This window comes from Microcebus murinus, chromosome 14 (genome assembly GCF_040939455.1).
Source record: "Microcebus murinus isolate Inina chromosome 14, M.murinus_Inina_mat1.0, whole genome shotgun sequence".
NCBI lineage: Eukaryota > Metazoa > Chordata > Mammalia > Primates > Cheirogaleidae > Microcebus > Microcebus murinus.
Genome location: NC_134117.1, coordinates 78,808,527 through 78,922,578, shown reverse-complemented (window position 1 = coordinate 78,922,578; position 114,052 = coordinate 78,808,527). Strand labels below are relative to the sequence as shown.

Below are 114,052 nucleotides of genomic sequence, written 5' to 3'. Positions count from 1 at the left end.
GAGCAGAGAACTCAGATGAGCTGTACCCGGATTAGTGGCTCACAGAACTATGAGAAAATAAATGCTGTTTGTTCGTGCTGCGAAGTGTGTGGGATTTGTCAAGCAGCAATGAGTAACAAGTACATGGGGCATGACTTTTAAGGGCGCTTGAAGAGTCTGGCATAGGAGGGTCGTGGCAGCACTGGTGGAGCTTGCTCCTCCTGCTTAGGGCCCTGTACCTTGTAAGATGCAAATGCAGCCCTGGCTCCACCCCAATCCTCCTCAGAGTTCCAGAACCTTCTCTCTAATTGGCCACTGGACAGCTCCCTTCCCTGTAGTCTGAGGTCTGGTTGCCCAGAAGCAGGGCCTGAGGTGAGGGTATGTGTGGTGCTCCCGGTAGGAAGTGCTCCCGGGAGGCCAGGCAGGAAGTGAGGGACAGTGGACAGGGAGGCCAGCAAGGCTCGGGAGCCCCACAGGGAGGTCCCCGGGTCTGGGTCTGCTCTGGGAGGTGGGTGCTGCACCTATCTCCGTGGACTCTGCAGGCACCGAGCTGGGCAGTGAGGATGGAGACTCCAGGCACTGCCTGGGCTTCCGCACGTCAAGGACGTTCCTCGGAGGAAAGTGGCAGAGCAAAACTCAGACACCCAGGGATGGCGGTGAGCCCCAAGCAGTGCTGACAGCGTCCACTACAAATACGAGACTCAGTGTGGCCCCAACTGGCCTCCATCCAATCCTTGGGGGCACAAGCCTGAAGGCACACTAACCCCCTGCCCCTCCCATTCCTCCTCCAGGGTCCTGGGCCCACTTCTCCCCATCCTTCCCCAGCCCACAGGCCACATCCACTTATGGTCTGCCCCCAGTCCTTCTCTGCACCCCATGAGCTTCTAGAATGTTCCCCCCATCATGCCTTTCTCCTCACTTCCCTCAGCACCTCCCCAATGTGCTCAGGCTCATTTCAGACCCTGTTCCAGCCCTGCCGGGCTCACCCATCCCCCTGCGCCGCTGGGTCCCCGAGGAGTGCGCCGCCATGCTCAGGGGACCGCCCTGCCTCTGCAGCTGGGAGCCATGCCTGTGTCTCCCTGCCCTATCCTGTCAGGTCTGCTCCAGGTGGGAACTCGAAAAGTATGTATGGGACTCGGCACATGGCTAACGGAAACCCGAGGTCTGTGAAATAATGGCTGCAGGGGTCTGGAGAGTCCCCAGAGGTTATAAACCTAATAAACAGTTGCAGCCAGCATTTCCGCCCCTGACAAGGACAGAACTACCCCTCCCTTTTCTCTACAGGATGAAACTGATCCAGGGGTCCCAGAAATTTGTTGCTTAAAAAAATTTTTTTTATTGCAGCAGCTGCTCTGGCCCAGGAACTCACTCCCCCCTGAGAACTCCTCTATGAAACCCAAGGCTCTCATCTCCCTCAGTGTGGATGCTCTTTGGCCTCCACCCACCTGCTCAAAATAAATAACATTTTGCTGCACATGGGGCTCCGTGTCTCTCTAGTCTGTGGACCTAATGTGTGACGTTCATTCAGCGAGAATCACCTGGGCACCTACTAGCACACACTCAGTCCCCAAGCACACACCCTGTGCCCATGCACACACCCTGTCTCCATGTGCACGTGCTCCATCCTGCACACACGGGCCGTCCGTGTGCATGCACAGCCCACCCCAAGCACGCATGCTTCACACCAAGTCCTCCTAACCTCCCCTTCACCTTCCTGCCACCCCGCCCCACTCCCCTGACAAGCTTTGTTGGTGCCTGTGATCGTTCAGGGCCCGTGGAATGCCTGCCTCAGAGCAGACTTCTCGAAAATCCAGGTGTGATCTAGAGTAGCAGTGGGGACATGGGCAGCCCTGAAGCCAGGCAAGGCAGGAGCTTCAAAGAGAAGGAGGGTTCCAGGCTGTAGGAAACGGTCAGATGGGGCCTGAGGAGAGGGTGTGAGTGCAGACAGGAAGGCCACAGAGGGACAGCACCCACACACACACACTGGGAGGCTGCACACTGCGGGGCCACAGAGCACGGCTGCGTCTGGCATTGTCTCTGCACCACGCCCTGGGCCTGCCTCGGTCTTGGGGCTGGCATTTCTCTCTGGGCTCTGCCCAAGGCCCTCCCCGCTGTGGCTCCTTCTAAGGGGACCCGTCTCAGGTCACCTCCACAGCTAGACTTTGGCCAGACCCTCCTGGAGGAGACCCAGTCCCCAGACTCACCATCCCTAGTCACACCTAACTAATGAGGAATTAGCAAGGCTCGTACTTTGGAACAAGGAGTGCTTTATTTCTCATAAGGGCAGCGGCCGCTGGGCGGCTGCTCCAGCATATTGGGAAGCAGGCCCGGCCAGAAGCCAGACACACACGCTTCAAAGAAGAGATAAAAGACAACAGGGTGGCCACATACACATATTCAACAAGCTATAGCAATTATGAATATTCACGAAGGGAAATCATTTGTATGTGATTGGGCTTCTCTCAGGAGTCCAGGAGCCTCAGGGGTTCTGGGAGCCCCATCAGAGCCTTCCTGGGATGGAGGGGTGGTCCCCCAGGCAGGCCGTGTTTGCTGAAGGGTGGGTATGAGCTCCAGGGCTAGGGGGTGGCTAGCGAGGGTGGTGCTGGGGGAGCATCTTAGGCAGAGGCCCCAGGTGGGCCAACCTGGAGTGGCATAATTGAACCCATGCCCAGTGAGATTCCTCTGCCCCTTGGTGGCCGGTGACTCATGGGCCCCAGCGGAGAGCGGGAGGTGACCCTGCTTCTCACAAGAAGTGTGATTCTGGCAAATTATCTAACCGCCAGATCCTCTGGGTGTTACTCTAGTACTTGGAACCCATGCCTCCTCTTTCCTAGTGATCAAGGGGTCTAGACATGGCAAAACCCCAATGAATGGAGGCTGTTAAAATTCTCTGAAATTCTCCTGGGCTTGGGGACAGTGTGGGGTACGTGAAAGAGAAGTCATGTTTCTATAAAAGGCCTCCTTCTATGACACATGCAGAATTTGGGAAGCCAAAAAATGGAAAGCAGGGTTGTGAAGTGCAAGAAATGAGAGATTCAAGTAGATCTTTCACAAAACATCAGGGAAGGAGACACAGCATCATATTCATATTTAAAAGATTTTTTGGGCTTTTTTTCCATAGAAAATTTGGAATAAGACTGCATAGATTTGATCCCTTGGTGACAGCTGAGGTCATGGCTGTTGGGACTGGGACTCGCCCCTGCCCTCCATCCATAGGACACCAGGCTGGCTGTCCCAGCAGGGGCGGTCTAAACAGGTCTCACACAAGGAGCAGGCTCCTCAGGGGACAAACTCTTTGTCTGATCAGCAACAAATTCCAACTCCTTTGACCATAAACCAAGACTCAATATATATGTCTAATTTGGCAGACAAAGGCTTGTTAATTGTGGGTGTTTGGTGCCTTAGAGGTCAGGCTATAGGGGTGGGAGGGACATAGGCATTCTGCGGAGACACTGAGCAGGGGGAGGGGATAGCTGCAGCATCCTGGAGGAAGGCCTGGAGCAGCTGGCTGGGAGCTGTTGGCACCTGGACATGCAAGGTGCTTGCGTCATGGGCAGGCAATCCCAGCTGTGTGGAAGGCAGACCTTCGAGACGCAGGGTGCCTGTGTCATCGGAAGGCAATCCTGGTTGTATCGAAGGCAGAACTTGGGGCCGCAGGGTGCACATGGGGGCTGCATCAGGGGTAAGTTGAGGCACCTCCCCTGTAGGGAATAGAGGAGAGACAAGGTCACCGAGACGGCATTGGAATTGGGCCTGGAAGGCCACGGTTGCCTGGCTCCAGGGGGTCGGGACCAGTCAGGGCCGATGAGGGGCCTTGCTGGTTCTCCTGCTCTCCCCTGGGTGCTGGCCTCCAGCCTCACTCCTCCTTCCAGGCTCAAGTGAGGCACTGCATGTCCACCCTGCCTTCCCCAGCCTGCCCTAGGCACGGTGATTCTGGTCGCCTGTGCTTGGGGTTCACCTTGTCTGTGTGTCCCTGGGCTGGCAGCCTGGGGAGCAGGCAGCAGGAGGCCCTGCTCCCTGTGGCCCAGCGCTGCCCAGAGGCTCTGGCGAGCGTGTGTGGCAGGGAGCCTCACCGCGCCCTCAGGCCTAGCTGCAGGGCCCTGGGCAGGGGGAGTGCGGCAGCAGCTTTAGGAAGAGACTGGTCCAGACTCGGCAAACTCTCTCAGCAGGTCCAACCTCCCCTGACTTTGCTGTCACAACCCCACCCCCACCCCAGCCCCATGCCCTCATTCAAGCTCAGCTGAGGACCCCCAGCCTTCACTCAGAGTGCTCAGATGTGCCAGGGAGAGTGGCTGGTGCACAAGGGCCAGCTGGCATGGACTCGGGCCCTCCTACTCCAGGAGATCCTGAAGGCATTAAGAAGGGGGCCCACACTCCATGAGGCAAGACACTGCAGTTCCTAGAGGACCACAGGACTGCCTAAAACCCAGGGACACCAAGGGCCCCCTGGGCAGCCAGGCTTTTAGGAGCAGGGGCAGAACAAAGGCCCCTCCCCAGGTTGCCTGTGACCCCTGACCCCACATGCACACTCCCGCTTCAAGCCCTCCTGCCCTCTGTGCCTGGGCGGTGATGTGCCCTTGCTCTGTGCAAGGGCAGAATACGACAGTCCCTGCTCAAAGCAGTTTCTACTTCTGTGTCTTGCTATGGCTGGCCGAATAAGGGCCCTGAAAGATACCTGGGCCCTGAAAGATACCTGGGCCCTAATCCTTGGAACCCTGGCTAGGGCACCTTATGTGGCAAGAAACTTTGCTGCTGTGATCAAGTGAAGAGTCTCGAAGTGGGGTGATCAGGCTGGATTATCTGTGTGGGCCCGTTGCAATACCAAGGGTCAACAGAAGAGGGAGGCAGAGGGGCATTTGTCCACAGAAGAGGAGCTCCCAGGTGTGGAAGAGCAGAGAGACATGTGAAGACGCTGTGCTGCTGCCTCTGTGGCTGGAGGGAGGCCGGGAGCCAGGCAGTGTTGGGAGGCAGCGCTCAGTGCTGGAAAGGGCAAGGAGTGGATTCCCCCAAAGCCTCGGGAGGGAATGTGGCCTTGGTGACACCCTGATTTGAGCTCTGTGAATCCCATTTTAGACTTCTGGCCTCCATAGCTGAGAGAGCATACATTTGCATGGGTTTAAGCCACTAAGAGTGTGGAACTGTCACATCAGCAGCGGGAAACTGACACACTTCCCCAGGAAGACAACCTGCAGTAAAAGCCCTGCTCTCCACCAGACTGAAGGCAAGACCAGGAGAGGGCTAAGCAAATGTTCACTAAAGACAGAGTATGGTCTCCTGACTTGCCCCACGCAGTCCCCTGCCTCACTGTGCAGTCCTGGGCCTGTAAGGGTCAACCAGGAGGGAGGGGTCAGACTCAGAAGCCTGGAGAGTGGAGGGTGGGTCTCAGCCCAGCCCTCTATTGACTGAGGGGTTTGGAGCAGGTTCCAAATCTCAATGATTTCCTCTTCACAACACAGGTAATCACCTCCAGCCCCAGGGGCACAGTGTAGGGTAGCTTAAGGCATCAACTCTTGCACAGTGAAGTGCAAGAGTTAATGACAACACTCTATGAGGGGAGAAGGAAGCCATTGTTATGACCTCCAGGCCCTTCTCAGCCCTGTCTACAGGGCCATTTGTCCTCGCTGATGTCATCTGGCTCTGATATCTGCAGTCTTGGTTCTACCGTCCACCACTGTGGTCTCTTTCAGTCCTCCTGGGAATCTCTGTGCCATTAACCTGCCAGTGGCTATGATCCGCTGTTAGGGCAGCCTACACAGGAGAACAAAGAGGCCCCATGACAGGTACAAAGAATGAGTGCATGCATGTTGTCTGTGGCATAATCTCAGGGGCTGAGGCAGGTGTTAACAGCTGGACTTAAAATGGAATCATGCTCTTTGGTTGCTATAGCCTTGTGGTACAATTTGAAGTCAGGTAATGTGATGCTTCCAGATTTGTTCTTTTTACTTAAGAATGGGCTATTCAGGTTGTTTTTTGATTCCAAATGATGCTTAGGATTATTTGTTTCTACTTTGAAATATGATGCTGGTTTTTTGATGGAGATTGCATTGAATGAGTAAATCACTTTGGGCAGTGTGGACATTTTAATAATGTTGATTCTACTAATCTATAGGCTTGAAATGTTTTTCCGTTTGTTCGTGTCATCTGCGATTTCTTTCATCAGCGTTTTGTGGTTCTCCTTTTAGAGGTCTTTAATCTCCTTTGTTGAATATTTTCCTAGGTATTTTATTTTCTTTGTAGCTATTGTGAATAGTATTGAGTCCTTCATTTGACTGTCCACTTGAATCTTATTAGTACATAGAAATGCTGATTGGCGTACATTAATTTTGTAACCTGAGACTTTGCTGAATTCATTTATCAATTCTAGGAGTCTTTTGGTGGAGTCTTAGGGTTTTCTAGATACAAGATAATATCATCAGCAAACAGGGATAGTTTGACCTCCTCTTTCCTGATTTGGATGCCCTTTATTTCCTTCACTTGGCTGATTGCTCTGGGCAGGACTTCCAATATTATGTTGACTAGAAGTGGTGACAGTGGTCATTTTTGTCTTATTCCAGTTCTTAGTGAGAATGCTTTCAACTTTTCCCCATTCAGTATGACATTGGCTGTGAGTTTATCATCTATGGCTTTTATAATTTTGAGGTATGTTCCTTCTAGGCCTAGTTTGTTGAAGGTTTCTATCATGAAAGTGTGCTGGATTTTATTGAATACTTTTCTGCATATGTTGAGATGATCATGTGGTTTTTGTTTCTGTTTCTGTTTATGTGGTGAATCATGTTTATTGATTTCCATATGTTGAACCATCTTGGTATCCCTAGGGTTAAACCCACATGATCATAGTGAATTATCTTTTTGATGTGCTGTTGAATTTCATTTGCTATAAAAGTATTTTGTTGAGGACTTTTGCAACTATGTTCATAAGGAATATTGGTTTGTGGTTTTCTGTTTTTGTTGTATCCTTTTCTGGCTTTGGTATCAGGGTACTACTGGCTTCAAATAGAGACATAGACCAATTGAACAGAACAGAGAACCCAGAAATAAAACCATCTACCTACAACCAACTGACCTTTGACAAAGCAGACAACAATATAACACTGGGTAAAGGAAGCCCTATTCAATAAATGGTGCTGAGAAAACTGGATAGCCACGTATAGAAGAATGAAACAATAATCCTGTCTCTAACCATATACAAAAATTAACTCAAGACAAATTAAAGACTTAAATGGAAGACATGAAGTCATAAAAATTTTAGAAGAAAATGTAGGAAAAATTATTTTAGACAAAGAAATTTTGACTAAGAATCCCAAAACAAATATAGTAACAACAAAAATAAATAAATTACACTTAATTAAATTAAAAAGCTTTTGCAAAGCAAAAGAAATAATCAACAGAATGAACAGACCACCTACAGAATGGGAGAAAATATTCACAAACTACCCATTCAACAAAGGACTGATATCCAGAATATACAATGAACTCAAACAAACAAGGAAGAAAAAAATAGCCCCATCAAAAAGTGGGAAAAAACATGACCAGAACTTTCTTGAAAGAAGATAGACAAATGGCCAAGAAACATAAGAAAAAATGCTCAACATCTGGGAAATGCAAATTTAAGCTACAATGAAATAAGATCTTACCCCTATCAGAATGGCCATTATTAAAAAGACAAAAACAATAGATGTCGGTGTGGATGCAGATAGAAAAAAAAATGCTTACAGACTGTTGGTGGGACTATAAGTCAGTACAATCTCTATAGAAAACAGGAGGTGGAGAAAACAGGAGTATGGAGGTTTCTCAAAGAAATAAATGTAGACCAACTATTCGATCCAGAATTCCACCGTTGGGTATCTACCCAAATCAAATGATGTCATTTTATCAAAAAGACATCTGCACTAAAATGTTTATCACAGCACAATTCACAATTGCAAAGATGTGGAATCTATCTAAATGCCCTTCAAGTTATGAGTGGATAAAGAAAATGTGATACACACACACACACACACACACACACACACACACACACACGCACGCACGCACGTCCATGGAGTCCTACTCAGCCATAAAAAAGAATGAAATAATATCATTTGCAGCAATGTGGAGGGAACTGGAGACCATTTTTTAAATAAAATATGAATCATTAACATTCAAACTATTTTTTTAAATTTCTGAATATTATAGGGATACAAATATTTTGGTTACATGAATTGCTTTTGTGCAGTTTGAGTCAAAGTTGTAAGTGTGCTCATCCTCAAGATAATGTGCATTGTACCCATTAGGTGTGAATTTACCCATCCCCTTCTTCCCCCTCCCACTTGCTTGTTTTCTGCTGAGTTTTATTACCATATATGCACATGAGTGTTGGTTGATTAGTTCCAGTTAAATAGTGAATACATGTGGTATTTGTTTTTCTATTCTTGCGATACTTTGCTTAGAAGAGTGGTCTCCAGTTCCGTCCAGGTTGTAACAAAAGGTATTAGTTCACCATTTTTTTAAATGGCTGAATAGTACTCCATACTATACATATACCACATTTTATTAATCCACTCACTTACTGATCGGCACTTGGGTGGATTCCAACTCTTTGAAATTATGAATGGTGCTGCAATAAACATCTGAGTGGATATGTCTTTTTGAGAAGACTTTTTTCCTTTGGGTAAATACCCAATTGTGAGACTGTTGGATCAAATGGTAGGTCTACTTTTAGTTCTTTGAGGTATCTTCATACTACTTTCCATGAAAGTTGTACTAGTTTGCAGTCTCTCCAACAGTGTATAAGTGTTCCTTTCTCTGCACATCCACAGAAGCATCTGTTGTTTGGGGACTTTTTGATAAGCACCATTCTCACTGGAATTAAACAATATCTCATTGTGGTTTTGATTTGCATTTCCCTGCTGATTAGAGATGTTGAACATTTTTTCATATATTTATTGGTCATTAGTGTACCTTCTTTTGAAAAGCTTCTGTCCATGTCTTTTGCCCACTCTTCAATGGTGTTGTTTGATATTTTCATGTTGATTAGCTTGAGTTCTTTGTAGATTCTCACTATTAGCCCTTTACTGGATATACAGCAAGCAAATATTTTCTCCCATTCTGTAGGTTGTCTATTCACTCTGTTGATTGTTTCCTTGCTTTACACAGCTTTTTATTTTAATCAAGTCCCATTTGTTAATTTTTGTTGTTGCTGTGATTGCTTTTGGGGTCTTCTTCATAAATTCTTTGCTTAGGCCAATATCTATACGAGTTTTTCCAACATTTTCTTCTAGAATTCTTATTGTTTCATGTCTTAGGTTTAAGTCTGTTTTCCACCATGAGTTAATTTTTTTGATTGGTGACAGGTGCAGATTCTGTGTCAGCCCTCTACATGTGGCTATAAGTTGGAGCTAATAGATGGGTACACATGGGCACAAATTAATATAAAGGACATGACAAACCAAGAAGGGGGGAGGGTAGGAGAATGGGTATGGGATACAAACTTACCTTTGAGTACAATGAATACTATTCTGGTGATGGGCATACCAAAAGTCCTAACTTAAGCATTATACAAGGTATCTTTATAACAAAAACACTTTTACCCCTTTAATTAATATTTTGAAATTTAAAAATGGAACCAATTTCTCCACATCCTTGCAAGCATTAGTTATTTTTTGTCTTTTGGATAAATAACCATTCTAGTGGGGGTGAGATGATCCTCACTGTGGTTTTGATTTGCATTTCCCTGATGATTAGGGATGTTGAGTAATTTTTTGTGCATTTTTTATCCACATGAGTATCTTCTGTTGATGAATGTTTATTCAGATCACTTGCCCACTTTTTAGTCAGCTTGTTTACAATTGTCCTGTTGAGATGTTTTAGTTCCATGTATATTCTGCATATTCATCCCCTGTCAGATGAGAGTAGTTTGCAAATGTTTTCTCCCATTTTGTAGATCATCTTTTCACTCTGTTGATTGTTTCCTTGGCTGTGTAGAAGCTTTTTAGTTTAATATAATCCCATTTGTTTATTTTGGTTTTGCTGCCTGTGTTTTGGGTGTCTCATTAATAAAACATTTTCTGGACCAATGTCCTGAAGTTTTTCCCTATGTTATTTTGTAGTTTCATAGTTTGAGACTTACGTTTAGGTCTTTGATCCATTTTGAGTTGATTTTTGTATATGATGAGAGGTGGGGATCTACTTTTATTCTTCTGAATATACCCAGTTTTCCCAGCACCATTTATTGTAGAGACTGTCCTTTCCCCAGTGACTGTTTTTGGCACCTTTGTAAAAAAATCAGTTGGCTGTACATATGTGGGTTAATTTCTGGATTCTCTGTTCTGTTCCATTTAGCAGAATGTGTCTGTTTTTATGCCAGTACCATGCTGTTTTGGTTATTTAGTACAGATTGGTAGTGTATGTTGAGATCTGGTAGTGTCTTCCACTTTGTTCTCTTTGCACAGGATTGCTTCGGCTGTTCAGGGTCTTTTGTGTTCCGTACACATTTTAGAATTTGTGAAGAATGTCATTGCTATTGTGATAGGAATTTCACTGAATCTGTAGATGGCTTTGGGTAGTATTGTCATTTTAACAATTGAATCTTCTGAACTCCGAGCATGTGATATTTTTCTATTTGTATTATTTTTAATTTTTTCATCAATGTTTTGTAGTTTGTAGAGGTCTTCTACCTCCTTGTTTAAATTTATTTCTAAGTATGGTGTTATAGCTATTATAAATGGGATTGCCTTCTTGATTTCTTCTTCAGCTAGCTGGTTGTTTGTATATAGAAATGCTACTGCTTTTTGTATATTAATTTTGTATCCTCTGACTTTACTGAATTTGCTTACCAGTTCTAAGAGTTTTTTTGTAGAGTCTTTACATTTTTCTATATGTAAGATCATGTCATCAACAAAGAGGGACAATCTGATTTCCTCCTTTTCAATTTGGTTATCTTTATTTTTTTCTTTTGCTTAATTGCTTTGGCTAGGACTTCCAGGACTATGTTGAATAATAGTAGTAAGAGTAGGTATCCTTGTCTTGTTCCAGTTCTTAGAGGAAAAGCTTTCCCCTGTTCAGTAGGATGTTAGTTGTGGGTTTGTCATATATGGCTTTATTATGTTGAAATATTTTCCTACTATACCTAACTTACTGAGAGCTTTTTTGTTATCCTGAAGGAATTTTGAATTTTATCAGATATTTTTTCTGCATCTAGTGAGATGATCATATGGTTTTGTTCGTCATTCTATTGATATGGTATATAACATTTATTAATTTGCATATGTTAAACCATCCTTGCATTCCTGGGATAAATCCCACTAGATCATGGTATTCATATATTATATTTTGGAAGTGTTGTTGGGTTCAGTTTTCTAGTATTTTGTTGAAATTTTTTGCAATTACATTGATTAGGGATATTGGTCTATAGTTTTCTTTTTTTGTTGTGTCCTTGTCTGGGTTTGGAATCAGGATTATCCTGACAACATACATTTAGTTAGAAACAGTTCCCTGTGCTTCAATTTTTTGGAATACTTTGAGAAGAATTAGTACTAATTCTTCTTTAAAAGTTTGGTAGAATTCAGTGGGGAAGCTATCTGGTCCTGAACTTTTCTTTGTTGGGGGATTTTTTTATTACTGATTCAATCTTGTTACTCTTTACTGTTCTGTTTGGTTTTCTATTTCTTTTTGTGTCAATCTTGGTAGGGAGTATGTGTCAAGGAATTTATTCATTTCCTTTAGGTTTTTTAATTTATTGGTATATAGTTGCTCCTAGTAGTCTCTAATGATCCTTTGTATTTCTCTGGTATCTGTTGTGACATCTCTTTTTTTTTTATTTTATTCATTTGGGTTCTCTCTCTGTCTTTTTTTTTTCTTAGTCTAGTTAGTTTTTATCTTTTCAAAAAACCAACTTTTCTCATTGATGTTTTTTATCTCAATTTTGTTTATTTGTGCTCTGATCTTTATTATTTCATTCCTTCTACTAATTTTAGGTTTGGTTTGTTCTTGTTTTCTAGTTTCTTGAGGTGCATCATTATGTTGTTTATTTGAAAATTTCTAGTTTTTTATGTAGACATTTATTGCTATAAATATTGCTTATCTCCTAATACTTCTTTTGCTGTGCCCCATAGCTTTTGGTATATTGTGTTTCTATTTTCATATGTATCATGAATCTTTAAAATTTTCTTTTTAACTTCTTCCTTCACCTATTTGCTGTGCAGGAGCATATTGTTTAATTTCCTTGTATTTGTATCATTTCAAATGCTTCTCTTGCTATTGTTGTCTACTTTTATTCCATTGTGGTCAGATAAGATACTTGATATGATTTCAATTTTTAAAAATATTTTGAGACTTGTTTTGTGTCCTACTTATGGTCAATCCTGTAGTGTATTCCATGTGCTAATGAAAAGAATATGTATTTTGAATCTGTTTAGTGAAATGTTCTGTAAATGTTTGGTAGGTCAATTTGGTATGGTGCAGTTTAAATCCAACATTTCTTTATTGAATTTCTGTCTAGATAATCTGTCCAATGGCAACAGTGAGGTGTTGAAGTCCCCAACTATTATTGTATTGGGATATATTTCTCCCTTTAGATATAATAACACTTGCTTTATATATCTGGGTGCTCTGGTGTTGGGTGCATATATATTTACAATTGTCATATTCTCCTGCTTAATTGATCCCTTTATGTATATAATGTCCTTCATTGTCTCTTTTTACAGCTTTTGACTTGAAATGTATTTTTTTGGTATAAGTACAGCTACTCTTGCTCACTTTTGGTTCCCATTTTCATAGAATATCTTTTTCCATCCCTTCACTTTCAGTCTTTATATATCTTTACAGATAAAGAGAGTTTCTTGTATGTGGCATATAGTTAGGTCTTGTTTCTTTAGTCATTCAACCAGTCTATATCTTTTAAATGGGGAATTTAATTCATTTACATTCAAGGTTATTATTGATAGGTGAAGACTTACTCTTGTCATTTTATTGATTGCTTTCTGGTTGTTTTGTGTATTCTTTGTTTTTCAGTTCCTCTCATTGTATATTATATTTGTGGTTGGGTGGTTTTCTGTAGTGATAAAGTTTGGTTCCTTTCTCTTTCTCATTTGTATATTGGCTTCCCAGGGAGTTTTAAAGTTTCCATGTTTTTGTGATGGTGTTTATCATCTTTCACTTCCAGATGAAAGACTACCTTGAGCATTTCTTATAAGGCCTGTCTTATGGTGATGAATTCCTTCAGTTTTTGCCTGTCTGTAAAAAAAAACAAACACTTTATTTCTTCTTTATTTCTGAAGGATAATTTTCCTGGGTATAATATTCTTGGCTGACAGTTTTTTTTTTTTCACTACTACTTTGAATATATCACCCCCTTCTCTCCTGGCCTGTAAGGTTTCTGCTGAGAAATCCAATGTTAGTCTAATAGGGATTCCCTTATATGTAGCTTGACGCTATTCTCTTGCTGCTTTTAGAATATTTTCTTTGTCCTTGGCTTTTGACCATATAAATAGGATGACCTGTTTCAGTTGAATACTTTTCAGATTCTATGGGCTTCCTCAACCTGATATCCATCTCTTGCTCTCAATACTTGCGAATTTTTCTGCTATAATTTCATTTAATATATTTTTCCTCACCTTTTCCCTTCTTTTCTTTTTCAGGAATGCCCATAATACAAATATTTGTTCACTTAATGTTGTTCCTTACATCCTGTATGGTCTCTTCATTCTTTCTTGTTTTCTTTGTTCTTCTTTATTCTCTTTACTCCAATGAATAGGAACAATTATTTTTTATTTAAAAATTTAATATTATAGCACAGTTTCTAAAAAAATAAATAAAATAAAATGAAACTGAAGCCAAACCTAAAAACAATTATTATGTACATGACATTGTCCCAACCCTAGAGAGGATGCCAGGATGTAGACAGGTCAGTAAAAATGGGCCCTGAATGCTGCTTTCTCTTACTGGGACTCTCTCTTTTAATGAGAGTGACCCTTCTTCCCTCTAGACTCCAGCCCTGGCACCTGCCCTCTCTTGCCCTGTCCTACTGGCCCCTACCTTAGGATGATGCTCACTTTTCCCTTGTGCTCTCTCAGACTCTGTTCAGAGCCATCTGTGTCGGCAGGCTCCCATCCACCCTCATTCTCACCCACCTGGATTCTTTCTGACTGTTCAGGATTTCAGCCTCCCTTCTTAGTCTGACTGAATTATGTTTCCCTGATCTCCCTGCCTACCTCAAAATCCAGTTGTCACAAACCATCTTCCTTTTCAGCTCACACCCTTTGGTAATGCTCCCTAGTGTTGGGAGAATCCAATTCCTACACCCAACCCCACACACCAGGCTCTTGAGCTTGTCACTACCCTTCTTTGAGGCTCCCACAGCATGGGGGCTACTACAAGACCTGGCTATGCCCCTAGAACACTCTCTTTCACTCCTCTGCCTCAAGAGCCCTCCTCCTCACCTCTCCATTTTGCAGGGCATTTTCTGAGCCTAGCCGCAGTTCTGATGATGTCTCTGCCAAGCTGCCTTCCCTGAAGCCAGGCTGGGAAGAAGCACCCTAGCCCTAAAGTCCCAGAGCACTTGAACTGAGTTCCTTTCCCCAACACAAAAGTCAGACACAGGCCCCCCACTCTTTCTGTCTCCTGGAACAGTTTGGGGGCTCCTTCACCTCATAGGCCCCTGTCCCTCCCTGTCTCGGGTCACACACTGAGCTAGGGCCAATCCCAGAACAAGAGCAAGCAGAGCCTGGCTCAGACCTCAGCCTGGAGGCACGGGGACAACTTCTTTCCACTTCTACTTGGAGCTCAGGACAGGCTCAGCAGCACACTCCACCCACCACCAACCTTCTGACCAAGAATTGGCTGGGCCCAGAGCTGGGACACACCATCAAGATGTGCCAGGCCATAGCCAGGCCTCACTGGGGTGGCTCTGTCAGGGGGAGATTAAAGGCCCCTTTTCACACCTTGTGGGAGTTACTCAGCTTCCAACCTTGGCACAGGGAGGATCTTCTCTAATGTCCAGTTCTCTCCTCTGTTCCAAGAATGTGGCCAGTAAAGCCTTCATTACAGACCCTGAGGGCCAGACTATCCCTAGGGCCCTGGTGGAATCTGCAAAATGTGGGACCATGGAAAGGCCAGGCAGATACACCCCAGCTGCAGCCAGGAGCCTGGCTCTCCAGGGCCCCAGGGCCTGAGCAGGGCAGCCTCTGGGGGTGGGGGTAACCATCAAAAGGTTTCAAGTGCTGATCCAATGAGGGGGAAGCATGAAGGGCAGAAGCCCAGCCGAGGTTCACCTCCAGCTCTACGACTCCTGGACTTTCGGACCTGGGACACACCACTCAACCGCTCTGTGCTCAGTTCCCCTCAGCAAACTGGGGCAATAAACAGTAGCACCTACTCATACAGACACTGGGAGGATAAAGCAGTGAACACAGGGAAGGCTCCTAGGCTAGCAACTGGCCCGCGGGGCAGCCCTCACTATCAGTCCTCATTGACTTTAGGTCACAGGAGAAGTACAGTAACAATCTCGGTTCTCCCCATGGCCCCAAGGTGATGACACAAGGAGGGACGCTTTACCACCTTCTAGAACCGGTCAGTGCTGCCCAGACCGCACCGTCAACCACACCCACCAGCACTCTCGGCACCCAGGGACCAGCAAAGGAAATGCAGCGTGCCTCACCCAGAAACGGTCGGGGGACCCACGGGCACCGTTTCCCCCTGTCCTGGGCGTTCCTGCCTGGCAGGTGCCCTGACACGGCTCTCTGAGCCACAGTCCCAGAGGGCCACTGTCAAGGGCAAAAGCAGTGGCCTCCTGCCCATTGGGAGGGTCCCTGTGCCCGGCTCACCTGGAACCTGCGTGGACACCACATCGGTGACACCTGGTTGCAGCTGGGCTGAGCGAAGCCACACATGGTGCCCAGATTGTCCTGAAAAGCAATGTGGCCATTAGGAAGCCAGGCGGCCTGGACGCTGCCCCAGAGGCGTCAGGACCCCACTCCCCGCAGCTCTGTCCCCAGGAAGACAGAGCTCCAGGTCCCCTGGGGAGGGGCCCTGGGGGCCAGTGTGCTGAGGGATGGTCACTGAGGGTCACAGGGTCACAGTGAGGTTTGCAATCTGGCACAACACCGTATTTTTGGTGTAGGGGGAGGAGAAGCCAGGGCAGATCTAGAGGAAAAGTCCAAAGTGTAGAGTGAGGTGTGGAGGCCCAGCAGAGGTCCTGCAGGGCACTGGGCACGGGCCCTGGCAGGAAGTCGGGGCGGGCGAGGAGGTGGTAATAGGGGCACACGAGGGGAAGGTGATGCAAGGACTGTGCCCTGCTTAGGGGGCCGGGTCCCCGAGACCAGGGCAGAGAGAAGAGGCAGCAGAGTCCAGACGGGCTGGCAGCCATGGGCAGCAGCTCGGGCCCAGGGCTCTGCAGTGTGGCCTTCCTGGGCCCTGGAGGGGCTGGGGGGGGCTGTGCCCTACAAGCAGGAACAAGGCGCTGGCAGGAGACTTCCTCCCACTGGAGGGCATGCTTTGGCTTCTCTGTGCCACACACTCAGGGGAGAGGCAGGCCTGGCCTCCCTGCTGCCCTCTGGGGTGGCCGAGGAGCTGGAGGCTCCCAGCAGGAAGCGGTAGATGGGACCAGGGTCAGAGCCCGGCCCGGGAAGGAGGAGGGCAAAGCCAGGCGGGACGTCTGGAGTTCTCACCCCGTCACCACCAGCCCCCCAGGGGCCGCTCCCTCCCTGTCCCGGGGCCTCATGGCTGCTGCCTGGCTTGTTCCCCGTCCCCAAAGGAGGCCAGGGGACTTCCTGGGCAAGGAGGGTTCCTCGGGGTGAATTGCCGTCGTCTGGGTCCCAGGGCTCAGACTCCTGCCCAGTTGTCTGTGAGGCCCTGTGTCTCCATCGCCACCCTCCTCCCTGCAGCCCTTGACACCCCATCTCAGCAGGTGACGAGGCCCATTCCGTGAGCACTTTCCTCACTCTGCTTAAATATCCTGCTGCTCCAGTGGGAAGGTGCCACCAGCATTTATGAAGCGTTTCCGTGGTGGTAAGTACATGGCTCAGGACTGGTTCTTTTTATTTTTATTTTAAAAAATTAATTTCAAGACCCTCTAGATTTATTTTGCCATGGGGGAAGTCAAGCCCTGGAGACTGAGTCACATAGCATGTTTGCAATCCTGCTTTTAAAAGATATCTTAACTCTCCTTCTCGCTCTTGCTCTGCAGGGGACTAGGAGAGGGGAGAGCAGCCCACGGCCTCCCTGAGAGAGTCCGGCCTCCTCTGCTGTCCTGTGCAGACCTCAGGCCAAATGGGCCCCAGTTACTCCTCCACGGTGACATGTTCACTACACCTTTCCTGAAAGAGGGTCTCGGCTGATCAGAACCTGTATCTACGCATTGAGCTTTACATAAAATATGTTAAAATTCTGTTAAACATTCCTGAACTTTGTCTCTATGAACAATCCCCAACTGCCACACTTTGAAACGCTGATGTCTGTGCCTTGGAGCCTGTGCCTCCCGGTCAGCTCAGCCTCAAACTTTGTGACAGAATAAACTCTCTTTAAACAGATTGTTGCAGGCTGACATTTTCCTGACCTGCATGAGCGTCTCGGTGACTCAGTTTGTCTGACTCATACATCTGACAACCACAGGCAGGTGGTTTCAAACTGAAGCCACTGCTGGACTGATGGCACCTCTGTGAGAACCAGGGACTGGACACGTGTCACCAGCTGCCACTGTCCAGAAACCTGGGAATTCTCCCAAAGGGGCAGCTTCTTGTGCAGGACCGGCCTGGGGCTGGGGCACAGGAGCCTCACACCGCCTCCCGCCCTGGGGAGGCCCGGCCTCTGGCGTTCCTGCAGCGCCAAGCTGCCACACCAGCGCCCACAGAGCACGCTGCCTCCCGGCCCGGCCCCCGAGGCCTGGCCCAGCATCCCCTCCTCCTCTGCCCCAGCCTAGGTGTCACAGCCCCAGAGTGTCCTTCTTACCTTCCTCATTCTCGTCCTGCACAGTCTGCACACTCCTTGGTTCTCACAGCAACTGACAACCACTGTGGGGGCCGGGCAGACGGCAGGTTGCGGTGGGCATGGTGTCACGGGCTGTGTTGCTAACGGGACACACGCCAGTTCCACCTTTTAGAAGGAGAAAAACCGCTGTCTGCCTCCTTGCCTGGCAGACTCTGGGCAGCAGGGACGTGGGGTCTGTGGCCGCAGCACCTGGCACAGGGCCAGCTCCTCAGCAGACACTTGTCACTGAATGAAAGCACCAGTGAGGGGCACCCAGCACGGGCAGCGTCCTCCGCGGGAGAAACGCGCACACTGCTCAGGGCTGCGCACACGGCTCTTCCCCTAAACGCCAACGGCTCGGCCTGTGCCCTCCCTGCTTCCTCAGCCACTCACGTTGGCGGAAGCCTGTCCTGGAGGCTGAGTGGCCGTCCCTGCCCACGCCCTCTGCTCTGCCCCTGCGGCCACAGCGTCCCCAGGCCCACGCTGCCCACGCAGAGGCAGAGACAGCCAGGGTGTTTCCACCGCAGCCCGGCCAGGGCCTCCTGCCTCAGCCACCCTCCACGGCCACTCACGGCCCTGGGGTCCCCAGCCCGGGTGAGCCACAGCCGGCTCCTGCCCTCGGTCCCTGTGCTCACTGGGGCTGGCGTCCCTCCCACCCCGAGCCCTGCAGTCCCTGGAGGCTGAGCCCAGCCAGCGCTCGGCCTGCCTCAGCCACCCTCCACGGCCACTCACGGCCCTGGGGTCCCCAGCCCGGGTGAGCCACAGCCGGCTCCTGCCCTCGGTCCCTGTGCTCACTGGGGCTGGCGTCCCTCCCACCCCGAGCCCTGTAGTCCCTGGAGGCTGAGCCCAGCCAGCGCTCGGCCTGCCGGGAGACGGGGACCAGACGCATCTCACGGAGTCAAGCCTCCATGCAGAGCCTGGGCTGGGACCAGGTCCCCAAACTGGAGGCTCCTTCTCCAGAGCTCACCTGGGTCCTCACATCCCACCACAGCCCTTTGAGGACCACACTAGAGCTCCACGCATCGCAGCAGGGACCCCGCAGTTGCGGAACCTGGGGCCCAGGCTGCACTTTCCCTGACAGAGGCTCATGACAGGCGGTGCTGGGAGCGGAAGGGCCTTGTCTGGGTGACATCACAGTGAGTCCCACGCCATCCCCTGGCCACTCCCTGCCCCTCTGCAGCCCTCTCCTTTGCCCAGGAAGGTGGGAGCTCAGGGACACAGGCTTCACGGAGCCTCCTCGTGAAGGGCAGCCCCCCCTCAGATGACAATCAGAACCAGAACCACGACTTACCTTTTCTGCCCTCTGCCCAGACTTCTTCTGGAATGTTCAAAAGAGAAAGATGTGAGATGGGGGGGCTCTGTCTGGTCCCTGCACACAGACGGGACCCTGCTCTGGAGCAGCAGGACAGGCGCCAGACTGCGGGTGTCAGTCGGGGCCCGAGCCTGTGGCGCTGCGGCCAGCAGGCCCCACCTTACCCCAGGGGAGTCCCTGCACCCCTGCCCTGGCGTCCTCCGGTATCAGCCAGGTTATGGGCCCGGGCCCTGGAGAGACCCAGCCCAGGACGTGCCCCTCATCAGCCCAGAGCCCACATGGGGGGGAGGACACAGGGCCCACTGCCCTTCCCCTGGGAGAACTTCTCTGTCCCTGACCTCCCAGCCCTCAGGGACTGTCCCTCTCCTGGTCCCTGCAGTTTCTCTCCTTGCTGCTCCCCTGCAGAGATCAAACCCACTTGGTCTCTGTGGCCGTGCCCTGTCCCTCCCTCCCTGTGCTCTGTCCCCTGTCTTCTCCAGCTCTCTGGGTGGGTCCTGTCCACCCCAGCTCCCAGTGCCTCTGCCTCCCCACCAACCCCGGGCGAGTGTCTGCCGTTTTGCTCAGGCTCTGCTTCACGTGGAGCATGGGCCACATCATACGATGGTGGACGTTTCACCCTGGGGGTTAGACCAGAGGCAGGACTGTGAGCCCCTGCAGGTGACAATGGTGGGGGCTTCATTTCTGTCCCTCCCCAGCCCTGCATGGGGTCCAGGAGGAGCTGGCACTTAGTAAGGACAGAGGAAGGCGTGGGGAAGGCACTAGAAATGGGCCAAGATCCACGCTGGGTTTTAAGGCACAGCCGGACCAGAGGTTACCGTCCCTCCCTGGTCAGCCCGTTCTGCACTTGGAGCCATCAGTGCTTCATGTGGACCCTCCCATCCTCCCTCAACATGGAGCCCCCTCCTGGCCCGTTCCACCTGGGGCTTCCAGAAGATGGGCTTGTGTGAGGCAGCCCTGTTCCAGGGGCTGGGGTCACTTCTCTCAGGACCAGGGCAGGCCTTGGCCCCATGTCCAGGGCGTCCCAGGCCACTATCTGTGGCAAGCCGGGGCTGAGGCGTGGTGGAAGCCCAGGCTCTCCATGGCCTGCTAATGCAGGGACCGAAACTGCCCTCCCCTGGCTCACGTGATGATCTCGGAGCCAAAGGGAACCTGCCCAAAGGCAGGATCATGGGGCTGTCACACATTCGTGTTCCTCAGAGGCTGGGCCTGTTTGGGGGTCCCAGGGCCGGGTGGCAGGGAGCACTTACCTTCCTGCGGCACAGATACCAGATCCCACATATCAGCAGCAGGAGCCCCAGCAGGGCCAGCAGGAGCAGGGGTAAGAATAAAGGGTTGCTTGTCAAGCCCTCCAATGGGCCAGCTGGCTCGGGATCACCTCCAAGGCCCGGTATTGGTAGGCCTGGTATGCCCGGTATTGGTAGGCCCGGTATTGGTAGGATACTCTTCCGCCGTGAACCACTGATGAAGTCGTCGTCGTCGTCGTCTTGGACTAGACTGGCACTGCGTTGGGGACCAGCGCTCTGTAGGAGAAAGATGTCACCACGGATGATGCCTGGCAAATGGCACAAGTGTCAGCAGCGGGGGAGGGTTTGCTTGGCCCCATCTATCCCTACTCCCTTGGCCCCAGACAGCCCCACCTCAAGGGGCCACAGTGGGGCAGGAGCTGGGCTGGTCCCCAGAGACCTGCAGGCCCCACCTCTGGCTCTGCTCAAAGGCTCTGCCCAGAAGGCCCAGGACACTGCCCAGTCTGACAAAGCCACCCTCGCTGCACAGCTCGGCTGCCAGCACAGGGCTGGGGTGAGGCCCGCAGGACCTACAGCCCGCAGATGGGTGAGGGGCGCGTGCTGAGGCCCAGGAGAGGTGCAGGCCATGAGCAGGGGCAGCCGACCCCTGCATGGCCCCAGAGCCTCTCTGCCGCCTTGGGCACACAACTCGGGCTCTGGCCTCAGTGTCCACACCGTACAAAGGGAAGGAGCGCCCCCGGTGGGCAGGTGTGAGGTGTAGAGAGGCCAGAGAGTCCTAACTCGGGCCTGGTCCCTGTGGGGGAACTGCAACGGGAACTTTCGTCCTGAGTGTTCTTCCCAATAAAGGGAGCGTGGGCTGCACCGTGGGAACACAGGCTGCCCAGTCCTCCCCTGAGTCCAAGGAGAGAGGGGAGACGGCCTGTGCCGGCACAGGCTGCTGAAGGAGAGGCCCCTCAGGCTGAGGGCAGGGCCCCTGGCTGGGCTGGAGCCCCAGGGCTGCTCCCCAGGTCCTGCCTACATGTGCCTGGTGTCGCGGGCTGCCAGCGGCTGGACTCCCCATGGCCCATGTGTGCTCCGACTGCTGATCATGCGTGATGTGCAGGGACAAGTGAAGGCAGACCCAGAGGGAGGACTGTCAGCTCTGCTGGGTCCTCACCAGCCGGGACTGGGCACGGGGCGGTGCAAGTAGGCTCAGGCCCCCCTCCCCGCCCCCGGCACATCCTCCTGTCATGCTGCCCTGAGCCAGGTGCACAAGTCACGTGCAGCTCTGACAAGCAGGCACCTGGGAGCAGCACCTTCATCCCCAGGAGTCCCTTCCTGCGCCGAGCCCGGCCCACACCCCTGACGGCTTCCCCTCCAAGGCAGGGGACACACACACTGCAGGGGTCACAGGGTGAGCAGAGGGATGGCTCAGGAGCCCGAGAAAGGAGAGGCAGAAAGGAGCTGCACAGCAACAGCAGGTGGTCACCAGGTGTTCACCAGGCAGGTTTGGGGCCCGGGGATCATGAGTGAGCTTAGGGCCAGGTTGGCAGTCGGGGCACCGACTCAGTCACACACACCCTGTCTGCAGCCGGTGGATTCCTCCCGATGCCCTGTGCCTGGGACGCCCCGTGGAGGGGCCCTAGAGGTCCTGGACTCTGGCTCCTAGCAGCCAGCCTCCCAGCCCCACTCCTGCTCCAGGTGGAAGCCAGATGGAGCCGCTCCGGGGGCCTGTGTGCTCAAGCTACTTGGGATTACTGGGAACCAACTGCCCTAACTGGCCTCTCCAGGTTATAACTCTGTCTAGTGCAGGGGCTCTGGACAGCCTAGGGGGTGGATACATTGCCCCCATCCCACTTCCAGTACTCACACAGCCGGTGCTCTTTATACTAAGGTCATTGGAGAGGAAGTTTTTGCCATCATTCAGGCTTGCTTCAACAAAGACCTGCCTAAAGCACAAAAAGGGCAGATGGTGAGAACCAGCTCAGAGAGATCAAGTTTGTACCCTTGGCTCAAACCATCAGCCACAGCTCTGCTCATTTTTTTTTTTTTTTTTTTTTTTGAGACAGAGTCTCGCTTTGTTGCCCAGGCTAGTGTGAGTGCCGTGGCGTCAGCCTAGCTCACAGCAACCTCAAACTCCTGGGCTCGAGCGATCCTTCTGCCTCAGCCTCCCGAGTAGCTGGGACTACAGGCATGCGCCACCATGCCCGGCTAATTTTTTTTTTTATATATATATATCAGTTGGCCAATTAATTTCTTTCTATTTATAGTAGAGACGGGGTCTCGCTCTTGTTCAGGCTGGTTCTGAACTCCTGACCTTGAGCAATCCGCCCGCCTCGGCCTCCCAAGAGCTAGGATTACAGGCGTGAGCCACCGCGCCCGGCCATGCTCTGCTCATTGTAATGACTCTGAACATCAGCATGGGGGGGCAGAAAGCGACAGCACGGGGAACAGGAGGTCAGTGCCAAGCATGAAGAGGTCAACCTCGGCACTGAAGGCCAAGGTGTGTGGGTCATGCAGGGAGAGGCCCTACATGAGGTCTGACGCCATCATGACCATGGGCTATGTGACCAGGGAGGGCTGCTTGGTGTCATCATCCAGATCCTTCTGTATTTACAGTGTGTGCTGGCTTCCATTTGAAAAGTGACCTGGAGCAAATGTACCATTCCTTGGGTGTGTCATGTCCTGCATCTGACCGCCCTCAGTAGACCCTGGGACACCACATGTCCCTGACTCCTTGGAAGTCACCAATGAAGGCAGGTCGGGAGGGTACCCTTAGTCCACCCACAGAGAGACACATGCTACCCCAGCAGAGGGGACATCCCACGTTCTGTGTATGTCATGGTGGCAAATGCTGACCACGTGATTCCCTGCCCACTAGGTACCCTACCAGGGGCACTCACTCTTCATGACTTTCTATGTTTGGTGCAGGGCAAATGATGGAATTCTCACCCATACCGATTGGTCGTTGATCTAGAAGGAAATGACATGAGAAGGATGTCAACGCACACGTCCACCCGCCGCCCCTCCCCCGCCTGCCCCCGGCAGGCAGAGCTGACACTTTGGGCTGTCCCGGCCTCTCCTCTCTGCCGTCCTCTGTGCTGAGACCCTGCCGAGCACCCAGGACGCCCCGCCCTGTGCAGAGCTTGGGGTTTGACAGGGGCGAGACAGGCAGAGTCCCTGCTCTCAAGGGACTTACCTTTTAGGGACTGCAGGGGAGACAGACAAGAAAATAAAAACAGTGAGCAAAACCCACGGCAGAGGGTGCCAAGTGCTGTGCCTGCGCAGCGGGCAGAGGGAGCGGAGGGGGGGGGCGGGTGCTCATTTCGGGAGACTAGAAACATCTCTGTGATGCCCCACAGTTTCTTCAATTCTAGTTCATTTCTCATTCTTCCATCATATTCAAGTGAAATTAAATTCATTCTGCCGTGTGTGAGAATGCTCACAGCACTGCTCTTCACCTTGGGTTGGGGTAATGTTTTTGTTCTCTTTCCCTGTTTTTTACAAGGCATAATTTTTATAATAAAAATTATAGTTAATATTTTAAAACAATTACAATAATTTATAACTTAAAATATAATTTTATAATAAAAATGTTATTTTATACATAAAAGTAATTTCCCTTATTTTTCTCTTTCTCATCTGGGGCAGCGCTATTGCTCACATCATGGGCCCTTTGCTCACGGCACAGTGTGTTGACCCTATCACAATAATCAGATTAGCCTTGAATTTCTGAACCACCGAACCTCTTCACGGATGCTAATAAGGAGAACTAGACACAAAAATTGATTGGGAGAAAGGATCTGCCTCTGAGGGGAAGAATGGTTGAAATTAACTGTGGAAAAGTCCCCAGGAGGTGTGAAATGACTTCCCAGGCGGGTGTTCAGGGCAGTGCAGGGGTGCCGGCGTGGGGTGGGCAGAGAGCCCAGCAATGCCGGCTGCTGGGAAAGAGTGTTCAAGCCAATCAGCTGACAAAGCACAAAACTTAAGTTGTCATATGAAAAACCTCATGGAAGCCCTGAGTTTTACATGTCTTACTGCACTTCTCTATTTCTAAAATGTTCCTGTTTTCATCAGAGGAGAAAGTAATTAGGAACATCAAAATCAGCCCTCATCAGAGCATCTGGGCCCCCTGCAATTGCAGCCTGCTCGGCCACTCCTGGCCCAGGCACCACCGGGAGCACAGTGGCCATCCGCAGAGCGCCAGGGTGGCTGCACAGGCTCTCCTGAGGGAGGCGCTGTGCTGGCCCACCGTGGAGAGAAAGACTGGGGACCCACAGGAAACCAGAACCCCACAGGCCCACAGAAGAAACACCTGAACACCCTTGCTGGGTGTGGGCAGGGCCCCACCTCCCCCAGACGTTCTTCTCAGGGAGGCAGGAGGAACCGACAGGGCAGACAGACCTCCTGGGCTGCTCTCTGGCTCTGCCCTGGAGCTGTGTGGCCCGAGCGAGCCCTTCTATCAGCCTTGCTTCTGCTTCTCTGCCATACAGAGCATGAAGAATCCACAGAGATGGTGTGTGCAGGGCACTGGGCACAGTGATGTAAGAAGTACTCAGTGAACGTCGCTCTCTGTAGGAAGGGGTTGCTCAGTCCTTAGCCACTCCCGAGAAAGTACATTCCAATGAAAACCTACTTCCCTGAGACCATGCACACGGCTGTGCCCAGTGAGAATGTGGCAGTGACGGCCCTGCCCCGTTCTCTGCACTCATGGAAAGAGGGGAGATGGCCAACAAGCCTCCTGGGGGACAGGGGTCATTCTGGGTTCAGCAGATGGCCCTGGAATAAGGTGTCATGGAACATAATCTAATCAGATCCAATGAGTGTATCAAGGGCCAGGTGAGGAGGCTGCCCAAAGTCCAGCTGTGCCCTGGCTAGTGGGAGGAGCCCTCCCACGTCAGCGCCGAGGCCGCTGCACTGTGGACAGGCCACGCCCTGTGGTCGAAGCACCCCTCCTGCCTGACAGATGCCAAATTATAGGAGATTTTTTTTAAGTATGGGAGAAGGATTAAGAAGGCTGACTAGATGCAGGCTGTATATGCCTCCTCCACGGACAGGAGCCAGCATTTTAAGTAGATACATTTTTAACACATGATCTACAACAGAAAGTTAGGATTCATCAGCTAAGTGACAAAATGCACCGAAAGTGATTAAGGAGAGGGTTCGCAGCACCTTGCCTGAGGACTGGAAGAAAGCTGGGAGAAACTCCTGGACTCGGAAACAATGAGAGAGAAACCCACAGGGTTCCACACTTCAAGGGGCTTTGACGATCTTGGCTACGGGAGAATCCCTTGACGCAGGCAGGCCTGTGCAGAGACATTGCTTCAACAGGAAACTCGCACGGAATCCACAGGCCTCCAAACCTAGAGCGTCTCCAGCCGGGACCTTCCTGACGGCCTGGACACACATGTACAGACATAGCCGCTGGCCTCTGCACTTTCCGAAGAGGGAGACGGGAGGCTGGGGACTCCCACCCACACGAGGAAGGTCCCCCTCACCCTGCTGTGTGCTCCTGCTGAGACTGAGATGTGAGCAGACCACACTCCACATGGCTTGCTGCCCATGCTGCTTGCCTGGGAAGGGCCTCAGTCTCTCTGGTCACTGGACCAAGGCACCCTTTTGAGAGTTTAATAGAGGGCTGGGTCTTGCCCACTGGCTGAGTTCAGGCTGATGTGGGTGTAGCTGCTATCTTGCTGAGGAAAGACGGGGAAATCAGGCTCTTTTATGCATTCTTAGGACAATACCTGCCTCCCTGCAACAGGATCCTGTGAGACTGAGGTGCAAGTGGACCCCACTCCCCACATAATCTTGTCTACACTGTTTGCCTGAGAGGGGACCTGCCATCTCTGGTCATGGGCCCACAGTCAGCACCATTTTGAGAGTTGAATACTGGGCCGCACCCTGCCTTTGGGCTGAGCCCAGTCTGTCACTACTGTATCTGCAGCCCAAATGACAAGAGGAGGAGGGGAGACTGGGTACTCCATGGCACCTCTGGGATGATTCTCACCGCCCTGCTGTGGGCTGCCGTGAGACTAAAACTTAATCAGAGCACATTCCTCACAGCTTCTTGCCAATAATTTTGGCCTGAGAGGGACTCTGCCTTCTCTGGTTGCAGTCCCACAGCTGGCACCATTTTAAGAGTTTACCACTGGTCTATTCCCTGCCCCTATGCCAAATTTGGGCTTATCTTTCTGCAACTTCCTTCATGCCAAGGAGGGAGAGGGGAGAGCAGGGACTCTGATGCACCCCTAGTACAATTCTCACTAGCTTTCTATGGGAGACTGTGGGACTGGAGACTAACCCCTCCAACCCATTGCAGCTACCAGCAATGCCAACATGGACTACTTGGGTCCCAGGGGTTGCTCTGTCACTGCTACTGACATCACCCACATCATACCAGCTGCCCACATACCCAGCACACTGCTCCCACTACTAGCTTTTGAGCCAGCCATCTGGAGCCCAAGAATGGGCCCTTTATCACCCACTAGCACTGTTGCCAGCCTAAGCTGCTCTGAGGCCTACCAACAGGCATACTTAGTCCACTGCTGCCACCATGGGGGCCTGAAGACTGACTCAGTTGGTGTCTAAGTTGCCAGCAAAACTTCATCACATCTAATAACTTCATCACAACTAATAACCATACCCTAAGCCACAGAGGAAATGACAGACACCACTGATGCTGTGTACTGCCAAAGAAATCATACAAAGATAACACTATGGGAGGTACCCAAAATAAAAATTGAAATGTCCTACTCAACCAACAACAACACACACACACACACATATATGTATATGTGTTTATATATACACACATACACATACATACACACATATATATTTTTTCAGGAAAAATTTGCCCTATGAAAGCAATTTCAAAAAATTGAAGATGTGACTGCTACCAATGAAAGGACATAGGAAACATGAAAAAGCAAGGAATTATGATACCTTGCAAAGACCACAATTGTCTGGCAACAAATTTCAAACAAAAAGAAAAATTTGAAATGCCAGATAAAAAATTCAGAATTTTGAGGAAGGTAATAGCAAGGGACGTAAACAGGTGGAAAACCATACCATGCTTGTGGGTCGGCAGAATCAACATTGTTAAAATGTCTATACTACCCAAAGTGATCTACAGAGTCAATGCAATCCCTATTAAAATACCAACATCATTTATCACAGATATAGAAAAAATAATTTTATGCTTCTTATGGAACCAGAGAAGACTCTGTATATCAAAAGCAATCCTAGGCAATAAAAAAAAATGGGAGGTATCAATTTACCAGACTTCAAACTATACTATAAGACTATAGTAATTAAAACAGCTTGGGACTGGTACAAGAACAGGAACATTGATCAGTGGAACAGAACAGAGAACTCAGATATAAAACCATCCTCATATAGCCAACTAATCTTCGACAAAGCAGACAAAAACATACACTGGGGAAAAGAATCCTTATTCAATTCAACACCCACACCTTTCACCTCTCACAAAAATCAACTCACGCTGGGTAACTTGAACCTTAGGTGTGAAACTATTAGAATTCTAGAGGAAAATGTTGGAAATACCCTTCTAGACATTGGCCTAGGGAAAGAATTTATGAAGAAGACCCCAAAGCCAATCACAGCAGAAACAAAAATAAATAAATGGGACCTGATCAGATTAAAAAGCTTCTGCACAGCCAAAGAAACTGTCAAGAGAGCAAACAGACAACCCCCAGAATGGCAGAAAATTTTTGCAAGCTACACATCTGATAAAGGGCTGATAACTAGAATCTATTTAGAACTCAGGAAAATCAGCAAGAAAAAATCAAACAACCCTATCAAAACATGGGCAATGGAAATGAACAGAAACTTCTCAAAAGAAGACAGAATAATGGTCAACAAATATATGAAAAAATGCTCAACATCTCTAATCATCAGGAAGATGCAAATCAAAACCACAATGAGATATCACTTAACTCCAGCGAGAATGTCCTTTATCAAAAAGTCCCCAAACAATAAATGCTGGCATGGATGTGGAGAGATAGGAACACTCCTACACTGCTGGTGGGACTGCAAACTAGTTCAACCTCTGTGGAAAGCAATACGGAGATACCTTAAAGCGATACAAGTAGATCTACCATTTGATCCAGCAATTCCACTACTGGGCATCTACCCAAGAGATCAAAAGTCACTTTATGAAAAAGACACCTGCACTCAAATGTTTATAGCAACACAATTCACAATTGCAAAGTTGTGGAAACAACCCAAGTGTCCATCAATTCATGAGTGGTTTAATAAAATGTGGTATATATATACCATGGAGTACTATTCAGCTTTAAGAAACAATGGTGATATAGCACCTCTTGTATTTTCCTGGATAGAGCTGGAACCCATTCTACTAAGTGAAGTATCTCAAGAATGGAAAAACAAGCACCACATGTACTCCCCAGCAAATTGGTAGTAACTGATCAACACCTCAGTGGAAATGTAGGAATAACATTTATTGGGTGTCAGGCAGGTGGGAGGGGAAGGAGGGGAATAGCATATACAAGCACAATATACTATGAGATGTGCAATGTTTGGGGGATGGTCATGCTTGAGGCTCTGACTCGAGGGGGCAGGGGGGCATGGGCAATATACGTAACCTTAACACTTGTACCCCCAAAATACACTAAAATAAAAAAATGAAAAAAAAATAAAACCATAGTAAGATACCATCTTATACCAGTCAGAATGGTTATTACTAAAAATGACAAAAATAACAGAGGTTGGTGAGAACGTGGAGGAAAGGGAGCTCTTATACACTGTTGGGAGGAATGTAATTACTTTAAGCTCTATGTAAAACAGTATGAAGATTTCTCAAAGAAGCAAAAATAGGCCTACCATTCGATCCAACTATTCTATTACGGGGTATCTACTCAAAGGAAAAGAAATCATTATATCAAAAATTTACTGCATTCACATGTTTACAGCAGTACTATTCACAATAGCAAAGGTGGAATCAAACTAACTGCCCATAAATGGAGGATTAGATAAGGAAATTGTGGAATATACACAAGGGAACACTATTCTGCCCTAAAAAAGGATGAAATCCTGTCATTTGCCACAACATCAATGGAACTGGAGGCCATTTTCTTAAGTGAAACAACTCAGGCACAGATAGACAAATACTGCATGTTTTCACTTATAAGTTGGAGCTAAATAATGTGTACACATGGGAGCCGAGTGTGGAGTCATGGGCATTGGAGACTCAGAGGGGCGGAGGCTTGGGAGGGTGGGTGATGGGAAGCTGCTCGGGGCACAGTGTCAGCGTGCGTCGCTGCAGTGAGCGAGCCACGCCCTGATCTTCACCACAGTGCAATATGTCAACGTAGTAAAATTGCACTTGCATCCCACAAATGTATACAAATTTAAAAATTATAACGCCCTCTCATGCACCAACTGTTCTACCCATGTGATCTTACTTAGTGCAACCATAGGTTGAGTGAGCATCCTTAGTCCAAATATCAGAAATCCAGAATGATCCCAAATCTGAAACTTGAACGTCAATGTCATGCTCCAAGGAAATGCTCATTGGAACATTTTGAATTTTGGAGAACGCTACTCACCAATGACTTTGGTGTTCCTGAACTTGAATCTGCAAATAACTTGGTCCTTCTCCTTTGCATTATTAAAGCCATATCCATGAATAACCACTTGCTTGGATTCTGCAAGGGCAACATTCAGAAGTCTGAGTGAGGAAGAGTGGAGGGCTGTGTGCACTTTATCTCACTATTCATGGTGGTCTGTCCCCAAAACTGAATTCTTGGGGGGCGCCTACAAGGAAGCAACTGTGCTTGAACGAACATCTGTGTTTCTGCCAGGCCAAATTTTCATCTGGTGTCACTGGGGGTCCAAGAGGAGGTGACTGGGTCTTGAGCATTCAGGGGGCCTCTCCCTGATTGGGCCCTGACCCAAGGAGTCCGTGAAAGACACCTGCCTTGGCCCTTCTACAGGGAAACTCAGCCAGGGCTTTGCCACCCTGAAATCCTTAGGTGCTCCCTGAGGCCAGGGAGTGAAGTCCATGCCATACTGAGCAGTAAGGGAAGGCTGCCGACTTGCAAGAATGACAGAAGAAAGTCCCTTGGGCTGGGGAGGGGTGAGGACTGGGACAACAACATGCCGTTTGTCACAGCCACTTGGACAGAAATACAACACTACTGACCAACTGTTAACACATGTGTGCCCTCAATGCAGCCACTCTACTGCTGGTCTCCAACTCAGGGAACCAGGGAGCCACATGCACAGACAGGTAAACATCAGGTGCCTGCAGGAACATGGCTAGTAATAGTGACAAATCAGGAACCAACTTCATTATCCACCAAGGGAGAGTGAAGAAATAAAGTAGGTCCGTCCAGGTAATGGAATACAGATAGAGTATTCCTCATTGAAATGAGTGGGATGAGAAGCACTTCGTTTTCCCGGTTTGTGTGGAGTTTGGGATATTTGCATTGTTCTTACTTGATCAGCACCCACATCTGAAAATCTGCAATCTGAAATGCTCCAGTGAACATTTCCTTTGATCACCAGCTCTGTGCTCAAAGAGTTTTGAATTTTGGAACATTTTGAATTTCAGATTTTCAAATTTAAAAATCTCAACCTATACTATGCGGGAGTTGAAAATGTTATGTACCAGATGACCCCATTTGTGTAAAAATATCTTTTTCAAGAATATGTAGATAGACATCTATGTATAAATTATCCACTGTTTTTGGTGGTTATGTCAGGGAAGTGATGATGATTGGACCGAAGAGGAACCTCACCATAGTGGCAGGACAGTGGCTACCCAGGCCGGCTGCGGGGATGCCTCTGCAGGCCACAGGGCCTCTGTCTAGCCCTGCCCTGCCCAGCACTGCCTGCCCCAGCCATTCCACAGAGCCGGTTTTCCAGCCGCGCTGCAGACACGCAGTTCAGCATGCCCTGGACCCAGGCCTCGAGGGAAAGGCCTCCTTGTACCGTGTCCTACTGTGATCCACCACTGGGTGTGCCCAGCGGGGCAGAGTCGTGGGACACCCACTCTGGGCAGTCACACCCAGGAGGAAGCATGCCATGCAGCCACCTGCAGCCTGCAGCAGCACACCTGGCCTGCACAGATCTTGGAGCCAGGGCCCTGTGGGCGGGAAGCCAGGCCTTCCCTCCTACTCTACCATTCCACTGTTGTGATGTGTCCAAACAGGCAAAACCTTCTATGGTTAGAAAAATCAGAATGGCAGCTGCTTCCAGAGCACATGGGTAGGATCTCCTGGGACAGGGTCTGGGGATCGTGGTAACCTTTTGCACCCTCATGGGGTCTGCGGTGCACAGGTGTTGTGTGTCCCTGTCAAAACTCATCAGATGACACACTTAAGATTTATGCATTTCTAAAAGAAAATGTAAACAAAGGTAGGGCCCCTAACTAAACATATGCAAGCTGAAGGATTTAGGGGTGAAGTAGCCTGATGACACTGAACCTGCTTTAAAATGTGTCAAAATATAAGATGGATTGATGGAGAGAGAGAGAGCGCATGGCTCCTTCTACTTGGCTTGGGGTCAGGATGCTGCCTTGGCTTTCCCTCCACGGGACTGTCCCCCTGTGTGGGGCAGCTTTGCATAGATCAGTTGACAGGTCAGGGCTGGGACCGCTGGCCACTCAGGCAGAGGCAGTGTGCTGAGCTGGTGGACAGAGGGCACCTGTCACCTCGACTCAGCTGCTGGGAGGGAGGAGTGACAACTCACATCCTCACCTGGGCCGTGACAGGGCTGCTCCGACGCCACGGACTGTGTGTCCAGAGGACATGCGCGGCTGCAGCTGTCAGGCCGGCTGCACGGCCAGGCTGCTTTACGGCAGGAGCAGCAGGAAGAGACCCTTCAGGGCACGGGGGTCTCTCTACCCCCCAGCACTGCAGCCTCTACCCCACCCCCACCCTTCGCATGGCACGGGGACTGGGACCAGAAGCCAGGGGCAGAGATGGAAATATCACACCAGCTACTGCTTCTCGGGCCCAACCAGCTGCCAGTCCTGTGCCAGCCTCCGCACAGCCCACGGCCTGTGCATCTCACGACACACCTGGCGGCAGCATCTCCGCTCACAGGAGCCTCCGCTGGAGCTGGCGGGCGTCAGGCAATTGCTCCAGGTTGCGTGCCCGCAGGCGCAGAGCTCGCACTCGAGCATGGTGTGTCTGTCCCCACAGCCTAGTGCAAAGGCACCTTCCAGTTAGGAACATGGAGGCAGAGCCTGCAGCTGGTCTGGACCCAGCTGCACCCAGCTGAGCACTGTCCCCACGAAGGAAGCACACCCAGGGCAGCCGCAGTCATACAAACACCTGTAGTGTGGGGACCCCGCCTGCACCCACAGAGCTCAGCACACAGATGTCACCACCTTACACCACACAGGGCGTCCTCTGCACACCAGTGGGGCCTCAGCTTGGCGAGGGTGTCCTTGTCACTTTCCTGACCTCAGGACAGGCGCTGGCATAACCGCTGGGGGCTGTGAGCCCTGGGGCCTGTGTGGTGCCTTTGTCAGGCCGTGCAGGTCCCCTCCTGTCCCTAGCGGGATGTGGAGGTTGGACTGTGCCCGACTCGTTTTCTTCCCCATTGAGACAAGCGCCCGGTTTCTCTCCCCCTGTCATTGATGTGGTGAGTGACAGGGACGTTCCAGGTCCTGCAGCAGCCTGGGCTTCTGGGACAAGCCCTGCTGGTTGCTCTTGTCTGTTTATACGTTGCGGATGCACACACCACATGCACACAGAAACACACCACACCACACCCACCTCTCACACAGCACACATACATGACACACACCACATAAACATGCCACACCAGAAACATACACCCCATACAAACCATAAATACACCAAACATATCACCACAGCACACACAGTGCACAGCACACACAGCACACAGCGCATGCAAACACCAAACAGCAGCAGAGCCGCACAGCTGCGCACTCAGAGAGCCACACATACTCCACACGGCCTCTGCACGCCGCACGGCCTCTGCACACCGCACGGCCCGTAGCAGGGATGCCGCCGCCACACGGCCTCTGCACGCCGCACGGCCTCTGCACGCCGCGTGGCCTCTGCACACCGCACGGCCCGTAGCAGGGATGCCGCCGCCACACGGCCTCTGCATACCGCACGGCCTCTGCACGCCGCACGGCCTCTGCACGCCGCACGGCCTCTGCACGCCGCACGGCCTCTGCACGCCGCACGGCCCGTAGCAGGGATGCCGCCGCCACACGGCCTCTGCACGCCGCACGGCCTCTGCACGCCGCACGGCCTCTGCACGCCGCACGGCCGCAGCACGCCGCACGGCCTCTGCACGCCGCACGGCCGCAGCACGCCGCACGGCCTCTGCACGCCGCACGGCCTCTGCACGCCGCACGGCCTCTGCACGCCGCACGGCCGCAGCACGCCGCACGGCCGCAGCACGCCGCACGGCCTCTGCACGCCGCACGGCCGCAGCACACCGCACGGCCTCTGCACACCGCACGGCCGCAGCACACCGCACGGCCTCTGCACACCGCACGGCCTCTGCACACCGCACGGCCTCTGCACACCGCACGGCCGCAGCACACCGCACGGCCGCAGCAGGGCTGCCGCTGCACTTACCTCCCAGGCACACAGTGGAAGGCTCCACAGATCGAACCTCAAGACAGGCCTTTGTTCCGATCTAGAACAGCAAGAGGGTGCACAGGGCAGGGAGTGTGAGCCCGGGCACTGGTGCCTGGCTGCCCCTCCCCTGGCTTCGGCCCCACTCACCAAGTCCACTAGGCCATACCGCTCAGCGGGTCCGTTGCCTAATGCGAACCTGTGGTCTGGGCTGTCTACAAGTGCTTCCACCTACAGAGAGAGGAGGTGGCTTGGAGCCCCAGCCAGGGGGTGAGGGTACAACAGGTCCCCAGGCCCAGGAGACAGTGTCTTGCCCACATGCCATGGGAACAGTAGGGTGGCAGACTCTGAGGGCCAGCCCCTGGCCCTGCCAGCAGCCCACTCTCAGTGAGCAAGAAGTTCCCACCCTCCCCTCTGCTGTGGGAGGATTTATGAGTGCCTCTGCAGTGCCGTCAGTGCCCTGAATTCCTTGGGGCAGGTTAGAAGAGCACCCTCTGGGTGGCCCTGGGAAAGCTGTGACACCTTTCCCCACCTGGGCTCAACACTGGCACCCAGTTACCTGTCCTGAATTACCTGCTCTCTGTTGTTCACGTTCGCACTCACGAAGTAGATGTACGCCCCCATTCTCTGAGCCTTGGCAAGCTGAGAGAAAGAAGGCATGGAGTGCAAGTCACCCGGACACTGCAGCAGGGGGCTGGGGATGATGGGGTGCACTCACTTCCTCCTGCGTCTCCTTAAATGTTTCTGGCATCAGTTTTCCACTGAGGAAAATGATAATCACGCTGGACACCTTGATGTCTGCAGGGGAGGCAAGCAATGGCCTGGTCGGCAAAGGCACCAGGGTGACCTCCAGAAGCTCCAGGACTGCCCCAGGCTGCCAGGGCCACAGCACTGACACTTCAGGACATGGCCGGGTGCTGCCCGCACCTCATCCTCCTGGGGAGAGGCTGCCCAGACCTGAGCACCCGCCACTCAGAGACTCCCAGAGTGAGAAGGGCCTCAGCCCAGGACCCATTTTACAGATGGGGACAGAGGCAGTTCAAGGCCTTCCCAGTAGGCCACCTGCCACGCCGCAACCCTCTGCCTGAAGAGCAGCCCCGGCCACCGCCCACAAGCGCAAGCCGGGCCGTGGCCAGAGGAGGCCAGCCAGGCGCTCCTGTGAAAAGCAGGCTCAGGGGGCTGCGAGGGGTGGGTCCTGCTCCTGCCGGCAGCAGCGCTGGGCCCGGGTCAGGACTCCAGGTCAGCCACACCGGCAGGGCCCACGCCTACCCGACACCCTCCCCACCAGGCACCTCCCTCCCAACAGGAGCCGCAGGTCCACAGCGGAGGGACTGGTCGGCTGCGCCCTGCAGCCTTTGGCACCATCTGAGACACCGTCATGGGATGCAAGTCAGCCGGAGGGGACACTGGACAGGACAAGGACAGAGGCGCCCTCGAGGGAAAGCGGCTGTTCTCTCAGGGTCCCCGGCTTCCCCCTTTTCTTCTCCCCCGGCCCAACTGCAGGGCCACACCGCCTATTTGCTAAGAACCAGGGACAGACACACGTGTGATCTCAGGAGTTCTCAGCGCACCCTGGGCTGGCCACGCTCCCTGCACAGGGAGGAGCCTGGAGCTCAGAGCGGGGGCGCCACGTGCTCCACCAGCCACAGGGATCCGCACACAGACCTCCCTGAGCCCCGGTCTGCCCCGTACCTGACGCCATGCAGGCAGCAGGCACTTACCGTCAGACATGGCTTGTCGAATCTGCTCATTTGCCTGCAAGGAAATGAAGAAATATGGGGATGGACGGTGAGGTGAACCCAGTAATGGTAAGACCTTGGAAACTGGAATAGACTCTGTGAGTTCTACAGGATTATACCTTTCTAATTCCTTTCTGCAAGTTAGTTTCTCCGTGAGGTTCAATGTCCTCCAATAGGGTAAGTTGGTCACGGATGCTTTCTCTGAAAAAATTATAAAAAAGCGGATGGAGGTGGAGAGGTTTGACTGCTAAGAAACAGCCCCAAGCTAGCCTGGAGCCCTTGTCCACTGTGGACACCTGCCTGGATGGCAGAGGGGGCTGGGCAAGTGCCATGTCCTGCCCATTCCTCACTGTGAGTGCGACAGCAGATTTTCTGTCTTTCTCTGTGATTTAGTGAGCAGTGGCAGGGAGGGGCTTGGGCTGATCGGCCAGTCCCATGTCAATGGGTATGACCTGGCCCTGTCTGAGCTCCTCCCTGTCGCAGGGACGCAGGCCTCAGGGACATCCCCAAGGGCCCTGCTTGGACCATCCGCGGTGAGTGTCAGAGTTTCCCAGGGACGTGCAGCTGCAGGCCAGGCCCTCCCAAGGGACGAGCTTTCCAAACCCTGACTGAAACCCTCAGCCTAACCCAGAGAGGTGCAACTGCCAGTCAGGGCCTGGCAATGGGGCCGGCCATCTAACCCCCGCTCTAACCTAACCCGAGGCTGAGCGTGGCAAAGGTCACCTGCTAAGCCCCCAGGCCTGCACCCACCCCCACGGCCTCACAGCCTGGCCTGACTCTATCTCCCTCCCCTTCATCCTGCCGAGGAAGCAGCAAATCTCACTCGGAGCCCTGGGGCCCTTGGCGGCCTGTGCTCCCGCAGGAGGGCAGAGGTGGGCGCGCCGGCTCTGGGATGAGGCCTGTCAGCCGCTGTTAGAGCCGACAGGACGCGGTGGGCAGGCGGGGCTGGTTCTGGTGGCAGGACTGGGCCAGGAAAGGGGGGCCCAGCGTCTGGCTAATCCAATGTGACAGGCTGAGCCAGCACAGCAAGGCTGAGCCACGTGTGGACCCTGAGGGCCTGCCCCGCGCTGCCGGCAGAGAGCGGCCAGGGCAGCTCTGAGGGCCCTGCCCCGCCGGCCCAGGGAGGAGGCCGTGCCCTGCGTGCCCAGGGGAGGCCACACTGGGCTGGGCCCAGCCCAGCTCCCACTGCTCTCTGGCCACCGGCCAGGTCCTTCCCCACATCCTTGATTCTCCCCCATCAGGCCCACTCAGGTCTCCCCCAACCCACAGCACGGGACACACCCCCAGCCGCCGCAGCCCGCGGAGCGGCACGCCTGCCTGCTCCCCTCGAAGCTGCCCGGGCGGCCCAGGCACCACGCGGTGCGCAGCGCCCTCTCCTCCCCGTGCCGCACCCGCTCCGCACCCCGCTCCACGCCTTGGCTCCCCAAGGGGTCCTTCACCTCCCAGCCCACCCGGAACCCTCAGGACACCCACCGCCAGGCCAGGCTCCCCTACTGGGACCCTCCAGCCGCCTGGACACTTGCTCGTCCTGCCGCCCTCTAGCACCCCAGCCTGGCCTCTGGCTCTGGACCCACCCACGGGCCCCTGTTGGGGACCCGCCCCGGACCAGGCACCCTGCACTAAATTCCCCAGCACTGCCCCGCGCTCAGACCGGCTCCTGTCCCCACTGGCCAGGGCCGAGAGGGCCAGGCACAGAGCCGTGCCCAGCACAGGCTGTGTTCACCAGGACCCACACACACCAGGCCCCTGGGCCCCGGATCCTCACAGCCACCTCCCAGGAGAGGAGGCAGGACAGAGGGAGGGCAGGGACAGAGGGTGGGAGGCGGAGGACTCGGGGGCACAGGACTCTGCAGGTCCAGTGCAGCCAGGGGTCAGAGGGCACAGGGGAGCTGGGGCTAGCCGCAGGGTGCGAGGAGCACCGTACAGGGCCCAGGCTATGCCCTGGCAGGGTCCCCACTGAGGTCTCGGGGAACCCTCGGCTCCCTGGAACTCCCTGTGGCCCAGCCCACCAGGACTCCTTGAGAGTTCACACTAGCACTTACCTGTTTGAGGTGAGCCAGATGTTGACTTCAGCTTTTGTAGAGAAGGTGATGAAGGACATTCGCAGCTTCGGGCTGGGGAGGAAATACGTGCCGGTGAGAAGCCACAGGCACAGGCTCCAGTGGGCATCAGTGAGCTGCCAGGGAGGGGTGAGCACCACCCGCCTGCTCCCCACCCCAGCTCTTCCGCGCTGTGGCCCGTGTGGAGCACGGGGGGGCCAGGTGAGTTAGTGAAGGGATCTGAGGCCTGTGGAGGTGGGGCCCCCGGAGGCAACCTGCTCCGTCCCTGCACTCCAGCACCCAGACGCCCACACGCACCCGACGACCCACACCTCCACCAGCGCCTCCCTCCCACTGGCCTCTCCTCTACTGGGCAGCTCCTGGTCCCTTCACCCATCTCAGAGAAATCGCCCTCCCTCCTGGCGACCACGCACACCTCCTCCCTGTCCTCCCCTGACCACTGCCTTCCTGCCTGCTGACCCCTGTGCCCCTCAGGGAAGCTGCTGCCACATGTCCCAGCTGCGCTCCTGCTCTTGTCACCACCCACGTCCCCCACAGTTGTCAGACTTTTGTCCCCGCAGCACAACCCTGATGACGTCACTCCCCTGCGCAAGAACCTTCTCTGGCTCCCTGTGGCTCCCAGCAGGAATCGGAGACCTTGGGCTGGCACCATGAGCTCCTGTGTCCCTGGCCCCAAGCTGGCCTGCCCAGCCTCAGGCTCCAGCCCTCCCGAGTTGGCCCCAGGCCCCAGGCGAGCCAGACCCCTCACGGCACCACAGGTCACCTGATGGCTCCTGTGGCTGCGTCCTCTCCAGCCTACAAGACCCAGTTCAAAGTTCTACTTCCACTGGGAAGCCATCCTTGACTTTGTCCCCGGGAATTCTCTGTTTCCGTAACCTTCCTTGGTGAGTTCTGTGTCCCTTTCCTTGGGCCTCAGCGCGGTGTAGCCAGGGCTGTTACTGAGCCACTGCTCTGCCCAGCTTCCCTTCCCCAGCCTGCGAGGGCCTCCAGGGCGGCAGTGGCCTCTGCCATTCACCTGGCTCTCAGGCAGGGGCGGGCCACTGAGCGCAGGCCAGTGAGCGCTGGCCTGCTCCTGCTTCAGAAAGCCAAAAGCCAGCGGGGCTAAGTGCTCCCCACGAGGGGCTCCCTGCTCACCAAACCTAATCAGACGGGCCCTCTGCCTGCCAGAGGGAAAGCCCCAGAGCACAGAGGAGACGGCAGCCATACTTTACGTATTTCCCTGCAATGTGCTTCACACAGGTGTAAAGGTCAGGCCAGGACTTCATGTTGTCGGACCTGAAAACAATGGAGACGTGAGTCAGGGCCATGAGGCACATTCGCGGGGTGGGCAGTGTCCCCAGCCCACAGCAGGCTCGTTAACAAGCCTGTCCCCACCGCAACACAGCTGAGGGCTGGGCACACCCTCAGTGGTCACCCCGGTCAGCCTAGGTGGGGACTTCCGTCAGTTGAGTGGTCTGCCTAGCGCGGCCACCCAGACCTGTCTGTCTGGGCCGGAGGAGCTTCCCGGGATGAGGGGCATTTGGTGGCCAACCAGGACAGCTGCTCATGCCAGGCAGAGTGGGGAGCTCGGCTGGGTGTGGCAGCTAGAAAGCCTCCAGGCGACTCTGAAGCGTCACCCTCCTGGTGCCACACTTGCCTCGGGTTTCGCCATTCCCAGTTGTCTGCGTGGCTGGGGTGAGGACAGGGCTCTTTGGCACCGCTGCCATCACAGCCCCTTGAAAGCAGATGCCTCAGGCACAGAGGGTGACCCAGACCTGGCCGGAAATTCCCTGCTGGACTCTTGCATTCTTGGGTGTCAGACCTGTCTCTCAGACTGGGGACCCTTTTGGAAGCCTAGGTCTGACCTGCTACACCTCCTCATGACACCCGCAGGTTCTGCTCACTCCCTCACACTTCCCAGGGCCCACAGAGGCGTGGAGACAGTCCCTGCAGGAGCCTGGGCCTCAGGCATGGGAGGATGGCCACCTTAGACCACTCGATTGCCCAGCTTTCCTATCAGTCTGCAAAGCTGAGCCACTGGCGAGGGAAGGCATTTTCCAGCAGGCACTGCCAGGGGAGGGCAGGAGCAGGCCTGGCCACTGCTGTCCTGGTTCCTCATGTCGCAACCAGCAGGGAGAGCTGCAGCCCCCTTCCATCCCGACTACCTGATCCTTGTTCCTGTTTTCTTCTGCTTAGCTCCTGCACAGAGAGTGAGGAGGCTGAAGGGGGCTGGGACTCATGCACCTTCCATGTAGGTGAGAGTCACTCACGTCCGTCCTACCGGCCCAGGTGCGCGGTCTGTGCCATCCCACAGTTGTCAGTGCCAGTGTGCATAGCCCTGCAGAGACGGGAACTATTCCAGGTATGGAGGGGAAACGTGAGGCTTGTGGCTTAAGGTTCTTGTCCTAGTTCCAGAGACAGTGTGCTATGAAACTGAGGCTGGTGCCTTAGCCTGGGCTTTTTCTCTGTGTCTGTGTTCGGTGGCGTCTTGTGTATGTTATGTGCTCAGGGAAATCTGCCAGGCAGCTCTTCTCCCCTCCAGTAATGACTGTGTCTATAAAGGTGCACCCCATGAACATCATGCTTCTGTGTGGTGATTCTCAGGTACTCAAGAGCAACCTTCTCCTCTCCAGCATTCTACTGCCTCCTCAAGGTTGCATCTCAATTTGTGCGCAGCACGGTTCCCATTTTACAGATGAGCAACTTGAGGCTCTGACAGGTCATGAAATTTGTCATAATTGCCACAGCTATTGTGGATCTGAATCCCGATCTATCCTCAAACTCTATGCTTTGCCCATTGCACTGGTGTATCTAGGTGACACTGCAGTGTACAACAGATACTGGAGGACAGACAGCTGCAGCCAGGACTGGGGCAGGCCCCTGCAGTGCCGGGAGTTCCCAGCCTGTGACTCTGCCTTGCCTGGCAGCTCACGTCACACTCTCCCTTGGCTATTGCATCTGACCTAGGAACTCTCCCTTCTTCCTCATACACCTGGCAAGGTGGGTATGAAGATACCCTTTTCACAGATGGGGACACTGAGGCACAGAGACTTGAAGCAACTTGCCCAAGGCCACGTGGCTGGTGAGTGGGGTCTGCCTGCTTCCAAAGCCAGGCGGCCCTTCCCCAAGGGCAGCCAAGCAGTGGCCAACCATTAGCATCCAAGGGAACGAGGACGTCAGAGGAGCTCCACCTGGGATGGGGGGGGGAGCGCAGTGCAGGACGCCAAGTCTTGTCACGCCACCTGCCTCTGGGACTGCACCAAGCTCCAGGAGCCCCCCTCGGCCAGGAAATAGGATAGAAAAATGCCTGCGCTCCTCCACATCCTGGGCTGGATGTGAGGATGCAGGAGTGCAGGGGAGGGCTCTGGACACACCGAGGTGCTTCGGCACCCACTGACAGTCGCTCCACTGCCACTGGAGAGCAGCCACCAAGTCTGTTCCGCCCAATGGCAGCAGCTGAAACACAACCAAGACAACATCGCCAGGATCGAAGACCCACCCCCTTTCTTTCTTTGAGAGTCGGAAGGTGCCTAGTGCACAGCCCAGCTGTCCCAGGACCACACTGAGACAGACCAAGCTGCTCCTGAAAGTGCAGGAACTGTCATTGAGTCTCCAGGGTGTAGAAAAAGCACTTAGAAGCTGCAAAGCAAAGGACTTTTCTAAGCAGTGACACTATTAGAATGGCCAACAGAATCAACAAAGCCATCTCTGAGAATGGGAGGCAAAAACCTACAGTGAGCTTCAAACAACTGCTGAGAAGTAACTGCTTATGGTCATGAGGACAAAAATTCAGGCCAAGTGGCTGGAGGGACAGACCCACCCAGATCCCCTGTGGCTGTTCCTTCCCCTGCCTCTCCTGGAGACAAAGAGACCACAAAGGACTAGTTCCCCCTATCTGACCAACAGACTGAACTTGCCCCTCGTTAGGGCCATGTCCTGCCTGTAGTGACCCAGGGTATGGCAGCCCTTGGACCAGCGTTGGACGGACCACTCACCTGTCCAAAATGAAGTAGATGTCAAAGGCTCCATTGCAGTACTCCTGACTCCTCTTTCCATGGCCTTTGCCAGCCCTCTCATTCTGCTCTTGGAAGCTCATGGGGTATGGGTTTGAGTAGTCATAGTTGATTCTACCATTAGCGCTGTGGTACCGGAAGCTCCCCATGCTAAGCATCAATGGAGGTGGCAGCAGCAGGAGGACAAGAGTGAAGCCAGGCACCCGGGGGCTCTGGCTCCCCATTTTATTGGCTGTCCCTGTGACCCCAGCTTACTCTTGGGACCCTGGGCCAAGGCCCAGGTTCTCTGAGCACCAGCCACCTCTGGCCACCCTCTCTGCCACCTCCACCTGTGCTTGGGGCCACGCCCCTTCCGCAGTGAGCACTGTGGCCCAACACCAGGTACCTGCCCAGATTGCAGGGACCAGGGACAGTAGCTGGCTCTTTGGACACCTGCCTCAGCTACCTGCCTGCCCTTCCCCCACCCTGGGGGCAGAATTCCCTGTTGTTATGATTGACAGGAAGGTTGACATGGTGACTTTGTGACCTGCAGCTCTGCCCTACACATTGACCATCTCAAGTGGGAGTCACAGGGCCGTTGAGGGGTGTAAGAGGAAGGCTTCGTGCTCCTTGCTGCCCTCACAGGTGTCCCTTCACATCCCCTCAGAACCTGCCTTTGTGTTAAGTGACAGAGCTACCTGAGGTGGCTCAGGTAAGGAGGTCACTGTGGGTGAGGGGTCAAGGAGCTGGGAGGCCGGGGTTGGGAACGGAGACAGCATCTGCGTGAGCACCAACGTGCCCCAGGGGAGGGCGGGATCTAGAAGGTGGCGAGGACTGTGCGATGCTGCCGACGTCCTTGTGAACAAGGGACGTGCCTGCTCTCCACTGCCGTGCACCAAACCACCCGCTCTTGGTGGCCCAAGAACCATCTTATTATGCTCACAGGTTCTGAGGATATTCAGACAGAGCAGAGTGGGGAGGGCTCCACATGTCCAAGGCCTCTAACAGGCAGACTTGAGCTGCCAACGTGACTTGAATGACTGGGACTGGAATGATCTGACAGCGTCATCACTCAGGAGTGTGGCAGCTAGGCCTGAGGACCCCAAAGCTGTGCTCAGCTGGGATGTTAACAGAGATCCTGCATGTGGCCTCCCATGTGACTTGGACTTCCTAACAGCATGGTGATTTCAGGGTGCTTAGACACCTTACATGGTGGCTTTGTGAAAAAATGTGAATGTAAAACAGTTAATTTCTCAAGATGGATCCAAGTGGTTATGGGGATCTAAATTTAAAATACAGCCAAGTGACCATTTGCTGACTAGGGAGGGGTCTCATATATGCTCTGAGTTCCCAAAAACCTGTACCTTTTATCTTTCAGCTTGGAAACCAATCAATCAGAGCTCACCTGTTCCAGCCAATCAGGGCTCAGCTGTATCAACTAATTAGGGTTCGGCTGTATTGACCAATCTTGGCTCAGCTCAGTTGATCAATCAAACCTAAGCAAGTTTCAAGCCTTCATTTGCATAAACAGACCTGATTGGGAACCTGGGCCGGAAATTTTGCTGTAAAACCTGAGCCTGCCCTTTGTCCTCTGGAATACACCTTCATTTTACAGCAGAGGCTGCCTCTTTCTGGTTTGCAAACTGTTCACTAACATAAAGCTGCTTTCCTCCAAATTCCTTTTTAGAGAACTTTTGTTCACAGCTCAGAGTTCCAAGAGTATTTCCAGTGGGCAAGGAAGAGATTGTAGAGCCTTTTGTGACATCACTTTGGGAGTCACATGTCACTTCCACTGTGTTCCATTGGTCAAAGCAGTCACAAGGCCGCCAAGATTCAGTGGGAGGGAACACAGGTCCACCTCTCAAGGGGGGAAGAGTAGAAAAGTTTACACGCATGTGTTGAAACTGCTGCATGAGCATGGCTTTTGTGCACCTTGCAAGAGTCAATCCTTCAAGATGAATCCTGAGTAGCTACCTTAGCCTAAATTCAAATTGGAGCCATGTGACCATTTGCTGACTAGAAGTCATATGCTATAGTATGAGTTCCCAGGAAACCACATGACTGCTTAACTTTGGGTCTTCCATAGCTGCCTGTTCTCCTTTATGAAGACTGACTCCACCAATAGTCTGTGACCTATGTCAACCAATCAGAGCTTAGCAAATGTCAACCAATCAGAACTAAGAAAGTTTGATTCCTTCCTTTGCATAAGCAGACTGGAGAGGTAATCTGGGCAAAAAATTTCTCTGTAAAAGACAAACCCTCCCTTTGTTCTCTGGAAGCCACCTTCATTTTATACCAAAGGCTCCAACTCCCCAGTTTGCAAACTGTTCAGTGGAATAAAGTCTCTTTTCTCTAAATTCCTTTTCAGAGAACTTCTATTCACATTTTGAATGGCAGAGAGCTTATATTGTTTGAAAAAACATGGGCATATGCAACATTTACTCAAAAGGGATTCGGAAGAGTCAAATTGTGATTATAAAACATTTTTAGAAATACCTTATCAATTATATTGTCTTCAGTTTTGAATGCACAAGATACACGATTTAAAAAAAACCCTTCAATAATTCTAAAATAAATCTTTCAATATATATATATACATATACCTTAAAAATTACAAGTGCTAAAAAGCATTGCATTGGTGGGAATTTTTTGTCTTGTTTTTTGTTTCTTCTTCTGGAGTTGTATTTAAAATAATGGAGTATCTTAAGTTAGTGATATTTTTAGAATCAATGAAATCTGGTATACTTATCCCAACAGCTATTAGGGTTCTCTTGCTTATCATCTTTCATGACACTTAATAATTTTATATTTTTGGCTGTTAATTAAACATCTTGTTTTAATTTGCATTGTACTAATTACAGATGGAATTGGTTATCTGTTCACATGATTTTTGGTCATGTTTCCTCCTAAAAGAACCTATTCATGCCTGTGTATCCATCTGCTACTGGGTGCTTATCTCTTTCATAATAAGTCATTAACATTCTTTATATAATCTAGACACTAATCCTTTATCAATTGTTGCAAATATCTTCTTTCAGTATGTGGCTTGTTTTTTATACTGCATTTAATTTAATTTTTTATTTTTTAAATAAAAAATAAGTTCTTTTATTTAAAATATATGCCTTTGCCTCACCCAAGCCAGGGCTGTAAGTGTGCCCTTCCCCCATACATTGCACTCTGCATCCATTCATTGTGAGTTTACCCACCCCCACATCCCCCTCCCACCTGACTAGCACCCAGTGAATATTACTACCATGTGAGCACCTTAGTGTTGATCAGTTAGTACCAGTTTGATGGTGAGGACATGCAGTGCTTGTTTTTCCATTCTTGTGATTTCTCATTTCAAAGGATGGGCTTAGGCTCTATCCAGGATAATATAAGAGATCTAGTTCACCATTGTTTTTTGTAGTTGAGTAGTAGTCCATAGTAAACATATATCACATTTTATTAATCCACTCAAGTATTGATGGGCACTTTGGTTGTTTCCATGTCTTTACAATTGTGAACTGTGCTGCCATAAACATTCTAGTGCAGATGTCTTTATTATAGAATGTCTTTTGTTCCTTTGGGTAGATGCCTAGTAGTGGGATTGCTGGATCAAATGGTATTTCTATTTTTAGCTCTTTGAGATATCTCCAAATTACTTTCCACAGGGGTTGTATTAATTTGCAGTCCCACCAGCAGTGTAAGAGTGTTCCTATCTCTCCACATCCATGCTATCATTTGTTGTTTTGGGACTTTTTGACAAGTGCCATTCTCACTGGAGTTAAGTGATATCTCATTGCGGTTTTGATTTGCATTTCCTTGATGATTACAGATGTCGAACACTTTTTAATATGTTTCCTAGCCATTATTTTGTCTTCTTTTGAAAAGTTTCTGTTCATGTCCTTTGCCCATTTATTGATGGGGTTGTTTCATTTTTTCTTAATTTTCTTAAGTTCTATATAGAGTCTTGTTATCAGCCCTTTACCAGATGTGTAGAATGTAAATATTTTCTCCCATTCTGTAGGTTGTCTGTTCACTCTCATGATAGTTTCCTTGGCTGTGCAGAAGCTTTTTAATTTGATCAGGTCCCATTTATTTCTTTTTGTTGCTGCTGTGATTGCCTTTGGGGTCTTCTTCATAAATTCTTTGCCTAGGCCAATGTCTAGAAAAGTTTTCCCAACATTTTCTTTTAGAATTCTTAAGGTTTCATGACTTAGATTTAAGTCTGTTATCCGCCATGAGTTGATTCTTCTGAGAGGTGAGAGATGGGGTCCAGTCTCAATCTTCTGCATGTGGTTATCCAGAGGCTTTTAATGTAGTTGAACCCTCATTTTCTCCGCCTTGCCCCATCCCACCCTCCACGGGCAGCGATGTTAGGTTGAAATGGTCAGGGAACGGCCTTTAAGGCAGAGTGCAGCCACTGCACACCTGGGAGCCTGGAAAGGGGAGCGGCGGCGGCCGCGCCGGTGAGCGGCAGGGCGACTCTCCTGGGCGCTGGGAGAGGCAGGGCCGCTGAGCCGGGCGGGAAGGAGGCCGCTCCGCGTCCCGGCGGCGCCCACGGGAGCCGCAGGCCCTGCACGCGCCGCTGCGCCCGCGTCGCCTCTGCCCGGCGGGCCCAAGTGCGGAGAGGCTGGGGCGCGCAGGGCTCAGAGCGCGGAGAGGGGCGCCGCTCCTAAGCGACGCCCTCCGCCCACCCGCAGGCGCCACCCACGCCTCCGGCCGGCCAGGGCGGGACGCGGCGCGGAGCCCGGGCAGCACCGGCCGCAGCACAGCGGACCGGGCGGGGTCTCGAACCCGGAACGTGCGTCCCCGCGCGGGGCGCCCTCCCCGCGAGGCCCGCCCCCTCGAGCCCGCGAGGCCCCGCCCCCTCGAGCCCGCGAGGCCCCGCCCCCTCGAGCCCGCGAGGCCCCGCCCCCTCGAGCCCGCGAGGCCCCGCCCCCCGAGCCCGCGAGGCCCCGCCCCCTCGAGCCCGCGAGGCCCGCCCCCTCGAGCCCGCGAGGCCCCGCCCCCTCGAGCCCGCGAGGCCCCGCCCCCTCGAGCCCGCGAGGCCCGCCCCCTCGAGCCCGCGAGGCCCCGCCCCCTCGAGCCCGCGAGGCCCCGCCCCCTCGAGCCCGCGAGGCCCCGCCCCCCGAGCCCGCGAGGCCCCGCCCCCTCGAGCCCGCGAGGCCCGCCCCCTCGAGCCCGCGAGGCCCCGCCCCCTCGAGCCCGCGAGGCCCGCGACACGCGGAGGGCGCGGAGGCCCCGCCCCCAAGGCGGGGCGGGGCGGGGCTTGGCCGCCCGCGGGCGCCAGCGCAGGTTCCGGGCGCGCGGCGCGGCTGCCCTGTCCGCGGGAGCGCCCCGCGCCGGCGTCGCCGGGACCGGGTGAGCGAGCGCTGGGGCAGAGGCGCGCGGGCGGGGGCCATCTCCCTTCTGCGGGCTTCTTCCCTTCCCTCGGTGCCAGCGTCCTCCTCTCTCCCGCGTCGGGAGCCCGGCCTGCCCCTGCCTCCCTGTCCCCTTTCTCTTCCTGTTGCTCTCCCTCCCATCTCACTTCTTCTTGTGTGTCTCTCCTTCACTGGCCGTTTCCCCTCTTCCTTTTCCTTCTGTCTGTCTCTCCCTCTCCCCTCCTCACTTTCCTCTCTCTCCTCCCTCCACCCCTTCCTCTCCCTCCCTCCTCCTCTCTTCCCCTCCCCCGCTTCTTTTCAGCACAAAAGAATTGTGCCTTTGATTTTTTTTCTCCTAAGGTGACTTTTCAGACGGCAGTTCTTCGAATTCTTTCCTCCCTTCCTCCCTTCCTCCCTCAGTTCATCTCGTATTGCTCCCTTATTCTCGGCGAGGGCTTGCCCTGGGCAATAGCCCAAGAACCCTGCATCAGCCCAGATCCTTTCTCCAACAGACCACATCCAAAGATCTGCACAGGTAACCTGTCCAGTGCCTGTCGTGGGAAAAAGCACATAAATGATCAAATTATACATTTCCGAATTTTCAGAGTGAGCTGAAAGAAAATACCTGGTTTTAGAGAAAAGGCGTTGATTGCATTATTTTCTTGACATTTTGCCTTTACTGTGGGCACAGACACCACAGCAGGAAGCTAAGCCTTGCAGGAGGATTTGGGGGACCATCTCACCCACACCTTCCTCCTGGGCAGGCTATGAGAGGCCAGTGCAGGATTCAGAGCTGGGCTGTGGGGAAGACGGTGACTGGGAGGCCAGGGCTTTGCATTTGAAACACTTGGGTAAGAGTAGAAATAAAAAAATCACAGTAAGTTTCTAAATATGTACTTATCAATGCCTCTGATGTACAGAAATGAAGTAACATAATTGCTCTTGAGTGATTATTTTGTAAAAATAATTGTAGCATTTGAAATTAATATTTTTGTGTAAATTAGGTAGTAGGAACAAGGTGAAAATATTTCAAGTTAATATCAAAGATTGCCTTAGAGGTTTAGTAAGTGAACAAATGTAGACAAGCAAGTCTCACTCATTTCTGAGGGATAAAGTGGAGGTATTGTATCCAGGCAACATTTTATTCCTGTTAAAAATTTAATCTTGTCAAAGATGACAAAGATGACAAGAGAGATGTGATTTCATTTTTTTCATGACATTTTTATGATACATACCTGTCTATATATGTTCAGACATACATAATATATACACTAAGTTTTAAAAAGGACCCTTGTTTGTTTTTAATTATCTTAATTACCAACTAAAGCTTGAAGCTTTGGTTTCTTGGAAATAATTTAACCTAATATTGTAGTTTGTTGTGACCTTTATTGATAATTCAGCTAACTTAATTTTTCAGTTGTTGCAGAAAAGGAAATTTGGCCATAGATAAATCACACACAAGTGAGCAGAGGTTAGAAATGATGGAGGAAGAGTGCAGTGTGTTTAATGAAAGAATTTACTCACTTTTGATCAAGAATGTTGGAAAAAATTGTAGGTATGTGCATGCAACTTTGGTTGGTGAAACTATTTTCTGGATTAAAGAGTTAAATTGTCTTTTAAGTAATCTAACTATGACTTCCACTGTATCATCTGGTGGGAGGGGTAAAAGGTTGTCAAATAATTTAGAATTCATCTGATTTGCTTAGCACCTTTTTCTTTCAGAAATCTAGGAGAGGCAACCCTTGTTTAAAAGAGATAATCACACCAGTTAAAAAAAAATAAGTTTTGGGCTTCAGTGCTTTGAAACTTGCCTTCCTTCACGAAGTAGTCTGTGTCTCTGTAAGCACATCTTCCTTCTACCCTTAGATGGATGACTCTATTGTTGGCATCTGGGAGGGTCTGACTGAGCAGTTGGTGTGTAATCACAGACTGAAGGTTTGCACAGTAATTGTGACCACCGTTTAGGGATCTTGCTTTATTTCTTAATCTCATGAGGAATGAGAGTTGCCATTCTGGGGACTCTTACTACCTGCCATGCACAGAGCTCTGGTAGTCCTGTTGGGAGGCTCCCGAAGGGGAGATCACAGCCTCTCTTACTTATAAGGAGAATGAGGCCCAGAGTGGTCATCTGTGATCACACAGGTAGTGAGTGGCAGGGCTGATTTGGAACCCAAGTTATCCCCTGGAGCCTGAGCATGGAGGGCTAATTCAGTCCCGTTGTGTGACTTCCCTGTTGCAGTGCAAGTTGTGTCTGAAATATCCTTCCACACAGATCCGCCCATTGCCAGTGGGCGGTGTTTGGTAGAATCCTGTTCCTTGTTCTAGTGTCCTGCTGCCACCCTCGGCCATGTCTATGGCTGACTGTCCATCTACACAGCAGGACCCCTTTGAGGTACTGGCCTCTGCTTTCATTGGCCCTGCATCCACAGAGGCTCGGGCATCTGAGTGGCTGATGGGATCCCATTTTCCCCTATGAGGGTCCACATGGCTAAGGGGTGTTGATACCAGGGCAGCCTCACTGCAGGCCTGGGGCTGACTGTGTGCCAGGAATCTTATACTTGGCTTTGCTGGAACACAGTAGGCATTGCTGCTAGAGAGCTGCAGCCATAGCTGGCAGTGGAGCTTGTGGGGGCTGTCGGGAATCCCTCCTCTCCCTAGCTCTGGGGCACCACCAGCCAGCCTGCAGAAAAGCTTGGGCCACTCTTCAGTATGCAATTTTTTCAGTGTGCCAGAGCCAGGAGCATGTCTAGAAACGTGTATTCCCTTTGTTAGGAAAACCCAGGACATATGCAAAATAAGTTAATGGATACCTATCCTCTGGAATCTTCTGCAGAGGCCTGGGAAGCCTCTCCAGAGACCAGGGACACCAAAGGATTGGAGGCACAGGAGGTACTGTCTGTTCTTGTTTGTTTTAGCAGAAGAGAAAGGCAGACACAGCAAAGCACTGCCTGGGGCCTATGTGGTGTCAGGGAGTAAGAGCTGGTGTGTGACCCACAGCTGGAGGCTGGCCAGTTGACTTGGGGTGGAGAGTGCCTTCAGCCATCTCAGGAAAATGAGGTCATCCAGTTGGTTGCCAAGAGTTCTTTTTTCTGCAAGTGGAGCGGAAGGAGAAAAATGCCCAGGCCATTTTGTCATTCATTAAACACTGTTGCATGCTGGTTCCGGAGAGCTCACAAGTAGAGGGAAGGTGGCCATGATGTCTACTCCACCTGCTTGTCCTCTGAGAACAGCTTATCTCCCTGACGTTTATTGAGCCGGACTCTCTGGCACTTTAACCGTGTTAGTCCATCCAGTCTTTCCGACAGTCCAGTGAAGTGAGCACCAAGGTGATTCTCTTTGCAGATGAGAACTCGGAGGCATGGGGTGGACCCACACCTTGCCCCAGGAGGCAGGGTTGGTAAGAGCTGGGCCAGACTGGAGTCTAGGCCCCCTGAGCCTGGTGCCCGTGCACTTAACCTCTACGTGGATGGAAGGCTTGAAGGTTACCTGGGACAACCTGGTCACGGCACAGACAGGTAACGTGGGAGCATGTGGCCAGCAGGTCCCAGGTGAAGGGAGGATCAGTCCGCAGTCAGTGCCCAGGGGATGTGAAATAAGCCAAGAATCACGAGCTTTGAACACTAGTGTTGGTGAGGCCTCACCTCCCTGAGTGGAGCACTCCCTGAGATGGGTAGTAGCAGGACCCTGGTGGTGCCCAAGGGGGTGCCCAAGGGGGTTCAGAGCCTTAGGGAGAAGTGTCCCCTATAGGAGGGAAGGCCAAGCATGGGGCAGTGCCCTGCAGACGTGGAGAACTCAGTTTCAGACAGTTTCGAAGTTCATAGCTTCATGATCCCTGACCTGAGGGCTCTGCGGCGGCGGGAGTCTTGGGATTAAATCAGGCGCTTGCTAGTGAGGCGAGCACGGAGACGCCTCTGTGTGGTCGGAGGGAAGATAACCAAGGATGACAGGAGGAATCTTTCTTGGGACATGCACAATGACAGGGGACACACAGTAAAGAGTGTTGGGGTGAGTGCCCACGACAAGCTGAGCCTGTTGAGGAGAGCTGAGGACCACAGAGCTCTTTCCGGATTGTGTTCAGCGCAAGGGGAACAAAGGTTGCAGAGATCATTCACTATCTGGGCAGCTGGTGTCTCTGGCAGGGGAGGGAGGGAGGAGCAGCTCCACTCGGCCACAGAGGTCTGGATGGAGATGGGCCTGCAGGCACATGGGGCCTGGGGAGGCCCGCAGGAAGGCAGGGGTGAGGCAGTGCTGAGCTGCTGTGTGTGGTCAGGGGCCCTGACCCAGGGCCTGGCATGACCTGAGGTACCGTCCCACACCTGCAGTGCTCATCTGAGAGGTGTGGGGGTCAGGCGTTGTTGCAGCCTGCATGGGTGAGACTCTAAAATGTGAGGGTGCTCCTGGGAAAGATCCTAGCATAAGGGGAAGGGCTGGGAGTCTGGAGGCAAGAGGAGAGGAGTGTATGGAGCTGGCAGGGGCTCCTAGGAACAAGCCACGCTGGACTCACATTCCACTTTGAGTGGCTTTGATCTGGCCATTGTCACAGACAGCCTGGAGGGAAGTTGGAGTGGGGCCCCAGAAGGAGTTTTGTAGGTGTCCTTATACTTGCCCGAGTGGCCTTAGCCATGCAGTGCTGATGCCTGCATGTGACAATGGTGACCCTGGGGGGGGGTACCGGGGCATGAAATGTCCCCAGCCACTTCAGATCTCCCCTCCTCATTAATGTCTGGATGTCAGCTTTGGTGGAGTGTGAAGTTGGACAGGATGTCTGCCTGAGTGTTTGGCACTGTCCAGGCCCGCAGTGACCTCACCAAGCTGGAGTGTGCGCTGAGTTTAGCAAGGTGGCCTTTGGCAGGTAGGAGAGAAGTGCACTTGGATTGAGGTATGAACCTCCCTCGTGTGGTGGTTGTGAAAACAAATGAAATAAAGTGTGGAAGCTTCTGGCACGTGACAGTAAATGTGCCCTCCTGCTGTGAGACCACGTCTCTATTTTTAGTGCTGAGAAGAGGGTTGTCATGTCCCGGCTCAGGGGCCATAGCTGTGGTTGACTACGGTGGCCTGAGCCCTGGAGGCGGCCTGGTGCAGCGGGACCCGGAGGACAGTGGGCTGGGCCCTGTGCAGCCTTGGGAGCAACACGTGCGGAGCTCAGCTGTCCTCTGGAGGGCCGTCTGAGGGGCGGACAGCGAGCGCGTGAGCGTGCCTGCATGCCACGTGAGTGTGTGAGCGTGTGCGTGTGTGTCTCTGTGAGTGTATGTGTGAGTGTGTGTGTATGTCTGGGTGTGTGTGTGTTAGTTTGTGTGCATGTGTATTTGTGAGTGTATGTATGTGTGTGTATGGGAGTGTGTGTGAGTGTATGAGGGTATGTGTGTGTATGGATATGTGTGTGTGTGCAACTATGAGTGTGTATATATGTGTGTGTGCAAATGAGTGTGTATGTATATGTCTGTGCGAGTGTTTGTATGTATGTGTGACCGCATGTGTGTCTGTGATGTATGTGAGTGTGTGTGCGAGTGTGTGACCGTGTTTATGTGTGAGCATGTGTGTGTCTGCATATGTGTGTGTGAGCTGTGTGTGGGTCGTTCTTTGCGTGAGCTCATGGCAGCTCAGGAGGAAGCTTCAGACAGACCAGGTCCCCTGAGAAAGGGAGAGCTGGCTTCCTCCACTGGGCCGCACACTGGGGTCTGGGCGGGCTGTAGAGGGAAGTTGGCCCCGCCCCGTTTACACACGGGAAACGGGGCTCAGAAAGGTCGAATGCTTTCGTGGGTGCCTCGGAGGACTGGTGTTTCTGTCTCTGCCTTTTCAGGAGACTTTGGCCAGCATTACTCGGGCTGTCACAGAGCTGCCCGTGGCGTTCCCTTGAGGAGGGGCCCGCAGGGCTGGCGGCCCTGCCATTTTACCACAGGGGCCCTTCAGAAGCTTTTGGCCAAAGTGGGCACACTGAAGCTTTCAGTTTACGTTTCCTGCTTTCTCCACAACTTCTGTGCTTTTAGGCTGTCAAAAAGTCAGCTTCCTTGTCTCATCTGCTAGAGCCCCTGACAGAAAGTGCCTGCTGTTTGCCTGCCTTCACAGGCGGCAGCGGACAGGGAGGGGCTGGCTGGAGGCCACATCACGCGTCTTCGTGACACGCCTATGGAGGTCCCGGTGAGCCTGGTGCTCCCCACGCCTACGGTGCTGGACTCTGGCGATAAATGCTGCCAACAGTGACAGCTCTGGAGTGACAGCAGAGTTTGGTTCCACCAGAACCACTCATCAGCTGTGAGGGACTCCTGAGGATGGCTTTCTTAGTTTCCAGAACTTGAGGATGGGGCTGGGAGGGGCAGGGCAGGGATGAAGGCCTTCCCGACAGGTCTGGTGCCACCTCCTCCTATTGCCACCTCTCCCTGGATGCCACCTCCTCCTAGTGCCACCTTCCCCTGGGTGCCACCTTCCCCTGGGTGTCACCTCTCCCTGGGTGCCACCTCCCCCTAGTGCCACCTTCCCTTGGGTGCCACCTCTCCCTGGGTGTCACCTTTCCCTGGGTGCCACCTCCTCCTAGTGCCACCTTCCCCTGGGTGCCACCTCCCCCTGGGTGCCACCTCCTCCTAGTGCCACCTCCCCCTGGGTGCCACCTCTCCCTGGGTGCCACCTCTCCCTGGGTGCCATCTCCTCCTAGTGCTACCTCCCCCTGGGTGCCACCTCTCCCTGGGTGCCACCTCCTCCTGGGTGACACCTCTCCCTGGGTGACACCTCCTCCTAATGCCACCTTCCCCTGAGTGCCACTTCCCCCTTGGTGCCATCTCCCTCTGGGTGAAACCTCCTCCTAATGCCACCTCCTCCTGGGTACCACCTCCTCCTTGTGCTACCTCCTCCTAGTGCCACCTCTCCCTGGGTGCCACCTCCCCCTGGGGCCACCCCCTCCTGGTGCCACCTCCTCCTGGTGCCACCTGCTCCTAGTGCCACCTGCCCCTGGGTGCCACCTCCTCCTTGTGCCACCTCTCCCTGGGTGCCACCTCCCCCTAGGTGCCACCTCCTCCTGGTGCCACCTCCTGGTGCCATCTAACCTATGGTCATTGTATGTCTTCCCCTCCATGCCGAGGGCACCTCCAGTGCAAAGCCAGAGGCCAGCCCGCCTGTGGATGCCTGGCAGCTTGACATGAGCAGACAGACAGTTGGCAGACATTTGCCAGCAGAGGCGACTTGAGTAGATTCCCGTGTGGAGAGAACCAACACCCGCACTTGCTCCAGGGGCGGGTCCAGGTGAAGAGGTGGCTGCTTCTGCATGGGTCCGGGGCCAGACATAGCTCAGATGCACCCTGTCAGGCCTGGGTGTTTTATTGCTCCAGGCTCTTGTCTCTCTGACCACCTGTGCTTGCAGAGCCTGCAGTGGCCTGGCGCTGCTGAGGGTCAGGAGAGAATTAGCAAGCCAACCGGCAGGGAAAGAAAACTGCCCTTAACTGGGTCAGAGCTGGCAGGAGGGGCCCTTTGTGCTCTGTTAATGTGGTGGCTGCTGCCTGGATGCTGATAGGTGCAGGGGCAGGGCTGAGCAGGTGCCTCTGGGTGGCAGTCCGTGTGTGTGTGTGTGTGTGTGTGTGTGTGTTTGTGTGGTGTGTGTGTATGTGTATGTATGTGGCGTTATCATTGCTTCCAGGTAGAGCTCTGGAGGTATAGCGCTCCAAATTGGGGTGAACTAGTTATGGCCTCTGTAGCAAGCAGGCTTCTTTGCAGATGAGCTAAAAAACCAACTCCAGTCAACTTAGCCAAGCAAGAATTAATTAGAAAGTTACAGCAGGGGTGTGGTGAGGTGTGTGGGGTCAGATCACAGCTTCAGAGGGAGCACTGGAGAACTTAAGCTCAAAAAGAACAGGGATTGGGTTGGGCACAGTGGCTCACACCTGCAGTCCTGGCACTCTGGGAGACCAAAGCAGGAGGATCACCTGAGTTTAGGATTTCAGGACCAGCCTGGGCAATAGCGAGACCTCATCTCTACCACACATAAAAAAGTAGCTGGGCCTGATGGTATGCACCTGTAGTCCCAGCTACTTGGAGGCTGAGGCAGGAGGATTGCCTGAGTCTAGGAGTTGGAAGCTGCAGTGAGTCATGATGATGCCACTGCACTCTAGTCCGGGCAACAGAGCAAGACCCTGTCTCCACATGTGCCCCATCCCCCCAATAAAGACAGGGATTGAGCTGCTTCAGAGAATCCCAGTAGCATGAACACATAGGCAATTTCCTAAAGTGAAACTGGCTTTGGTTAGACAGGGCAGCACCAGACAAAACCATCTGATGTCTGCTCCGTGCGTGGTCATAGACGTCATGTAATCTTCCTTCCCATCAACCAGTTAAGAACTCGGGCACCAGGGGCCATTCAGTGTAGCGCACACTTCCTGAGAGTCTTCTACATGTCCCCCAGGGTGCCTTGTGGGGGCCACCAAGGTCGATCAGACATGGACATGGTCTCTACAGGGGTGGAGAGTCCAGCTGGGTGGCAGGGGCGACATCGAGCATGGCCAGGGCAGGCTGCTGAAGGTAGTCCTGCACCCCAAGCCTTGGCGTAGCAGCCGAAGGTGGCCCTGCACCCCAAGCCTTGGCGTAGCTGCCGAAGGTGGCCCTGCACCCCAAGCCTTGGCGTAGCTGCCGAAGGTGGCCCTGCATCCCAAGCCTTGGCGTAGCTGCCGAAGGTGGCCCTGCACCCCAAGCCTTGGCGTAGCTGCCGAAGGTGACCCTGCACCCCAAGCCTTGGCGTAGCTGCCGAAGGTGGCCCTGCACCCCAAGCCTTGGCGTAGCAGCCGAAGGTGGCCCTGCACCCCAAGCTTTGGTGTAGCTGCCAAAGGTGGCCCTGCACCCCAAGCCTTGGTGTAGCGGCCCCGATGGTGTTTGGAGTAAGCAGCCTCTTCCTTCCACTTGGCCTCTGAGGGTCCCCGGAAGTCTACACAGGGTGAAGCTGCAAGCTCTGGAAGGAAGCAACACTGGATTATGGTTTCCGCTGGGCGAAGGAAGTCACCTCTGAGCGTGAGTCTGGCCATGGGCCCCAGAAGTGTGGGTGTGGTCCCTGTGGAGTCTGCACTGGGAGTCACTGAGCACCTTGGGCTTAGTCCCTGTTCTGTGGGCCCTGCTGTCTGCAGGAGGCTGGACGTAGTGTGACTGCGTCAGCCCCATCTGAGCTGTGACTGGGGCAGAGGGCAGAGGGGCAGGTGCTTTCAAGGCTAGCTAGAGGACGCAGATGTTACTGGGTGTCAAGTCCAGAGCTCTTCAGAGAAAGGAGTTGTGCAAATCCAGCTCCGACTGTGACCCTGTTCCTCCCCCTCCCCTACCTTACCCAGTGGGGCTGGATTTCATGTGGGGTCTGACCTGGCTAGTGTGAGTAGAAAGTCAGTATTTATGGGAGCGGGCGGGCGGAGCTCTCTGTCTTGCGGAGTGCCTGTCTTTTGCCTTTTCCTTGTTGCTGGCATTGCCCAGCCCTTCTTTGCCACCAGAGCTTTGCCTGTGCCATTTTCTCATCCCCACTTGGTGAACTCCCAATCATCCATCAACACCCAGAGCTAATATCACCTCCTCAATGGAGGGGCACTCCTCAGGTCCCCCAGATAGCACATGGTCGGTGACTGTCCATCCCTGACCCTGCAGCATTCTCTCCTCACCACTAATGCAGTCCTTTCTCTATCCTGGGTCCTATTACAATGAAGTATTTTCCTTTCTTACTGCACGTGGAGCATCTCCAGGGCCAGCCAAGATTCGCACTTGTTGAATAAATGAGGGATTATCATCGCTAAGAGCTATGGTGTAGGTCCCTGTAGCTGGACCACTTGATCTTACTCTCCATAAACAGTCCTTACAAAACACTCCTGATTTACTTCTAGCCCAGTCTTGTCACTGCCTGGCATTAGCTAATGCAGTTCCCTCTGCCCTCTCTTTTCTCTTCCTCTTCCTGCCTGCCCTTTGGAGGCCTTCCTCCCTGTCCGGAAGGGTCTCTCTGACTATTCCAGTGCCCAGCACTCAGAGGTATTTGGGGCCCATGTTGTGATGTGCTGGTAAATGTTTAACAACTTGCTCTCAGCATGTGGCTCCAACACGAATTTTGGGTGATGGTTTCATTTATAATAAAGTGTAAGATGAAGGTGGAACAATGAATGTATGTCAGAACCTCACTTATGAGTGATTTGAGTGACCTGTTTGCTAAATCCGAGTTTTGGAGGAATAGTCCCTTAATTTGTGTGCTGTTCACAATGTAATAGCTGTAGACAAGACACAATTTTCAGTTTAATCTGAATTATTGACATTTTTTTCCATCACTTCTTAAGTCCAGATAATCAACAAAGCAAGAAATGAAGGCCTGATATATAGCATTTGCCGTGAATTCTCCCACCGTGGCTGACTTCATGCTACTGAACATGTCACTGGTTGTGCAGTTAGGAAGAGGTGCATGGCAGCGAGCCCCTGCTGCCACCAGGGAGACACGGTCCATGGAGTCATGTCCAAGGTCATAGTGAAATGTAGTAGAATAATCAGGAAGAGAGGAATTTTGAGTGTTTATTGCCTTTGTTTTTCATATAAGTCACTTGACTGTAAGTCTGTGCTGAAACAGCTAGCTCACATTGCTCCTGAAAACCTCACAAGCCACTGTGGGCTGGCTCCAACACAGCACTGGCCACATGCTGAGCAAACCTTTCTGTCTTAAAGTTGCGGACAGGGAAGAAAGCCTTCCAGACAGAGTTGCATGGCTGTGTCTTCTCAGCCTCCTGGTGGGGCGGGCTTTGTCAAGTGCCACAGTGACAGATGCTGTCACTGGTTCAGTCAGCAGCGGTCTAGCCCCATCTCACTGGGTCCCTGCACTGTCAAGGTTGGAAAGCTGGACCTGCATTGCCCAGACTCCCTGCCACCAGGGAGCCCTTCGACACGGGCCCTGCCCAGCGCCACTCACACCAGCTGGCCCTGGCTGTGGAGGCGAGTCCTGTGAGGTGAAGTCTTTGGTGGGCAGGCGAGATCTTCTGGCAGCCATGGGGGCAGGGGTATCTGGTCTTGTGGGGTCACAGAATTTGGTCCCTTGATGGGTGCTGTCTCCTAGACAGTGCCAGAGCAGGGTTAGATGTTTTTCTGGCTATGGTGACCCTAGGAGGGCACTCGAGCTTGGTCTCTGGCTCTCCTAGAGATTTTATGAGCCACACAACACCCTATAATAAATTCCTTTGGGCTTAAACTGCTTGGAGTAGAGGCCGTCGTCTCCAGCTGGGAAGCTCTGATTGCTAGAACCTGAGAGATGCTAGAAATCACTATGAAGTGTCACAGTAACCAGAAATCTGCTCACAGGGGCCTATTAATTCACCTCTGTCAGAAGGAGTCCAGAGTCGTGCTTGCATTTGAAGGTTCATGGACATTAAAAGAACAACTTTGGGTGTGCTTGACAGAAACATCCCACTGTGGCGTGGCTATTACCAGATCTTCCCTGGATCATTCATTTGTTCTATTTTTTGCCCATTAGCTGGTCAAGAAAACCTCCCAAAAAACAGACTGATCACAAGAGGTGCATCATGATGCCACATAAAGGAATCATGTGGAGCCCTGTGGTACTTAAAACCATAGAGGCCATCCAGCCTGACCTCCTCATTTTGTAGTGAATGAGGTCTCCCAAGGACCTGCCCAAGGCCATCTCTAAGTGCTTAAACTGAGACTCAAAACCAAGAGCCTTAACTGTTGCTTGCTGCTTCTCAGCAAGCTTTTCTTGTTATTTTGCTTTGTCGTAAATTCCGGCTTGATTTGACAGTACATTTAGGCATGTGGTGAAGGTGCAAGAATGCAGCGCAGGTGAGTGGAGCACCTGAGACCTGAATGTTTGTTTGGTGTTCCCTGAGGGTACGTGGGCAAGGCCTGGCGGGCCATCCCTTGCACACCGCACTGGCCCCTTTATTCAATTAAGAAGGTAGCACATTATATATCCCTGAGACTCCAAGGATCTCAGGGACAAGGGTGCTCCTGTGACTGCAGAAGACTTTGTCTTCCCCAGCGTGGGGCTGCACTGCACGGGGCACTCTCTTTTTACTTCTCCAGGCCCCTCATTGTGTTCCTGCCCTTTGGCCACAGAGGAAGGAGTGAGCATTGCCTGGGGACTGCCGTGGCTGGGCATGGTACGCGGCTCCGTATAGACAGTATTGTACTGCTCAAATAGTTAATTTCCTGCCATGACCCATAGGCACTCAGGGGGCTTGTATGTCTCATGCCTGAAGCTCCCCAGCACATGCATGGAGATGAGATTCACATCCACATCCTTCCCACTCTTCACTGTGCCTTTCTGTGTCATTTTGCCTCTTGGTTCTTGCTGAGGCACAGAGCGAGCTCCGGAGCTCTGTGCTGTGGGTGTGGCCTTGCCCTGCTTTCTCACACCAGCACTGACACCGCGTGGCAGGTACCTGATTCCAGAGCAGGTGGAGGCAGCCTTGGCCCCACCCTCCCGCCACCAAGGAGCCCTGGACACATGTGAGGTCTGACCCCCTTAGGGGCTGCCAGGGGAGTGTGCTCCTCTCGCCCGCAGGCCAAGGGCCGCCTCCCTGGGGAGGTCAGGGCCCTCCTGGCATCTTTGGTATTTTTCTTTATCTGGCCTGGTCTTTTATTTGCATGTGACCCTAACTTTATTTGCAAAGGTTTCTCATGCTTTTTCAGGAATTTTCATGAGCCCCAGAGGAATTGGGGGACAGTGATAGAGGTGGAAGGAGGTTTAGAGCTAGGTAGCTTTATGCACTTGCTGTTTTATCATTCTTTTTTCTGTTTTTCTTGACTCATGCTGCATGCCGGGCTCTGTTTTGCCCACACATAGAAAGCATAGGAGCCCTAAGCTTCCAGAAAAGACCTGGCCACATGTCACTGGAGACAGGCCGGGGCACAGCGGGGCAGGCTAGGGAGGGCAGGCAGGTCGATGTCCTTCCTCTGAGCATGGCCAGCTGAGTCCTTGGCCAGATGCCTGAGGATGTGCTCTGTCCTCCACCCTCCATCACCATTTCCTATCCTGCATCCAGCGTGGGCACAGCCAGGGGCTGCTGTCTCGGGACTGAGTCTAGGACTGACGCTCTCTTTGGGCCTCCTGCTCTGCATCCCGCACCAGTGGTCTCGTCCTAGGCCAGGCTGCACCAGTGTTTGATTTCCTGTCTCACCCTCCCCTCCAGCCATTTTTTAGCTACTTAGAATTCCCTCCATGTGAGAGCCACCAGTTTTATGTAGACTGGAGCCTGAATATAGTAGGTGCCTGTTCGTGTTATTGAATGAATGAATGAACAGAAAATGAAACACACTTTGCTCAAAGGCTGATGTGACCCGCGTGCTCAGGCATTTCCTCCCTTCTTCTAAAGATCCCCTTTTGTCCCTGTGGCTCTGGGCATGCTTGTGCAGACGCCAGTCACAGCTGGGTGGAGGCCAGGTCTCTCCAGGCGGCGTGAGACAGACCCTGAACCTCCACAACAGTGCGCTCTGCAGCAGCAGGAGGGCCCCTGTTCTGTCTTGCAGGCCCTGGGCTCCTTGCAGCCTCCAGAGTAGGAGCCAGGACTTCTCTTTCCAAGGCAGAGTAGGGGAGGGACTACTGCAGAGTTACTTCCCAGAGCAGGCGGGGCAGCTCCCCCGGCTTGTGAAGACAGCGTCGCAGAGTTCCAGCCAGACCAAGCCAAGGAGGGCATTGCCCTGTTTTAAAGCAATCAACTGCTTAACAAAACAAAACATTAAAATAAGACCAGCATGGTGTTAAAATATTGGAAAATAGAAAGAGAAAACCATCATCCTAAATTCCATAATACTAACATCACCGTAGTGTATATAGTATATATACAGTTTACAGCATATGGTATATTATATACATGCTATTGTATAGTATAGGGTATATTATGGCATATATACATATGTATATTTTCTTATATATAGTTTTAGTATGTTTTGAATGTTTTTTGGTGGATAGAGCTTTTTTCTATAGCTTTTTTTTAAAAAAAAATTAATCAGAAAGAGGTTTATTACAGGATATTAGATAGTTTGTAGGATTTCCAGAAGGGACGGACAACCAAATCTGTATGCTCCACAGTCAGAAACAGAAAAGCCTTGGAGCAGTGCCTAGCCACACCCCAGAACTGTGCCAGTGGAAGGGAGAGCCCACCGTTGCCCCCAACCCTGTCTGTTTTACTGTTGATTTGTATCTAACACTTTGCTCAACACGACACTGTAAGCTTTCTTCCACACTGTTGCATAGTTTTTATAGCCATACTTTAAAAATGAATCATTTGTTTATAAAAACAATCAGGTCTTGCTTGGCTGGGCAGGAAGGCACAGGCCTGAGAAGTGGCCACCGTGGGCGGTCCCGGCCGGAGGGAGCCGGCACCCGCAGGCCTGCACTTGGCTGGCTCAGTGTCGCCCAGCGGCCACCCTACGGTGGTGCGCGTCCTCCTGCCACAGCCCCACCTTCCGTGAGCCCTGTCTGCCCTGCTGGGTCTCGGGTTCTGCTCGGACGCCGCGCTTGCTGGTGTGTGGCGCGCACGCATGTGCAGGTCCCTGTGCTCTGGCCTTGTCGTCACTGTTGCTATGCCACCTAGCACAGGCCCAGCGAGTCAGCCAGTGAAGAATATGACCTAGTAATCTTTATGTTTTTCCCCAGGGTATTCCTTTGGCTTATGTATTTTTTCATAGAATAGATGATACCAAATATATAATCTTTTTGTCCTTTTTCCTCCTCAACATTATATTGTAAGCATAGCACATGCCACTGTCCAAGGCTGCATAGTGTTTTGTGTTGGGTATGCATCATACTCTATTTGCCAGTTCTTGTAGTTAGGCATTTAGGCGTTTACTGTTTTTCTCCACCATAAACAATGTGGTGAACATCTTTGTTCTGTTCTCCCATCAGGCAGTTCTGACCCTCCTCAGGGCGGCCCATCCAGCACCTGAAGGAAGGGCACATTGAGAGCCCGAGCTCGCTGGGCTTCCCACCGGCACAGTGACCTTGGCACCCACAGACCAATCAGCTTTCTTCTCAGTGAGTTCAAATGGCGAACCGCTCTGCTACTTCCCCAAGGAAGAACCAGGCGGGTTCTCGTGGGGGCAGCACTAGAGCCAGGGGGAGACGAAGGAACGGGAAGAGGCTGGAGACCCTTGGTTTGGCCTCGCCTTTCAATCTGTGTCACAGTTGGAAATCCAGGGGTGCCCCTCCACTGCAGGTAGCCACCTCCCTGCCACGCCTGCGTGTGAGCCTTTGGTGCCCAGGACAGCAGTGGTGGGCAGGAGGGAGTGCCGTCTGTGCCAGAGAGGATCTGGGGGTCCTCAGGGAGGAGGCTGTGCCTGAGCCCCACTGTGGAATGAGCCGGTGTTCACAGGTCCGAGGGGAGTGCAGCTGTCTGCTGCACTCTGAGCACTCTGTGCACACTGAGGCCTGAGACAACACACGCGGGTGTCTTGGTAACCCTGGGAAGCTTGGCTGGGCAAATGCATAAGCCTGAGAAGTGGCCACTGCTGGGTGTCCCGGGCCACCAAGGGGGGGCCACTGCCTGATAGCAAGGGGCTGGGACGGCAGCAAGGGGCAGCGTGGGACATAAGGCTCTCACAGCAAGCCTGGCTTGGAGCAAGTGGAAGGAGACCACGTGGAAGCTGGTGGGGTGTGAAGCCATCAAAAGGGCTGCTTGCCTGCAAGGACACGGCAGCCTGAGGAGCAGAAGCTTGAAGCCAGAGCAAGGACAGAGAAGGGTACTGTGAGGAGCAGGGACTGTGACGTGCACAGTCCTCCAGTGCTGCGACCCCCTGGTGCTGTGGCCTCCTGGTGTCCTCCACACTCAGCGAGGACCACAGGGTGAGCACACGGCTTCCTCGCATTTGTGGCTGCGCACGGACAGACGATCCAGAAGGTCCTGCAGGGCCCTGGGGGCTGCGCGCTGTCCCCAGAGCAGGCTCTTCCCTTCCCTCCAGCCTCTCACTTTCTCAGCCGTTTCTGCCAGGGGATCCTGCGACCAGGGGCTGCTGCTCCCGGGTGTTTTCAACAGTGACCTCTGTCCCCAGGCCTGCCACTGGGGGTAGGCTCTGGAGTCCAGTGCTGTCCAAATGCCCCTCTCCTTGGAGGCAGTGTGGTCGGTGCTCCCATTCCACAGAGGCAAAGGAGGCCAGAGCATCAGGTAGCTTCTCAGATGCCAGCCTGAGGATGTGTTTGCCCGTGTGGCAGTGAATGCCTGTCTTACTGCTTGTCGCTTCCTCTCTCTGCAGGGCCCGTGGCCGAGTGTGTCTGGCCCAGCCATCCCGGCGAGCTCTCCCATCTCCTGGCTTCTCCCTTGGCCAAGCCCTGAGGAACCTCAGAGCCCTGAACACTGGTGGGGCTGGAGAGTCTCCCGTGGCCCGGGCCCACGGCCCAGCATGGCTGCTGAGAAGGGGGCCCCGCTGGGCCTGTCGGCTGCAGACAGATGGAAGCTCAGTGAACCTGAGCAGGGCCAGGGCCGCAAGCCGGTGCTGCTCCAGAAAACGAACCGCCTGGGCTGCGAGGCTGCTGTGGGCAGGGGGCTGCGGGATGCCGCCTGTGCTGCGCTGGCGCTGTCGGTGGCAGTGGGCACACCCAGCCTGGGCAAGCCGCTGCCCCAGAAGGCATGTGGGGAGCAAAGGCAGAGCGCCTTCATGGAGCTGCCGAGGCTCGAGGAGAGGCTGGCGGGCGGTCAGGCCCAGGAGAGGGGGCAGGATGACCCTGCAGACCAGCCTGGCCCCGCACAGCTGATCCAGGATGTCCCCAGGGACCCAGTTAGCAGCATAGTCTTGTCTGTGTGGCCCAGTAGAAGCCGAGGGGAGCAGAGAAGCGCCTTCAGCAAGCCAACCAAGCGAGCAGCAGAAAGGCCTGGGCCAACCCCTGTCTTCCCCGCAGGTGAATCTGCAGATGCCCTGGGTGAGCTGTCTGGACTCATCAACACTGCAGACACCTCTTGTTGGGGTCGACTTTCAACTCCCAAACTTTTGATCAGTGATTTCTGGAACTTGCAAATGTTGCCACAAAATGCTCCATTCTGCAGCGCTTTCCTGGGTGCCCCTAGGCTGTCACTGGACCACACGCAGGCCCAGGCACTGACACCCTTGTCTTCTTCCCCCACTTCATGGGCCCTCCTGCCACCCACCCTCACCTCCCTGGGTTTGTCCACCCAGAACTGGTGTGCAAAGTGCAACCTCTCCTTCCGCCTGACGTCCGACCTGGTCTTCCACATGCGGTCCCACCACAAAAAGGAGCCCACAGGGCCAGACCCGCATTCTAAGAAGCGGAGAGAAGAGGCCCTCACCTGCCCCGTGTGTCAAGAGCACTTCCGGGAGCGCCACCATCTCTCCCGGCACATGACTTCTCACAGTTAGCAGGTGATCGCGGAGCGACCATGGGGTACAGCATGCAGTATTGGCAGTGGGCAGGGGGTCTCCCTGGGCCTCCCTTTGAGGAGGCTGTCCCAGTCGTCTGCAGCGCTGGCTCCTTTGGTGTCCACAGATGAACAGCTCAGTCACAATTTGGAAGAGACGGGCAAGCCTGTGCAACGTGTGTTGAAGAAAACAGAGTCCTGGATTAAAGCGATGGGCTTTGCTCATCCAAGGCATAGTCCCCAGGAGTGGGGTCCGCTGTGGCGCAGGCATGGGCTTTGGAGGCAGACAAGCCTGGATTCTGGGCTGTTGCTCGTGCTGGCCATGACCTTGGACAGGGGTTTTCACCTGCTGTGAAACAGAGCTGGCAATGTCTGTGTCTTAGGGTTGGCGTCTGAGTTACATGGAAAGTGGCCAGCATGCTGCCTGGCAGGACGCAGTGCTGCGCGAGCGAGGTTTACGGCTATGTTCCTGGTCAGCCATCGCTAGTAACCAGCTCTCAGTGGCAGACAAGCATCTGTGTCTCGGTCACAGCCTGCAGTTGGCTGGGGTGGGCGGGGCTACAGGTTTGATTCCAGCCAGGCTGTTTCTCTGTCGAGGCTGCCAGGCTGCCCAGAGCAGGCTTCTTTGTGGCTCTGCCTAGAGCATAAGAGGGCAGGCCCCAAACACAAGCGCATCTCAGGCCTCTGCTTGAGTCATGGCGCTCACATCCTCTTGGCCGATGCAAGACAGGGCCGGGCCCAATGCTGAGGAGTGACAAAGCACAGGCTGCCCTCGGGGAGGCCGTGGCCGGAGTGCGTGGGTATTCCCTCTCTGGGAGGATGAGATGAGATGGGGAGTTCAACCCGCCATATTGCTTAGGTGAAAAGGGGGAGATAGAACACATCCCCACCTGCACGCACACCCGTTCGCTCCCGAGAATGGGGCATGTGCAGAAACAGGCTTCAAACACTGTGAGGATCAGGAAAGTTCTGGGTACCACCTATTGTCTACAGCGTTTCTGTCAGTAGCTATCACACATCCCCATGTGGGCCCTCGTCCCTGACAGTGCAAGGCACAGGCCACACCCTCTGACGTGACACAGGCCCGTCTGTGTGAAAGTCCTTCCTGGGGAGCTTCTGAGCCAGTGCAGTTCGTCCACTGGTTTCTGCCTCACTTTCAGGACTTGCTGGTTTCCAGCCCTCTGGTGGGGTGTCCAGCACAGGGCTCAGGTCTGCAGCAGGGAAGGAGCCAGGGTGAACCAGTGGGGGGGTCTCAGCCAGCTGCTAGCCAGCCACCCTGAGATGGCACCACTTCCCGCACTGTCCTCTGTGCCCAGCCTGTTGAGGTGGCAGCATCTCCCACCTGGCTGTCCCTCTGCCACCCAGGCACCCATCCGTTGCTCATGTGCAGCCAGATCATCTTCTGAAAGTCTGAGTCCGGCGGAGCCTCAGCTGCCCTTCACACTACAACCCTCCCCCAGCAGGGCCTCTGGGAAGCTTCAAGAATGAGGCTCTGCCTAATGCTAGTAATTGCGGGACTCGTTTCCCAGCCCCTGTGTGCCAGGCAGTAGTGTAGGTGCTGGAAGAATACAGACAGTATGCTGTGTGTCCTGCAAGAGCCCTGGGAGACAAGTGCAGTTTCCTTTCTGTTCTACAGTGAGTCGTGATTGTGAGTGGTGCTGCAGCACCCCAGGCGCCCCTGATAGGCCATTCTCACTGGGGTTAGGTGGTATCTCATTGTGGTTTTGATTTGCATTTCTCTAATGATTAGAGATGTTGAACATTTTTTTATATGTTTGCAGGCCATTATTCTGTCTTCTTTGGAGAAGTTTCTATTCATTTCCATTGCCTATTTGTTGATGGGGTTGTTTGATTTTTTCTTGTTTATTCTTTTAAGTTCTAGATAGATTCTTGTTATTAGACATTTATCAGAAATGTAGAGAGCGAGTATTTTCTTCCACTCTGTGGGTTGTCTATTTGCTCTGATGATCGTTTCCTTGGCAGTGCAGAAACTTTTTAATTTGATCAGATCCTATTTGTTTATTTTTGATGTGGCGGTGATTGCCTTGGAGGTCTTCCTCTTAAATTCTTTGCCTAGACCAATATCTGATAGGGTTTTCCCAACATCTTCTTCTAGGATTCTTAAAGTTTCATGCCTTAGGTTTAGGTCTGTTATCCATCTTGAGTGAATTTTTGTGAGAGGTAGGGATCCTGATTCGCTCTTCTGCATGTCGCTAATCAGTTTCCCCAGCACCATTTATTGAAGAGAGAATCTTTTCCCCATAGTATATTTTTGTCTGCTTTATCAAAGATTAGGTTACCGTACACAGATGATTTCATCTCTGGAATCTCAGATCTATTCCAGATATCAATGCTTCTGTTCTTGTGCCAATGCCAAGCAGATTTAACTATTATTGCTTTATAGTACAGCTTGAAGTCAGGAAGACTGATGCCTCCCAGTTTGTTCTGTTTACTTAAGATTGCTTTGGCTATATGTGGTTTTCTCTGGTTCCATACAAAGTGAAGAATTATTTTTTCTAGATCTATAAAGAATTCTGGTGGTATTTTGATGGGGATTGGATTGATTCTGTAGATCACCTTAGGTAATATTGACATTTTAACAATATCGATTCTACCAATCCATGAACATGGTAGATTTTTCCATCTGTTTAAATCATCTGCAATTTCTTTTTTTAGTGTTTCGTAGTTCTCCTTGTATAAATCTTTTGTATCTCTCGTTAAGTATACTCCTAGGTATTTAATTTTCTTTGGGGCTATAGTAAAGGGTATTGCGTTTTTGATTTGAATTTCTGCTTGATGGTTCTTGGCATATGTGAATGCTTCTGATTTGTGTGTATTGATTTTATACCCTGAAACTTTACCGAATTTATTTATCAAATCTAGGAGTCTCTTGGATGAATCCATGGGGTTTTCTAGATATAATATCATATCATCGGCGAAGAGTGAGAGTTTGATTTCATCTGCTCTGACTTGGATGCCCTTAATACCCCTCTCTTGCCTGATTGCTATAGCTAGGACTTCAAACACTATGTTGAATAGGAGGGAAGAAAGTGGGCATCCTTGTCTAGTTCCAGTTCGAAGAGGGAATGATTTCAGCATTTCCACATTTATAATATTAGCAGTTGGTTTGTCATAAATGGATTTGATAAATTTAAGTTATGTGCTGTCTATGCCTATTTTGTTTTATCATAAAGGTATGATGGACTTTGTCAAATACTTTTTCTGCATCTATTGACAGAATCATATGGTCTTTATTCCTGATTTTATTTATAAAGTGAATTGCTTTTATAGACTTGCATTTGTTGAACTAGCCTTGCATCCCAGGAATAAATCCCACTTGGTCATGGTGAATTATTTTTTTGATGTGCTGCTGAATTCTATTTGCTAAAATCTTATTTAGGATTTTTGCATCTATATTCATAAGTGATATTGGTCTGTAATTTTCTTTTTTTTGTTGCATCCTTTCCTGGCTTTGGTATCAAGGTGATATTGGCTTCGTAGAATGAGTTAGGAAGAATATTATCCTTCTCAATGGTGTGGAATAGTTTCTGTAGTATAGGTATGAGTTCATCTTTGTATGTTTGGTAGAACTCTGAAGTGTAGCCATCTGGCCCGGGACTTTTCCATTTGGGGAGGTTTTTAATTACTGCTTCAATTTCTGAGCTTGTAATTGGTCTGTTTAAGAACTCAGTTACCTCCTGGGTGAACTTAGGGAGGTTTTATGAGTCCAGGAATCTGTCCATTTCATCTTCATTCTGTAGTTTTTGGGCATATAGATTTCTATAGTAGAAAAACATAATTTTTTGTATTTCTGTGGAGTCTGTTGTGATTTCTCCTTTTTCATTTCTTATTGAGTTTATTAGAGCCCTTTCCCTTTGAGTTCTTGTCAGCCTAGCCAGAGGGCCATCAATTTTGTTGATCTTTTTGAAAAATCAGCTTCTGGTTTTGTTGATCTTCCATATAATTCTCTCATTCTCCATTTCATTTAGTTGAGCTTTGATCTTAGATATCTCTTTTCTTCTGCTAGGATTGGAATTGGTTTGCTCTTCTTTTTCTAATTCCTTGAGTTTATTCATTAGGTTGTCATTGTCTAATCTTTCTGTTTTTTGGATGTGAGCATTTATTGCTATTAGTTTTCCTCTCAGATATGCTTTTTCTGTATCCCAGAGGTTTTGGTAAGATGTGGCTCCATTGTTGTTTTGTTCGAAGAAATTCTTGATTTCCCTCTGAATTTCTTCCTTGACCCAATAGTTATTCAACAGTGAATTGTTGAGTTTCCATGACTTAGTGATGTGGTGTGTATTTCTGTTAGAATTGAACTCTAATTTTATACCACTATGGTCAGAGAAGACACATGGTATTATTTTTATGTTTTTGAATTTTTTGAAATCTGCTTTGCAGCCTAGTATGTGATCAATTTTGGAGAAGGATCCATGGGCTGCTGAGAAGAACGTAAATTCAATTTTATTTGGGTGGAATATTTTGTATAGATCTGTCATACCTTTTTGGTCCAAAGCTTTGTTTAAGTCCCTTATTTCTTTACTTAATTTCTGTTTGGAGGATCTATCGAGTTCATTTAGTGGTGTGTTGAAGTCCCCTGCTACTATGGCAGTATTGTTTAAAGTGGTATTTAGCTCGGACAAGATTTCTTTATGTAATTGGGTGCTCCTGCATTGGGTGCATAAATAATAAGAATTGTTAGATCTTCTTGTTGGATCTTCCTTTTCACCATTATAAAGTGGCCATCTTTATCCTTTTTTTACTTTTGCTAATTTAAATCTAATGTTGTCTGCGAATAATATAGCTACCCCTGCTTTATTTTGACTTCCATTTGCCTGGATGATAGTTTTCCATCCTTTGATCTTCAGCCTGGAGGCATCTTTATGGTTTAGATGTGTTTCCTGTAGACAGCAAATACTGGGCTTGTGGAATTTTATCCACTCTGCCAGTTTGTGTCTCTTCAGAGGACAGTTTAAACCATTTACATTTATTCAGAGGATTGAAATTGGAGGAAAATTTCTGTTCATATTGATGGGTGAAGTCCTGTTGCTTTGTCTTAGACCTTGAGCCATCATGAAGGTCGAGGTCTAGACTTTAATTCTTTGAAGATTTTATTTTGAAGAGTGTCTATTGCCCTGTTCACTGTGGAAGGCAGGTCTGAGAATTTCCTGTAGGGCTGGTGTGGTCTTTGCATATTCCTTCAGTGGTTGCTTGTCTGAGGAGGATTTTATTTCCACCCTCATAGATGAAACTTAATTTTGCTGGATGAAGAATTCTAGGTTGGGATTTGTTCTGTTTTAGAAGATTAAGGATAGCCACCTACTCCTTCCTGGCTTGTAAGATTTCAGATGAGAAGTCTGCTGTTAGTCTGATAGGCTTTCCTTTGCAGGTTATTTGTTGTTTTGCCTTGGTGTATGGAGGATTGCTTCTTTCACATTTACTTTGGTCAGCTTAATAACCACATGACGAGGCGATTGCCTATTCACATTGTGTCTCCCAGGAGTTTTGTGTGCTTCTTGTATTTGGATATCCAGATTTCTGGCTAGGCCCGGCATATTTTCCTCCAGTATGCCATAAAATAAATTTTCCAACCCTTGTGAATGTTCGTCTTCCCCTTCTGGAATCCCAGTGAATCTGAGATTCGACTTTTTTTTACATAATCCCACGCTTCCTGTAAGCTTTGGTCTTGTCTCTTGTTTCTGTGTACTCTTTCTTCCTCTGATTTGTTTAGCATGTAGGTATAATCTTCAAGCTCTGAGATTCTTTCCTAACCATGATCTATCCTGTTTTTGAGGCTTTCCACTGTATTATGGAGTTCCTTGAATGTTTCTTTCATTACCAGAATTTCTGCTTGGTTTCTCTGAATTACTTCTATATCTTTGGAGAATTTTTCATTCATTTCCTGGATTGTTCTTGTGGTTTCTCTATGTTAGGATTCTATTTTCTCTTCAATTCTGTTGAGCTTTCTAACAATCCATATTCGGAATTCTTCCTCTGTTTAATCATATCATGTAAGTTGATGTCAGTTGGTGGAGAATGAGTATTTTCTTTTGGAGGTGATTTTTCTCTCTGATCCTTCATGATTTCTGATGTCTTTCACTAGTTCTTCCTCATCTGGATACATTATTGAGGACCAGAGGTGCTGGAACTCGATTATGAGCTGTGTACTTGGGTTCCAAAGGAATGATCCTTGGAAGAGCTGGGGAGTATTTGTTCTGGTCCTGTATTGTCTAAGAGGAGTTTGGGCCTGTTGTGTTATCTTTGACCTGATGTCTTCACCTTCTGTCCACAGAGTTTAGTGGGTTTGGGTCCCTTGCTTAGACACCCAAGGGATCGTTCACTCTAGTGAGATGGAGACCAGTTTCCACCACTAGGTTGAAGTGGGAGGCACTGTGTTAAGCACTGAGTTTACTCTTTCTTTTGTTCTTTGTGGTTTGTGAGAAGGAGTCAGTTATCAATGTATCCCAAGATCTTTGTATTGCGCTCTAAGCCTCCAAATAGGATATAAAGGTATCTCAGTGTTAAGCGAATGTCTTGCCACTCCCAAGGGTTCCTCTAGTCCTCAGTAATAGCAGCCTCCTTCACTACTCTGCCTCTGCTCTCTGGGCACAGCTCACAAACAGCTGAATGCAGCAAGAAAGCACCCAGGTTCAAACTTGTGAGATAGCAGTCGAACAAAACACTGCTCTTCCCTTTCCACCCTTTTAAATTCAGCTTCCAAGGCCACCTGCTGGGTTAAGGCAGAGGGGAAGACTGAAATCACTAACAGGGCCGGCCTCTGCAGCGTTTCGAAGCTACGGGGTGGTGGTGGCACACTTTGGCGGCGTTGATGCCTCGGATCCCCTGTTCAAGGGAAGACTGGGTTGGGTTTGGTGGGCTGGCTTTAAACGACCACTGCACTCCCTAAATCCCCCACTCACAGAGACCCAGTGGTTTATTTGTGGGGAACTGCCCTCTGTCTACCCAGGGCCAGCCAAAGCTTCAACGGTATCCAAAGGCCAAGCCTCCTTTAAGGTAGAGTCCTCACTTCCTGGACCTGGAAGCATCCTGAGGTGGAATGTCCAATTAGGCACTCATTTCTGTGGCACAGGGAGACGCCTACTGAGTTCTGCACCTGCAGGTTCAGCTCCTGCACCTGCTTCAGCAGAGTGCTGGGAGCTCATAAAGTTGCCTTATCCAGAAGCCCTATCAGATCAGCTGGTTTGGGGTGGAGGGGACGCCTGAGCCTGCTTCCAGCACAGCCCTTCGCAGTGTTTTCAAGCTATGAAGCGGTGCAGCAGAGCTGGGAAGCGGTTGCTGTGTTCGGACCCTCTCCCTCCCAATACTGCTTCAGCGGAGCGCTGGGAGCTCAACAAGTTGCCTTCTCCAGAAGCCCGATCAGTTCAGCCAGTTTAGGGTAGAGGGGGTGCCAGAAAAATGCTTCCAGCGCGGCACCCTGCAGGGTCTCCAAGCTACGGGGCAGCGCGGCGGTGCTAGGACGAGGCTGCAGGTTCGGACCCTACCCCTCCTGCTACTGCTTCAGTGGAGCTCTGGGAGTTCAAAGAGATGTCTTCTCCAGAAGATCGAACAGTTCAGCTGGCCTAGGGTAGTGGGATGCCTGAAAAATGCCTCCAGCAGGGCCGTCTGCGGGGTCTCCAATCCACGGGGTGGGGCAGTGGGGCTGGGAAGCCGCTGCTGGGCTCGGACCTTTTCCACACCCACTACTGCTTTAGCGGAGCACTGGGAGCTCAGAAAGATGCCTTCTCTAGAAGCGCAAACTTCAGCTGGTTTAGGGTAGTGGGGATGCCTGAAAAACGCCTCCAGTGCGGCCTTCCGCGGCGGCTCCAAGCCACGGTCCCCCGCCCGCCACTGCTTCAGCCGGGTGCTGCGGAGAGTTCAATATGCTGCCTGCCCCAGACTCCCTCCACACCGCTCCTCTGCCGCCTCCCACCACCTGCAGGCAAGTCCCTGCCTGTGTGGGAGTGGGTCGGTGGGGAAGGGGTGCCTCCTCCGGCCAGCCCGTGGGCGGCTGACACACGGGTGTGCTCCCTCCCCACTATATTTCCAACTCTCCAGGTTTTGTGGAAGAATTTCAGTTCACCTTTGGTTATTGTCCACGATTTCCATATCCTGGTGTCTCTTTGCAGTCTTGCAAAGCTGATCCAAAGTAGGTGCAGATGACTTGCGTGTGGTTGGCTGTACTCTGCACCTCTCACCCTGAGAGCTGAGAGCCAAGAGGTCAGTCCTATTCTGCCAGTTTTTCCACTTTCGATCAAATTATGTCTTAATAAATTATCTCCTAGTGGCAGCCATTTAATTAAGATTTATAAAAGTCCTCAACATATGTTAATGAAGCTAAGACATTCTGAATTCAGATCCATTTTAGTTCTCAATTTTAACCAAAATCGAATTTTCTGTTTTTACGTGGGAGAGAAGTAAAAAAAAAAAAAAAAAAAACCATCACAAGGCTGGACTCCAACATTTCAACCTCTTGCCAATTCCTGAATCTTTAGGCCAAGGATCCTGAACTCAAATGACTATATAATTAGGCTAGTGAAAGTGAATGAAGGTGCACGGGGCCTGGGGGTGGGGGTGGGGGGTGTCTTGGCACCTGTAGCTCATATGTCCTGGGTGAAGGCTCTTCAGAGCCAGGCCAAACATGGGGCTTGAGAGAAGCCAGAAAGAAGGTCTTTGTATGAAATTAGTTGACAAGTGACTCAGTTGTTTTTAAAACACTGGTGGATGGCCAAAATAGCATGGATTCAGCAAGCATGCCAGTGGCGGCGGTGGTGACCATAGCTGGTGACTGCTGACTCTGTCATACTGCCAGCCTTTAAACAGGCAGGTGCTGGGCCTGGCACTCTGGCCTCACCCACCCATCCTCTTCTGGCAGGCACAGGGAGAACCCTCACTAGCGGTGACAGCAAGAGATGCCCCAGCCAGCCCCACACCCTGCATTCCCTTGAGAAGCAGGCGCCACCTGCAGGCAGCAGGCCCCCACTGCAGAGAAGGTTTTACACACCCTTCATTTGCGTAATTTTGGGTTTTTTTTTTAAAGAAGTCATGTAGTAGGTCTAAAGATTTCGAAGCAAGATAAGAACCTCATAGAATAAATCTTTCATTTAAAACCTAAGTCTGTCCCGGCCCGCGGGACCTTCTGTTACTCGCGGGGGCGAGGGGGACCGTGCCTGAAAGAGATGAGCGAGAGAAAGAAACGAGACCAAGCAAATGGTTGTCAAGGTCTGCTTTACTTAGATTTTTAGTAGGTTTTATAAGCATACAAAAACAAGGAAGTCAAAACAAAAAATAGAGTGGTGACGATGAGGCTTGGGTCTGGGTTGATTAGCCCTAATCAGTGTCTTATCAGTATCCTGTTTTTGACTGATTACTCATCTCCAACCGGAACATTTGCAGTCAACACATCCTGGAGCATTCCGTGGTCAGCATGTCATGGACTGCGTTCTTCTCGGAGCTATAGCTGGAATTTTCCAGGGCGAAGTTCGTGCGTAGGACAAGTCATAGGGGAGTTGAGGGTCTTTGAGGGTCCTTGCCTCTAACATCTCCCCCTCTCTTTACTAATATGAGGGAGGTTTATATAAGTTGGTGGAGAGCCTGTCTTAGGCTACACGATGTGCTTCCGAGACCAGCACCCCAAACATAAGATCTGGCGATTAATGTGAAGGTGAGGCCTCTGTCTTAGGCTATGTAGGTGGCATCCAGCTGCGGCACTTCTGATTATGAAGTGTGCCCCTGGGCATGGACCTACAATATTCCCGTCATGGAGTTACCTCACTGCTGGTGGGGTGTGCACCTGGTACGCGGCATCGCGATGATCCCGTCATGGGCGTCTCCACAGCCTTTGGAACCAACTGCGTTCCATGTCTGAGGCAATGTCTGAGAAATTTAAACCCTCTGTGGCTGAATGGGGAGACTCTTCATGGAGGTCTTCTCTGGAGCCTCTTTGTTCTAGCCGTTGGTGAAACACGGAGACCGATTTTTGTGTGGCTGCGTCTACCTGTGACTGCCATGTATAGTTGTAGATCTGATGGATGTTGGTTGCGATGGTGCTCTTGGTCACGACTAGAATCAGGCATAGGAGAGGCAGCACCTTTTTTCGGGGAGTCATTGTGGTTCTGGAAGAGAACAGAATTAAGAATTCTTCTCAGGGGATTCCCTGGGTGGGTTATATAACTTAATCGCTCTCTCTGGTAGCCATCTGGCGTTTCCTGCCTGGGTATCATAGATGTAGGCATGTCCTTTTCCCCATATGAGGACAGGGTCAGGCCCCAGCCATTTGCCTGTAAGCGGCTCCTTCCATAAGGCCTGTGCATAAGTATCTGTGGTGGATGGGTGCCAAAGGCGGTCGGCAGCTGTTTTACCGGCAGTGTCAAAGCTGAGAAAGTTTAAAATGAACAGGGCATGATTAAGCAGGGTTTTGGAATTACCTGTTAAAGGGTACAAAATTCCTCCTCCCGATTGTAGTTTGGAGAGCATATTTTTTAACGTCTGATGAGCTCTCTACAATACCTTGGCCCTGAGGGTTGTATGGAATGCCTGTAATATGCTTAATGCCTAACTGAGCACAAAAACTTTTGAAATTGGAGCTGATATACCCCGGGCCATTGTCAGTCTTAATAACTTTAGGCTGAGGGAGGGAGGTGAGACAGGCTATAACATGGCTGATAACGTGGCGGGTGGCCTCGCCTGTTTGTAGGGAAGCAAAGATAAATCCACTGCAAGTATCTATAGAGACATGTATATATTTAAGCTTTCCGAAAGGGGGGTAATGAGTGACATCCATCTGCCAGAGCTCCCCAGGGATCAGGCCGCGAGGGTTGACTCCTAGGTGTGGCTCAGGGAGAAGGGTAAAACAAGCCCTGCATTGGTGGACGATTTCTCTGGCCTGTTCTCTAGTAATGGAGAATTTAAGCCTGAGGATATGGGCGTTGAGATGGTGTAAATTATGAGCCTGGCGTGCAGTGATATTGTGAACAGCACTTGCAACGCGAGTCGCCTGATCAACAAGATTATTTCCAGCTACTAGAGGCCCAGGAAGGCCAGTGTGGGCACGAATATGGCCTATAAGAAAGGGCGCAGAATGGGAGTGAATGAGTCCTTGTAGTTGCTGGAACATTTGAGTAGTATTATTGAAGGGCCGAATATGAGGCACAGTTTCTAAAGTGGCGACAGCATGAGCAACATAAGAACTATCAGTATACAAGTTAAATGGTGACTGATCTACGTATTTGAAGACTGCGACTAAGGCTGCTAACTCAACCAGTTGAGCAGAGGAGAATCTGGTGGGAAAACTGCGGACCTGGCCATTAATGCTATAGGCCGCGGTGCCTGAGGAGGAGCCGTCGGTAAAGACTAAGACGGCTCCTGGAATGGGGGAGACTCTTGTTTTTTTGGGAAATATTACAGGTGTCCGATAGAGGAACTGAATTAGTTTATCAGGGGGGTAATGATTATCTAGTTTGCCCTGGAAAGACGTACAGTTAACTGCCCAGTCATCATCATTCTGTATTAGCCACCGAATTTGGGAAGCATTGTAAGGGAGTATTATGATATCTGGATCTTTTCCAAAGAGTTTAAGGGAGTTTTCTCGCCCTAATCGAATAATCTTAGCTACTAAGTAAGGGTAGGTGGGAAGGACTTTAGGGGAGGAAGCCGATAGGTGAACCCAAAAAAGAGGCTTGCCCTGCCAAAAGAGTCCCGTGGGCGAAAAGGGGGTGGGGAGGACAATGAAGTACAACGGGGAATCGGGGGAGAAGTAGCCAATGGCCTGGGCATTTATGGCCTGCTCGACTAAATCGAGTGCTTGCTGCCCTTCTTTAGTTAGGGAGCGGGGAGAGGTTGGGTCAGTATTTCCCTGCAGGATGTCAAATAGGGGTTTTAACTGTCCTGTGGTGAGTTTTAAATATGGGCGAAGCCAATTAATGTCGCCTAGAAGACGCTGAAAATCATTAAGGCATTGAAGAGAATCTTTTCTGATCTGTACTTTTTGGGAGAGGACCTTGTTGGGGAATAATTCAAAACCTAGGAACAGGTGAGGGGGGCAGACCTGAATCTTTTCGGGGGACAGGCGGAGGCCTTGAGCTTGTAAGGCCGAGACAACCTGCATAGTAACTTGATGTAAGGTTGCCTCGTCGGCTCCGGCTAAAAGAATGTCATCCATATAATGAATTATATATAGTTGAGGATGTTGAATTCTAAAAGAATCAATTGTCTGAGCTACATATTTTTGGCAAAGGGTAGGGCTGTTGGCCATGCCTTGAGGCAATACTCGCCACTGGAAATGCGGGGAGGGTCCTATACAGTTTACTACCGGAAGCGCCTTACAGTCATCTGGGTGCAATGGTATGGAGAAAAAGCAGTCTTTCAGGTCAATGACTATCTTATAGTAGCCTCTGGGGATAGCTACGGGAGAAGGCAAACCAGGCTGGAGTGCCCCCATGGGAACCATTGTTTGATTAACAGCCCGCAAGTCTTGTAGTAGCTGCCACTTGCCAGTCCTTTTTTGAATGACAAAAATGGGGGTGTTCCATGGTGAAGTAGAGGGCTTTATGTGTCCGGCAGCTAATTGTTCCTGCACCAACGCTGTAGCTGCAGCTAGCTTGTTAGATGGGAGGGTCCACTGATCGATCCAGACAGGTGAGTCACTTTTCCAAGTGATTTTATCTGCCTGAAGTGCAGGGGGATCAATGGCCCTTACAAAAAATGTTCTTTGAACCCTAGTCCTGATCTGTCTGACTTAGGGAGGATGGTTAAGGGTGCTCTTAGTCCCTGACCCTCTTTGCCTAAACCCTGTCCTGGGAGGAATCCTTGTTTAAGCATTTGGCTGGCTACAACTTCATTGGGGCTGCACATAATGACATTCATTTGTGCAAGAATATCATGCCCCCATAAGTTAACAGGCAGGTTTGGGACTACAAAGGGTTGAGTGGTGCCTTTGTTTCCCTCAGGGTCTTCCCATGTTAAAATAGCTCTGAAGAGTATTATTAGACTGTCCTATACCTTGTAAGTGCATAAGGGAAGGCTGCAGTGGCCATGATTGGGGCCAGGCGTTCTGGGCAATAACTGTGGAATCGGCGCCAGAATCAAGAAGGCCTTCAAAAAGTTTACCATCTAACTTTAACCGCAGGGTGGGTCGTTTTTTGGTGATAGCTTGGACCCAATAAAGATCAGAAGAGCCAGGGCAGGAAGCACCTCGGTTAGAGGCGATGGCTGGGAAGGATGTATTAAGGGGCAAGGGCAATGCCTGAGCTAAGTGCTGTCCCTTAGAGACACACACAAGGCCGGTGAGCGCACTGGCTAAGATGCTAATCTCCCCGGTAAAGTCACTATCTACTATGGAGGGGTGGACTATGAGCCCTGCAAGGGTGGAGGAGGCTCGGCCCAGATAAAAAAGAACATGTTAGCCGGTGGGGGTCCAAATGAGCCAGTAGGCAAAATTTGGACACCATCTTCAGGTCTTAATATTGTGTCGGAGGAGGCACACAAGTCCACTCCTGCGCTCCCTGTGGTCGCTCGGAGGAGTCTAGGGGCTGGGGATCCTCTTGTCGGCTGTTCCCCGAGGTCGACTGAAGTTGAATAAGACAAGGGGCCCGGGGCTGGCCCCTCAGGCCGTTTCCCGAAAGGGGTGGCAAGGGATTTCCAAGGGCATCGGTCTTAGAACGGCACTCACTAGCCCAATGGTATACCCTCTTGCAGCGAGGACAGAGGGAGGGGGGCCGAGTTGGTCCTGGTGGTCCTGGTTGCCTGGTGGTCCACTGAGGTTAGGGGCAGCAGAGGAGGTGGCTAAGGGGCATTGCTTCGCAAAGTGTCCTGGCTGACCACACTTAAAACAGCCTTTTTGTTCCGCAGTGCCTTGAATGGCAGCCCCGACCGCAAGCTGCACAGCCTGCGACACCTTATGGGCGAAGGGGTCAGCATCATTACACATCCTAATCATGTCATTAAGGTCTTTATTTTTAAGTTTGCCCCTGAGGATGGCCCTGCAAGCACTGTTAGCATTTTCATAGGCCAATTGTTTAATAAGCCTATTATTCTCATCCTCGTGCCCGAGGGTTCGTTCAGCAGACTCTAAAAGCCTGCCCACAAATTCACTAAAGCCCTCCTGAGCTCCCTGGGTAATTTTTGTCAGGGGAGTGAGAACAGATCCCGTAGAGGGAAGTGTTCGCCAGGCACCGAAGGTGGCTGTGGCGGTCTGAGACAAAAGCCCGATTGGGAGTCCCCTTTGGCGCTGTTCAGTGGCAAATTTCCCTTGTCCGCTAAGTTTTTCAAGGGTCCAAGAGGCAGAATTGGGGTTTTTTAAATTATTAGTAGCCGTAGTTTGACAGCGGTCGAGAAAATCGGCTTTCCACAAGAGGAACTGTCCGCGTGAAAGGACTGCCTGAACCAGCCTGGTCCATTCTCCGGGGAGCAAGTAGCCGCCTCCCGAGGCTGCCTCTAGGAGGGAGTAGGTAAAGGGTGCATTGGGCCCATACGTCCTAACAGCAGAATAATTCTTTTAAAGTCTTAAGTTTGAGTCTGCGGAACTCAGCAGGCTCTGCGGTGGGCCCCGGGACTGCCTCCTCTCGGGGGTCATCACTATCACTTTCCCTTTCTCTCCCTTCCGTATCCTCATTATCTGAATCTTGGGGCGGGGACTGGCTCGAAGAAGGGGCGGCAAGGTCTCCTTGCCTATTAGACCTGGTAACTACCGGGAATGCTAGGGCTTTATGGGAGGATTTTAAGGATTTCTTATGTAAGGTGACGTGAGACTGGGCGGTCTCATGACGTGGGTGGCTAATGAAAACCGAATCTTTAAGCGTATCTTGGAGGGAGGACAAGTCTTTGGAAAGCTGGGCAAACTCTTTTTGAAGTTGTAAAACATCCTTTAATTGCGTAACCCTTTGACTTAAGTCTTCTTTGGTACGCAAAAGCAAGGGCATTGTAAGGGGAGGCATTAACGAAGGTGCGTAAATCTGGGGCGTGTAAGGAGGCGGCCATTTGGGATCGTAATATTGGACAGCTTCCTCTCCGAGGGTAGCCTCTTCGGCGGGGTTGAGGGACTCTCGGCGGGATTGTTTTTTGAATACCGGGTAATTAAATGCATGAGGAGCCGTAAACTCGGGTAAGGGAGGGTAGAGGGCCTTGGTGTCTGGCCTACTAACCGAGGGCTCGTCTTTAGATGTCTGGAGCTCAACCGATGGGTCTGGAGGGGGCATATTAATACAAACTGAGGGGCAAGGGGAAGGGCATGTTGATCTTTTAGGATTATCAGGGGGGACTGACCCTTCGGCCGCTTCTAAAGACGTTTTTGAAGCGGACCGCGACACGGGTCGGAGGCAGAATTCTGCTACTCAGAGCAGCTGCTTTTTATTGGGGTCTGAATCTGCCCCTTCAACAATATCTCTGATTAGTCCCCAGTACGAAAAAACAGATCCAGGGACGGCATCTGGGCCTTGATTTAGAAGTAAATCGTTTAAATCTGTACCTACTTTTTGCCATTTGTGTGGGTGAATCTCAGGTCCACCAATAATAAACCAAGGACAAGCACGATCAATGAACACAAAAAACTTTACTAAGTCCTTTTTCTTAACTCTAATTCCTCTCTCTCTGAGTGAGGCCTTGAGATCCTTAATAAAAACGGCCTCCTTAGACAATGAATGGCCCATCTCGATGGGGTGACAATGTAAAAATTTACTCACCAGACCGTCGACTCTGTGAGCGGCAGAACGAGGGTCTCTGTAGGGTTTCCTTCGGCCGAAGAGCGCTCCGTGGCGTCACCCGACAAAGGTCCGTACCTCGTGCCCCACGTTGGGCGCCACTTGTCCCGGCCCGCGGGACCTTCTGTTACTCGCGGGGGCGAGGGGGACCGTGCCTGAAAGAGATGAGCGAGAGAAAGAAACGAGACCAAGCAAATGGTTGTCAAGGTCTGCTTTACTTAGATTTTTAGTAGGTTTTATAAGCATACAAAAACAAGGAAGTCAAAACAAAAAATAGAGTGGTGACGATGAGGCTTGGGTCTGGGTTGATTAGCCCTAATCAGTGTCTTATCAGTATCCTGTTTTTGACTGATTACTCATCTCCAACCGGAACATTTGCAGTCAACACATCCTGGAGCATTCCGTGGTCAGCATGTCATGGACTGCGTTCTTCTCGGAGCTATAGCTGGAATTTTCCAGGGCGAAGTTCGTGCGTAGGACAAGTCATAGGGGAGTTGAGGGTCTTTGAGGGTCCTTGCCTCTAACATAAGTCATTCTCCAACATGTTTTGGGTTGTGACACTTCCTAGGAGAGAAGAATTTTTGGAAACCAATTTTCAATGGGATTGGGGAGTTGCTTCCTGCAGGGAGAGAACCCCCTTCTTCCCATCTGTCTTGTGTTTTCCTGGGGCAGGAGGCAGGGGCCCCTGAGTCTTATCTCCTTGCTATTCTAAGCCTCTTGGATTAGGAGGCTATTTTCAGCTCTGGCCGCCCTGGCCAGCAAAGCAGAGAGGCGGGCGCTGGGCCAGGTGGCAGCTGTCAATAAGTCCCATGGGCACCAGGGGCAGGAGGTGGGTGCTCTCGGCAGTGGGTTTCCTGGCCCAGGGGTGTGATGGGGCTGGATTGCTTTTCTTTCTGAGTCCTGTCCTCACCCTGGATGACAGCTGTAGGAGTAGACAGGGCCTCCCTGACGAGAGGCCTTGCCCGTTGACTGTGTGGGGCGGGTGCAGGGACGCAAGAGGAGGACAGTGAGCAAGATGAAGAGACAGGCTTCTCCCCTTCAGTGTTCCAGCCAGGCCAGAAAGCAGGGATCTGTGGGGTCTCCCAGGCGTCCCCTTCACAGTCCTTTTAAATGGAGCATATTGCTGCAGTAGTCCCTGGCCCCTATGCCCAGGGCATTGTGGGCCAAGTCTCCAGCAAGGACTTGAAGGTGAAGGTCACCTTTCCTTCTCCTTACAGAGCCTGGCAGAGGCATGCCTTGTTGCTGGCCAAGAGCACCTTGGACATGGACCCCCAGTACCCAGAGCTGTTAGGGACCGACCTTCCACAGCTCCACCGGACAGAAAAGCAGAGACATCGAGGATGCAATTACATAAGAGGAGGTTTATTTTCTGGCTAGCCAGGGTCCAAGCCCTAGAGCACTAACACAGTGGCCACTCTTGCAGGCAAGGACCCCGACTGGAGTTGCAGCGTGCCTTTTATCCCTATGGTGCATACGCTATGCAATGGCTGATCACGCGTGGTCATGCATTGACCTTTAACATGATTGGTTGGCTGGCAGCCCCACTATACAGGGGTCCGAACAATGCAAAGTTGGCGCAATCAAGCAAGCAAGCAACGGTTTCCATGGCAAGCAAGCAACAGTTTCCAGAAGCCGGATGTTAGTTCCGGCTTCACTGGGGTGTGGGCCTTGCAGGTATGCAATGTCTTGACCCCTCACAGAGCCACTGCCTTCCACCCTGCACCCTCTATGTGCCAGTAGTCCCTGGTCAGGGAGCAGCTGCGCCCTCGAGTGGACTGTGCCTGCTCCCTGCCCCTGCTGCTCCACTCTGGTCCTCTCTGGAGCACCTCACTCTGCTTCCACCACTTGCCCTGTGGCTGGCCTGGCATCCTTAGGTTCTGTCCCTGGGGAGTGCACAGAAAGGCAGAAGATGGGCCCAGCACAGCCTGTGTTCCTTTCTCCACCCAACCACCTCATAGTTTGGCTGCTCAGAGTGTGGCCTGGGCTGGGATGGAGAAGCAGGGAAGCCCCTAGGCCTGTCTTGCCCCAAGCAGGTAGCTTTCTCTGTGGCCTTTGTAATCCATGTGTCACACACATTGTCACAACAGGGTTGAGCTGGACTCCTGGGGGCACTCCAGCACCCTGGGATGCCACGTCGAAAGAGCCACTCCCAGCCTGCCCTGCTTGGTCCTGTGTGACTACCTGGCCATCATGGTAGGCAGAGAAGGGAGAACCTGAGTGTCAGCACGGACGAGTGGTTGTGCACAAGACTGAGGTCCCCACCCCCTGGGCGTGGACCGTGGCTGTTAGTAAGTAGGCCACACAGCAGGAGGTGAGCAGCGGGGCGAGCTAGTGAAGCTTCATCTGTATTGACAGCCACTCCCCACCCATCACTGGCATCACTGCCCGAGCTCCGCCTCCTGTCAGATCAGTGGCGGCATTAGATTCTCACAGGAGCGTGAACTCTACCGTCAACTGTGCAGGCGAGGGATCTAGGTTGTGCTCCTTATGAAAATCTGATGCCTGATGACCCAAGGTGGAGCTGAGGTGGTGGTGCAAGCACTGGGGGGCGGGGGGCAGCTGCAAATACAGACTGTCATTAGCAGAGAGGTCTGACTGCACAGAGACCATAATAAGCCAATTGCTTGCAGACACATATCAAAACCCTATCAGGGAGAGGCAAATGACAATGTCATATTAGAAATAAAGTGCACAATAAATATAATGTGCTTGAATCATCCCCAAACCATCACCCCTACCCCCCACAACCATCCGTGTAAAAATTGTCTTCCATGAAACCCATCCCTGGCGCCAAAATGGTTGGGGACAGCTGGTGCAAGATGGTGAGCTGGGGGCAGGAGCGGGCCAGGGGCAGGCAGGGTGGGGCAGGGCGGGGCAGGAGCAGGCCAGGGGCAGGCAGGGTGGGGCAGGGCAGGAGCAGGTAGGGTGGGGCAGGGTGGGGCAGGAGCGGGCCAGGGGTGGGCAGGGCGGGGCAGGGCAGGGCAGGGCGGGGCTGGGTGGAGGTGTTGAGCTCAGACCAGGGCACAGAGAGTTTAAGGGGCCTGGGCCCGTCTGAGCAGAGGCAGCTAGGCAGCTGTTGGCCCTCTGGGTCTGCCACCAGAAGAGAGGTCTGGTGGGATTTTGTTTTCCTTTTCCTTTTTCTTCAGTCTTCTGTCTGCAAGCAGGTGAAGTGTAAGAAGCCTTGCGTTCAGGAAGGCCATCCTTTTTACTTTGCTGCACAGGACTTTAGCTTCTCTCCACCTCAGCTCCTCCATTTGGACCAGGCCTAAGGCCTATGCAGAATGTGGTGGAAATAGGTCGGGTTACTGAGCTTGTCTGAGTCTCAGCTGGTTCCTGTGTCTGGGTGACAGAGGCTGGCGATGCGTCCGGAAGTGCAGGAGCGAGAACTTCCCTATTTAAGACCCGTGGGACCTTTGCTGCCTGCTGACCCCACAGCACCTGACAGCACACCTTAAGCAAGTCAGCTGTCGATAAAGGCCAGTGGTGCCGATCAGGGAAATCCAAATGATGAGAAAGGAAAAGCTACGAAAAAATAGATCTCATCATCACTAGTGATTATTAAGTTATGGTTCATGGCTCAATTATATAATTCATTTTATCTAATTTATTTTATATTTTGGATGACTGCTGCATTTGAAAATGATACATGCTTATTATGAGGATTTAAGAAAAAGAGCAAAGCATAAAGAAGAAAAATAAAAATATCACCCCAAATTTTATCACCTACTGTTAAAATATAGGTGATGATCAGATAGCCATAAATATCTGAAAAAGAGGGGGAGACAGAGGAATATGAGCATTGTAGGGTTAAAAAAGTTGAGCTCACATTATATATACTACTACTAAAATTCAATTGTTACACTTAATCTTGTCTGACTATAGCAGAAGAAAAAGGAAGTGGAGTGAAATGTTGCCTTCAGCCCGGCAGCGTTTAGACAAGGCTGGCTCAAGGGTTGTCCTCACAGAAATCCTCCAAGTATTGGTGGGTGGCTCTGTGGTTTGCCCAGATTGCATAGCTCTCTGGGGGCTGGGGAGGGGACTGGAAGAAGTCGCCTTTGGGAGGCTCAGCTGGGCCAGCTCAAATGGAGCTTGGAGCCTGGGCAGCTGCAGCCTGAGCTCACCAGGTGCCCAGGCTGGACAATGCCGGTGCTCAGTCCTCAGCAAGTGGGCAGAGCCCTGGCTCCCCAAGCATGGCTGCGACTGCGACTGCCGCAGGGCTTTCCTCCCGCTCCCGCCTCACCCCCACCAGGACTTTGGGCAGGGCCTTAGAGCTTGCTTCCTTTTCAGTCCCTGGTCCCTCAGGCAGAGCAGGGCTGTATGGCTGCCAGGGCACCAGTAGGGGCCTGTTCCCCAGGTTAGCCTTGGGCTCCCTCAGTTCAAGCGTCTGAGAGCCACCCTCGGGGGCAGTGCAGACTCCCTTCTGTGCCTCCTGACATTGGTGTGCGGTCACTGAGCATGCACCACCTGAGCCAGGTGCCCTGCTACGGGTCAGTCAGTAGGGAGGGGAGGATGAGCGAGGCAGCTCCTGTCCCTGAGGGCTGCACAGCATGGCAGTAGAGAAATGGTCACAGGGCAGTGTGCTGGGGTAGTGGGACCTCTGCCCTACATGGCAGCCACGAGCTGCAGGTGGCCACCGAGCCCTGGCACGGTCTGGAAATGTGTTGTAAGCACAAACTGCATACCACATTTCAAAGACTTGCTACAAACACATCTCATCCATAATAATTTTTATTTTGAATACACGTTCATAGTACCATGGATAGGAATAGGTTAAATAAGTTGTGCTATTAGAATATACTATTGAAATTCATTTCACATGTTTCTTTATGCTTTTTAAAAATATGGCTTCTAGAAAATTTTAAGAGACGCGTGTGCCTTGCATCTGCGGCTCACGTGATTCTATTGGGCGGAGCTGCTCAAGGTGGCAGCGGGAGGCTCAGGGGTTGGTGGTTAGAGAACATGGACAGGAACAGGTCTGGACTTCACTATGGGGGGTGTCTTTGAAGGGGGTGAGCTCTCTGCCTCTGGGTGTTCAAACAGAAAGGATCTGTGCAGTGGTATGGAGCCCAGAGCCCTGACCTCCGAGGGTGCCTCCAACTCCAAGCCTACCCAGAGCTTGGCAGGCACCCCGCTGCCCCCATGAGCCTCAGGCAGGACCATGTGCAGAAACACTGGTGGTGGATGGCCCAGAGGTCCTCCCCGCCCCAGGGCTCTGCCCATGGGGGCCCTCTGAGTGGCCCTGCAGGCCTGTGCTCCGCCTCAACCTCAGCAGCTTGTGTTGGAGCATCTCTTTGGCTCTGGTGAGAGCTACTTCTGCAGGGACAGCCATGTGGGGGGTCACCCCCACCCCTTCCCAGGAGCTTCCATCTGCAGCCCCCACAGAGCGGGCTGTGGGGATAGTGAGGTAAAGGTGGGTGTCGTCCACATGGTAGGTTTGTGGTGGCTGGCAGCCACCGCTGGTCACCTCCCCAATGACCAGGGCCCGGCCCAGCCTCTTCATGATGTAGGTAAACTCCTCTGCAGCACCAGCCGTCACACTGCTGGTCAGAATGACCATGCTCTTCTTGGAGCCATAGCGTTCACCTGGAAGACAGAAGGCCCTTCAGGACGGGGGGCAAGTCAGGATGCCTGGCACCTGCATACTCTATGCTGTCTGGACCTGCAGTGTAGAGGGCTTGGGGTTTAGTTCTGCATCCCTGTGTCCACATGCAAGCCACTTGACTTCTCTGAGCCTTGACGTCTGCATCTGTATAATGGGGACAAGAGTGTTTGCCCTGTGATGAGCATTTTGAAGTGCTTGAGAACTCCCCCATTTGTTTGTATGCTATTAGAATATGCTATTGAAATCCATTTCACTCGTTTCTTTATGCCTTTTAAAAATGTGGCTTCTAGAAAACTTAGGTGTGTGCCCTGCATCTGTGGCTCATGTGATTCTTTAGATCTAAAAACTTAATTTTTTTGCTGACATGTGTTAGGAAAGGCCTGACTTTCTTGAGGAAGGCACATGCTCTTTCTCCATGAGTGACACGGACATCTGATCTGACCCAATTTTCTTTTCACTCTGGACCCTCAGAAAAGCCAAATTTGTGACTTAGCAAGGACAACCCATCAGGGTAGCGCCGCCCAATAGAAATGTGATGTGAGCCGGAGCGCCAGCCACAGGTGGCTTTTTAAGTCTTCTAGTAGCCACATTAAACAAGCAGAAGCAGATAAAATTGATTTTAATGTTTTTATTTAACCCAAATATCCAAGATATGTTCATTTCAAAATGTAATCAAATAAAATTATTGAGGTATTTTCTTTTCCTTTTTTCCCAAAAGTCTTTAAAATCAGGCATGCATTTTATACCGACAGCACATCTCATTCCAGACAAGCCACATGCCAGGGGCTCTGTGACCGCCGGTGGCTTGTGGCCCCATGTGGGACCTTATGATCTGCCCATCTGAGTCTAATTTTAACTCCTGGTCTTTGATGTCACTTGAATTTAGAATTCACCTGGTTCTGATTTTTATTTACATTTTGAAATATTATTGAATGTATGTCCGGGAAGCTACAGCCAAGTGCCTTCATACTGACAGAGCATAGACATGACAGTGGTGGTGTTTTCTGGTCAGAGCCACACCCCCATTGGTCTCCAGCCCTCTTGGTTGCGTGGGCGCACAGCCGCCCTGGTTTCCCATGCTGGCAGGGCAGCTAGAGCGCAGCCGGCCCTGCGGGGCTTGAGTGTGGGTCTCTTGAGTGCGGGGCCTGCCTCTGCGCCTCTGGCCCTGCTCTGTGCCCCGCAGCTCTGTGCCCAGAAGCCCCATTAGCCTCCGGGACTTTCTTCAGGAGAGAGTGTGGGGCTGCTGCTGAGAGTTCAGGGAAGATGGACACGGGAAATGCCCGTTGGGTTTGGTGACGGGCAGGTGGTCCTTCTAATTCTGCATTTGTAGGCTGGTGGTTGTAGTGGTGGGATTGAGGGCATTTTGGTATTAGACAAACTGACATTCACTCTTTGGCTCTTTCACTTATTAACTGAGTGGCCCAGCCAAGATATTTGATCTAGCTGCCCCCAACTCTTCCCCTAGAAAATGGGCATGGTGGCGCCTGCTCCGCCAGGGTTCTAGGGCATTTGCATCAGGCGCAGGGATGCGGTCAGGGACTTTATATTCCAGTCGCTTTGGCTTTTACCGAAACCCAAGCTGTCTTTCCCTGACTTCCTAGAAGCTTCTAGAACGAGAACAGGTAGGGGCAGCCTCCCCAGTACCTGCAACCTGGGTGTGTGTCCAGAGTTCGCTGACAGAGTCGTTGGGCCGGCTGTAGATCCTGTCCAGCAGAACCGGAGGGCCTTCGTCAAAGAAGTAAGAGCACAAGGCAGGAATGGAGGATGTGGGGCCGCCGATGTTGAACCTGAGGACAGGAAGTGGAGCCTGGTGAGGGGCTGAACTCAGTCAGGCCTCCACACCCCTCTGGGAGGCCCGGTTCTTTGCTCTGGGAAGGGTTCTATTAGTGATTCTAGGCAGCTTCAGTCTAGTGCCTCTTCCTCCTCCTTTGGAATGCCATGGGTCAGCATTTTCCAGCATTTCCCAGCATTCCCAGGGTACTAGTCTCTTGAGAACAAGACACTTGTGGTCAAATACATTTAGCAAATACTAAATACCATACCCTCCCCCTCTGATCACATTAAATATATGAAAGGCCCTGACAAGTCCTGTAGTTAGGAACTCTCCGTAAATTTCACTCAATTATTGACCATAAACTACTCCTTTGTATCCATCCTCCTTACAAGTAGAGCACATTTTGGGAAACCCTGTTCCCCCAGTTGCATTTTGTGACAATATTACAAAACTCACCAGAGATCTTAATCAGGTGTTCAGGCATCCTACCAGGGCACTTAGCGTGGTGAGTACTCAGAGTTGTGGGACCACAATGAGAGTGAGGAAGTCCATCCCAGGCCCTTGGATTTGTCCCAGAGTGTGGCCTTGCTGGGCTCCTGTCTCCCTATTTGGGGCTGGTGCTATGTTAGGAACCTCTTCCCTTTGATGATCTAGGAGGGCCCGGCTGGGTTCAGGACCCTTGACCTCAGCATCTGGACCTCCAAACAAACCTTGAGGACAGAAGGATTGTTTAGCAGGGTGCACTTGTAGCCTGGGGCTGTCTCCTCTTTAAATGTGGCATAGGTCAGCAGAAAGGACTTAGCGTGAGGCTCGGTTCTTGCATGTTCTGTAATGCATCAAAAGAATAAACTGCCACAGGGGCTTCAGACTCAGGCTGTGAGCACACAGCACTGGGGCTGTGGCTAGTGTTTTATCTTCCAGGGAGAAGAACCAGCCTCTGTGGGATCTAGAGCCACCTAGCGATGACTGAGAACGATGTGAGTGTCACCAGCCAGTGAACTGGGGCTGGACTTGGTGTTTCTGCTCTGCCAGTCCCGCTGCCTCTCAGACAGCAGGGGAGGGTGGGAAGTATTCCATCCAAGAGGGGAGCCTGCCCCTTCTGTGCCCATGGAGAGTGCCAGGGCACGTCTACTGATGGACCGATTCACGAGAGGCCTGGGCTGGCTACTGCCTGTCTACGGCGGAAACTCACTGCAATGAGGCATGCTTTTACAGAAGCATGGCAGGTGGCAGCTAGCTGAAGACACCCTTCCAACAATCATTTTGTGATGCAAAGAATTCTTTTGCCAACAGTAGTGGTTATTTTCCAATTTTCCCGGGGCTCTGCCTTTATGATTCTCATGACCAGGGCTCTTGTGGGTTAATTTCGTATGATGTGAGACATGACCACAGGTGGAGGGCCTGTTGTCCCAAGCACAACTGATCACCAGAATTGTCTGGACGTCTGTCAGATATGCAGATGATCAGGCCTGCCACCTGGAGCTTCTGACTCAGTAGGGCAGGGGTGGGACCCAGGATCAGTGTTTTTCATGTCCCCTTTCCCCACCCCCACACCAGTTGAAGACTATGACCAGGCAAGCTTGGGGTAATCTCAACCTGGAATGCACACTGGAGTCATTAGAAGAGCTCAAAAACACTACAGTTTTGGGGTCCCACTGGGCAATTAAATCAGAACCCCTGGGCTAGCTGGCTTCCAGCTGAGGACATGGTCCCTCTCAGATCCTCTGCTGGTCACAGGGTCCTTTTCTTCTCTGCTGTGTCCCATAGCCTTGACTGTCTCCTGGCTAGTGCTGCGGCCTGGCCAGGAAACACTGACCCCTGGCACACTGACCTCATGTCGATAATCATGGCATCCGTGTGCACGATCTTCTTCCAAATGTGTTCCACCAGCAGCTCGGAAACCTGGGTGAGCAGCTCACAGTCCCCAAACATGTCAAACCTCAAGTAGCCGATGTTGTCCTCAAGTACGTTAGTGTGGAAGGAAAACTTGATCAGGTCTTCAAAGGCTTCAGGGGAAGGGATCTATAAGAGTTAGAGGTCATGCTCAGTGTCAGGAGAGCAGCCAGTTTCAGAGCCCAGGAAAGTGGGCGCCTCAGGGCTCCCTTACATTGTGGGAAATATCAGGGGCATGGCTTGGGAACTAACATTTTTGGAGGAGTCCGTAGGTGCCAGGGGCTTTCCCAGTGGCATGTCTGGGAGGTTACCTGGGTGGTGGGCCTGGGCTGTGAACACATGCACGATCCATTGGCAGCCTCCTTGCAGAGAATGCACCTGTGTGACAACCCCACGGCCTGGTGCCCAGAGTGCAAGGCTCAGCATGGTCTCTTCTCTGAGGCCTCTACCCTCCCCAGGCACTTCCCAACATCCCTGGGCGCGTCCTGCTCTCCTGCACTCGGGTGGGGAGGGAAGAGGCCAGCTGCCTTTACCAGGGGCCTGGCCCTGTGTTAAGCACTTTGTGGCCCCTGTCCTCACCCTCACAGCCACCCTGCACAGGGACACCATTATTCCCATCTTCTCTGAAGAAACTGAACCACAGAGAGAGGGTAAATCACTTGCCTGAGTTCACACAGCAGTAAGTGGTGGAGCTAGAATCTGAATCTTACTCCAAACGGTGACGTTTGTGCTGTGCTGGAAAGTAGCGGGCAGCACCAGCTACCCCAACGTGGCTGCACTTCCCTCCCTCTGCACGGCTGCGGTGGGTGGCAGCTCAGTGAGCCGGCCGAGCGTGAGGGGCCAGCGCTGACAGGGACACCAGCTCCAGGCCCTGCTCTTCCCTTGGTCACAGCACTTTGGCCATAGCCCACTCCTCTTTGCACCCCTCCAGGCCTCAGTTTCCCTTTGTGTAAAATGGGGGTGACAGTTCTGTGGCAGAGGCTTTTGGTGCCCTCAGCCCCTCTGATTTCAGCTATGCCTGTCCCTACCCAGCACTCCTCTTTCCCCAAGAGGACAATGAGAAGCCCTGCCAGCACTTGCCTTCCTCCCAACTAAGACTGAAACGCTCTGTCCCGGGGCATTCAAACTGGGTTGCTGTGAGGACTCATGATCTACGAGGGTGTTCAGGGGCCCTGGGTATGGAGAGTGGATGGGCTAACTGGGCGAGAAAGAGGGGAGCCTCTGCACATAGCGCTGCACACGTGGACTCCTGGGACTGCACCAGGCCAAGTCTCCCTTGAATCTCACCTGCATGGGCACAATTCCAGGAATTCGGTCCTTGGAATCCTCAGGGATATGGGCTGTCTTCAGGTGTGGGTCCCCGGAGAGCATCTGCAGGTCAGCCCCCAGCATCTCGGCCAGGGCTGCTTCCGAGGTCACCCTGGAGTAGTGGCTCTGCAGACCGCTCAGCTCTGCAGCCATCTTGGCCCCCAGCTCGGGGGAGGCATAGTTATCGGCTACCAGCTTCCCGGCTGTCTGCAGCACTGTGGGCACCTTGGCACGCAGGGCCACTATGTCCTGGGCTGTGGAAAGGGCCTCACTCATGGGCACGGTGATGTCGGGCTCCACGCCAGCCAAGTCCCAGGCCTGGCCTGTGGTGGCACTCAGGGCCATCTGGGTGGGCATGGAGGCATATAGGGGGCTACTGCCCACCTGGTAGATGCCCACAGAGAGAGCCCCTCCAGCCGTGGGCTCCCCAATGACCGTGGCCCGCTGCAGGTCCTGCATGGTGTGAGCAAAAGCTTCTGCCGCGGAGCCACTGGTGTGGCTCATCAGGATGTAGAGGTCCTTGTGGGAGCCGTAGCGCTGGCCAGCAACCTGGGGCAGCGTCCACACGTCTGTGACCCTTGAAGAGGCCCGGTCAAAGACGGAGTAGAGGTGCTGGAGGGGCTCTGCCTCAAAGAAGTAGGAGCAGAGCAGTGGCACGGCCGTGGTATAGCTGCCAGGGTTGTAGCGCAGGTCAACAACCAGCGCCGCTGTGTCCACCAGCTTCTGCCACACCAGCCGCACCAGCTGCGGCCCAATGGCCTTCACCGTCTCCAGCTCAGCCATGGCATCAAAACGGAGGTAGCCCAGGTGGCTGGGCAGTACCTCTGTCTTGAACAGGGCCTCAATGAGGTAGGAGAGCTCCTCTGGAGAGGGGATGGCAGGGGGTGGTGGTGGCGCCTCCTCCACCACCAGCTCGCCGGGGCTGTGGAACACCAGCAGGCGGTGGTCCCCAGACACCTCCTGCAGGTCGGCCGTGAGCTGGGAGGCCAGCGACTCCAAGTCCACTGCCGTGCGGTAGGCTCCCTGGGCCAGCTTGGCTCGCAGCAGGGCGCCCATCTGTCCGGCGACCTCCAGCCGTGCGTAGTGGGCCTCCAGCAGGTGCCCTGTGCCCTCCACCAAGGCCCCTAGGCTCCGGTGGAACTCCAGCACCTCCTGGGCTCTGTCCAGGGCCTCCTCGGCCAGCACGATGGCATCGGGCACCACGCCGCCGCCCAGCCAGGCCTCGCCGTGGTTGTCAAAGAAGGTGAGCACAGGCACAGTGAGCGCCAGGCCGCCCTCGGGCGTGTCCAGCAGCGGCACCGTGCGGGTGTGCAGCAGGTTGCCCGCGGTGATCTCGCCCACCAGTGTGGCCCAGCCCAGCGACTGCATGAGGAAAGCGAACTCCTCGGCGGCCGTGGCAGTGCGGTGGCTGGTGAGCAGGTACACCCCGCGGTGGGTGCTGTAGCGCGGGCCCAGCAGCTCGGTGTGGCTGAAGTGCTCCTGCGTGACATTGGTGCGGCGGTCGTAGGTGGTGAAGAGGCGCACGGGGCCAGCCTCGGGGTCCTGGAAGTACGAGAGCAGCAGGGGCAGGGCCGAGGATGGCCCCCCGGGGTTGTGGCGCAGGTCCATGATGAGGTGCTCTGTGTCCTGCAGGGGCTCCCACACCTGGCGCAGGATATACGGGCCCAGTGCCCCCAGCACAGAGGCATCGGCAAAACCGTCGAAGCGCAGGTAGCCCACATTGCCCGGCAGCACCGACACCTGGAACACGGAGTCCACCAGGGCCTGCCGGACAGCCTCGTCCTCGGGCACCTCTGGGGCCGCCCCTGGGGGGTCTTCAGCTCCAGCCTCGGGCCCAGGAAGGGTTTCTCTGGACCTAACGGCCCGCACCAGGAGCCTGGGGTCCTCGGATACAGCCTGCAGGCCGGCGTTGAGCTTGGTGACCAGGTCCTCCTCGGAGACCACGGTGGAGAAGTCCATGCTGGCCAGGTGGTTCTGCAGGGCGGGCACGCGGTCCACCAGTGTGTAGTAGTCCTGCAGCGCCTCCTGTAGGCCGTGGACGACCCCCGGCAGGGCACGGCGCAGAGTGAGGATGGCCAGGGCTTTCTCTAGGGCTTGCTCGGCCGGCGTCCCCACACAGGGCAGCACCCCGCTGCCCTCCCATGTCTGGCCGCCCCCTCCCAGGGGGCCCAGGGACCTGGATACGGGCACGGTGAAGAAGAAGTTGGACTGGCCTATCCTCAGCTTCTGCAGGTTCAGGGCGCCCCCCACTGTCCGCTCACCCACCACGATAGCCCGGCGCATCTGCTTGAGGATGTAGGCGATGTCCTCGGCCACGCCCCCGGTGCGGCCACTGGTGAGGACCACCACGTCCTTGTCGGCACTGTACCTCTCTCCCGGGACCTGGGGCAAGGTCCAGATCTCCATGGTCGTGTTGGAGGGGCGGTCGTAGATGGTGTCCACGTGCAGGACCGTGTTCCCCGGGTGCAGGTAGGAGATGACGTAGGGAATGCCAGACACCTGGCCCCCTGTGCAGTGCCGCAGATCCAGCACCAAGGCAGAGGTGCCCATGAGCTTTCTCCAGACGTGGGCCACCAGAAACTGCCCCAGCTTGCTCAGCACCTCCTCACCTGGGATGTCATCCACCCGCAGGTAGCCCACATTGCCCTCCAGAACTTCATGGCGGAGGCCCCTCTGCAGCCAGGCCAGCAGCTCCTCTTGTGTGAGGTTGGTGAGTGCCGGGGCCTGCCGGGCAGGCTCGAGGGTACTGGGTTCGTAGGAGATGACCAGGCGAGGGTCGTTCAGGGAGCCTTGCACTCCGGCTGTCAGCACCTGGGCCAGCGTCTGAGGGTCTGAGATGGCCAGAATCTCACGGCTCTTGGTGGCCTGCTCGATGGCTTCCTGCATCCCCACCAGGTTCTCGGGGAAGCAGTAGTTGTCCAAGAGCACCTTGGCCATGTCTAGCACCAGGCTCGGCTGGAACAGGTGTGTGGGGCCAGCCAAGCCGCAGAGCAGTGTGGTTAGGAGCAGGACCCATTCTTTCATTGTGGAGTCCAGGGGAGGCTGGGAAGCTCAGGGGAAGCACAGAAGCTCCCTCGGCATGGGCAGCCCACGCCCTGCTCTGCGCAGCCTTCCACCTCGCCCTTCTCGGCTGGCAGACAGAAGGTCTGGGGTTAAACTCTGGAGCTGGGGCAAGACTTCCAGCTCCAGTAAGCCTTTAATCCTGTCTAATTCAAGCACATTGGCCCAGAGACTGGGGAGACATGGCTGGGGTGGTTTGACCCAGAAGGTATGTTGTGTGTCATCTTGCTGCACCACCTCTGCATGTCAAGACATGAATAACAGCCATTTATTCTGAGTTTCTGCCACATGCCAGACACTGCTTCCTGCTTTACAAGCTGACCCTGTTCACCAGAGCCTTGCAGAGCAGAGCTATTAACCTGCAAGCCAACAGCATGTCCCCACTGTGCTGGGTGACCAATGACTCTGGAATTAGGCGGACCTCTTGGAGACCCATGTCCACCACTATTCTGTGGTCTTAGGGAAGGATATTACTTATTGTGTAGATTAAGTGAAAAATATATGCTACGCACATCCCAGTGGCCAACAAGTAGGAAGCACTCTGTTAATGGTGAGTTCTTCGCATTCAATACTGTCTCTGTTTTATAGCAAAGAAGCAGGCCAGTGACTCTAGCAGCTGGCTGAAGCCCCTCATTTTGGCAGGGGCAGGTAGGAGGTGGCGAGGAGGGGCCCGTGGGCCACAGTCAGTTCAGATAGTGCAGAGGTCGGGTCTGTGGCTGCCGTTAGCCTTGGGCTAGAGGTTATTTCCTGTGCCCTCTTAATGCCTCCAGATGACAGGCTGGGCCCCCGCAGCTTTCTAATGTCAGGAAACGTTATATCTGGACCTCCATGTGGGGTGTGGAGTGGAGAGGTGCCCACCAGACCACATGGGGCCAGCAATTCCAGCGCACACAAATTCAGCTCTGAGAGCTAGTGAGCATCGTTCTCTTGACTAAGAAAGACCCTCCTAGTTCAGGGCTCGGCTTGCAGCCTGCCGCTTGCAAGGAGAACTGAGTTGCAGGAGGACTTGGGTCTGTGGTCCTGAGACCCACACAGAGTCCAGTCGTTCCCCTTCTTGCATGGAGCACATGGCCCAGCGCAAGGAGGACTGCTAGGCCCTCTGGCTCCCAATCCTGCTACTTCTCACGGAAGTGTTGGGGCCTGCTTGCGACTTACTTGCTGGAGATAGCCAAGAATGCCTGCTATGGAGTCAGAACCCAGAACCCCTGCTTTGTCTCTGGATCCCTCTGGTCATAAAGCCAGGGCAGGACACTAGGGGAGCTCAGGGGAGCAATACTTCCTGGGCTGAGCGGGCAGCAGGCAGGATCCCCTGTGCTCCTCAGCAGGCAGCCAGGGAACTTGGTCTTGGGGATTGGGGGGCTTTCTCTGCATGGATGAGAGCCACAATCCGTTCTCTGGAAGTCATTGTCTGAGCATGTTTACCAATTGGTTTATGAAGGTCAAAGAGGTCAATTAGCTAAAACAAACATACTTTTAGCTCATTAGGATTTGTGTAATGCCCAAGTGACATATGGTCACATCACTCCACCGTTTGCAGCCAATGGAAGTGAGCTCGGTTTACTGTAAGAACAGGCGGATGGGATGCTGCAGAAACCCCCCATGACTGCATTCGCTGCATTTGCTCAGGCTGAGCCTTTGACTCTGCCTCCACCTGGGGAATCCCAGTTCCAAGCATGCAGTCAAGTGGTCCTCGGAGAGCGCTTGTCATCATTGCTTGAGCCCAGACAAAGCCCCTGGACCAGGAAGGGCTGGGGGTGAAGCCCACCAGCAATCAGGCTTTCTGCAGAAAGGATCCTCTGGATCCTTATTAAGATGTATCTTGGGATAGGCTGGCTGCAGCTGTTGCTGGGCCTTGATTCACGTGGATGGCCCCAAGCCTAAAGGAGGACCTGAGAAAAATCTGAGGTCTATCGCAAGTCCCTGGGATACGGAGGTGGACGGCACCTGGAAGGAAAGGCAACACTCCTCCTGGGGGCATAGCTCAAGCCAGGTGGGAGGGCACATTCTGTCCCCAGAGTTCTCCACGCTTTCCAGGAATGTCCTGGCTCCCAGATGAGGGGGATATATAAGCAGATGGTAGCAGCCTCCCTGGCCCATCCTGGAGGGTATGTCCTGGGCAGGTCCCCAGAGTGGGAGCCGAGAGCGCCACATCTGCCCATCCAGCCCCTGAGGGCTGTGGGCCCACGGGGCTACAGAGAGTCCATTGTGATCACAGGGGCTGAATTTCAGAGTTGGGATGGGGTTGGAAGGCCCTGCATTCCCTCACCCGCACAAGTGGCCCTGAGGGCAAAGCTGTCAAAGGTGCAGGTATAAGAGCTATCCTGAAACCCTACCACTTTCTAAGGTAAGTGACATGAAACTTTGGTTAGGTGACATGAGACCTTGATTAGGTGATGTGACTGCTCCGAGCTTTGGCTTCCTCAAAAAGGGAAAATAGGACAAGGAGTATTGTTGGAGGATTAGGTGTTTGTGTTTGAGGATATGAAAGGAAGGTGAGGATGTAGGAGTTGGTGAGTGGCAGCTTGGCTCTGCCTGTGATTAGAACGTCCCCATAGTTTTGGGGAAAGGTGCCCCAAGAGGCAAGGGCTGCCCTGGGGACCTGGGGTACCTAGTGTTTCCTAGGCCCCAAACCTTCCATGGGATTCTGTGTGTCTAGGGAGAAATGCCCAGACCCAGGCTCCGTAGTACACCTCTGCAGGTCCCAAGCATCAGGTGAAAAAGGGGACAGTCAGGTGCTTCTGGGATTGGGGCCCTAGGGCACGTGCGGAGCCCGGGCAGTGCAGGACAGCGCTGGACAGGACCTGTTGAATTACAGATGTAGCCTTTGCAGTGGCCAAAGCCCTTATCTGTTTGTCTATTGTTTTATGTTAGTTTCCCTCAATCAATGTTCCACTGTAGAAATGTTCAAGTGATGCAGCAAGTATGCTGTTGCTTAAAGATAAACTTTAGCACATGAAAATCTTAGAGGGCTCATTTGAGCAGACAGCAATTCACAAATCCATCTGGCTGCCCACCCACAGCCCCACCCCATCCCTGAAGTGGTGTGGGATGATCTGATTGGTTCAAGTTTGAGCCACTGCCTTATTTGGACTGTCTCAGTGGAAAGTTCAAGGCCACGTAACTGATGCACAGCTGACTGCCTGTGATTGGCCTGAACTTAAGTTTTGGTTTCTTTTACATTAGCTGCTTATGGGAAATGAGTCTCATGTTTCAGTTTGCTCATGTAGGAAGCCAGGGTGTTAGTGCCACCTCAGTTGAATGGCCTCCTATTTAATTATTTGACTCTATTTACCTGCCCCTTCCACATCTCATCTCTGTCTCCAACCTTCTCTAACCTACAAGCCAATGTATTGTTTGGATTCATTTCAAAGCAAGTTGAACTTTGTTTTATTTCATTTCAATGCTTTTTCTTTTCACTATTTTTTTTATCAGAAGAGTAAAACATACTAATTTTTACAAGAGTGTGTGAGCAATCCAAAAACTTTTCAAATTCAGACTTCTTTAAGTAACCAGTCATCACCTAGCATGCCTAGCTGTCCTCACCTGTCTCTGTGCTCATTCCTGGAAGCGAACATGTAGGAGAGACCTGTGCACACATCCATGGGCTCACCATCCACCTACCTGTCCACCTGGTGTCCTCCCATAGCAGTGTCCACAGGAATTTGCATTTTGTTTTATTCATTTAATCATACAGCATAAACATCCTTTCCAATTGAAGTATATTCATTAAAGTGATCCTTTTAATGATTATATACAGGTTCAGGTTTAATAGAAAATCTAAAATCTGAAATGTTCCAAAATTCAAACTTTTTGAGTACTGACATGGCATCACAAGTGGAAAATTCTGCATATAGGTACTTAAAACAAACTGTCTCATGCATAAAATTATTTAAAATATTGTATAAAATACCTCTGGTCTATGTGTACAAAATATAAATGAACCATAAATAAATTTTATGTTTATGTGTGTAGACATAGGTCCCATTCCCAAGATATCTCATCATTTAAGTGCAAGTATTCCAGAATCTGAACAAATCCGAAATCTGGGATACTTCCAGTCCAAGGATTTCAGATAAGGGACACACAGCCTATAATAGTTCTTGGTGCTTGACTGATCTGCTGATTTACTGAGACACATTTTAAGTTGTCTCTGTTTTTGCTTCAATATTGTGTTTCAGCAATAGTGTTCAGATGTTCAAATAAACATTCTTGCACACATGTTCTTTTGTTTGCGCCCCTGCCCCAACACATCTTCCTAAGAGCTGGTGCTTTTTGTCTCTGTGTAGTATAAATACTCAAATGTGGGCTTGCTGAACCAAAGGGTATATTATATATACTTGTTTATTTTCTTTATTGTATTTTTTCCAGTAACTTTTAAATTATGTTATTAAATAACATAATAAATGTTACTTTTTTGTCTTTTTCACAATTTAAGTGATGTATAATCAACATACAATTAACTACTCCTGTCTGAAGTATACAATTTGGTGAATTTTGACTTGTGCATACACCCATGAGACTATCATCACAATCTAGGTAACATATATTGCTGTTGCCCCCAAATTTTTCTCCTGTCCCTGTGTTATCCAGTCCCCCTCAATTCCTCGTTCCTGGCAAATACTTGTCTGCTTTCTGCCATCACTATAAATTAGTTTGCAGCTTTAAAAATTTTATATAAATGGAATTATACCATGTGTACTATTCATCGCCTATCTTTTACCCAGCATAATGATTCTGAGACTCACACAAGTTTCTGTGTGTACCATTAGTTCCTCTGTTTCATTGCACAGATATACCACAGTTTGCTAACCACTCACCTGCTGATAGGCCTCCAGGTTGCTTCCAGTGTATGACTATTACAAATAAAGCTGATATGAATATTTGAGTACAAATGTTTGTGTGGACATAAGTTTTTATTTCACTGGAGTAATACATAAAATAGGAATGTATGTTTAACATTTTAAGAAACTATTTAGCTGTTTTCCAAAATTTAAATTACTACCAGCAGCATATGAAACTTCCAATTCCTCCACATCATTGCAGCAACCGTATTTTTAATTTTAGTCATTCCAATGGGTATGTTGTGGTACCTCATTGTGATTTTAATTTGCATTTCTTTGATGACTAATGGTGTTTGCCATCTTTTTATGTGCTTATTGGCCGTTTGTACATCTTCTGTGGTAAAATGTCTGTTCAAATCTTTTGCCTGTTGTTGAGGGAGGGAGGGAGACAGTTGTTTGTCTTATTATTGATAAAGTAAAAGTTATTTTTATATTCTGAATATAAGCCTTTTGTCTGATATTTGTGTGGCAAATATTTTCTCCCAGTCTGTGGCTTGTCTTTTCATGCTCTTAAGAGTGTCTTTTGAAGATTAGATTAAAAGGTTTTCTTTTTGATGAATTTCAATTTATCAATTTTTTTCCTTTATGATTCTTGCTTTTGGTGCCATAACCAAGAAATATTTGCCAATCCCAAGATCACAAAGCTTTTCTTTAATGTTTTGTTTTAGAATTTCTATTGTATCAGGATTTACATATAGGCTTATGATCTGTTTTGAATTAATTTTTGTGTATGATGTGAGGTCAGGGGTTTATTTTTTTCCATGTGGATCCCTAGTTGATCCAGCACCAGTTGTTGAAAATACTTTCCTTGTTCTATTGAATTGCCTCAGCATCTTGATCAAAAAGAGATTGATCACGTGTGTGAGTCTATTTTTATACTCTGTTCTACTTCCTTCCTTCATCTATTTGTCTGTCTTCTCACCAATATCATATTGTCTTACTCTAGTTTATAACATGTCTTCAAATCTTGGACTGTGAATCCTACAACTTTGTTATTCTTTATCAGAATTATTTTGGCTATTCTAGTTCCTTTGATTATCCATATAAATTTTAGATTCATATAATTGTTTTACATCAGATAATTGGGATTGAGTTGAATCTATAGATCAGCTTGGGATAATGTACATCTTGTGAACTAAAATTAAATCTTAAGCCCTCCAAGCCTCTTGGCCAAGGTGACACCCACCTGCTAAGAAAACCCCAAAAACCTTAAAGCTGAGTTGCTGGCCATGAGGAGAAGGGAGGTCAGACACGCCTAGTTATGCCCTGTCCATTTTGGAGCTATTATTTGTAACAGTAAGATACAGAATCTTTAACAAGCCTAAGGGCATGTAAGACAGAGGGTAAGCCATACCTGCAGGCCATCAATTGACTTAACAGACCACTTGAGCTGGGGTATATAGCTGGTATGTGTCCAGGGGCTTGTCTCTGATTAATGGACTTCCTTATCTTAACTTAAAACATTCCAAGCCTTTAGAGAAAGTTTCATTTCTTTAATCAATTATAAATCAAAGAATCTTTAAACCCACTTATAACTTGTAATCTCCTGCTTCAAGATGTCATGACTTTTCAGGCCAAACCAATGTATACTTTCCATGTATTGATTTATGACTTTATGTATAATTCCTGTCTCCCTGAAATGTGTGAACTAAACTGCAACACAGCCATGGGGAGACCACTTGCGTAAGGGTTCTTGAGTGTGGCTCTCTAGGCCACAGTCACACATATTTGGCTCAGAATAAACCTCTTTTAATTATTTTGTAGAATTTGTTTTTTTTCCACTGACAATCGTAAAAATACTGCATCTTCCAAATCTATGAATACATCTCTTCATTTACTTAGATCTTCTTGGACTTATTTATAAGAGTTGTGTGATTTTACTATATAGATCATGCAAATATTTTATTATAGTTATACCTAAGTATTTCTTGTTATTTTTTGCTTGCTATTGCAAATAGTACTTTTTTCCTTTAAATTTCAATTTCCAGTTATTCATTTTATATTTATCTTGTATCCTGAAATCTTGTTAAACTCATTTGTTCATTTTAGTAATCATAGCAATCTTTTTTCAGAATCCTTGACATTTTCTAAGGGGGTATTCATGTTGCATTTCTGTATTTGAAACCCATAGATTTTATTTCTTATTCTTGCTCAATTGTACTTGCTAGGATCTCAAGTGCCTTATTCCTGATCTTAGGGGGAAACATTCAGTTTACCATTAAGTATGATAACTGTGGATTTTTTGATAGATGCTCTTTATCAGTTTATGAAAATCTCTTCTATTTCTAGTATTTTGAGAATTGTTTAAAAAAATCATGAATGCATGTTGAATACTGTCAAATGCATCTACTGAGATGATAAGATTTTTCTTCTTTAGTTTGTTAATACAGTTAATTACACTGATTGATTTTCTAATTTTGAACCAGCCTTGCATTTATGGAGTAAATCTCACTTGTTCATGATGTGTTATCATTTTTATATGTTCCTCTATTTACTTTACTTATGTCATATTGAGGGCTTTTGCATGCTCAAGAGGGATATTCCTCTGCAGAGTCTTTTAATAGTTTCAGAGGTTGCCTAAAGGTGGTCTTACTAACAACCTATCTAACAGAGGGAAAATAAACCATCAAACAGAAAGTAAGAGAAATAAACCCACAGCACATAACTGCCCCTTTGAATAAAAAAACTCACAACACAACTACCCTTTGTTTAACTAAAACGTCTGTGGCCTAACTCATTATCTCTAAGACTTCGTTTTCTCAGTCTTGAAGAGCCCTAAGCAGACAGTGAGGGTGTGAGCTCCCTGTGCCAACTCCCTGCCTCAGTCCCTGCCAACAACCGGATTCTGAGGAACCAGACAAGCCAGAAAGAGCACCTGCACCAACTTCACCGTCGCTTCGCTTATCAGTCTGCTGAAGCAGAGGGAAAAAAGACATTCGTACCATTTAAACGGCAAGCAGTGTTTTCTCAGCTGTCCAGCATTTTCACTCCTCCCTCTGTGCCGCGGCCACTCTCTCCTCTCTCGCTCGCTCTCTCTTTTCTTTTTTCCTCAGGAAAATAAATAACCTTTGTACTTCTTTTTATCCTAAACTCTGAGAATTCTTTCTCGCCCTCATACAAACTTCACACTCTGACACCTAATGCACCAGAAAGTCCTACTGATTTTATTTTTCTTCAGTTCGAGGCACATGCATATGTGCGTGAGCCTGTGCAGGTATGTATACATGTGTACAATTCACATGTGCAGTGTGTGTGCAGACACATGCATGAACATGCATGGCATGTGTTTGTGCACACGTGTGCAAATGTGCAGTATCCATGTGTGCACACACATTTGTTTATGTTCATGCACACTATGTGTGGATATGTGGTGTGCACATGTGTGCACATGTTTGTAGTGTGTGAGCATGTGTGTGCACGATTGCATGTGTGGGTGTTCATACATCCATGTGTGCACACATATCCAGCTATAGGTTTAGAGCGAGTGTGGGTGAGAAGACTGTCACTCCTGGTCTGGCTCTGCTTGAATTCAAGCCAGTGTCATTCAAAACTTCACCAGAGGTTGGCCCTGAGGGGCGACCCAAACACACACTGTCTTTGTTATCTTTTTATCTCCTGCTGCCAATCAGCTGTGTGCTCTGGTGACATCTGGAGAAAACTCAGATGGCCCTCTCATCCCATCCTGAATCAGGTCCAGGAAGAAAGAAGGGAACTAACCATAGTTCATAAAAATATTCTCCTATTCTTGTTCATTTTAGAGAGTTTCCTGTTTTTATGTAGGAAAAGCCAAGCAATGTTCAGTGAACACCAAATTATATGAAACATTAAATTAAAATTGAATTTATTTTAAAATTAAATTAAATTAAAATTAATATATGAAATATTTGTATATCTAATTTGTATTTTTTAGGATAGAGACTCAGAGTCAGGATTCCTCTACCAAAGCACATGAGCATCAGAAGGCTGTTTAACAGAACCTTCTTGTAGATCTTCTCTGCACTCCCTGGGTCAGTGGCAGCAACAGCTGCCTGTTACTGAAGGCTTAGGGTGCATCAGGTGCGGGGCTAGACCTGCGTGCTCGCAAGTCTCCATACTTCCAGGCTCCAGTGAGGTGTCTGTGGACTGCGGGGCAAGCGTGGGAGAGTGGGGGCATCCCACCCACGGTGGGGTTCCAGCACCCGTTCCTCTGCTCTCCCATCCACCCTTCTGGACTCCAGCACTGCCGTCCTCCCTTCCGGCCCCAGCTCCTCTCTGCCCTCCCTGCTCTCTCCATCCTGCCTGCTTCCAATCTGTTCTTCCTGCAGGACACAGCCCTTGCCCTGTGCGGTGGAAATCAACCAGCCTTTCTCAGCTCCTCCTAATTTCTTAGCTCCTCCATTCTCCAGCTTAGCATATGGCAGCCCAGGCAGGGCTCAAGGGCTCTTCCTCCCTGCAAAAGTGGGGCAGAAGGAAAGTAGTGGACATGTATATGATTTTCAGTCACTTTGACACTGCAGCTGACTAACACAGACTTGAGTCCTGAGCCTCAGAGACGCCAGGCTGGGGGCTCAAGAGCAAGACCCTTTCCCAGGCCCTCCTGGAGGCGGTGGCTTGGCACTTCTAGGCCTGTGTTTCTCCGCAAGTTGCATGCGTGCCTGTTGTTTCTGGGGCTGGCCCTCGTTTTGGCATCTAATTGATGAGGAATGCTTGCCCTGGCTTTCTGGACACAGCAGGCCACACCCACGCCCCTCCCTGGCAGAGGGTCACGTGGGCAGGCGGTGCTGGCATAGGCCCTATGGACTGGGCAGGAGGCAGGGCACCCCTGGCCATGTGGGGAGACATAGGACTCATCCCAAATTTGTATTGGAAAGTGAGGGCCAAAGCCAGAGAGGATTGAGCAAATGGGCATGGTGCACACGGCTGAGGTGGGCAGGCAGTGGATGCTGGCATAGACAGCAAGCCAAGGGTTTGCAAAGGGGGGAGGAGGACAAGGAAAGAGGCTCAGTGTGAGAGTGGGTGGTCTGGCCAGACCCTGGAGGCCAGGGGCTGCAGCTTGGCCCGGAGGCTGACGGCCCTGGTGGGTGCTGGGTGAGCTGTCCCGTCCTGGATTTGGTGGCACTGACAGCCACACCCGGCCCTAGTGCTTCTCCAAAGCTAGGAAGCAACAGGACTCTAGGATTTCATAAACCTATAATTGTTCAAAAATTGTTTTGAGGATCAATGCAAGGTTGTCAGGGTTTTATTTTGCCAATTATGGATATCATAAAAAATCACAAACCTATTACCTACATTTCTATTATTTCATAAAAAGGGGGAGATATTTGAACACCCTCAAAACTGCACTTAGCTTTTATGAATATTTCATTGCCCTTATTTTTATCACTTTGAGGCAGAAGTGACCCATGTGTCCCATAGCCAAGGGCCCTCTGTGCCCTCCATGGAGAGGGCTTGCAGGCTCTCGGGGACGGTCACGCCAGAACAGAAGCTCACGGAAGGGTGCTGTGGGGGACAGACTGACTTTGGCCCAGGCTCAAGGGAAGCTGATGCCACGGGTGTGCGGATTCCTGCCCGGAACAGGTGCTTTTAGCCAAAACTCAGATTCTGTGATTTGAAAATGAAAAGAAGTTCAGGAGGGTTTCTTCAGTCTGACCCAGCATAAGCCATCTGTGTCCACTGCTGGCTTAAGGCGCGGCCAGCCTTGGGTTCAGTCTCCTTAGTGCTCTTGTCAGAGACGTGGCTCGCTCGGAGGAGGCCGGAAAAGAGTGGCAGCATCTCTGACGCCCCCTAAGAAGCAGCCACACGGCTGTAACAGGCTGGTATTTCCTTGGTGAGCAGTTTCGTTGCCTTTGGCCACAGAGGGGAGGAGCCTCTGGGCTTCCGCAGTGTCCTGGGACCCGGGAAAGCAAGACACTGACTGGCATTCAGAGTCAGCCGTGTCGTTGGCAGGGCCGAGTGCGGAATGAAAATGTGGTTCCCTGGTTAAAAAGTGATTACACATTTCAAGACAGTGATAGCAGACATTGGCCTGTGTGGCCCCCAGCTGCACACCCTAGACTACATGCAGGCAACAGGCCAGCACAGCCCCATCAGCCTCTCCACGAGTCTCTTTGCATGGTCACCGTTAAAGCCGGGGCCTGCTGCAAGAGCTTCCAGGAGGGAGCACGCCGCCACAGAGGTGGGCTGGCCCCAGGCTCCTGGCTGCATGTCCTGAACCTGACCTGAGCCTCCTCATCCATAAGGGGCGAACACCACCTCCCTGGGTCCCCCCCGGGGAGGATGGTTTAGGAGCCTTCTGGGTCCAAACAGGCCCGTGTCAGGTGCCCAGAGGCAGAGGCCCAGGGAAGGCAGCGCAGCAGTCTAAAGCTATGTCTGGACAGAGCTGGTCAGGCGCCCTGGGTGCAGGAGCCACGCCTTGGCGCCCGCATGGGTAAGGGGCGCTCCTGAGGCCTTGCAGGGGGCAGCCCGACTCCCACCTGCGCTGGCCTGGCTCATGTGGGAATGAAGCCAGGCTGGACAAGAGGAGGCTGTAAGCACCGACCGGGAGTCCCTCCCTCCGTCCATCCGGTGGGTGCTGAGAGAAGTCCAGCAACAAGGCTTGCGTCCCTGTGGACAGCACGCCCCTTCTCAAGCGACGCCACCGCAGCCGCCTGGGGGTCCAGAGGACCTTGAGGAGCAGGGCAAGGAAGGCGGTGCCACGGGAGTGGGGTCCCGGACAAGCAACGGCAGGGAGGGCCGGGCCCAGGGAGGGCCGGGCCCAGGGAGGGTGTCCCTGAGGGCGAGAATAAGCGAGGCCTCTGCGGGTGTTTGGCCAGGCTGGCCGGAGCGGCAGCGCAGTGAGACTGCCGGGACGGCGTCTAGCCTGGGCCTGAGAGGAGAGGCCTCTGGGCCGTCTGCGTTGCTCATGGAGACGGGGGCCTCCCTCCCCCGTCACAGGGCAGCTCAGAGGGCGGCAGGAGGACGGAGGACGGCAGGGCAGTGACTAATGCGGCCGGGGACTTGCAAACACCTGCACGCCCACACAGGAACCTGTCCCTTCACCGCAGAGGGCAGACGCTGCCCACCGCCTGCGTCCTCCCAGCCCTGGGGCAGCTGCATGTCCCTCCCTCGCCTCCTTAGGGAAGGGCACAACCCGTCCCACTGGGGCCTGGAAGGAGGGGTGGGCAGCGGGAGGGCCTGGAGGCCTTTCAGTTGCAGGTCTCATTCAGGACAAGCTGCCATCTGACATTGGCTTTATTTCTGGCAGAACGTTCACGCAGGCACAGAAACCACCAGGACTGCAAGACGTCTGCCACCCAGCTTTGAACAGTACTGCTCTGCCACGCTACCTAGCAGGTACCAGAAATTCATATTTTCTATAATTCCAGTAATTAAAAAATAATGTCTCATTGTATTTTTGTGTTAAAGTTGTTCATTGGTTTCATGGAAACATTTAACACAAACTGTTTCTTCAAATACATGGGAGCTTCAGCCAGTGGAAATGGCCTGGTCCCTCTAAGCCTCCTCTGGGCCCCGCTCTGGCCAGGGGTCAGAAGGCCACAGGGCAGGATCTTTGCCCCTTTCAGACTTCTCCTCACACTGCCGTGCCTGGCCAGGAGGAGCAGAGGACACGGCAGAGCGGAGGAGATGGGGCTGTCCTCCCCTGGGGTCGGCGGGGGTGGGGGGCGGGGCAGGCCGGTCCCTGGCGGCCCAGGGTGGGCGGGACGCATACTGCTCAGGAGCCGGCCGTGCAGGCGGTCTTCAGGGCCTGGGAGCCTCCCTTAGGAAGCCTGATGTCTTGTCGCTTGAGCACATGTCACCAAGGAGTAGAAATAGGGACATTTCAAATACCAAAGCAAGAGCACGTTTAATTCCAACCAGTTCAAATCCAGGTCCTGTCTCCTGTGGGGTCCTTGTGCGGGGACACCACGGTGCCTAGTGCTTCGGAGCTGGGTAACTGCAGAGGTGCTGCCATGGCTGCCCCATCCCGCAGGGCAAACTGGGTGTACGGACAGCAAGTGGCCCTGAGAGAACTGCCGCCGTACGAGTGGGTCACAGCAGCTCTGGCCACAGTGTGGGACGTGCCAGAGCACTGCTGCTCTCCACCCTGCAGTTGCTTTGGGGGTGTTTTTCAGTGACTCGGGGTGATATTAAAAAGCATTTAGCCACTGAATGAGCATAGGCACCGAGTGGTCAAACCATGCCCTGGACATGCCAACAGCCCACGCACACTGGTGTGGGCGACCAGGGCTCAGCACAGCCTGACCTCAGCGCTCCTGGGGTCCTGACACCTCCCTGCATTTTGGCTACGGGGGTATCTGCTAAACTGCAGTGGGGCATTTGGGAAGGTCTCGGGCTTTGGTCTCCTGTAGACATGGCTGGGACCGTGCCACTGTCTGGCAATGCTTGGCCTGTCTGCGTTTCAGTTTCTGCTTCTGTAACTTGGAGGCCATCGCACCCACCTCACTGGATCAGGCAAGTGCATGAAATGGTGGCTACAAAGCGCGTGGCCTGCTCCTCTCCCCTTGAGGCCCTGAGGCTACTTGGACTCAGCCGGTCCTCCACGATCCCTTAACTCCCATGCACCTGGGCCCCTCACCCACTGTCCACACTCCTCTGGCTCACTTCTGCCCAGCGTTCTGCGGACTCTGGATTAGTTCCCCTCCTGTGTCCTTTTCATCACCTCCCCTTCCACCCCAACAGCACTTCCAGGCTTCCCTGGAAACCCCACACCCTGGCCATCGCCTTCCCATCAGTCGAGCCTAGGGGCGTTGCTCGGGGTGGGCAGGTGCTACCTGCACCCTCCAGGCTGCACTTCCTCCCCCAGGCTGGCATGCAGATCAACTCAGTCCCTGTGGTGCCAGGGGGACAAAGGGCTTCTCAGGACTCCCTCCTGCCTGCCTCCCCTGCCCCGTGGGGTACTACCTGCACCCACACTCTGCCACGCTCATGCCCTCATAGTGGTACTTGAGGGTGGGCACCCCCATGTCATCCTTGTAGAGTATGGAGATGGGGCTCAGTTTGGTGGGCACGCAGCAGGCCTTGCCCACCTTTGTGGGGAACTTGAGATGCACCAGGGTCTGCACGATGGCATGTTTTGTTGGTGTCACATCATCAGCCAGAGGGAAGAAGCAGCCACCTTTACACTCATAGGCATCATACTCCTTGGGCGCGATGATCCAGCTGTCCCAGCCAATGTCCTCGAAGTTCACTCGCAGGGAGGTCTTCTGACAATGGCTGCCGGCGCCGGTACTCCTCTTCCGTCTGGCTAATGGAGACCCTGCCACCATGTGCCCGTCCACATCCTCCCCGCTCTCCCCTGCCTCCTCGGCGATGTCCTTGGACAGCTTCTTGAGCACGCTCTCCTGCTCGTGGCTGAGCATCTCCCTGAGCTCCAGCCTGGTCTCCTTGGTCCCGTTGCTGCGGTCATTGGAGAAGACGACAAAGAAGGGCAGGTTTTTGGACCCTGGGGGGACGCTGATGTCCAGCTTGTCGCAGCCTTTCTTGTGGCTCTCCACTGTCACCTCCAGCTTGTTTTTGCTCTTGCTGGAGTCAGCCCGGACCCATCTCTTCACAGCACTGGACACTTCCAAGGTCTCCCAGCCCTGGTCCAGAATATTCTGGGATATCAGGAGGGTCTTGGTCCCCACAGTGCTGTCTCGGGCATCTGCTCCATCCAGAACGTCATAAATGGCCATGTTTCCTTTCAGCGCATGAGAGGAGTCCACGTGATTTTGGCAGGAGATGTAGAGTCGGAGCTCGGCCCTGGTGACTTGCTCGTGTCTGGGAATGGAGATGTTGAAAAGCAGGATGTGCCTCTGGAAGGGGAAGCCTCCCGAGGCAGCTATGGAGACGGCATCTAGAAGGTAAACACACGCATGGGCATCTGCCAGAGGGCCCGTTTTCACGACACCAAAGTTCATGGCTTGGATGAAAGGGATTTAGGATGATACTTTGGTCTCTATTATCTCTATTTTGTCCACTTAAGCCTTTTGAACAGTACATCTAGGATCTTGTAAAGAGAAGCAGAGGCAGAAGATGCCTCCAATTGAGGTTGACAGTTCTGACTATTTATTGAGCGTTTACTATGTGCCAGGAGTTGCACTACAAGCTTTGCAAAATATATTTCACTGTAGCCCTCACATTCATCACAGGAGGGTCTAATTGTCATGCCACTTTTATGGATATAGAGACCGGGATTCAGGGCATCTAAGTGCCACAGTGCCCGCAGCTAGGAAGTGCCCTCACATAAAGGAAGCATCGAAATGCACGCAGCCTGAGAGTGGAGATCCTGTGTGAATTCAAAGGAAAGAGCCCGGGAGGGGACCACGAAGGTCCGATATTAAGACAATGTTAAACATTTCAGAACAGTGCTGAAATTATTTAGAATCATAACTCCCAAGCAAAGTGAAAGTGGATTTTTTTTCCTGAGGAAAAATTTATTAGCTTTGTCATGTCAAGAAAAATGGGGCTTGCATTTTAGCCACATAAGTGCCTCAATTTCCCGCTTCTCCTGGGCTGACACTTGGCCATCATCATGTTTGTACTTTACCATGGCTGGCGTTTTTCGTGCTCCTACTATGTGCCAGCAGGAATAGAGACTCTGCACTGCCCTGAAACCTGGCCAGCAGGTTTTGATGTCTGGCAGACTGAAACACAATTATTCCCTAGAGTTGGGAGAATGAAGTACCAGTCCTGACTCCACTAGGCCTGATACTTTAGAAAGTCCCGAGTGTCACTGTACCTCAGTTTCCTCATCTGTAAAATGTTGTTTATCCTAATTCTGTCCCAGAATTGGAGGGAGGCTTGGACAGGGTGGCACAGGGAACTTAACTGGACACAGTCTCTGGCTTATAGCAGATAGTCGATATTTCTATGTCCCACTCCGCAGACCCTCCTCCCAACCTGGGCACACCCCTGCATACAACAAAGCGTGCAACTGCCCAGCTCTGTGTTCCCCTCACCCTGCATGGGTGCACCTTCCTAGCTCCTTAAGGACAAGTTGAGCTGCCCTGGCATGTCTGAGCAGTATGCACCATGCCTTCGTGGGGTCACAGTCAGACATCTAGAAAATAAGCACCGCATCCTCCCTCCCTGAGCCACCCTCAAACCACCTGGGAAGGGAAGCAGAACTGGCAGCCACAGGAATGCCGGGATGGGCTCAGTTTCCAAGGACGTGTGCACCACCCTGTGTGTGTGTGTGTGTTCCCAGGCCTGTGGGACTTGGTCATTTAGGCTCTGGCGAAAGAAGCCCAGGCTTCTAAGGTGGAGGTCACACAGATTTGCCCTGTGGGCCCAGTGACTTGCAGATTGCATTTTTTAAGAAAATGAAGCCAGGGTTTTAAAAATCAGGTAAATTCACATAAAATCAAGACTTTTCTTCTTCCTTTGGACTATCAGAAAATTCAGCACTGTGGCATGTATCGTGACCACAGTCCTTTAGAGGGACACACGCTCTGCAGGCAAGGCAGGTCTGGCCTAGCCGTGGCCCTGAGCAGGGACCTTAGGCATTTGCAGGTATCAGACTCAGGAGGGAGAGGCCCTGTGTCCCTGGCTGCTGCAGGGGCCCAGCAGCAGGAGAGGCAGTGCCTCGCAGATAGGCAGCCGCCGGGAGCTCCATGTCACTGTTCAGAGACTCGTCTCACCTGTGTCATGTGAAGTTGAACGAGTTGGTGGACACAGGCCCTATTCTCTTCTAGTTCTCCTAAATCAGGGACATTTCTATATTAAAAAATATTTAGGTTCTCCTGCAATGCTTTGCTATCAAAATATTTTACTTATTTTAAAAATGTTTTCGTAAGAGAGAAACAGACATTCCTTCAAAGTTTAAAATATGCCAGTTGGGAGCTAAATAAGTTGTCTAAGTAGGAAGGGGTCAGGAAGGGCAGGGGGAAGGAGGGGAAGACAAACAAGTGGAGAGGAGGCGAGGGGGAACGGACGGAGGAAGGGCGCTGTCTGCTTGCACCCGCCTGCATTAGAAGTGGCCTGTGGCCAGGGAAGGAGCGCCCTGCAGAGCAGACTGCCACGTAGAGCTCCCAGTGACGCTGGGATGCTCTATAGCCGGCACTGCCCTATGGGGAAGCCATTAGCCACACACGACGGCTGCACACTTGAAGTGGTGAAAATAAAGAACCACGGTTTATTTTATTTCACTGTGATTAACTTAAATGGTGACTTGAAGAGTCTCCTGTGGCCGTGGCCACCACATGGGCAGTGCAGCTGCGGCCCTGTGAGTCCCACCCCAGGGCACCCCGGGCACACGGACTCTACCTTCCACGCTGAAGCTCCGCACGATGTTGGACGCTGGGGTGGTCGACTTGTCAGTGGTGTACCTGTTGTACAGGTCGATCATGTACTGCGGCGGCTCCACTCTGGTTTTGTCCTGGGCGGGGACCCCGCTCAGGTTGAGGCTGCGCAAGAAGTCCTCCTTCATGTTCTCCAGGAACATCTTCAGGTCGAAGGTGTGCTCCCGCGGCTCCCCTCCGGGCGCCCCCAGCAGGCCTTTCCCCCCGGACGCCTGCCCCCAGCTCTGCAGCGGCTTCCCCTGCAGGGAGGAGGCCAGCAGGGACAGCAGGGCCAGAGCCGCCCACAGCGCCCTGGGGCACATCTTGGGCTGCCGCTCTCGCCCCAGAGAGGGAGAGGAGACTGCGGGAGCCTCGACTGCTAGCGGGCACGGGGAGGAGCGCGGGTGCAGGGCGCCCGCATCGCTCTGCTGTGCGCTCTGCAGGAAGCCCTGGCCAGCACGCTCGTGCTCGTGCCCCAGCCTGGACTGTCCTCCACTTGCTCTTATCTGGCCTTCGATGCGGCGCTGGGACTCTTATCGGAGGAAGCTCTCTGTTAATGAAGGCTCTGTAAACATCTGACAAACACGCGGGGCTTGTGGGAAGGACACAGCCTACTGTAAAGAATCCACATTTCTCCGGGGGGTCATCGCCCCTAATTAGGATCTGTTCTCGTTTCCTCGCCAGCGCTCGTCAGAAGAATCTCCAGGGTGGGTGACAGAGGCTCCATCTCCTGGGCCACGGGAACAAAGAATCCAGGAAATCAGACCAGAAAGTCCTCCAAATATAGCAACAGCAATGCGGAACACCCAGGAGGCCCCAGCAAACCGTGGGGCCGGGATGGACGTGGGGTGGGCACCCCCTGGGGTTCAGGAGAGGCCTGCTCCTTCGGGAACTGGAACATGCCAGTGTGGCTCGAGGACTCCACCCAAGGGTGTGCACCCAGCATCCTCAGTGACTTCCCACGTGTGTGATCTGGAGCAAGTTACCTCAGCTCGTCTAGCCTCCCGTTCAGAAGAGAGGTGTGAGGAGTTCGGAGAATGATGTGCGGGAATGGAACATCATGGAGGTGCCCCAGCCAGCTGGGTGGCTGCGTTTGGGCACCCTTCCCCCCTAGGTCTGACTGAGATGGAGCCGGGGCGGAAGCACTGGGTCCCCAGCCTGCTCTGCAGGAGCACCACAGCCCGCTTCGGCCCGCTAGGCCCTCGAATCCCAGCTTCGTCACTGGTCTGGGGGGGAGGTCTCCGCTCACATCTGCGAGCAGCCGCCTGGGCCACACGGAAGTTCTGAGACTGGTACCTGCCCAGGAGATAGCCCCCTGGCCGGGGGAGGTAGGGGCTGGCAGGTGGCAACCCAGATGGGGGTGGGAGGCCCCAGGGAGCAGCACACCCACGCTCAGACTCCGACAATTCCCATCACGTGTGGCTTTGACCAAAGCAAAGAACCAGCACAGTTAAAACTACTAGGGAGGTGTACAGGGCGGTCCACTCTGGGGGAGATTTGAGCATGACATTGCTCCGCAATGGCAGAGCACTGAGCAGGTCCAGGGAGATGCAGAGGGGGAAGGGTGAAACCAGGAGCCCCAAGTGGCCAGGCCCGGACAGAACTTGCTGTTTGCACCCTTTGGAGGCACGGCCAGGGGAGGATGGGAAGGATGCTGCTTCAGACATGCTGCCTGGATGGGTGGGAGTGGGCAGGAAGAGCGCTGGGCTTTGAGCCAGCCCAGTGCAGGAATTTCACGGGGCAGGGAACAGACAAGCAAACGTGTGCCAAGCCCCGGAGATGGAGCTGCAGCTGCGGAGTGCGGTGTAGGCCAGGAGGCGCCGAGAACAAGGCAAGCACCCCAGTGTGCTCTGGCCTGGGAGGCCACCCAGGACCCTTCACACTCAAGAAGCTGAGCGGATGGACGGCACGGTGGCCTGGATGTGCTCAGGGAGTGTCCCGGCCCACGGGACCTTCTGTTACTCGCGGGGCGAGGGGGACCGTGCCTGAAAGAGATGGGCGAGAGAAAGGAACGAGACCAAGCAAATGGTTGTCAAGGTCTACTTTACTTGGATTTTTAGTAGGTTTTATAAACGGAAAACAAGGAAGTAGAAACAGAAAAATAGAGTGGGGGGATGATGAGGCTTGGGTGTGGGCTAATCAGCCCCAATCAGCATCCCAATGGCACCGGAAGCTGTTTGTGATTGATCACTCAACCCCAACCTGGCAGGGGGTTGGGAACAATTGCAGGTAGCATGCCCTGGAGCAAGCACGTCATGGAATGCATTCTTCTAGGAACTATAGCTGGAGGGCTGGGTGCTATTTTCATCTTAGGCTATTTTCCGTGTGCGTAGGACAAGTCAGGACAAGTCAGGACAAGTCGTTGGAATGTGGAGGGTCTTAGTCTCCAACAAGGGAGGTGCAAGGGGCTGCTGTCTGATGCTATTTTTAAAATATGACTTTTTTTCTGGTTGTAGCAATAGTATATAATGTAGAAAATTTGGGAATGCAAAACATAAAGAAGAAAATAAAATAACCTACAACCTCATCATCTAGCAATGCCCAGTGTTAACATTTTGAGACAACTTCCAAAATACAGTGTTTTGGGATTCAGAAAGTACCAGATTTAGGGAATTTGGTATGGTATATTTATTATAATATCCCCAAAGGGTTAGAGACAACACCCTAAAATGACACACATTAATATTTCTGCAGTAAAACTGATAAAGACAAATATCCATTCAGGTCAAGTTTTGCCACAAGAAGAGTTAAAAGAAACTTTAGGTTTCAGATAGCTTTGAATTTGGGGCTCTCAGATAAAGGACTGTGGTCCTGTTTGTGTACAGGGTCGCCACATCCTGCTGTGGAGGCTGCACGTGCACGTGTCTGGAGGTGCTGTAATATAGACTCTGATGCGGGCAGCTCCCTCAGAGCAAAGCAATGAAACATGCCTATACTTTTCTGGAATTATCTGGGATAATTCCAGATAACAAACTTGGGATATCAATATGGTCACATCTCTTGTCTCATTTTTAATTAATTGCTTGAGGCTTCCTGATCCACATTATCAGGAAGTCTAGTGTTCCCCTTTCCAGAACTGTCTAAGTGTCCCATGGGGTTAGTCCAAAGGAGATGGGGGTGGGATGGTATCAATCCAGCTTCCTAATATGGAGAAGGGGGAG

The 114,052-nt window shown here is 51.7% G+C and overlaps 4 protein-coding genes across 5 annotated transcripts; 1 reads left to right on the top strand and 3 right to left on the bottom strand.

The window, feature by feature from the left end:
- Positions 1–3,336: 3,336 nt before the first annotated feature.
- LOC142875692 (anthrax toxin receptor-like) lies at positions 3,337–42,332 on the bottom strand. Its single transcript, XM_076010407.1, has 17 exons — positions 41,838–42,332; positions 39,070–39,138; positions 37,846–37,917; positions 35,923–36,004; positions 35,786–35,819; positions 34,783–34,862; positions 34,638–34,706; positions 34,215–34,295; positions 34,065–34,125; positions 30,045–30,143; positions 23,358–23,427; positions 22,325–22,403; positions 20,479–20,751; positions 19,211–19,237; positions 17,902–18,045; positions 15,780–15,860; positions 3,337–3,680 (listed from the first exon to the last, which is right to left on the bottom strand). Exons 1-17 carry the CDS (start codon positions 42,077–42,079, stop codon positions 3,393–3,395), a joined length of 1,851 nt encoding a protein of 616 aa, XP_075866522.1. The 5' UTR covers positions 42,080–42,332; the 3' UTR covers positions 3,337–3,392.
- Positions 42,333–47,119: 4,787 nt separating this feature from the next.
- LOC105863932 (zinc finger protein 488) lies at positions 47,120–64,900 on the top strand. Of its 2 annotated transcripts, none has more exons than XM_012751515.2 (2): positions 47,120–47,180; positions 63,365–64,900. In XM_012751515.2, the coding sequence occupies exon 2, from the start codon at positions 63,512–63,514 to the stop codon at positions 64,481–64,483; it is 972 nt and encodes a 323-aa protein (XP_012606969.2). In that variant the 5' UTR covers positions 47,120–47,180; positions 63,365–63,511; the 3' UTR covers positions 64,484–64,900. The 2 variants fall into 2 exon arrangements, with proteins under 2 accessions (XP_012606969.2, XP_012606958.2); XM_012751504.2 differs by lacking the exon at positions 47,120–47,180 and adding an exon at positions 61,586–62,150.
- A 20,420-nt stretch (positions 64,901–85,320) lies between these two features.
- Positions 85,321–93,775, bottom strand: LOC142875402 (retinol-binding protein 3). The gene is made up of 4 exons (XM_076009669.1): positions 90,731–93,775; positions 89,382–89,572; positions 87,421–87,563; positions 85,321–85,757 (listed from the first exon to the last, which is right to left on the bottom strand). The coding sequence occupies exons 1-4, from the start codon at positions 93,773–93,775 to the stop codon at positions 85,321–85,323; spliced, it is 3,816 nt and encodes a 1,271-aa protein (XP_075865784.1).
- A 12,680-nt stretch (positions 93,776–106,455) lies between these two features.
- LOC142875596 (growth/differentiation factor 2) lies at positions 106,456–111,569 on the bottom strand. The gene is made up of 2 exons (XM_076010331.1): positions 110,878–111,569; positions 106,456–108,466 (listed from the first exon to the last, which is right to left on the bottom strand). Exons 1-2 carry the CDS (start codon positions 111,212–111,214, stop codon positions 107,529–107,531), a joined length of 1,275 nt encoding a protein of 424 aa, XP_075866446.1. The 5' UTR covers positions 111,215–111,569; the 3' UTR covers positions 106,456–107,528.
- Positions 111,570–114,052: the final 2,483 nt, after the last annotated feature.

Bases quoted from the DNA above. Each gene is read 5' to 3' on its own strand.
- LOC142875402 (XM_076009669.1), bottom strand. From the start codon at position 93,775: ATGAAAGAATGGGTCCTGCTCCTAACCACACTGCTCTGCGGCTTGGCT. The intron at 87,564-89,381 runs GTCAGTGTGCCA...TCCTGTCCTCAG, and splicing joins GCCATGATTATCGACATGAG to GTTCAACATCGGCGGCCCCA. The intron at 85,758-87,420 runs GTACTGGGGAGG...TCTGTCTTCCAG, and splicing joins GACACACACCCAGGTTGCAG to GTGAACGCTATGGCTCCAAG.
- LOC105863932 (XM_012751515.2), top strand. From the start codon at position 63,512: ATGGCTGCTGAGAAGGGGGCCCCGCTGGGCCTGTCGGCTGCAGACAGA.
- LOC142875692 (XM_076010407.1), bottom strand. From the start codon at position 42,079: ATGGGGAGCCAGAGCCCCCGGGTGCCTGGCTTCACTCTTGTCCTCCTG. The intron at 35,820-35,922 runs GTATAATCCTGT...ATTTCCTTGCAG, and splicing joins TGCAGAAAGGAATTAGAAAG to GCAAATGAGCAGATTCGACA. The intron at 20,752-22,324 runs GTGAGTACTGGA...TTTCTCCTACAG, and splicing joins GTATAAAGAGCACCGGCTGT to AGCGCTGGTCCCCAACGCAG.
- LOC142875596 (XM_076010331.1), bottom strand. From the start codon at position 111,214: ATGTGCCCCAGGGCGCTGTGGGCGGCTCTGGCCCTGCTGTCCCTGCTG. The intron at 108,467-110,877 runs GTAGAGTCCGTG...TTTACCTTCTAG, and splicing joins GCGGAGCTTCAGCGTGGAAG to ATGCCGTCTCCATAGCTGCC.